At 32.3% G+C, this 116,043-nt stretch overlaps 7 protein-coding genes across 8 annotated transcripts; 5 read left to right on the top strand and 2 right to left on the bottom strand.

The window, feature by feature from the left end:
* The first annotated feature begins 18,688 nt into the window (after window positions 1-18,688).
* On the top strand, window positions 18,689-21,612 carry LOC136976781 (23 kDa integral membrane protein-like). Its single transcript, XM_067272146.1, has 7 exons — window positions 18,689-18,904; window positions 19,064-19,261; window positions 20,696-20,776; window positions 20,850-20,948; window positions 21,018-21,122; window positions 21,194-21,277; window positions 21,358-21,612. The coding sequence occupies exons 1-7, from the start codon at window positions 18,845-18,847 to the stop codon at window positions 21,427-21,429; spliced, it is 699 nt and encodes a 232-aa protein (XP_067128247.1). The 5' UTR covers window positions 18,689-18,844; the 3' UTR covers window positions 21,430-21,612.
* A 10,348-nt stretch (window positions 21,613-31,960) lies between these two features.
* Window positions 31,961-33,677, top strand: LOC136976755 (uncharacterized protein T26G10.4-like). Its single transcript, XM_067272112.1, has 2 exons — window positions 31,961-33,002; window positions 33,469-33,677. Exons 1-2 carry the CDS (start codon window positions 31,961-31,963, stop codon window positions 33,675-33,677), a joined length of 1,251 nt encoding a protein of 416 aa, XP_067128213.1.
* Window positions 33,678-38,114: 4,437 nt separating this feature from the next.
* On the top strand, window positions 38,115-45,784 carry LOC136976754 (uncharacterized). The gene is made up of 11 exons (XM_067272111.1): window positions 38,115-38,274; window positions 38,445-38,642; window positions 39,609-39,689; window positions 39,760-39,858; window positions 39,928-40,032; window positions 40,104-40,185; window positions 40,262-40,324; window positions 43,867-44,176; window positions 44,265-44,347; window positions 45,337-45,483; window positions 45,564-45,784. Exons 1-11 carry the CDS (start codon window positions 38,215-38,217, stop codon window positions 45,782-45,784), a joined length of 1,449 nt encoding a protein of 482 aa, XP_067128212.1. The 5' UTR covers window positions 38,115-38,214.
* A 4,507-nt stretch (window positions 45,785-50,291) lies between these two features.
* LOC136976759 (23 kDa integral membrane protein-like) lies at window positions 50,292-68,160 on the top strand. The gene is made up of 7 exons (XM_067272118.1): window positions 50,292-50,452; window positions 53,456-53,653; window positions 65,392-65,472; window positions 65,701-65,775; window positions 67,351-67,437; window positions 67,503-67,586; window positions 67,725-68,160. Exons 1-7 carry the CDS (start codon window positions 50,405-50,407, stop codon window positions 67,791-67,793), a joined length of 642 nt encoding a protein of 213 aa, XP_067128219.1. The 5' UTR covers window positions 50,292-50,404; the 3' UTR covers window positions 67,794-68,160.
* Window positions 68,161-68,414: 254 nt separating this feature from the next.
* On the top strand, window positions 68,415-91,492 carry LOC136976758 (tetraspanin-18-like). 2 transcript variants are annotated; one of them, XM_067272116.1, is made up of 7 exons: window positions 68,417-68,567; window positions 68,951-69,157; window positions 69,232-69,312; window positions 69,393-69,467; window positions 70,228-70,320; window positions 78,106-78,189; window positions 91,227-91,492. In XM_067272116.1, the coding sequence occupies exons 1-7, from the start codon at window positions 68,520-68,522 to the stop codon at window positions 91,293-91,295; spliced, it is 657 nt and encodes a 218-aa protein (XP_067128217.1). In that variant the 5' UTR covers window positions 68,417-68,519; the 3' UTR covers window positions 91,296-91,492. The 2 variants fall into 2 exon arrangements, with proteins under 2 accessions (XP_067128218.1, XP_067128217.1); XM_067272117.1 differs by lacking the exons at window positions 78,106-78,189; window positions 91,227-91,492 and adding an exon at window positions 73,367-73,435 and having other exon boundaries at window positions 68,415-68,567.
* A 1,198-nt stretch (window positions 91,493-92,690) lies between these two features.
* LOC136976782 (uncharacterized) lies at window positions 92,691-100,559 on the bottom strand. The gene is made up of 7 exons (XM_067272147.1): window positions 100,350-100,559; window positions 99,734-99,958; window positions 99,561-99,650; window positions 99,233-99,328; window positions 99,079-99,153; window positions 93,003-93,095; window positions 92,691-92,836 (listed from the first exon to the last, which is right to left on the bottom strand). Exons 1-7 carry the CDS (start codon window positions 100,395-100,397, stop codon window positions 92,711-92,713), a joined length of 753 nt encoding a protein of 250 aa, XP_067128248.1. The 5' UTR covers window positions 100,398-100,559; the 3' UTR covers window positions 92,691-92,710.
* Window positions 100,560-111,370: 10,811 nt separating this feature from the next.
* On the bottom strand, window positions 111,371-111,814 carry LOC136976753 (uncharacterized). Its single transcript, XM_067272110.1, has one exon. It carries the CDS (start codon window positions 111,812-111,814, stop codon window positions 111,371-111,373), a length of 444 nt encoding a protein of 147 aa, XP_067128211.1.
* Window positions 111,815-116,043: the final 4,229 nt, after the last annotated feature.

Raw genomic sequence — 116,043 nt, 5'->3', positions numbered from 1 at the left:
AACACTTTACAGGTTTTTTTTTTTTATAATTTATTTAATGGATTCTGTTATTTCATCACAATCTAGAATTAAAAACTCGTTATATTCAAGAAATTCAAATACAGTGGTACCTTGACTTACGAGTTTAATTCGTTCCGTGACAGAACTCGTAACTCAAATTACTGGTATGTCATATCTATTTTTCCCATTGAAATGAATTGAAATTCCATTAATACGTTCCGGACTCCCCAGGACACCACAATTTTTTTTGTTGCATGTTCTTAAATAAGAAAAATGTACTTATAGGCCTAAATAACGAATATTGTATTAAAATACAATAAAATGTACTTCAATAAACTGGTTTTGCGGATGTTGCTGCGTTCGCTGCATCGATAAAACAAGAAAAGTTGGAAAATTGGGAAATGAGAGATGGTGGCTCCGCACACAACACGGAAGTGAACTAATGCCTACGTCGCTCGATCACCTGTTTTTCTATAAGCTAGTCTGTCAGACATTGGAAGAGTAACGAAAATGATGAAATTACGGCAGTTTTAAAACCATCTTATTTTTGTTAATCAACGGTTAGATAAGTCAAATTCTTAAACTGTTAAGAAAATAAACAAGGGATTGCGGAGGAGACGAGGGAGAACAGGAGAGGAAGACGAGTAAGGGAAGACGACAGTCTAAGAAGGCGTGAGGAGGATTGAAGACTGATGCTATAATATTTTTGTACTTTCTATTACTATTCCTACAAAGTTTTAGGGCTAGTCTGCGATTTGGAACGAAATTCATAGGAGAACTTTTAGAAGGGGAATAGAATCCAGACAAGATGGCGGAGTTATCGGCGCTACGGTGAACGACGAAGAACTGCGACTGTCTATTGTATCTAAAGATAATACGATAACGGAAGTGAAACATCTTATGTGTGCTGATCTGAAAATTAAACTAGGACGACGAAAATTGAAAACGATGGGTAGCAAGAGAGAGTTGGTGGAAAGATTGGTAGCAGCACTTTTGATCCAAAATGTCAGCGACGACGACGAAAGCAAGGACGAAGTTAGTAATATTATACGATATAAAAGGGAGTACGCTAAGTCAATGTTTACCTTTAGGAGATGTTGATGAATTCCTTGAAACGTTCAGTGGTGATGAAGGGAAGATGTCGTTAAGTGGATTTGCAATTTCGAAAACATTGCAGAAATGTGTATCTTGAATGGTATGCCGAAGATAGTTTATGCAAAACGATTACTCAGAGGTTCAGCAAGAATGTACAGTACATACAGTGTACTAAAGCATGGAAAGCATTGAAAGAAGCTCTATGCGCTGAATTTGCTTCAAAATTGAACAGCAGAAAGATTCACAAGCAACTTTTAATAGAAGTGAAGCATCAGAGTAAAAATTATGAAGAATAAATGTATCGAATGATTGAAATTTCGTCACAAATTACGATTGAGGAAGAATCGGTGATACAATACATTATCGATGAAATTCAGGATAAGCAACTAAGTAAAACAGTGCTTTATGGTGCTACGACTTTCAAAGAATTTCGACAAAAGCTTCGAATCTAAGAAAACATAAAATGAAGTCGTAAGCAAAATGCTAAAATGGCAGTGAGATTCAAGAATCTACGACGTGAGATTAAGCCTAATAATTCTTATGGAGATGAAAAAACATTGCTATAACTGTGACAGGAAAAACCGTGTGAGTAAAAGTCTGGAGGAAGATAAAGGAATGAAATGTTTTAGCTGTTACAATTTTGACCATATTTCATTTCAGTATCCTCAAAATGTTAAGAAGAGAAGTAAAGGAAGAATTTAAGTCTAAGCCTATGAGGCCCACTAGTGGCCAAGCGGTCTTCGCACCCTGAACACTGGGAGTTCGGTCGTGGGTTCGCGCCTCACTCGGATGGGCTGGCCACGTGGAGTTTTCCGGGTTTTTCCACCTCTCGTAACGCTTAAATAGGGGCAGTTTCCCTTAGAAAGACCTCCCGGAAAACATCGCCCAAGTGTTGCGTTGCCCCATACCTTAAACAAACTAAGACTATGAAAGAAGTCAAAATAGTGGAAGTGATCTTCCTCTATTTTGACTTCTTTCAGTTATACACTTCAGTTATATAGTCTGACACTTATAGATTCCAGGAAGTAATAAATTTGATGAGGTGATCAGCCGCATACCCAGGATCTAAACTCAGTTTCTTTGAATGCAAGAATAGCAGCGAACATCGAAATACTTCTAAGATTTCACGACAGATGGCTCTAGGCTCTAGTCTAATCACAATATTCATTATTTAAATTGATACGTCTGTGCTGTGTGTCAATTACTACAATTTAATTTATTTTCTAGAAAGGGGCAGCTGTCCATCCCTCGCTGGGTACGCCCTTGAAGGTGGTGCTTACGTAAATTAACCGGAAATTCATTAGAATTTTATGGAGTAAGTGAACAAAAGAGTTCTACCCTGGTTAGATTTTGGACTGTAGTAAGAGTTGACGGAGACCAATTTTCAATCGCCATACATGTGGTTCCTAGTTCATAATCATTGTTGTCGAGAGAAGACTCTGAAACAAGTTCTGAAACTAAATAAAGATGGAAAACTCGCCCAGTGTTGATTAAGCGTTACTTCAGTGTGCCAGTATACCAAATACAAATAACAACACGGTTTCGATAGTACCAAAGTTCATATTAGTTTAGAAAAAGGTTGTGTTGAAAAAATTATCAAAGCAAAAGATACAGAAGTAAACATTTCAGACGTATACAATATCATTGATATGGCTCAAGTCAACACCACCGTATTCATGCAGGCAACATCAATATTGCCTGCGTAAATGCATTGGTGTTGACTTGAGCCATATCAATGATACATGAGGTGAGATACAAAGGTGAGTTTCTCGATCTAATGAAAAAAAAAAAAAAAAAATACTACAAAGCAGTCAGAGAACAGGAAACAGGGATCAAAAGGAACATCATGTTAAAAAATGATGTTCCAGTTTGTCAACGTCCAAGGCGGCTATATGCTAGTGAGAAGGCTGAAGTTAATAAGCAGATAGAATAATGATTACACGAAGGTATAATTCAACCAAGTACTTCTGAATATACCAGTCTTATTGTTCTTGTTAAAAAAAAAAAAAAAAAAAAATGGATCGACTCTTAAATAAGTAGATTGTTAAAGATTACTATCCGTTGCCTCTGATTGAAGATCAACTTGATTGCTTAGAAGGGGCTAAGGTGTTTAGCACTATTCACCTAAAAATAGATTCTTCCATGTTCCAATTGGGGAAAATTCACGCAAGTATATTGCTTTTGTTACTCCTGATGCACAGTATGAGTTCCTGCCTGCACCTTTGGGCTGTGCAATTTTCCTGCCGTTTTTCAAAAAAATTATTAATGCTGTTTTTTTAAGGAACTAACCCGTCAAGGAATTATTGTAATTTATATCGATGACTTGGTAATACTCTTTGCAGATGTCGAAACTGGTATGCATTAACATCTAACATTATCGACATCTAATGCAAAGACAAAAGTTAGTATTAAAGACAGGAAGTAGATTCGGATTGGATATCAATTGGAAAAATGCCGCTTATTGCAGAAAGAAATAATCTTTTTAAGGCATTCAATTAGAGAAGGAGAGATTAGACTTTTCGGTGATAAGATAGCTCCTGTGACTAAATTTTCCGAATCCAGAGATGTTAAATCTGTCCAAAGTTTCATTGGTTTGGCGAGTTACTAACAAATTTTGCATTGCTTACGACACCACAGACTAATTTGCGACGTAACGAGTCTAAATTTTCTTTTCGCAATGTCGAACAAGACACTTGATAAACTAAAATATATATTAAGCAGTCAACCGATCTTGAAACTATACTGCCGAGACAGAACTCCACACGGATGCGTCAAGTTTTGGTTACGGGTCAATTTTATTACAGAAAGACCCAGATGATGGCTCATTGCATCCTGCTTATTATGCTAGTGGTAAGACTACTCCGGCCGAAGAAAAATACAAGTTGGAAGTGCGGCTATTCTAAAGGGTTTAAAAAGTTTCGAATACTTGGAATACCCTTCAAAATAGTGACAGAACGTAAAACGTTTGAAATGACGATTAAGTAGAAAGGCGTATATATGAAGTTGCCAGATGGACACTCTTGTTAGAGGAATTTCATTATACAGTTGAACTCCAATCTGGAGCTAAAATGAGACATGTAGACACTCTGATCGCTACCCTACTGCTGATATAATGTTGGTTGAAGAAAATAAAGATAGCCTCAGAGCTAGGCTCAAAAATGCACAAAAGGAAGATAGTGAATGAATTAACAGAGATAATTAATAATATGCACATGGAAATGGCAAATGTTTATGAAGTAAAGAGCGAGATTCTGTACAAGGAAATAAATGGGGAGTCATTAATAGTGGTTCCCGTACAAATGCAAGCTGATATTATCAGGGAAGTCACAACCAAGGTCACTTTGCCGTTAAGAAAACCGAAGCATTATTGAAAAGAGACTATTGGTTCAAGAATATGAAGAGTAAAGTCGGAAAGACCATAAGAAATTGCATAAATTGTATCATAGCAGAAAGAAAAAGAGGAAAACCAGAAGGATTTTTGAATCTTCTTGATAAAGGTGATGGCCTTTTAATATTCATCGGTATGTATTTGCAGTTATAGATGCCTTTACCAAGTTTCTGTGGCTCTATCCCACTAAATCAACAGAAGCAGGGAAGATATAAATCGTTTGAAATAGGCGGTTGTATTTGGTAACCCTAAGCGAATTTTGTCTGACCGTAGATCGGCATTTACGTCGAGCGCCTTTAAGGATTATTGCGAGCAAGAAAACATCGAGTATATTCGAATTACTACAGGCGTTCCAAGAGCCAATGGACAGGTGGAAAGAATGCATCTAGTCATCATCTCGTTGCTTACTAAACTGCGCCAAACTCCGAAGAATGGTATAAGCACGTTGATCTGGCAATGAAATACACCAATTCCTCGTATAATCGAAATATTGATAGGTCTGCTTTCTAGTTGTTTGGTATCAAAATGCATTTGAAGGAGGACCTTGAACTACGAGAACTTATCGAGGAGAAAAAAATTCTGTGCTTTGAGGAAGAAAGTGAAGAAATTAGAGCAATGGAAAAAGAAAACATTAAGAAATTGCAAGCTGAGAACAGGAAAACTTTTAACAAGAAAAGGACACACCCTAGCAAATTTTTAGTCAATGATCTTCTAGCTATAAGGAAAACGCAATATGGGCCCTGCTTAAAAATCCATCCAAAGCTTTTTAGGGCCGTACAGAATCATGAAAGTTCTAAGAAATGACAGATATTTAGTTGAGAAGATAGGTGATCATCAAGAACTAATTCAGACGTCTACTTCAGCTGATAAAATGAAAGTTCAGGCCGAAGTTTTGTTCAACTAACGAAGTTTTCGACAGGTGAGATGAAGACATCGGGGAAGATGTCAACTGAAAACTACGGAACTCTGGTAGTTAGTTAGTCATGGGTTCGGGCATAACCAACGGGCTGGCCACGTGAAATGGAGTTTTCCGGATTTTCTTCACGTTAGTAACAGCTAAATATGGGCTAGCTTCCATAAAAGTCTTTCCGGTTTGCATCCCTCTCGACAGATTGTTCACGTGTCGCGTAGCCATAACCAAATAATCCAAACAAATTGTAATAATTTTTCTATAAACTCACTATTTACGAGAAAAAACTTCCCACATAGTTTAGACATTCCGTTAATGTTCTGAAAATTGGTTTTACTACAAATATTTTTGAAATTACGATTATTAACTCCGGGTATAACAATTACTGTCAGGAGTATTTTATAAATAGAATGAAGCCGAGCGTTACAAGCTAGTTTAAAAGTGGAATGAAACCTTAGAACTCCTTTAGGGATTAAGGAAAGAGCAACCCGACGACAAAGGAGGTGGGCACGTGCCCCAAGTGTCCTAATGTACGAGCGCTTCTACTTAGATGTAACTTTTTTTTTTATAAATCATTCATTGGAAAAAAGAAAACATGTTTGAAAAATTACACTTACTCGATAAACAGAAAGCAGAAGGATCTCTATATCGATTTTTATTAGTCGTTTAGATAATAAATGATATTATAAATGCATGAATATCGAATACATTTCCCATCCCTCGAAGTGGCTAGCAAATCGCCATAGTAACTCGACATTCGAATTCTGCCTAATCCCACCTTCGTCTACCCTTCCGTTCATAATAAGTTTCATTTTTCTTTGTCGTTCTTCTGCCCGCCTCGTTTTTTGATGAATTAATAATTAATCAATGCACGAATATTTACGTTTTGTCGTAATTTTTATGTGCCATTTAAAGTGTTCCGTCCAATCCGTTCGCTATTTACAGTAGAATTAAATTAAAATGAGATATTTACAGCCGAAAAGATAAATACTATACTGTATATACCCCGCCTTTCAATTATATATGCTATGTATACTGTTTCTGATAGAACGATATGAACCGATATTTAAATTATCAATATTAAAAAACCATTTTTTTTTTTGTACGTAGGTAAACACGACCTGCACTTAAATACTTTATTGTTTTTGTCACTGCCGTTCTCGTCCTTTATGTGCTGGCTTGCCTTAATACGCCCGTTTAAAACATTGTCTATGATTACATTTTAAATCACACTCGCTACATTTCATTTTATTTAACGTATAACGAGTTGTTCGACGTTCACGGAATGATAAACAATGATAATCGCGCTAATTTCACTCTTCAGATTGGGTGAAAAAGCTGATGTTACGTATGCGCCACGGTAAGGAAGAAATTAATGCTTGCTCAGAATCTAGAGTCTAGACCAATGTTTCGTAAAGTGGTTCCTACGCACCCCTGGGGGTGCTTGGGACCGCTGATGGGGTCCGTGGCAAATTAAAATTAATTTGGGGGTCCGTGAACTGTTTAATTAAAAGTAAAATGATTGTGACTCATTTTCATTATTATGAAAGTTCATAATAATTAGTAATGAATAAATTGGTAGTCATTTTTACGTCCTGACATAAATTTTAGTTCTGTGATTAAAATTATTGCTGGGAAAGTACGAATGGTGTGTTTTTTATGTTATCATCAAATCTTAGGTTATTTATCTAAAAAAATTGTTAATTAAAAATTCTCATATTATCAAAAACGATATTAAAAATAAATTAACAATTTGTTAATTGTGTTTCACTTAAAATTTACACAGCGATTATAGTTACCTATACTTATGTTAAAAATGTAATTTTTAATTTTAACTATATTAAATTTAAATATAGAACAAAGTACTTTTAGTTAAAATATATACTTCATTTTATACAATTTTATTTTATAAATCATCCATAGTTTTTAATATATGAATCATTTTATAATTCTAACTATTGAAACTATTTAATGAGCAAAAATATATAAATAATCCATTTATTTTACCAAAAATATGTTTTTCTACGAAAATTCAATACATAAAATAAAAAGCTTATTAATTTTATATTTTTGTAATGTAATATATTACCCATTTAGAATAAATTATACATTTTTTTATTTTCACTATATTAGGCCTATACCCTTTTCAAAAACGGGAAGCTTTAGCTAGTAATTTCAATAAATATTACTGTAAATATCAAAATGTTTTATTTATATTTTATTTTTACGTCGCCATTCAAGACATTACAGTTAAATTTGTAATTATGATGTTATGTAGTTGTGAAGAGTTATTTCACTTGGGGTTCGTGATCAGGTCGTTGCTATAAAAAGCGGTCCATGGGCATAATAAGTTTGGAAAGGATTGGCCTAGACGTTTGTCACTGTGTGATTTGCATTCGACCACCGACTGCAACAATTTTGTGGGCAATACCGGTCACGCACGGGGATTGTCGTCAAACACGACTTCGGCGTGAGGTACGCTTGTGTTACTATCGTGCGTTTCCATATTAATTCTTTATCGTCCACAAGCAACCAACGTTTTGTGGTTGCGTGTGGTTTCCATGTGATACGTACGAGTTGACCATAATGCTTCTTGACGTAGCCCAGGGATGGCTTATTAATTAAATAAAACATTTGATATTTTCCAAATTGGAAAATAATAATTTAAGTTTATTTTGTATACTAGTACTTTTTATATATTAACAGGACTTATTATACTGGAAAATATGGATGCAGATATTTAGTCTTACAGATAAAAAATAATGTTCTTTATTTAGTTCACCTGTGAACTAAATAAAAAACATTATTTTTGACCTGTGAACTAAATAAAAAACATTATTTTTGATCTGTAAGACTAAATATCTGCATCCATATTTTCCAGTATAATAAGTCTTGTTAATATATAAAAAGTACTAGTATACAAAATAAACTTAAATTAAGATAGAAAGGACACAAAGGCATAATAATTAATGGAAAATAACAATTTTAAATGGGGTCGTTTCCGTTTAGAACATTTACCGAAAATTCCGTTATTATTCGGTTCTGGTTACGCCAAAATGCAATTATGCAATTACCGGTGTATCTGTGACTGTCTCGTTTGGAACGGAAATCTGGAGCGACTTTACCGAAACTTTATCGATTTATTGAATTTAGACATTTTAAAAATAAGTTTGCGTTCGTTGTATCGATCCGTTACAGCGTCTCGGCCAGTATTTCTTAGCCAATAAACGAAAGGTAGAATGCAGTTCTTCCTGTTCGGTGAAACAGCTTTGTCAAAGAATTTTGTTTGGAAATCGAATTTCCAAATTAGGGCCGTTTTTAAAACTAAACTGTTAACATTTTCAAAAAAGTAAACTATCTAAACAATTAAAGTTTATTTTTACTTTCCCGGCTATATATAACAGAGCCATTTTTGATCCATAGCCATATACTTTCCCTGTTATATAATACAGAGGGAAAGTATGGCTATGAATCAAAAACTGACCTCCCAAGACTTCTACATTTTTAACTCAAAAACCTTCAAACGCCGAGAAATATAAAAACATTCGGTTTTTTTTTCTGTGTGACACAATTTTATTCACGCTCCTTGAACCTTAACTACGAAAAAGAATAGCATATTGTACAAACTTTTGGAACCTAACCTTATGTACTAGTCCTTTGTTTCGTATAGCACGAATGGCGTAACACGGAACCTAACTACCGTATTATACGAGAGATATCAAATTCCTTCATAAATTATAACCAAATTACAGTTAGATGTAGATAATAAATACGTTACTAAAAAATCTGGAAATCATCAAAATTTTAATTTTCTTGGAACTAAAACTATTTTCGAAATTAAAATTGGTATAAATAAAACATTGATTGCAGAAAGAAAACGGAATATTTGACTTTTGACGCCAAGATCGAACACCGTACGTAATTGTCATCTAAGTTGCCGTTTCATAGTAGGCCTACTATTACTGGCGAAACAAATACTTCTTATAACAATATTTCCGAAAGTAAGTGACTGATGGTAAAATTAATAATTAGGTTATATTTTATTGCGTAAACAGTCGAGGTAGAACTTTGCAAGGTCATTTTGCAAACTTTTCGGACTGGACTTTGGTTATTTTGAAAAAAACAATTGTTTAAAATCCGTCGACGGCATAAGAGATAAGTTCTTAAAATAATACACATGTTATCACGAAACTACTGCGGAACGTTGGCACGTATTTTAAATAAGGGAGTCGGTAATTAAAGTTCCATTGTCCGGCCGCTTCTATTTTACGAAAAAATAAAATAAAATACTTTCTGTCGAAGCGCTTCGAAAGTTACGACCCATCGGTTTTACAAAAGTAACGGTAAAACCCATTTCTCCATCGTTTCTATAAAGCGTATTTCACAATAAACATTTGTTACGGCAAATTCGTTTGTATAACCATCATCGAACCCTCCGCAACGAGCGATAATCTATTGATCGATAGATTTTTATCGGGTGAAAAGCGCACGGATCACGTTTCAATATCGTTAGCAGGGGCAGTAAAACCACATTTTTCCAACAATAGTGGGTCACGCCACCTTAATACGAAAAGTTACAATGATTAATGGGAGGCCCACGGACCGACCACACTTTACCTGACATGGCAACAAGTAGTTGCTCGGTCCATGGCATCTTTTCTACTTTATCTAGATTTACATTCATCTGGGTAAGGGGTCATGCGGGCATCATCGGAAATGAAAGAGCAGACCGGCTTGCTCGGGCTGCGGGATCTCTGCCGCACAGTGAGTTTGACTAATCGGTGATGCCAAAATGCTATATCATTCAACACCTCCGTGACAATATGAACCATAATTGATAATAGCAATGTAATGAAGAGAAAAGAGGTGATACAACACATCTATTCTTGCCTAGTGTTTTGATATATACTTGCTTAGTGTTTTGATATACGTAACACATCTTGGACACAGATAAATAACTGGCTTACCCTGTTCTTAACGGGACACGGCCGTTTTCAGCAGTATCTTTTCAGGTTTAGAAAAAGCAACCAACAGCTATGTGATGTATGCGGCATACAGGACAGCATTGAGTATTACCTGTTCTATTATCTGATACTAGAAGACAGGCGAGAACGGATTTTCTTTTCTTCCTGAAAAGAAAGAGAATGGCCATACCAGCAAAGTGAGCTCGTCAGTGATGGTGTTATTTTACAGATGTTTAAAGAACTGGTTATCTGTTACTTCCAGCAAACCACGGTTAAATGATTTTGTATCTTTTTCTTTTGGTATTTTCTCCTGTGGACTCATTTATTTGTCATGATTCCCTTAGTTCTCTTCACCCATGAGGTCCAATCGGCATGTTATGCAATAAAAGTAATTTTTTTTACCAGAACTGCAAAAGAATTACTAACTACAAGACTTTATAAATTGTTATTACGATTATTTCCTACTATTTTATTTTGTAGAATAAATGTCAGAATAAAAAATTATTAAAAATAAAAAATGGCATAAACTTAATACAGTAGAACCTCGGTATACCTTAATCCGTTCCTGATGTTTGGACTTATACCGAATAGGACGTATCCCAAAACAACCTTTCCCATAAGAAGTAATGTAAAAATGATTAATCCGTTCTCATGTAAAAAAAAACCCCTCTTGATATGGTATATTAATGGAGTTATAAGAAAATTTAAACACTGTTTGAGCACATTAATAAAAAAATAAATTTTATTATAGATTTTTAAAGTTATTATTGTATATTGAATTATATTATTTAAATCATTAAATCAAAATCAAATCAAATCAAACTCTCCTTAATACTAATAATCTGTTTAGAAATTGATTAAACTCCTTTCGCAACGTTAGCAGATTTAATAATGTCTTTATTTTTCACGATTGTCGATATCGTCGTTCTTGGAATACGGTATGCAACAGTTAAATTTCGAACACCCATGCCACCTTCATATTTCTCAACAATCTCTTTTTTTCAGTTTCATTGTGATTCTAGTCATTTTTTTAGTTTTCTGTTGCTTTTCATTTGCCTTTTTGCAATTCATGATTAATAAAAACAATAAAATTTTACTTACAAATTAAAATCAGAAGAAATTTAACAAAGTTATAAACCGTGGCACCGCGAACATCTAGTCTGGTCTAGTACACCGATAGTGCTACTTGTTCATAGATGGCGCGTATACAGGTACTCCTCACTTTACGACCGAGTTCCATTCCGACGACTACGTCGTTAAGCGAATTGGTCGATAAGCGAGGAGCTTGCGTCAAGAATATAGGATCGTTGTAAAATTATACAAATTTATTCATAAAAATACTATTATAGTACGCTATTAGCCTATTATAGTACTATAAGACTATTATAGTACGTTTAGTGCGCATGTCACCATCCACCACTGACCGACACTCAAACTGAGAAAGGGGATTCCTCGAATTGCAGATCGAAACTCGATTGGTCGTAAGTGCGAGTGGTCGTTAAGCAGATAGGTCGTAAAGTGAGGAGTACCTGTAATTGAATTAAGTCGTATACCGAGCAGAATTTGTTTCGTCCAAACAGGACGTATTCCGAATTGGACGTATTCTAAAGCAGACGTATACCGAGGTTCCACTGTAATAATTTTTAAACAAATTAACCACGCAACAAAATAAAAATATTTATTTTATTAATTAAAATAAAGTAATTCCAAAAGTAGGCCTATATTACTTAAATGGGGCAGATGCAATATTTTATACTCAAGCTTTAATGAGGCTACAAGGTGGAGACTAGTGATGGGTTCATATCTAGTAATCAGAGATAAAAAGTATGTCTGATTAAATGTTTCCAAAAAATTTATTGGTAATGCATTTCAGGTAGTAAGTGGTAGCAATGTCAGGCTCCATACAGGTTCCGAATCCTTCACTAAATTAGCTTTAGGACATTTATTATAGAAAGGACATTGAAGAAAACTTGTCGCGATGATGTGTGAGGCTCTGGATAGGTCCGAACCTCACTGAAATTCGCGTTAAAATCATTTATTTTTAGGAAAAAATTATTTTTTTTAGAGAAAAAAAAATAGAAGTTAGAAATAGTTTTTCTTAATGAAAACGACGCGAACTTTTAAACAATAGAACAATGGAGAAACGTAGATCGTCTATCTCCGAATGGGAATCGAATTAAACTTCGATTTTGACCTCTCCCGCGCCCCGAAAGGTTTCGAATTGTCACCATGTGACGAGGAGAGACCAATCGGAAAGTGGAATCGGAGGAAAACAGATAAAATCTGAGAATTCAAGGACGCGACGGCTTCTTCTCCCGAAAGTTCCAAGTGACGGATCTATTGTCGTGTGTGTGTCTCGTGCTCATCTTCGTCTCCGTCCCCCGACCTCGGATCGACATCTTTCCATCAACGGAAGTCGACCGCATCGTCCTGGAGTCGCGGAGTCGTCGAGGGAACTGGCCATTCGCGACCCAGGGACACTACTTCAAAATGGGACTATATCGGAAAGGAGAGGAAGACCCAGAGACTGCTGCCGACCTAGAACTTCCAAGATCGCGGAAATCTTGTAAGCTTCTTTCGTGTCAAATAAACGGTTTCTTGTAACCGTAGAGTCTGTCTCAGTGCCGATCGCCCACATACGACCCTTCGCGACGCTCGACCCTCTTCACATCGTCAGCCCCCAGTCGGAAACCTCACAGATGTTAAACGAGGTAAGTCTTGAGGAAGAATCGAACACGCGTAGGAACTGTTGGGGTTGAACTGTAACTCTGATCGTAGAACTGATAAAATTTAGGAAAACCGGGGAATAATAATCAATAACATCAATAAATCGGGACGAGTATTTTGTAACCGTCGAGTCTGTCTCAGTATTCGTCACACCCACATACGAATCTCCCGTATTCGTATGTGGGTGTGACGTATGTGTATTCGTATGAGGGATGTATACGTATGAGGCATTCGTATGAGAGATGTATTCGTATGTGGAAATCTCAGTATTCGTCACACCCGAATCTCCTCCCTTCCGTCCTGACTTGTGTTCACAATTCAGCAACCTCATATCAGGCTACCTTTCCTCAGTCTTATAACAGGACTTTCCTATTACTCTAAAGAGCAAGAGCTCATACTAGAGTAACAGGAGCGCTGTTAGGAATTAATTTTTTAAGCCTAGAAGTTTGACAATGACGTTTGGAACGTCGAACATGATTCCACTGACGTTCCAAACGCCATTGTCAAACTTCTAGAGTTACAGAAAGATTTATTGTCCAAAAATTAAATAAACGTTTTCAAATGTTCAAATAAAACCATTTTTTAATAAACAACCTTATCTTATTTTTGCCTCCCTGGAGAAAATCCTGATTGCGCCCTTGGTCTAAACATGATTTCTTGTATAAAAAGTTGTAAAAATCGTATATATTTATACATATTAGAAACCAATTCATTAGTAACAATTTCATAGAGCCTTTTTTTTTAAAAAAATGTCACTCTTTTGGTGACAAACTTTAAATTTTATTTTAAATACGATTTTAAACAACAAGAAACCATGTTTAGACTGATATTTTATTATAAGGTAATCAAATGTGGTATAAATAATTGTAAAATCGACTGATTAGGAACCCAAAATCCGAAATTTATTTCGATTTAAATAAAGGATATATGAAGTAAGAATTGTATCCTGTATCAATCGTTGTGACAAATCTAGTGAAAATTGGATAAAATAGCCAATTACCAAAATGACAATTATTTCCCATCGAATATTACAATTTCTAATAAACTTCGTAACGACCGTTTAACTCTCGTCGACTCTCGGAGTCGATACCGATCACTGTTCTAGAACAATTTTGCCATTCGTTTCTAGAAAAAATCGACATGTCTCAATTTTGTTTATAGAACTCACTATTACGTTACAATATGTTCCTTCTTTTAACTATATATATGTAAAGATTCTTTTTCCGCCTTCTGATTTCTGTCGCTAACACGTGGTCCTTCCTTCTTGACCTTCTCGAAGCTTCTGTGGTCCTTCCTTCTTGACCTTCTCGAAGCTTCTGTTTAAGTGTTGCCAGATCTCGAAGCTTCTGTTTAAGTGTTGCCAGATCTCGAAGCTTCTGTTCTATATTGCCAGATGTTTTTTCTTTTATTCCATGCTTGCTCTATTGTTTCAACCGTCACCGGTTTTTTAAGCATTGAACCGCGCCTATGACCCTCGGGACAATCTACACCTTTACATATATATAATAGGTTAAAATAGTCAGGAAAAAACAGATTAGTGCATAACAATGTTTACGCCCACGTAAATACTGTTATGCACTGTCTGTTTTTTTTCTGACGATTTTAACCTATTATAAATATATGTAATCATAATGTAACCATAATTGGAATCATCTTTCCATAGTATATTTTACTGCGCAAGAGTATCGTTTGCGGACAGCTATTCTCTGGCTTGGCGCTTCGTCTTGCGCGGAGCATATTGAAAAAGAAAAAAAGATTTCCAAATTTCGTACAAAAATCGGGAATAAACCAAAAGAAATAAAATGTCAAAAGATTGGCAGAATTATCTGCAGCAAATTTCGCTCTTCTGGGTCGCACCAGTTTCAACTATTTTCGCGTTATTCAAATTTGAAACGAAACGGTAAGGTTTGACCGTGTTAGGCGCCGGGTTGGATCCTGACGATAAAGAATATTATCATAATTAGCCCGTCACTTTAGTGGGCTTGGCTCTCGCGAAATTACTTTTTGTAATTCGCTTTTCGGTTATAAAGAGAAATGAAGTCAAATGTAGAAAAGTAATGGAGATGATTTTGGTAATAGCTGCAAATTTCCCAGCAACGTCGCTTCGGATTCTCGGTTAGGAAACAATTTATTTTAAAAAAATTCCAGTACCGAGTTGCTTAACTTTCCCGGCATCTTATAAAACTGCGTCTGTTGTGCCATTTCTTACGAAATTTTATTATTAAAAATTTCTTATATTTATTATTATGAAATGGCAAAAGGCTTAATTTTCAAGATAAAGATGGTATTATAAAAATGGCAAATGCTAATAACCAGGAAAATCGTCATTAAATCCGTCCCTATAGGAGATAAACATGACTTCCTTTATCTTCCCATCGATCCCGTAATAAGCAAACCTCTCTGCAAAATTTCAGAAGCTTTCGACAAAAAGCACAAGAGTTATAGCAAATACGTTTATTAAACATATGGATAATTAACTAACAATCACAGTAAAAAATATTGCACGTTAATATTAAATTTTTCTTCACTGTAAACGTCGATAAAGGAGGACTTTGCTTTTTTGGACAAAAAATGTCTTCTTCCGGCAGTGTCAACAATATCCTGATTTTTCACTACCTTTTTCTATTGTGAAATCGGATATTTTCGTTTGCTTGCGTTTGCCTAAGAAAAATAGTAGTCATTAATGACTACTATTTTTAAAATATCTCTCTTTATTCCAAATAGGAGGTAATAAATGTACAACGCCCGGAAGATAAACAGAACGAATTTTATTACCTTTCGGTCGTAGTGGAGTTTGTGGCGGCTTACTCTTACCCTTTTGTTTTATCGCTTTTTCTCAAGTATCACTCGATTATCCAGCAGATGTCGGATCGAGCCGCTTGGCTTATCAATTAAAGTAAAACAAATATATTTTTCGGGTTTTGGTTTAATAAAATTTCGAGCCGTGTAACTATTCTTTGTTTAATGCAAAGTATTGTTGTCTTGCAGTAAAATTTAGCTCTTTTTCCGCATACCGGGTGACGGCAAAGTTCCACCAGCGTAATTTCTGCCAAACCGACGTTTGGCCGGGTTCGGACGGAGCTCTGTCAAAGCTTGCGTGGCCCGGGCTGTAATTTTTAACGTCCTTTCGTTTCCACCTTTATCTCATTTTTCGCCTCTGGGCCATGGAAGGAACCGCTGGCAGACAGTCACGTTGTCGGGCGCGCTACGGATATTGCTGCGTGGCCCGGATGTTTGTCACGGGCGAGGCGGAAATGGTTTTCGGCACCTTCCCTATATCAATAGAGAGGTTTCGAGGTCGCATGTCACGTGATAAAACACACGTTTGCTCCGCCCATACGCCATTTTTGTGGTAGTTTTCGCTCGCTTAGCTTGCACGTGATCTGTTGTTCGACGTTTTTTTTTAGTTTAAACGTACAAAAATACTGCAGTTCTATTATCATGGATTAAGTTAAAAAAGATTCTTTTCTTGCGGGCTATTCTAGCAGTTTAACAGGACGAGATGCAGCTCTATACGAAGAGAAAATTTCGTTTGTCAAGGCGATCCATACGAACCCAGTTTATCAGACTTCGTCGTAGATCAAGAGTTGTGGCCGAAAGTAGAATTTGGTGACATTATAAATTATTTGGTTTTGACAACAAATTTTTACACCGTCACAAATGAAAGCTTATAAATCTTTAGAGGCCCATAACTATATAACAAGTGGCTGGGTTTCTCCTGATATAAAAGTAAAAGTAATGAATAACAGCGAAGTAATATTGCTTGGAAAGATATGTCTTACTTTGTTTGTTTAAACTCGTGTTTTTACGTATTTCTTAACTAAGAATTTTTGTCTGAAACTAAAAAAGTCTAATTAAAAACAGCTGTGGCAATTTTTCAGTACCTTTATTTTCTAGTTGAAATTAGTATATAATAAGCCTACTTGCTTTTAGTTTTAACGTGTAATGTTTATAAGTTTGCACTAGCTAAAGCCTGAAATTACATTAGTTATTCATTTATAAATGCACTATACCTAACTAAATTAATATAAGCAAATCAGTAAACTCTTTTAGGTTTTAAAATATAACTTAGTGTTTATTAATGTAAATATTGAAATGAAATGTTTCTGACAAACTCTTGTATTGATATTCACTTTATTCGTATCGAAATTTTTCCGGTTAATTCTCGAGAGCCATGCAGTTTGCCTTCGTCGTGAAAGCTCCTCAGTTTGGGATCCTTGATGACAAATAATGCCGGGAATTTTAAAAAATGATGTTCCTTTGTTCTTAGTGAACTAGCATTACACCCAATTACACAACAAATCATCATAGTGATATTCGCGACAAAAAAAAAAACAACACAAAAACTACAGTTAAAGCGCGCGTGAACACACACAAAACGTAAACAAGTCACAAAGAGTCACAAAGATGGCGCTGGACAACGTGATGAACAACATGCTGGACAACATGTCACAAAAATGGTGCTGGTTTCATGTCGACATCACGAGTGACGTCATGAGCATGCATGCGCTTGCTCATGACGTCACTCGTGATGTCGACATGAAACGTCTCTATTGTAGTCGAAGTTTTAAGTAAACACTTTCGTTATTCTGCATTTATCTTTTGTTGTATTGTATAATACGCGTTGATCTGTTCCTGTTACGTAAGACGTATTTATAAATTAATAATTGATACAAATTCGAACGTTGGCCAATCTCCGTTTATCCGGCTAGCCTACTTATTCAGATATGATCTTTATCTTCCGGAATATTGTTCCTTATCGGTTGTAAATTCGCAACAAATATGGGTTGTACAATAATATTATTGAAGTTTACGGCTTGGTAATTCTAATAAAGAAAATATTTGACGTTTGATTCGATGTTATTATTTTTAAATAATTAAATCTTAAATAATATACGCGCTGTTATATTTATGTTCGATTGAGTATTTCTAAAGTAAAATATGTATCGACTACAAATACGTATATAATAAATTACACGGAAAAAATTTTCATGCGATATAGTACGTTATAAATAAAGCCAGAAACATTCGAATGTCGCCAAGCCAATGTACTGTTGAAGATAGTAATGATTTGTATTTATTAAGTTTTTAATACAAACTTCATAATTAAAATTTTATTTTATGATCCACACGCTTCTGTGATTTCTTTTCATTTATTATTTAGTTTATCGGAATTACAATAATCTTCTGCCTGAATTTACTTCAATTATCAGAACGACAAAAGTTAAGATAAATGAATAAATTCTTTAATTGCTTATGAATATGTAAATGATAAGAAATAAATATTCTTCGTTATATATATTTCTAAAGAAATATTACTTGTAAATTTAACTATAACAATGCCATTAATTATTATTTAATTATTTTATTTTCTGTGTTCTTATAAAATCATTTTATTTAAAGTATATCTTATTAACAAACTTTCATTAAAATTAAAATAATTCTAACTTCTAAATTAATCTTATAATTTTATCATAATTTTCACAAAACATGTTTTTATTTTAAAATTTGAGTTGAAAAAAATATAATAAAACGAGAAAGAAATGCAAATTACGAATAAATTTTCATAAAATCGGCCGTTCCCTATTTCGACAATGAAATGTACCGATGCACTTTGCTATTAAAAGATAAAGACTGATAAGAGAATCGAACAACTCCCTTCGACTAAAAAACCGCCATTTTGATTGTTACAAAACAACAATATCGCTGGATTATTAATTTCGTTTTCGTTTAGTGCTACATCGTCTTACATTGAGAAACATGGCAACGGCGATGTCTTGCTTAAAATACCTTCTTCTGATACTAAATTTTATTGTGACGGTACGTACACCTGTGATTTAGTTCAATTTTAAGTTACGTTAACTTACCAAATTTTTAAAACATTTCTACGTACTTTCTGTTTTAATGATAATCATTCGATGTTAAAAGATTTCGATGATATACATGAATAGTTAAATACTTCCTTTTTGTTTTTTTTAGGTTTTAGGTCTTGGTATAACAATAATTGGGATCTTGGTCAGTGTTAATCCGGAAATACTTGAAATAAGATCCCGCCTTCCTCTGAGTAATATCAGCCCGGCGATATATCTTGCTATTGCGGTAGGAGTTCTTTTAATCATTTTGGGATTATTCGGATGCTGTGGAGCGTGGTTCGAAAATAAGTGTATGCTTTGCGTCGTGAGTATTATAATTATAATTTATTAATAAGTTCCAAACTTAATGGTAAATAAATGAATCAGACATCTTGTGCGGCCGAATCGTTGACAAATGTCAAATTTTGATACATTAATGTCAAACTAAAGAATCTTTTGCTCCTTTTCTATCAAAATTCTAGTTGCGGAAACTAAACAAATTTTAAGACCGGAAAAACTTCCAGAAAACTCTCTCTTAAAAATTTCTCCACCTATTTCGCATTTGGTCCTTTTTTTTTCTTTTAAATAACATAACAATTAACCAATTATTATATAGCTAATCGTCGCGAGAGTAAATTTATATTAAAATGTTAATTCTTTTTACCTCTAGGTCCTAGCTCATAGCAGTTTCTTTTGTATCCTTCTTTATTAATAGGACTTACTATACTGGTGTAGTTTCCGATTAGCAAATACATCATAGTCAAAAAGACTTGACTATGATCTATTTGCTAATCGGAAACTACACCAGTATAGTAAGTCCCTTTTTGGTCCCTTTTTTTGTGGTTTTTTTTTTTCCGCGACCCCCCCCCGAAAAAAATCATAAATGGGGTCGTGAATAAAAAAGTTTAAGGTGCCCTGGTCTAAGTAGACAAGGATACGAACAGAAATTTATCTTAATGGTCTTTATCCCTCGTTTTTCTGTTTGTATTTATAAAGCAGTGTATTAAGATAATTGTAATACAGTAGAGCGTCGATAAGTGGAACCAATTGGTGACTGGGGTCCTTCCAGTTAATGATTTGTTCCAGTTTCCGACTTTGTACGAAAAAATACATTAACCTGTCCGATGTTCAAATTTTTCTCCGTTGCGTGTCGCTTCGTGTTGAATTTTCGTCGATTTTAAGCCTAACGAAAATGTTTATAATAATCATCGAGGCTATCGTATCGTTAAAAATTATTTCTGCATTTTGTACAAACAAAATAAATATATTAAAGAATATAAAAAACATGAAAATTATACTTTAGAAGTAAATTTAGTATCAAAATCATTCGATTCAGCACGACACAGTCCGACTGAAAATCGTTCCACTTTTTCCGGCCATTCCACTTACCGACGTTCCACTTATCGACACTCTACTGTATTAACAAACTAAACGTTTTAGGCTACACGAAGTACATCACACTACAGAAGGCTGTTGTACTAAACACATGTCGTATAGTCAGGAAATTCTTAAAAATTGATTTTTATGTATATACGAACAGCACGCAAACGAAACGCACACTTTCCTCTTACAGTTATTCTTTGAATTTGGCTCGGAACAACACTAGGCATCGGCACGTATGCAGTGTAGGAAACACTCCCAACGTTATCATATGATTTGTCTTTTGGTCAAATCGCAAGTAAAAGTTAAAAGTAACACGGGAAACACGTCTAATTTTCCATTAATTTCTCCATTAAAACTTGCTTTTTTTCTATTCTAGTACATAGTAATAATGGTGATATTATTAATTCTTCAAATTGTGGTCGCTGCATTGGTATTCAAGTTTGCTTCGGATTCTGCCGTGAGTATTGAATAAATGAATAAATGAGAATTTATTTTTTCTTTTTAATTTATTGAGTAAATCGATATTTCAGATGAAAGATAAACTAGATAATTATTTGAGAGAGAACATCATTGATAAATATTCACAAAACGTCGATTTAGCGGAGTTTTTAGACATAATACAGCACAAGGTATTTTGTTTTAAATAAAAAATATGTCCCTCGATATCTGACTTTTTAAACTTTTTTTAAAATATTTAGTTAAAATGCTGCGGTGTTGCTTCTGCTCAAGATTACATTGATAAGAAAATCGATGTTCCTCCATCGTGCACAGACACTTCTAATCCTCCTAACTACTACAAAAACGTTTGTTTTGAAAAAAATTTATTTTCGTAAATAATTTTTTTTATTGTGTTTTTAATTGTTAATTTTTGCAGGGTTGCACCGAAGTTATGCTTGCTTTTCTAAAGGATAAAGCTAAGATTGTAGGCGGTGTAGCCATAGCAGCGTTTGTCACTCAGGTAAACTGACCTGGCTTTTTTAAAATTGTGACTGATTTTATTTCGGAGAAATTTTAGCTTTTTTTTTTTCTTTTTTACAGACTGCTCTAATAATTATTGCTATTTGTCTGTTTTGCGGGATCCGTCAAGAGGTATTGAAAGGTATCGTCTGAATGTTTTGAGCTTACCAGATTTTACCGTAATCCTTACAACATTTAGGATTTTGCTAAATTTTTCCAGTAAGGAATCGTATGTTTGTTTTTATATCCTCTTAAGCAACGCTCGGTGTTTCTGTATTTTAACATTGTTTTAAAAAACTGTTTTTTAATGTGTCCAATAAAATGTTATTTTAACAACCTTCGTTTGTCCTGTCAGTTCATTTCGCTGGCAAAATATTCCTGCAAAGACCAACGTGTCTTTTAGCGAAAAAGTGTAACATCTAAAGCAATCTTATCTGACTTTAGTAACACGAACATCGTAGGACCGTGAATATTTTTCTAATAAATGAACTGTAGTTACAGTCGAGTCCGCATAAGAGCTATTTCACACTATGACCGACTGGTCCGACCAATCGATCCTGTAATCGGACCGACTATTAGTAAAAGCATTTACATTGAGTACGATTATGCCTGTGGCCGATTCGTCAGGATCAATCGGAACGGGTGTCAGAAATAGTTTACAAAATTATTGTTAAAAAATTAGAGGAAAACTACCTGGTTTAATTTTGCAGATATGATCTTACTTCGTTTAGACTTTGGAAGAATTTATAAATATCATTAAATCTTTTCATTACGTCGATAAATGGTTTTTACTATATATTAATGTACATATATATAAGTTAGGGTTTCTCAAACGGGATCCCGGTGGCTTTTTTAACCCGGGAAATTCTCCTCATCCCGGAAAATCCCACAAATTTCTTAAGTTCACTTTTTTTTTCTTATTTTATGTTAAGATTGTGGATTTTGCCAATAGAAAGTATAATTCACTGATACTGTCAGAATATATATTGTATTTATTAATTTTAAACCTACTTATTAGTTTAAGTTTTTCCTCGTTATGGCATGTCACAAACGGTCAATAATCAATACGTAGCTTATTTGTGGCAGGACTCTACAGGTTGTGACAAGTAAAGAATTTTTAATAATTGGAATAATTGTGCTTGTGCTGTCTTAATTTTTAACCATGCCAGTAGCTTTAATAACTGCGTAGCTGTAACACCAGGTTGTGCAAATTGGGGAAGGCTACAAACGAGTATAAAGATTTTCTTCATAAACCTAATTATTAGAGGCAAAAGAATTGCCGAATTATCCGGCTATAAGGATTGGCGTAGCCAGGGTTTTGTTATGAGGGGCCTAGTAGAGGTCAGCCTGACACAAAATGGAATTATTTCAAATTATTGTTCATTAAAATGAAATTTCTATAGGAATCGACAATAACTTAACACGCATAATATGAAACTTCCTTTAATCATACGTTCTCGTAACATTAATATAAAACTCTGGTTAATTCTTGTTTAACGCATTGCTAATCAATTATTGTTTTGAGCATTTTACAATATAGTTCACCCTCTTAGCCACACGGTTAGCCATTGACCTTTTTTTTCTAGGCGTCAGAATTTCTTACCTTTCACATTTGAGGATAGAAGGCAAATTGCGAATCCATGCGATCAATTATTAGAAGTTAAGTAGCTAATATTGAGAGATTAATCGCGGGCTGCATAAATTCATTAAGCGGGCCGTATGTTGACCATATCTGATCTAGACTTTCAGTGGGTACACTACACCCAATTAAATTAGCTTCAGCTTTCTATTTCTTTTTGCAAATCGGCTCAACACTTTTTCGGCTGTAATTTTCTTGGGAGGGGCACCAAGTTAACTAGGGGGACCGGGCTGTAATTTTCTAGGGAGGGGTACCAGGTTAACTGGGAGGGCCGTGCCCACCCATGCCCCTTTCCTGGCTACGCCCATGGCTATAAGTTTGATGCCTCTATTAAGGCAGCCGAGGCAGACAAATCAAAAATACTAGAGAGCAAAAGAAGTCCTGCAATCTCGAAAACGAACTAGAAATCTTCCAGGCTACGGGAGAAAAAACACATAACATCTGTCTTCTCTTAAATGCATGAAACACGATTCCACTTATATCATTTGAACCGGAAAGAACATTCTCGGAAGCAGGACTTTTCATTACTAAAATAAGAATCAGATTGAGCGATGGAGTATTGACCATCTTTACTTTATAAAAACTTTACAATAATATTTTGTATTAAAATTTTGACTGTGTTTTATTTAAATCACGAAATTTATCTTTTAAGTTTTTTTTTTTTTTTTTTTTTTTTTTTAATTTTCAACTCAATTTAAAGATTTTTATTCTTGTCGTTGCATGCAGTTTTCAGCAAACTTTAGTAAATTTTTTCTATTTGTGAAAATTTCTACGTAATTCAAAGGTAATTTTTGATATGTATCTTACACAGCATTATTAATGTGATTTTGGAAGTTGCAGAACGTATAATTATTTTTGATTTTTTAAAGTAATTTAATATCATTTGATTTCAAGATATTTTGTATCTTAAAAATAATTCTATCCCGGGATTTCCAGGGAAACAGTTCACTTTTATCCCGGAATCCCGGGAGAAGCAAAAGATCGGGTAATGAGAAACTCTAATTAAAGTCATGTGTGTTTCCATATAAAATTTAAGCAGTTGTGTAAGAAATAAGGTACAAGGGAAAATTTGTCCGACTGAAACGACCAGTCGGTCGGCCGACTGCTGTTGCCGTGGCAACATGGCCCAATCTGTCATAGTGTGAAACAGCCCTTAAGGCTATTTTTGTATTTATGGAAAACTACTATTCCCAGCATGGGAACATATATGACTTTAATTAGGGTTTCTCATTTCTCGGTCTTTTGCTTGTCCAGGATCCCGGGATAAAAGTGAACTGTTTTCCGGGATCCAGGGATAGAATTAATTATTTTGAAGATAATATCTTCTACAAATAATTTTTAAAAATTTTTTAGTCATTTGATCTCAAGTAATTTAATACGTTTGCAACATCCAAAATCATATTAATAATGCTGTGTAAGATATATATTAAAAATTACTTTTGAGTTACGTAGAAATGTTTCACAAATAGAAAAAATTTATTAAAGTTTGCTGGAAACTGCATACAACAACAACAAAAATGCCTTTGAATTGAGTTGAAAATTAAAAAAAAAATGAAGTTAAAAAAAGTAATTTTCGTGATTTAATATTTTGTATTATTATAAAAATTTACAATAAATAAAACATAAGATTTTAAAAAGCGAAGATGGTCAATACTCCATCACTCAATCTGATTCTTATTTTCGTAATGAAAAGTCCTGCTTCCGAGAATTTTCTTTCCGATTCAATTGATATGAGTGGAATCGTGTTTAATGCGTTCAAGAGAAAACTGATGTTATATGTTTTTTCTCCCGTAGCCTGGAAGATTTCTAGTTCGTTTTCGAGATGCATCACAGTACTTCTTTTGCTTTCAAGTATTCTTCATCTGTCTGCCTCGGCTGTTTTAATGGAGGCATCAAGCTTATATCCCGATAATTCGGCAATTCGTTTGGTTCTAATAATTAGGTTTATGAAGAAAATCTTCGTACTCGTTTGTATCCTTGCTCAATTTGCACAACCTGGCGTTACGCAGCTATTGAAGCTACTGGGCTTGGTTAAAAATTAAGATAGCATAAGCACAATTATTTCAGATATTACAGGTTCTGACAAGTAAAGAATTTTTGGAGTCCTGCCACAAATAGGCTACATATTCATTATTGACCATTTGTGGCATGCCATAACGAGGAAAAATTATAAAACTAATAAGTAGGTTTAATTAAAATTAACAAATACAAATTTATTCTGACAGTTTATGAGTTAATTATGCTTTCTATTGGCAAAATTTCTACAACCCTAACATAAAATAAGAAAAAAAAAAGTGAACTTTCAAGAAATTTGTGGGATTTCACGGAATGAGAAGAATTTCCCAGGTTAAAAAAACCGGGATCCTAGGATCCCGTTTGATAAATCCTAACGTATATAATATATATTTATATATAGAAAAGTTATGGGACTGCTGTTGCCATGGCAACACGACCAGTCCATCATAGCGTGAAATCGCCCGGTCATAGCGTGAAACAGCCCTTAGGGCGATTTCACACTATGATCAACTGAAAATGGCGGAAGTACAGAATTCTCAAAAGCTCTAACAAATGAAGTAAGAAAATATCCATGGCTATATGATATTCGGCGAGCCGATTACAAAGAGAACATTAAAAAAAATAATAATTCTTTGACAGAGATTTCCAAAAAACTAAACTTTGAAGGTACTGTACATGATCGACTACATCTGATGATTTATCGCATTGTAAATGGTCAACATATATTTCAGATTATAAACGTAAAATATTTTTCAGTATCATTAGTGAAGGAAAGGTGGCAGAACATCTGCGACTGGTATAGAAGAAAACGTAGAGAGAATAATCTGTGGCAGAACATCTGCGAATGGTATAGAAGAAAACGTAGAGAGAATAATCTGTGGCAGAACATCTGCGACTGGTATAGAAGAAAACGTAGAGAGAATAATCTGTGGCAGAACATCTGCGACTGGTATAGAAGAAAAAGTAGAGAGAACAATCTTCCTACTGATTGTGGATGTCGCAAGAGACAACAACGGGCATATTTTAATATGTTGTTGTTTCTGCGGCCAGGAATTGAACAAATAAAGTAAGTTATCTAATTATTTATACAATAATTATCCATTTATTCAATTTTTATAACAAAAAATACTTTACCAAATACTTTATTTATTAAGCACAATAAGTAATTTTGTTGAAGAAAAGGACTCTTTCCAAAATTACATAAATCGGGAAGAAGCAAGTACAGAAAGTAATTCAGGTTTGTTTTAAATACATCCTCTTACTTGACAATATTAAGATATTAATGTTTGATTCTATAGTTCTAGTAATTGAAAATTTAATAATACCACAATAGTTGATATCATACAAAATATGGTAAAAATTAGTAAATGAATATGGTAAAATTAACTTTGACTATGAGCCTAATTACTGCTTATAAGAGATATATCAGATTTTATTATTATTTTTATAAAACTGTAATTTATCAATTATATATTAATTTATATTAAAGTGTTTTTTGTGAATCTACTAATTAAAACAGTAAAGTACATTTGTTTAATATAATAGGTAAATGTACTGTACATTAAAACATTTATAAATTTATATGAAATAACATTCTTCATATCCTGCCCATTTATGCAGAGAATAACTTGTTCACTGTATATTTTTTTGTATTTGGGAGAAAAAATAAACTTTGTTAATTTTCGTTATATTAATTAGATTAGATAACTTTACTCAGTATGAGTCCTATAAGCATTTAAAACATAAATTGATATTTAATTGTATAAATAAATATATAAAATACAACTTTTAACAAAATTACTTTGCTTCCGTTATTATCGTCCGTCGTTCGCTCCAGTTGACAGTCCACAATGTTTTGTATTTTATATTTACTTAAATTGTATTTTATGTGAAAATGGTGATAGCACCAGAGGACGATCTTTGCCTTTTTTGCATTCTATTGCGGAGGCAGTAGCCTCTAAAGAAAGGTCGCCTCGGTGTTTGTGAAATTGTGGACTGTCAGCTGGAGCAAACGACGGACGATAATAACGGAAGCAAAGTAATTTTGTTAAACGTTGTATTTTATATATTTATTTATACAATTAAATGTATTACCGTCGGCCATGTTTTGTATTTTATATTTACATAAATTGATATATTTTAACTTATTTTACATTTTTGCATAGTACATGTTCTGAGCATTTATCTTAAAAATTTTAAGTGTATATTTTACTTTAAATTTTATAGAAGACTCAAATAAAGAATTTGAAAATGTAGAGTGTTCTAACGCATATGAAACGATCTACGCAGATACCATTTTAACAGTAGCAAATGACGACATAGTAGATGACTGCTTAAAGGCTTGTACTTCAGCTTCAAGTTCAAGTGGCTCAAGTAAATAAATATAATTTAACTTATAATGTAAAGAATTATTAAATTTTCTATTTTATATAAATGATAATTTGTAATTTCAGATGGATATAGCAAAAAGAAAAGAAAGAATGATTGGGAGAAGGAATTATTTGAAATACTTAAAGGTATAAATACGTTTACAGTAGACACGAAACATGATAGTGATTCAAAATATATATAAATGGTTTGCTGTATATATAGATAAAGTGACGAATTTAGCCTCTGCAATCCAAATTATTCTTGGTAGACCAATCTCACAGCAATCTTATTGGCAAATTGATTTTATTTTGTAATGACTACATCATATGCATTTCGGGCTGGTCTAATATTTTCCAGTCCCTCTTCAGTGCTACAATAACAAAGAAAGCAAAATGTTTGACTAAAAACACGACGTGGATGTATAACTACACTAAATTTACAAACTTCGGAGGAAAAAACTTACAATAAACGCTGGTGGTAATTACAACAATATTTCCATGGATAGGGATGGTAAACCTTGTACACATTTACAGGTATCCTAAAATTTCAATTATCTTTCTTGTACATAACTAATATATGGCTAATACAAGTAAAAACTGTATATTTTGAAGAATTAAAAAGAAAATTGAAAAATGGACAACAGATTGGCAAAAGTTACGAAGACGGCAGAAATGCTAGAACATGACATGAATTATTTGAAGTGTTTCCTAAGGGAAGAATGTACACCAAATACCATGAAATTAAAACAATCGATACGTGAAACTATACCTAAACATGCAATTTGGAAGATAGAACGTAAAAGTTTTAAATCTGTTATAAGATTTAAATATAAAAAATGGAATAACCTAAAATACCAAATACGTAGATTAGTACATAACCTTAATTATAAAGAAAACCCATATAAAGGCTTGGGTGATAAGTATAGATATAAAAAGGAAAACAAACTACAAGAGTTGTTTTCTTACCCGAAGCTAAAAGAGAAGAAAAAATGGATTAATGAACTTATAGTAAATAATTCTAGGATTATGATACCAAGTTATGTAAAACATGTGTTGGCACTGGGCTTGGATTACAATATACCAAGCAAAGATATTATAACAGATATGATAGCAACTATCGATAAAATTATAAAAGATTTGCCAATTAAAAAAGAAAATAAAAGTAATCTATTGAGTAGTATTGTTCAGGAATTAAAAAAAGGTATTAATTTAAAAGATAAACATAAAATTAAAAAACAAAACAAGTGTATAAAGTGTATTATAGGCTTTTTTAATAGAAATAATCTTAAAATAATAAAAGCTGATAAAACTAGACAATTAGTAATAATAGAGAATGAGACCTTACAATTAAGACTTGTGAACAAATTAATAGTGACATTTATACAAAATTAAATAATGATCCCTATGAGGATATAAAAAAACAAATAACAAAATTAATTTAAAAAAGTCATACAAATAATAATATAAGTAATATAGATAGAAATTTTATTCTGGATCTTAAAAATAATAAAACCCCAAAACTTAATATTAGATTAAAAACACATAAAATAGAAGAAAAATTTAGACCTATTGTAGACTTTAAATTTTCGATCTTATATAATTTAGAACAATACATAAAACAACAATTAAAAGATATAGATAATTCTATCTATAGTATAAAAAATGCTGATACAGTTATTAATAAATTATTGAAATTAAATAAGGAGAATTCAGATTGCTTAATGAGCTTAGATATAAAAAATATGTATCCTAGCATAACTTGGTTTATGATAGAAAATAGTTTAAAAGACCTTAGTATCCATAAGAATTCGATAAATTTAATAGAATTTGTTTATAAAAATAATTAGGCCTATTTTGAAGTTGAAGGTATGTTCTATAGACAAAAAAATGGTATCAGTATGGGGTCAAAGATGGGGCCAAAATTAGCTGAATTAGTAATGATTGACATCGATAAAAAAATTAGTAAAATTAGAGGTATAAAGTTAATAATGAAGTATGTAGATGACTATTTGATAGTATATAATAGAAATTTGACTAATAAAGAAACTATATATAATTTAATAAATAACATAGACAGGGATATACAGTTTGATATTGACAAGGAAATAAATAAGAAAATTAATTATTTAGATATTACCATAGTTAATAATCCTAGAAAATTTGATTTTATAACTTATAAAAAATCTTGTAACGTTAACAAAACTATTAATTACCATTCTTATATTCCGGATTACATTAAAAAGAATGCATATATTGTTGAGTTAAAAAACATATATACGAGAATATCTGATAATTATAACATAAACATTAAACTTAAAGAACTAGATACAAAATTCCTATTGAATGATTATCCAAGCTTTATCCTTAAAAAATGGAAAATATATTATTTAAAGAATAGGTATAATACTAAGTTTAAAACTGATAAAATATATAAAAAGTTTCTATACATTAAAAATATCTTTGAGAATTGCAAGAAAAGTATTAATAATCATAATATTTGTTTGGCCCCATCTTTGACCAATAAAATTTCCCAAAACATTTGTAAACATATTAATAAAATCAGTAATAATTATTTAGATCCTTTAAAAAAAGCAGGTGTTATTTATAAAATTGAATGTAATTGTTATAATTCGTGCATATATTGATATATAGGAGAAACCGGACGTGTGCTAGAAATTATAGTCAAAGAACATGAGGCAGCCATTCGGCTCAGGTATAATAATTCTCCGTGGTTTAACCATATTAATAGCAATAATTGTAATATTAATAGAAACAATGTAAAAATTTTACATATTGAAAAAGACATGTATAAAAGGAAATTTAAGGAACATATAGAAATTAGAAAACAAAATAATAACAATTTAATTAATCCGTCGAAAGGGATGGAAATTAATTATAGTTGGTATAATCTGATAGATGGCGCTGTGATAAAATAAATTGATAGGTATTAAGACGTCATCACTTGAATACTGTTGTTAATGTGTCGAATGAAATATACTGGTGCAAATATGTCGTAAGTTTGGTGGTGCTTTGAAAATATTTATACAATTGTTTTGTCAGCTTATTTAGTAACGGTGTGTTTTAGTGTGTTTATTATACACGTGTATGGAAACGGTTTTTTGAACTTGTAAGTATAAGTGTTGTTTACAGTTTTTACTTGTATTAGCCATATATTAGTTATGTACAAGAAAGATAATTAAAATTTTAGGATACCTGTAAATGTGTACAAGGTTTACCATCCCTATCCATGGAAATATTGTTGTAATTACCACCAGCGTTTATTGTAAGTTTTTTCCTCCGAAGTTTGTAAATTTAGTGTAGTTATACATCCACGTCATGTTTTTAGTCAAACATTTTGCTTTCTTTGTTATTGTAGCAACCGGCCGGCAGCAGGCGAACCATCGGTTCTCTCTTCTTCTCGTTACAGGTCCCACACCAGACAACAATCGCAGGACTCAGAACCATCCTCCCTGCAGCCATCACCACGAGTAACTCCAATAGCCAGGGCAACCAACGCACTACCTGTAGAGCCAATAGTCCAGCCATCGCAACTCCCTACCATCAACCAGCCAACCATCTCCAGCTGGACAAAAGCATGGATCCAGAGATTCGAATCGGCAATGGACGAGGACATGCTCGAAAGCATGATGGGGGACTTCACTGACTTAGCGTACGACATCAATGGTCTAAAACCTCTAAATCTGCACCCAACCACAAGTAGAACCCGGAATAACAACCACAACAGAGGTAACCAAAGCCAGTCAGAAGATGGCTTCAATGCAAGTTTCATACAAAAATGCTACAGGATCAACAGAAAAAAGGCCTTCGACATTATCATAGGTGGCAACCGGAAATTCTGCGACATCCCTCCAGACCGCATTGAACATCACTTCAGGTCTGTATACAGTAATCGCATTGACTCTCTGTCTCAATTCCCAATCTCCAATAATAGGCCGACGCCGGAAGATAATGACCCGCTGAACCAGCCCTTCACTGCGACGGAGGTGGCAACCCGACTCCAAAAAGGAAGGAACACAGCACCAGGGCCGGACAACATTAGGTACTGCCACTGGCGTAAAGTGGACCCAAACGGACATATCATCTCAGCCATCTTTAACGCCGTCCTTCGTACGAAACACATCCCGCACTCCTGGCGCAGCTCCACAACAATTCTAGCGTTCAAAAAGGGAGACTTGAACTACATAAACAACTGGAGGCCGATAACACTTTCAACAACTCTAGGGAAACTCTATGCAGCCTGCCTGGCAGACAGACTCCTTCGTTGGTGCTCAAAATACAACTGCTTCTCATCAGCCCAAAAAGGCTTTATGAGCCATGAAGGCTGCTTAGACCATAATTTTACTTTACAGACTATCATCCAAGACGCACGTAGGGAAAGAAAGGAGAGCTACATCGCCTGGCTGGACTTTGCAAATGCCTTCGGCGCAATTCCCCACGCTACGATCTGGGCAAGCCTTAAATGGATGGGCCTCCACCCAGATTCAATCAATCTGATCCAGAGCCTTTACAACGAACTACTCAACACGCTATCCGCACCACTGAGGGATACCTACCGCCAATTCCGGTTCACTCAGGCGTCAGGCAGGGCTGCCCAATCAGCCCTATCCTGTTCAACCTCACCCTCGAAGTAGGCATCCGCATGGTTGAGGCACTTGATCTGGGCTATAAACTCTACGACAAAAAGTTCGACGTCCTTGCCTACGCAGACGACGTCGTCCTCATAAGTAGCACCCAACAAGGGATCAAACAACAACTTGACACCCTCCTAAGCTGGGCAACGTGGGCGGGCATTTCTTTAAATGCCAACAAATGTGCCACTCTTACGGTACTAGGTAAGTCCCATTCCACAGGTACCACCACACTGGACATCAATGGAGCTGCAATTCCAACCCTAAAACCCAAAGACTTCTACAACCACCTAGGCATCCCCACAGGTTTCGCCACTAGCTGGACCTCCAGCAAAGTGACCGACAACGTCCTGAAAGAGCTGGAGCTTATCCACTTCTCCAAGTTGGCCCCTTGGCAAAAACTTGATGCCGTTAACACTTTCATCTTGCCAAAACTGACATTCCACTTAACTTTAGGAACTACGGCCAAAAAGAAGATGGACTCAATCGACCGTACTTTGAAAAAATTCGCCAAAAGGTGGTTGAACCTACCACAGAGGGCCAGCTCAGAGGTTCTTTACCTGACCTATAATCAAGGTGGGGCTAATTTCTTGCCTTTAAATACCTTTGCAGATCTTGCACAAGTGAGCCATGCATTACACCTCTTCCAATCCCGAGACGAACGAATAACAAGCACAGCCACCAGCGCACTCAAAACCGTAATAAAAAAGCGCATCAGAAGAGAACCGTCCATCCAAGATATCTGCACGTATCTCAACGGCTCACTTGACGAAGAATTTGGCCTTCGCTCCCACGATATAAGATCAACGTGGACCCGTCTTCGCTCAGCCACTCGCAGACTGAGAAAGCTTTTCCCACTAGAATGGACCCCAGGTGATGACATCCCACTACTAACGGTAAATGGAAACGCCATTGGGAAGAACAGTGCCAACAACATCTTGAGCGGGCTGGTCAGACTACGGCACTTACTGAACCTCCACAACAAACCCGACCAGGGAAAGGCATATAAAATCACATGTGCAAGCAGAGAGAGTAACCATTTTATGAAAAATGGTAAGTATACCCAATTCGCTGACTGGCGCTTCGTACATCGTGCACGCCTAAGCGTCGTTCCCCTGCACGGCACCGTCGTTACGGTAATCTCTCTAAAAAGTGCAGGAGATGCACTTACCGCGACGAAACGCTGGCGCACGTCTTGTGCCACTGTTTACCAAATATGCAAAGCATAACCAGAAGACATAATAACGTCCTGTACTGCCTCGCAAACGCCTTCGACTGCAAAGATGGTGAGCTTCGCTTAAACCAACAAGTTCCAGGCTTTCCAGAAAACTGTCGTCCAGATTTCGTTTACATAACGAGGCAAGTAAGGAGGCAACAATAATTGACGTCACCATTCCCTTCGAAAACGGGGATGATGCTTTCGCCAAAGCCAGGGCCACTAAAATCGACAAGTACAAAAACCTGGTATCACATCTACGAGGTAAGGGGTATAACACCTTTTTTGACGCATTTATCATAGGTACATTGGGAGGATGGGACCCCGCCAACGAAGCTGCTATCCGACGACTGGCCATTTCAAGAAAATACGCCACCGTTATGAAAAAGCTAATGGTCAGCGACACGATCCGGGCAAGCAGGGAAATATACATCCAACATCTAAATGGAAATAACATCAACAACTTCAACTACCAACCAAGAACAGGCCCACGACAAGAAACTCAAAACTAATATCTACTTTGTATTCAATTGGCAGGCACTGTGCCCATGGTCACGCGCCACTGTACAAACTGTACATATTGTTACGCGGTCTATGTCAGGCTTGGAGCCCTTGTTAAATCGCGTTCTTTCCACTTTTTGTCCACTTTGTGTATTACTCTGGCTGGCGTAGTGCCCATGGTCGCGATTTTTCCGTCAACTCTAGTGTTGACTTGTTCTCAATTTATCTACAATATACCGTGCTCTTGCAAAATAGTATTATAATTTTAATAAAAGTTTTTAAATCTGAAGAGGGACTGGAAAATATTAGACCAGCCCGAAATGCATATGATGTAGTCTTTACAAAATAAAATCAATTTGCCAATAAGATTGCTGTGAGATTGGTCTACCAAGAATAATTTGGATTGCAGACGCTAAATTCGTCACTTTATGATAATGATTATTATTATTTCATGTCACTTTCAGAACGTTTCCGCCATATTTTACATTTTAAGACGGAAAAAAATTGAAGAAGCCTTTGCAGAAGCAGAGGAATTAGAATGAAAAAGTTAATTTTTATACGTAAACTAGCTGTTACCCGCGTCTTCGCTCACGCGGATTTTGCAAGCAAACCCTATTTACATTCAATATTTCAACAACCATAATAATTTTTATTTAACACCTACCGCCGAGAATGATGAGAATTGCTGAGAATCAAACAAACTGTTTTTATTAAATTTTCTTAGTCTAAAGTGAACTTATAGGTTCATGTAATACAAGACATGAAACAATCACGCCAAAAAAATAAATATAAAGTTAATAAATATAGAATAAATTTAAGAAAAACAAAAGATTTTTTGAAAACTAATAATTTATCGATTATTAAGGCCGATAAAACGAAAAAACTTATAATTATAGACAATAAGCATTTAGAAGAAAAAACAAAAAAACAAATTAACAACGAACAATATATAAAATTAGCTAAAAACCCATACGAAAAAATTAAAAAAAACTTAACAAAAATGTTAAAAAACATGTATCGGAACAATAAAATTAAGGAAATAGATAAAAATTATATATTAAATTTCAAAAATAATAGAACCCCAAAATTAAATATACGGTTAAAGACACATAAAGAAGGTGAAAAATATAGACCAATAGTTGATTTTCGAAACTCAATTTTATATAATTTATAAAATTACATAAAACAACAATTAATAAATGTGGAAAATTCAAAAAATAGTATTAAAAATGCAGATGAAGTTATTAATATAATTCAAAATAGAAAAAACTGATACTTTAATCAGTCTTGATGTTAAAAACATGTACCTGAACATAAAATGGGTTTTAATAAAAAACAGCCTTATTAATGAAACCTTTGATCAGGATTTAATAGCCCTTATAGGATTTGCCTATAAAAACAATTATTTTAAGTTTATAATGAATTTTACAGACAAACAGATGGGGTCAGTATGGGGTCAAAAATGGGACCAAAGCTGACTGAATTAGTAATGAAAGATATCGATATTAAGATACAAAATATCCAGGTGTGAAAAGTGTAATGAGATATGTTGACGATTACTTATTAATTTTTAACAATCAGATAACCAATGAAAAAATAATTTTTGATAAAATAAATAGCATAAACCAATATATAAAATTTGATATAGAATTAGAAAAATATAATAAAATTAACTTTTTAGATATAACTATAAAAAAAGAAAATTTCTCATTTAAAACATACAAAAAACCATCGAACGTAAACAAAACTATCAGTTATTATTCCTGCATCCCAGATACCATAAAAAAGAATACCTATATAATGAACATAAAGAAAATATATACAAGAACGAGTCAACATAGCAAATGTCAAACTGGTTTAAAAAAATTATATTATGAATATATACTTAATAACTATCCAAAGCACTTATTAAATAGTTGGCAAGCACAATATTACAAACACAGGTTTAATATTAAAAACAAGAAAGAAACCAACCATAAACCTTTCCCTTATATAACTAAACATATTTATGAAAAGTGCTCCAAATCCCTAAAAAATGACAATATTACTTTGGCCCCATTGTTGACAAACAAAATATCGCAACAAATCTGTAGGGTTAAAAAACAAAATAATAGTAATATATGGGAAAAAACGGGAGTAGTTTACAAAATCAACTGCAATTGTCAACACCCGAAATATTACATAGGGGAAACTGGTCGTGCGTTGGAATCACGGATCAATGAACATGTGGCTGCCATCAGGTTGAAACATAACACCTCCTCTTGGTTTAACCACATAATAAACAATAATTGCCAAATAGTTAAAAATAACACCAAAATTTTACATTCTGAAAAAAATATATATAAACGGAGGTTTAAAGAACACGTAGAAATAATAAAACATAACAATAATTTTGATTTAGTAAACCTGTCAAATGGGATGCAAATCGACCAGCAGTGGTATTATGTAATAGAGGGCGCAACAGGCTAATGGTTTTATGAGTGTTACTCTACTGTGAAAAACCTTCTAGAAGTGTAAAACGTAGTACTTTGTGAATTGTTGTAAAAGTGTATTTATAGAACTAATTTTAAAATGTTTAGAATATTTTCGGGAAAAGCCAGTAAGTACGTATTTTTATATAAAAAAAACTTTGTATAGGATATGTGAGTTTTTTGTAATCTAGTTTTTGAAAAAATTTTGTAAAAAACTTTATAATTACTTGTAGCATTACTGTGGGTACACGGGTGAAAGGAAATATAACAGTATTGTCAAACGAATATGTAAACTCGGAGAGCACTGTATAGTTGGTGAGGAGTATATGAAGAACTAAAAGGTACTGGGGAGAGTTGATTAAGAATTGTTTTAAGTTTTTATTGTTTCGTACTCGCGCCATTTCTGTTTAAAAAAACCTTTGTTTTTTTGTAGCACTGATGAGGGATCAGGACTCATAACACTGATCCGAAATGCATATGTTAAAAAACCAATAAAAGAGTTATTAAACCTGTTTAGCTGTGAGACAGTCTACCGTTATTCGGATTAAAGAGACTACCACCTGATAAACTGTTTTTAATTTGATAAATTTTCTGGAACGTTTACAATCGTTCTATAATAGAACCAATATGCAATAACAAATTCGGATTTAAAACGGTTCGAACGTTTCGTTAAAAAATCGAAATATATAGCCTAAAAATATTTATAACAATGTCTAAAATGTTATCAATTTAATACCCCTAAGTACTCAATGAAGACTAAACGTAATTAAAAACAAAAAATCGCATCTAAAACAGTACAGTATAAGCCGTTTTTCAGGTTAAGACTTAATCTTCTCCCTCTCCCCTCGCGGGGGGAATTTCGAAAAATCCCTTCTCAGTGTGCGTTTTCATGGCGTGGTTTTTTGGTACCCTAAACTGTGTACCAAATTTTACCTCTTTAGGTTCAGCGTGCACTATGGTGGTTGCGTCAGTTATTCTGTTATGGGAAACGTCCAAAAGCTTCTGAAATAATGGAATATGTTTCTGAAATATTATGGAACATTCTTGAAGTATCTAAAAATTATTAAAGTAATCCAAAACTTTCCAGAATATTCGTTGTTTGTTTTATCATTTAACTTTTTTTTTAATTATTTAATTATTAAAAACTGTACTATAATGTAATATTAATTTTTAAAAAATGAGAGGGGATAGGTTGTAGGGGTGAAGAATGAGTGTGAGGACAGAAAATATGTGTGAGAATTCTACGATATTCCAGAAAATTCTGGAACTTTCTAGAAAAAACTGGAACATTCTCATTGAAGCGTCACAGATTTTCGAAGTCAACCACTTTCAACCCCCATATCTAACACCCTTATAGCTATCGAGACGCAACCACCACAGTGCACGATGGGAGATTTGGGGCTACTAACACGCACAAACACCATTCATATGCGAAGTATAGTTTTGGCTGCAGAGTGAAATATAGGCACAAACACGTCCATGTTTTTTTTAACGTAGATATAGATATATATAAATTTTATATTTTTGCAGTTTTTTACTTGAATCATTTCTTTTTATTTACACAATTCTGGAGTAGATCAACTTGTCACAATTTATGCCATTAAATCCTTCAGAATCAACGTAGTTACTCGTACAATAAGCTCCATCCTGGGACAGACTTCTTAAATCACATATCCTCAGATAATTGTGTAGGCATACTATTGCCTGTAAAACTTTATCACATGTTCTGGATTAACATTTATAATATTTTTATATATGCGCCATCTGGCTGTCAAAATTAATCTTATAATTTTCACAAAACATGTTTTTATTTTAAAATTTGAGTTGAATAAAAAAATAGCAAAACGTGAAAGAAATGCAAATTACGAATAAATTTTCATAAAATCAGCCGTTTCCTATTTCGACAATGAAATGTACCGATGAGCTTTTCTATTAAAAGATAAAGATAGATAAGAGAATGAAACTACTCTCTTCGACTAAAAAACCGCCATTTTGATTGTTAGGAAACAACAACATCGCTGGATTATTAAATTTCATTTTCGTTTTCGTTGTGCTACAACGTCTTACATTGAAAAACATGGCAACGGTGATGCCTTCCTTAAAATACCTTCTTTTCATACTAAATTTTATTGTGACGGTAAGTACACCTGTGATTTAGTTGAATTTTACGCTGTTCGTTGCGTTAACTTACCAAATTTTTAAAACATTTCTACGTACTTTCTGTTTTAATGATAATCATTCGATGTTAAAAGATTTCGATGATATAAATGGATAGTTAAATACTTCCTTTTATTTTTGTTTTTTTAGATTTTAGGCCTTGGTATAACAATAATTGGGATCTTGGTCAGTGTTAATCTGGAAATACTAGAAATAAGATCCCGCCTTTTTCTGAGTAATATCAGCCCGGTGATACATCTTGCTATTGCGGTAGGAGTTCTTCTAATCATTTTGGGATTATTCGGATGTTGTGGAGCGTGGTTCGAAAATAAGTGTATGCTTTGCGTCGTGAGTATTGCCGTTTTATTATAATTTATTAATAAGTTCCAAACTTAATGGAAAATAAATGAATCAGACGTCTTGTGCGATCGAATCGTTGACAAAAATACATTAATGTCAAACTAAAGAATCTTTTGCTCCTCTTCTATCAAAATTGTAGTTGCGGAAACTGAACGAATTTTAAGACCGGAAAAACTATCAGAAAACATTTTTTTAAATTTCTTATTAAACGCCAATTTCGTATTTGGTCCCCCTTTTTTTCTCTTAAATAAAATAACAATTACCCAATTATATAGCTCATCGTCGCGAGAGTAAATTTATTTTAAAATGTTAATTGTTTTTGCTTCTAGGTCCTAGCTCATAGCAGTTTGCTTTGTATCCTTGTTTATTAATAGGACATACTATAATGGTGTAGTTCCCGATTAGCAAATAGGAGATCATAGTCAAGTCTTTTTGACTATGATCTCCTATTTGCTAATCGGAAACTACTCCAGTGTAGTAAGTCCTTTTTTTAATAAACATTGTCTAAGTAGACAAGGATACGAACAGAAATTTATCTTAAAATGATCTTTACCCTCTGGTTTTTCTGTTTGTATTTATAAAGCAGTGTATTAAGATAATTCTAATATTAACAAACTAAACGTTTTAGGCTACACGAAGTACTGTACATCACACTACAGAAGGCTGTCGTACTAAACACATGTCGTATAGTCAGGAAATTCTTAAAAATTGATTTTTATGTATATACGAACAGCACTCAAACGAAACGCACACTTTCCACCTATAGTTATTCTTTGAATTTAGCTCGGAACAACACTAAGCATCGGCACGTATGCAGTGTAGGAAACACTCCCAACGTTATCATATGATTTACTTGCGATTTGACCAAAAGACAAAAGTTAAAAGTAACACGGGAAACGCGTCTAATTTTCCATTAATTTCTCAATTAAAACTTGCTTTTTTTTTCTATTCTAGTACATAGTCATAATGGTGATATTATTAATTCTTCAAATTGTGGTCGCTGCATTGGTATTCAAGTTTGCTTCGGATTCTGCCGTGAGTATTGAATAAATGAATAAATGAGAACTTATTTTTTCTTAATTTATTGAATAAATCGATATTTCAGATGAAAGATAAACTAGATAATTATTTGAGAGAGAACATCATTGATAAATATTCACAAAACGTCGATTTAGCGGAGTTTTTAGACATAATACAGCACAAGGTATTTTGTTTTAAATAAAAAATATGTCCCTCGATATCTGACTTTTTAAACTTTTTTTAAAATATTTAGTTAAAATGCTGCGGTGTTGCTTCTGCTCAAGATTACATTGATAAGAAAATCGATGTTCCTCCATCGTGCACAGACACTTCTAATCCTCCTAACTACTACAAAAACGTTTGTTTTGAAAAAAATTTATTTTCGTAAATAATTTTTTTTATTGTGTTTTTAATTGTTAATTTTTGCAGGGTTGCACCGAAGTTATGCTTGCTTTTCTAAAGGATAAAGCTGAGATTGTAGGAGGTGTAGTCATAGCAGCAGCATTTGTCACTCAGGTACACTGATCTGGCTTTTTTAAAATTGTGATTTATTTCGGAGAAATTTTAGCTTTTTTTTTCTTTTTTACAGACTGCTCTAATAATTATTGCTATTTGTCTGTTTTGCGGGATCCGTCAAGAGGTATTGAAAGGTATCGTCTGAATGTTTTGAGCTTACCAGATTTTACAGTAATCCTTACAATATTTAGGATTTTGCTAAATTTTTCCAGTAAGGAATCGTATGTTTGTTTTTATATCCTCTTAAGCAACGCTTGGTGTTTTTGTATTTTAGCGTTATTTTAAAAACTTAACATTTTATTTGACACATTAAAAAACAATTTTAATGAACTCTGACAGGACAGACGAAGGTTATTTCGCTGACAACATATTCCTGCAAAGACCAACGTGTCTTTTAACGAAAAAGTGTAACATCTAAAGCAATCTTATCTGACTTTAGTAACACGAACATCGTAGGACCGTGAATATTTTTCTATTAAATGAACTGTAGTTACAGTCGAGTCCGCATAAGAGCTATTTCACACTATGACCGACTGGTCCGACCCGTCCGATTCTATAATCCAGTGATTCTCAGAGTGGGGATCGCGACCCCCAAGGGGGTCGTGAAAAATATTTGGGGAGGTTGTTGAAAATTGGATGCCAGATCAATATTTTTCAAATATTTTATAAATTTACTGTGGATTCATGTTTAGAAATAATAGAAATAAAAAATATATAAAATAATTTATACTTAATTAAATAAATTGCACATATAAATAATAAAAACAATATAAATATTTAAATACGAGCCTAAATATAATATTCATAAATTTGTGCGCTATTCGGGAATCCCCCGAGTTCCACTCTCCGCCTAAACTATGATAGAACAACGTTGTCATTTGGAACGGTGTTCGCTAGTAGCGTCGCGTCTGTAGGCAAGTCGAGTTAGAAATACAGTAGAGCGTTGATTATCCGAAAACCGAAAGCGTTTCAGTCGGCAAATTCGAAGTTCCGCTAGTGCTGTGGCGCTGCAATATTTGGCTATGTCTTGGGATACTCTGATATTATTTTAGTTGATATGTGTTTTTAGCTGGCAGCACTGGTGCGACCATGAGAGGGTAATTAAGGACGCGCCAGTATTTGAACCAGACTCTTTTTCCATCGTGAGCGGTAAGTTTTGCTTGTTTTTCTGAGGACTGTGTTATGCTGAATCGAAACGTTTTGAGACTAGATTAACTCCCGAAATATAATTTTTTTTGTTTTTATATTTTTCAATATATTTATTTTGTTTGTGAAAAATAAAAAGAATAATTTTAAAAAAATTTCGTTAGTCTTAACATTGACAAAAATTCAACGCAAAGCAACACGCAACGGAGAGAAATTTCAACAAGGGATAGTGTATATCCCTTGTTGAAATTAAACAAAAGAAATGAACTCCTCCGAATTTAAATTAACCCCCTTCCTCCGGGATGTTTTTCTACACATACTCATTCTTCGGGGGTCCTTTAAAATTGCAAAAGGGGGTCGCGGACCAAAAAGTTTGAGAAACACTGCTATAATCGGAACGACTAGTAGTAAAAGCATTCACATTGAGTACTATTATGTCTGTGGCCGATTCGTCAGGACCAATCGGAACGGGTGTCAGAAATCGTTTACAAAAATATTGTAAAAAAAAAAATTAGAGGAAAACTACCTGGTTAAACTTTGAGGATATGATCTTACTTCGTTTAGACATTTTGGGAGAATTTATAAATATTACTATCTTTTCTCATTACGTCGATAATGTTTTTTAATATATATAGGCCTATATATATGTTCCCATGCTGTGAACATATATGACTTTAATTAGGGTTTCTCATTTCTCGGTCTTTTGCTTGTCCTGGGATTTCGGGATAAAAGTGAACTGTTTTCCGGGATCCAGGGATAGAATTAATTATTTTTAAGATAATATCTTATACAAATAATTATTTTTTATTTTTTAATCATTTGATTTCAAGTAATTTAATACGTTTGCAACCTCCAAAATCATATTAATAATGCTGTGTAAGATATATATTAAAAATTACTTTTGAATTACGTAGAAATTTTCACAAATAGAAAAAATTTATTAAAGTTTGCTGGAAACTGCATAAAACAACAACAAAATGCTTTGAATTGAGTTGAAAATTAAAAAAAAATGAAGTTAAAAAAAGTAATTTTCGTGATTTAATATTTCGTATTATTATAAAAATTTACAATAAATAATACATAAGATTTTAAAAAGCAAAGATGGTCAATATTCCGATCACTCAATCTGATTATTATTTTAGTAATGAAAAGTCCTGCTTCCGAGAATGTTCTTTCCGATTCAATTGATATGAGTGGAATCGTGTTTAATGCATTTAAGAGAAGACAGATGTTATGTGTTTTTTCTTCTGTAGCCTGGAAGATTTCTAGTTCGTTTTCGAGATGCATCACATCTTTCGCTTTCAAGTATTCTTCATTTGTCTGTCTCGGCTGATTTAATGGAGGTATTAAGGTTATAACCCGATAATTCGGCAATTCGTTTGGTTCTAATAATTAGGTTTATGAAGAAAATTTTCATACTCGTTTGTATCCTTGCTCAATTTGCACAACCTGCCGTTACGCAGCTATTGAAGCTACTGGGCTTGGTTAAAAATTAAGATAGCATAAGCACAATTATTTCAGATATTACAGGTTCTGACAAGTAAAGAATTTTTGGAGTCCTGCCACAAATAGGCTGCATATTGATTATTGACCGTTTGTGACATGCGATAACGAGGAAAAATTATAAAACTAATAAGTAAGTTTAATTTAAATTACTAAATAGAAATTTATTCTGACAGTTTATGAGTTAATTATGCTTTCTATTGGCAAAATTTCCACAACCTTAACATAAAATAAGAAAAAAAGTGAACTTTTAAGAAATTTGTGGGATTTCCCGGGATGAAAAGAATTTCCCGGGTTAAAAAAAACAACCTGATCCTGGGATGCCGTTTGAGAAATCCTAACACACACACACACACACACACACATATATATATATATATATATACAGTTGAGTCCGCATAAGTCGTCACCCAGATAAATCGACACCGCAGGTTAATTAGTCAGTTTTCTGTGGTCCCGGCCTGACTTACATAGGCATTAATGTTATTAATGTTAAAAAACTCTGTTTACTCGACATCGTTTAACTCGTCATCACTGGATAAAGAGTTTTTTAACATCAATAACATTAATACTTTTGTAAGTTGGCCGGGACCACAAAAAACTGACTACGTAACCGACGAGTGTCGAGTTATCCGGGTGACGACTTAATGCGGACTCGACTGTATATGTAGAAAAGTTATGGGACTGCTGTTGCCATGGCAACACGACCAGTCCATCATAGCGTGAAATCGCCCGGTCATAGCGTGAAACAGCCCTTAGGGCGATTTCACACTATGATCAACTGAAAATGGCGGAAGTACAGAATTCTCAAAAGCTCTAACAAATGAAGTAAGAAAATATCCATGGCTATATGATATTCGGCGAGCCGATTACAAAGAGAACATTAAAAAAAATAATAATTCTTTGACAGAGATTTCCAAAAAACTAAACTTTGAAGGTACTGTACATGATCGACTACATCTGATGATTTATCGCATTGTAAATGGTCAACATATATTTCAGATTATAAACGTAAAATATTTTTCAGTATCATTAGTGAAGGAAAGGTGGCAGAACATCTGCGACTGGTATAGAAGAAAACGTAGAGAGAATAATCTGTGGCAGAACATCTGCGAATGGTATAGAAGAAAACGTAGAGAGAATAATCTGTGGCAGAACATCTGCGACTGGTATAGAAGAAAACGTAGAGAGAATAATCTGTGGCAGAACATCTGCGACTGGTATAGAAGAAAAAGTAGAGAGAACAATCTTCCTACTGATTGTGGATGTCGCAAGAGACAACAACGGGCATATTTTAATATGTTGTTGTTTCTGCGGCCAGGAATTGAACAAATAAAGTAAGTTATCTAATTATTTATACAATAATTATCCATTTATTCAATTTTTATAACAAAAAATACTTTACCAAATACTTTATTTATTAAGCACAATAAGTAATTTTGTTGAAGAAAAGGACTCTTTCCAAAATTACATAAATCGGGAAGAAGCAAGTACAGAAAGTAATTCAGGTTTGTTTTAAATACATCCTCTTACTTGACAATATTAAGATATTAATGTTTGATTCTATAGTTCTAGTAATTGAAAATTTAATAATACCACAATAGTTGATATCATACAAAATATGGTAAAAATTAGTAAATGAATATGGTAAAATTAACTTTGACTATGAGCCTAATTACTGCTTATAAGAGATATATCAGATTTTATTATTATTTTTATAAAACTGTAATTTATCAATTATATATTAATTTATATTAAAGTGTTTTTTGTGAATCTACTAATTAAAACAGTAAAGTACATTTGTTTAATATAATAGGTAAATGTACTGTACATTAAAACATTTATAAATTTATATGAAATAACATTCTTCATATCCTGCCCATTTATGCAGAGAATAACTTGTTCACTGTATATTTTTTTGTATTTGGGAGAAAAAATAAACTTTGTTAATTTTCGTTATATTAATTAGATTAGATAACTTTACTCAGTATGAGTCCTATAAGCATTTAAAACATAAATTGATATTTAATTGTATAAATAAATATATAAAATACAACTTTTAACAAAATTACTTTGCTTCCGTTATTATCGTCCGTCGTTCGCTCCAGTTGACAGTCCACAATGTTTTGTATTTTATATTTACTTAAATTGTATTTTATGTGAAAATGGTGATAGCACCAGAGGACGATCTTTGCCTTTTTTGCATTCTATTGCGGAGGCAGTAGCCTCTAAAGAAAGGTCGCCTCGGTGTTTGTGAAATTGTGGACTGTCAGCTGGAGCAAACGACGGACGATAATAACGGAAGCAAAGTAATTTTGTTAAACGTTGTATTTTATATATTTATTTATACAATTAAATGTATTACCGTCGGCCATGTTTTGTATTTTATATTTACATAAATTGATATATTTTAACTTATTTTACATTTTTGCATAGTACATGTTCTGAGCATTTATCTTAAAAATTTTAAGTGTATATTTTACTTTAAATTTTATAGAAGACTCAAATAAAGAATTTGAAAATGTAGAGTGTTCTAACGCATATGAAACGATCTACGCAGATACCATTTTAACAGTAGCAAATGACGACATAGTAGATGACTGCTTAAAGGCTTGTACTTCAGCTTCAAGTTCAAGTGGCTCAAGTAAATAAATATAATTTAACTTATAATGTAAAGAATTATTAAATTTTCTATTTTATATAAATGATAATTTGTAATTTCAGATGGATATAGCAAAAAGAATAGAAAGAATGATTGGGAGAAGGAATTATTTGACATACTTAAAGCTATAAATACTGTCACAGTAGACACGAAACATGATAGTGATTATTATTATTTCATGTCACTTTCAGATCGTTTCCGCGATATAAAATGTAAAATAAAAAAGAATAATATACGGAAAAAAATTGAAGAAGCCTTTGCAGAAGCAGAGGAATCAGAATAAAAAAGTTTATTTTTATACGTAAATAAAATTTCATATTTCTGCAGTTTTTTCTTGAATCATTTCTTTTTTATTTATAGAATTCTGGAGTAGATCCTCTTGTCGCAACTTATTATGCCATTAAATCCTTCAGAATCAACATAGTTACTCGTACAATAAGCTCCTTCCTGGAACAGACATCTTAAATCCCATGTCCTCAGATAATTGTGTAGGCATACTGTTGCCTGTAAAACTTTATAACATTTTCTGGTTTAGCATTTATAATATTTTTATATATGCTTCATCTGGCTGTCAAAATTTTATAAGTGTTTTCAACAATACGTCTTGCACGAAACAAACGATAATTAAAGACTGCACGTTCGAGTGGTAGATTCTTACCAGGGTAAGGACGTAATAAATTTGGAAGGAGAGGAAAGGCCTCATCCCCCACAAAACAATATGGAAGCTTAATATTTTTACCTGCCAATTTCTCATCTGCAGGAAAATTCGATGTTTTTTGTTCTATTAATTTTACAAATATAGAATTATTAAATACTCCTCCATCACTACAGATTGCGGGTGCACCTATGTCAACAATCATAAATCTCTATTCAGCAACACAAGCAGCTATTAAAATAATACTATTTGTACTCTTGTAATTATGAAAAACTGTACCAGAATGTTTTGGTTGTCGACTCCAAGTCGTGTAACCATGGCAATAGTAGTCAAACAGATTTAAAAATGACAACAGACCGACATGCCAATAGACCGACTGGTCGTCCCAGTCGGACAGATTTAAAAAGTTAAATATTTATAGTCGGGGCGGAGCAGTCGGTGAGTTATAGCCAATGAGTTAACTATCTATAACCTCTGTACTGTTTATGAAACAGAGCACAGATAGATATTGTTGCCAAAGATACGGCCTGACGATAAATATTAGCATATTCATAACTACAGTTTCTGGATACGAAGGAATTTTGTTTTAAAACAATTCGAAATGCACGATCGCTTTCCATGACGGACATGTTTTGTGTTTATATTGAAAAACTTACAATGATTGGCTAGTGTTTTGATCTGTAACACGCATTCCGTTGGTCCTTAAGAATCGGCCATCGACATATAATCGTACTCAATGTGAATGCTTTTACTACTAGTCGGTCCGATTATAGGATCGATCGGGCTTAACGTCACAGCAGAATCCGATTTTTCATTTTCTCGCATTTACATTCATGTGAAATTTGCAGCAAGTGTTTCATATTTCTGTTAGAAATGAGTATCGAAACCCAACAACGCTTACGCTGAAGGAAAAAAACGAACTTGTGTCTGAATTTGAATGTAAGAAAACTTTGCAAGCCGAATTTGCAAAAACAAAAAACCTTTCAAGAACAACATTGGTGGGGAATTCTGAAGAAAAAGAGGAAATTAAATTTTTTCTTGGGTCTTCTTCGCGGCTGTCTCGAAAATACCAGAGAAAGTCGCCGTACAAAGATATTGAAGATGCTCTGGTTCGTTGGCTAAAGCAAATTCGTTCGTCGAATCTTCCTGTTTCAGGGCCGATACTGAAACAAAAAGCGATGGAAATCGCTGACTTACTTGGAGTAGAAAGCTATTTTAATACCAGAGATGGATGATCAGAGATACATTGTATTTTTTTCAACTTTATTTTAGTCGTCACATCGGATAACTCGATACATTTCCACTTCCCCTTGGAGTGTCGACTTATGTAATACATAAGTCCACATAGACTTATGTATTACATTCGTTTTTAAAGACTTGGTGAAACTTAGATTATGAAATGTAAAAAATTGATGGAACAAGTTTGCAAATTGACGGGATTGCTTGGGTTTCTTTAACTTTTTGAATATTAGTTTGAATTTTAGTTGAATCATTGTTCAGAATCTGACACTCGATAAAATGGTATTGCCTGGTAATGTAGTTAATAGAAGCTGGCTGGAATCTTAACATTTAGATATTGATGCTACTAAAACTTCACAAAACGGATGTTTTTCTTTTTTGAATCTTACCTTGAAATCACATTCCTAAAAGTAGATTATATTTACATGTAAACACAATTTCGATTCAAGTAAGAGTTTCTAACACAGATTATAATATTTAAAAATTTAGTATAAAATTGATTTGAATTTAAGATATCTAATTTCTATTGTAAAGAATGTCGTGATTCTTAAACATATCCTTAAAACTAGGTGTGGATACATCTGAATCATCAATTTATATTCAATCGAATACATTTAGAAATGTATTCAAGTTAATATATAGTTACAATTTTTTCAAATTACAGCACAAAAAGTACACAAACACAAAAACCCACTATCGTCCGACTGTCATTCCTTCATCTCGAGAATGGAGTTACAATAGATTAAAGCCGAGACCACATATAGAAGGCTTAAAGACAGGATTCACCCGAATAACTATATACGAACGTCTAGTGCAAACCGGAAGTCACGTTTCTTCAACCTAACAGGATAGATAACCGGCATGGCACTATATTCTTACAGGGTGGTGGCTTGCTCCCGTACATCGTACTTTTCGTGTAATGTATGGGGTCAAGCCCCTACTAATTTGAGGTGGAGAGCGTATATTTTAAATTAAATAGATTAAAAATATGATAAATATTTACTCGGCTGCAATTTTAATTGCGACATGGTCACAATAAATATTTGCGCGTTTATAGAAAGTTTAACCCAAGAGTCACCAAACTTTTTTGATCGTCGACCCCCTACAAGATTTCGAAACCTCACATCGCCCACCACCAAAAAGTTTGCATTATTTTCATTTATTGTATATTTATTAATAACTTTTGTAACTGACAATCAGTGAGACGGATAAGCTTGATCCTTAGGATTCCCTTATCTTAGCTTAAGCTTGATAATCGACCTCGTATTCATAAGCTTGATAATCGACCTCGGGGGTCGATATCGACCACTTTGGCGACCCGCTTCTAAAAAGTTATCGAATGTGTTGGTTTTACTTGTAGGCTTAATATATAAGATCAGAATTTTAAGTAGAAATGTAGAATTATAACAATTTAAAACAAGATTTTTACCGATTATAAATCTGTTACGATTTATTAATATTACGTAATTCTAGAGAGATTATTCCAGCATATTTCATTATCTAAATGAAAGTTAGTTTGATTCGGCAGTATCGTCATATTAGAGATAACACGGGGAATTCCGAATTTAAACTATTGTATTATTAAACGGTTTGATAAGAATCATTGATTAATTTTTTCGAGCGATGACGGATGCAATCATAACATTAATTCCTGTTGTATGTGAGAATATCCTCGAATTTTACAAATTAGGAAATAAAAATTAATCCAAAATAAATTTCTTTCTTCTTCCGGAATTTCGATTAGAAAATTCAAGCATTTATCTCAAACGAAAAGTAATCATATTTTCTTTTTTAAAATTTAACTGGATAAAATTGTCGGGTAATTTCTAATGATAAACTATGAACATACGTAGATTATTTATGTATTGAATAAAATAATTTAATAAATTATAAACGTTTGCAAAGTTAGGCAGGAAAAGTATTAAGTGTAATCGTTTTATTAAAATAACATCTTAGAAATATAATATATAAGTATATATATATATACTGATCATTTTATAATCGTAATAAAACGAAACGCCAGATGGCGATGATTTCGCTAACGACACAATATTTACGACAGGATAAACATCTACATGTCTTGCGCAATTAAAGTCGATTTTATCTTGTTAACAATAATATAAAACTTCAAGCCAAATAATAATATAATTTTTCTGTCAATTATTTCTTCCCACGCCAAACGAAAAAAACAACTTTTCGAAACTCTTGGGACGAATTAAAAGAAAATTACTTCCGTACCTGTGCATACAAAATTAACAAGTTAATGTGGATGAATAATTTCACAACTGTATATGTGTATACAGTATATACGTATATATAGCCTATGTACAGTACATTCTACTTAAACCTTTTAACAATGTATTTTTTTTTTAATTTGTTTCCTATTTCTGATAAATGGCTGACGTCTGAAAAATTAATTATCATCAGTTTAAAAACTGATGATAATTAATTTTTTAAGAGCAATTAAATATAACGTCGTAAGGTTAATTTGTCTCGTTCCGGTATTAAAGTATCTGAAAACATGAAAAACTATTTCTAGTCAAATATATTTTCGGTAGATTTTAAATATTTAAGCAGCGGAACGTCATTAAAACAGGTGTATTATGACAACAGGTTAGGTCATTGTGAAAACTGCAGAGTAACCGAGAAATATTGCGTAAATCCTTACGTTTAATCAAAATAGTTGAAGAAATGCGTAAATGTTTATATTATTTTTAAAGATATTTATATATAAATATTACGCGTCATTTAACATTTTTAAAAAGCACCGTACGGTAGTAACGATAAAATTTCAAAGAAAAAAAAGACGACGATATTGGGTTAACGGTAGTTGTTCCTGAACGATAACCGTCGACGCAGGCGCAATAGACATCTAAAAGGGACCGACGTACTGTACATGTAATGACGTATTCTATCAGACGGAGGTGAACAGCTGGGTGGCTAGCGCTTTTCTTTGCTGGTGTGGAATGTAGTTGACGTGATTGACGTTTAGTTTTTTCAGCACTGACAATGTTGTGTTTTAAGTACATATTCTTCGTTTTAAACTTTCTGTTATTTGTAAGTATTCGTTTTTGCGTTTTGGTTCGATTTTTGCATTTTTACTTGACGTTTAATAAACACCAATGTCGATCGCCTAGCACCAGTGACTGGTGTCGTTTGTATTCTTAGAATAATAATAATATCGTTAAAGTCGTCGAGACGTAAATAGTACCGAAGGCCATTAATGTTGACGTCGTTAAACGTCATATTTTGTACGTTTATAAATGCAAGTTTTTCCTTTTTCTATTTTTTATCCGTTAAAATTGTCGAATTTGTTTTTACACCACTGCCTACTCATTTACGTGCCATGCTTTATATTAGGATGTTAACTCGCAGCTGTTAACATTGACAATCGTTGCTACTTGTATGTTTTAAATTAGGAAATGGCTATTATAACAATACTAAGAGATATTACGGACCGATTAGAATTTTATCGAGTGTATTGTCTAGATATACTCAGTTAACGCATTAAAAAAATCTTAATTATTTGACTGTCGTTCGTGGAATATTTTTAATGAATTAAGCTACAAGAAGCGAATAAGTAAGTACTGCTTTGGCGACAAAATGTTGACACTTTTTTACTTATCAATGTGAAACGAAATCGTTGATAGAGGTTCAATTAAATGAACCAGAAATCATTTTGATTATAAAATGCGCATTCCCGAATTAATTTTATCAAAATTTATACGAAACAAAATTGTTTTATATCTTATTCGAGTTATATTAAAAATACGGCACTTAGAAGTATTAATTAACAAAAAGTTCATGTTAAAATTACTTTTAATTTTACTAATTAAGGTCGATTAGTATACAATTTTGCTGGTCTTTCTATGCTCCAGTAACTTTAGACCTCGAGCATTTTTTAAGACTATACAAATTTTATCGTTATATTTTAAAGTTCATCTATTTTAGGAAATACGATCTTTTTCGCTACGAAATTTTGCTTATCGTCCATCCGTTGAATATGACGTTTCGAGTCAGAAAATGCAATTATGACTTGCATTGACCATGCAAAAAAAATTGTCATCAATCATACACAAAACGAAATCGGTTTTCGTGCAATAGAAAGTTCTTATTTTTCCGATATTACCTTTAAAAAGGTAGAAAACCACGGTCACTCTTATGTAGTATATTAAAATTGTGTTGTACAATTATCAAAGTGTATTTCTATCAGTGCTTCGATAGTATTTCCAGCGTGTTTTTATTGTATGATATTATGGCCATTAAAGCATTTAGGTCGGACGATTGAACCGTATTTTTAAAATGGTTGATAGGTTACGTTCCGGTCCAGATATTTACGAAATCGATATCAACTTGTGTACGTAAAATTATCTATGGGATTTCAATACGTACTTTAAGGAAAGCTTATCGAAGTGGAGACTATTTAAGTGTCTTCGTTATTCCTTATTCTAATTAAACAGGAAATTTTAATAATATTTCGGAAGAAAATTAAGTAATTAACCAAGCTATAACAAACATTTGGGCGTATTCGCTGAATTAAAATTAGAAATGACCGAAATTAATGCCGTAAACTTTTTAAATATTTTATTATAATTTAGACGATGAGAAGTTGGCGTGAAAGTATTTGTAACCTTGACCTATCTCTAAAATAATGTTTGATTTTTATGCTAATGCGAAGTTAATAAACACAGCGGTAATAATAATTTTATACAAAATAATATTTTGATATATGATTTTAATGCATATTTTTAGCAGGATGTACAGTACTATCGGTCATTTATATTTTTAGTTTAGCGTTGGTAGTGTCGGGTGTCCTTTACACTCGTGTAAGGAACAACAACCGTCAAACGTTTTATAAAATTTTCTTGTCTTGTTTAAGGTAAATTTAGCACACATTTAAACGTAAGATTTAGTTGAATTATTTTTAAATGTTTTTAAAAACATTTACTGTTACCTTTAAAAATTAAAATGGAAATTGGTGGCGATTATAGTATATAGTTACAAAGTGATTTAATTTTAGGAGCTCGTGTTAAATATTTTAATATGCAATAATTTATTCAAATGTATCTAATGTCTGCTATATTTCAATTTAAAACGCTTACTTAATATAGCCTATAAATAATAATTATTCGTCAGTCTAAATAATACGTGATTTATCTCTATTGAAAATAATTTATATTAATAGATTAAGATTTTAAACAACGTTATGAAATTATAATGCAGAACTTTTAAAATCAATTTTAAATGTTTAATAAAATTAAAGAAAATTAACTTCTATTTTGGAAGTACGAATTGGAAATCAAATAAACTCGATAAATTTCAAAATTAAGAAATTTGAGGGATAATTAAGAAAAACTATAAACGAAAGTGCGTTTTTTAAAGAGGAAATTGAAAAGATGGTCGGAAACGAAAACGTAAAAATGGAAAATGAAGTAGGCCATTGTAATAAAGGAAATCAACAAAAATAGAATTAAATGGACTCTCGACCTTTTGTATTTTAAAATGACTCAAAAATTTCCGTAAATATGAAAATATTGAATAACATTTTCCAGTTATAAATATACTTCGAAGATTTGAACTTTATTTGGTGAAGTTTCTTGTTCTGTATTTTTTATATTACAGATTGAGAAATCGCTACCAATCTTTTGTCGACCCAGTTTGTGGGCCCTTGTCCAAAGATAAGTTCTATTCTGCGTGACCCGGATTTTCTGAAATGCTGGGCAAGTTCAAAAATCTGGAGTGAAAATTGCACTAGTTAATGCTTATTTCACGCTAAATTTCTAAAGATCTACGAACCTTTCGACATATTAATCTACGTCTGAAATATTTTAAATTGTTGTTAATCCTTTAATTTTCGGTAAATCTTTTGAAATCAATTTATTACGGTCAAAAAGTCAGAGTTAGTTCGTATTTGAACTACGTGATTAAAGAAATCAGGTTATACAAAATAGGAAATTAAGAGGAGAAATTAAAATATTTTTAAATCTAAATTTTAAACGAAATTTTACAATGTAAATATTGTAAATAGGCATATAAATTTATTAATTTCAATTTTCCTAGTGTCTTGGATTGGCTATAGCGGGGATTGGAATATGGACGTTAAACGACCCAAACTTTTTGAAATATCAACTTAATCTACCGATTGACGAATTTCACAGCACCGCTTATATAATTATTGTTGTCGGATTTGTTTTGGTTATCATTGGTTTTGTGGGATGTTGCGGAGCAATATTGGATAATGCTTGCTTGTTATGCTTGGTAAGTGTTAAAGTTCATTTATTTTCGATTTAATAGTAAAATAATCCAATTTTGTCAAATTTAACTACCCAAACTTATATCGGTAAACTTAAATTCGACGGGTAATTAACGTGTAAATAGGGTGAACTCTCTTTAGTGTCACCTATCCGTCAGCGCGATCAGCTTTGAATGTCCTTCCAGAAATATTTAGTTTTGTGCAGCGTTTCTCAACCTGTGGTCCGCGGACCATCCGTGGCAAGTGATGATGGCACGGATGGTTCGTAGGCAACTTAAAAGTAAGTAGTTGCATAATTATATCATATTATTTAATACGGAGCTAAAATTAGCTATATTTTCCGGATATAATCACTTTTATGACCACTGAAAGGGTTTTTTTGGACGAATAAACCGAAATGTTATGTACTACAGTACTTCGAGTTCAAGAATTAGGCGGAGACTCCACTAGCGTTAAAAACGAGCGTAAAACCCACGCCATAATTACTTTTAAACACGTGACTGATATTTTATGTCGAGCGGGTCGTAAAACGAGTCGAGCAGTGTTTGACTTTCGACTCGAATACGTCCGTAAAACGGTACCATCAACCGATCGGAAGTCAGTAGAATCTACGTCATTGTGGTATGGTGCGAAGATTGGGGAAACGAGCTTTCATGTACATTCTCTCATGGCTACTTCGTAAAGATCTAAAATAGATCTGGAAAGACTTATCGAAAACATCCGATACATCCGATTCTTACCTGTGTTACAAGATAACCTTGTAACACAGGTAAGAATCTTGATAGTACCCCTTCCAAGTAACAAGCGTATATGGACGGCCAAAGGAAAAATCCTTCAATTTAGATAAGTATATAATAAAAAAGCTAAGCGTATAAGTGCAATGTAGTATCTTAATAATATGATGATAAAAGTTGATATATGAAAGTAAACATATTATTTTTACTACATTTGTAATTAGGTATAGTACAGAAAAAATTTCAGAATATAAACATTGTCTTTATACGGATGTATCACGTATACAACCGTAACTTCTATAGTACCGTCGAAGTAAAAACTTGGCTAGTGGAAACGGACCTTTCCCGCAAACGCAAATAGGTCAGGTGATTAAAAGTATTTACGGCCAGGGTTTTTACGCTAGTGGAGTCTCGGCCTTACTCAAAAGACGATTAATTCTTATATATTTTATTTAAATGCAATTCTTGCCGATTCCTTTTCAGTAAAGGCGTTGCATAAATGGTGTCTGTAATACTGACAGAGGTGTAACAAAAATAAGGCAAACATAACTTAAGGTTCGTAGAATTCTTTTCAGATATTTTACTGGTCATTGGGCTTAAAACGGTTGAGAAACGCTGGTTTAATGTATATTTCACTGCGAGTAAGCCTAGAAATGCACGTGCGTTTTCTGTGGCGTGAAAGTGCATTTACTTTATTAGGCCTAAAATAAGCCTGGTTGAATGTTTAAAATTATTTGATAACTTTTACGCGCATTAGTATTAATAACTGTTTCACTTTACTGACTAATTGCGTGAAAGAAAATTACTCCTGGGCTAAGGAGTTGCCGACAAGGTTATCGGTAACCTTCAACATTTTTCTGCTCCGAAGTGCGTGTTTGCGTGCGTATGGGTATACGTATATAATAATATCGGACAATACCCATCACCCTTCCGTTTACCTGCCAAAATTTATATCAAGAGTCACGGCAGTGGCTCCCCGCCAAGTAAAAAAGTCACACACTGGAATGAGAATTGCGGATTTTCTGCCCAAATACACGAAGTAATTCTGAGTATCTCGTTCGAAAGAAAATTGCTTTCTTAGGGAGAGTGCAAAATTTCAAGATTTTCTATAAAGCGGTTGCCGAAATATAAGCAATCCAAAAGAGCAAAATTCGCCAAAAAGCTATTTTTTCTTCTTATTTTTATCCGACACTGCAACCGCTCGTAGGAAAATACTTCTAGGTCTATACAGCTAAAGTTTTAAACTAAAGTCTTTCTGGTTATCAGGCAGGTGCTGGCGAACTTTCGAGTGAATAGGTCAAAGTTCACGGGGTTTCCCATAGAGCTAATTTGTTTTACGGCTTAATTTTATGCTTATAAAGATAAATTTGCATGGAAAGGAATGAATTTTATTGAAAATGTTACTGGGAATTACGAAAGCTGAAATTTATGACAATTAAAACTTTTTATATCGTATTTTTCTAAACGGCGCATGGAATGCGTCGGTCGACCAGCTCCGACCGATCTTGCTTGCCTTCACGTAATAACACAATTATTAAACAATTGATATCCAAACAAAAACATCTGAGATGTAAAAAAGTTCGCCTAGTAAAAGTTGATGACAATTTAGATCATCACGGTCATAAGTTTTCTTAGGAATTTTTCTTTGATAAAGATAAACTTGGCACTTGGAAGGGGTACTATCAAGATTCTTACCTGTGTTACAAGGTTATCTTGTAACACAGGTAAGAATCGGATGTATCGGATGTTTTCGATAAGTCTTTCCAGATCTATTTTAGATCTTTACGAAGTAGCCATGAGAGAATGTACATGAAAGCTCGTTTCCCCAATCTTCGCACCATTATTTTCTACATTTCTCTTCCATGCTTTCGTAAAGTATCAACAAAACACAAAATATGTAAATTTTCCTGATTATTCAAAATTATGCAAGTATACGAAACTTAAAAACCTATTATTCTATATTTTATTTTGTGATATTTTGTACTAAATTATTAACTTGTTAAATTTTATTTCAAATTTTTGTTTTTGTTTACCCCCTTGTAACGAACTAAGATTCATGCAATAAAGATTGATTGATAATCTTCGTTACACCGGACACTCTTTTATTACGCACTTACTACACTTACTATTTATTACACACTTATTATTAGTGTTTATATATTCTATTATTAATAAAAAAATTTTTAAGTGACATTATTTTAGATTTTTATTGAAGCGACTTATTGAAATGGGGTCCTAATTTTAACTTTATCTAGGGTTTTCTAGAGGCTTAATCCGGCACTGTTTGAAGTAATTATAATTATTTTTTTACTTTAAATTCAATTAAAAAATTGGAATTTTTTAAAAATAAATTCCAACCATCAGATTATATGATATATGCTTCTTATAACTTTCTAAAATTTTTAACATAGCCTGATATCTTTAACTGTTCTATTTTGAACGCTTGTGTTATTGCACAAAAAATTTCTAGCTTTTTTTAGCGTAGAATGTAGCGCATTACTTTCAGCTTTATTTTGAACAGCGTGTATATAAAAAAACTGGCAAATTTCGAATTGTTATATATTGCTGTATTATAATTGACTTAGCTTTAAAGTACGGACGTAAAACCAAAATATAAACTGATTTAAAGTAGGATCCTCGGTCGTCATTTGTGAATTAATATTCTTCTGTCTAATTTAGATAATTAAAATCTGATCTAAAAGGAGATACTTCTATTACATTTCCTTATCTCTATCCTGTACACGATAAGCCGTTATTTTCTTTTAAATGCGGTTGACTTTTTAGATATCATTATTGTTTTCTTCGTATCTAGTAGAAATCATTGATATCTTTCCGGGTTACTCGATCTATCTTTATCTAGATTTGGCATAACGGACGAATTAATAGACGAACCATTCAGTTGTCTTGTACTTATTTAAATCGATATTTTATTTAAAATAAACGATCGAATTAAATAATGACAAATCTAGGGATATTCAGTGACAATTAGTCTGCTCTATTCTACGTTGCAATACAACAGTTGTTTGCGCTCTTCTCTGGCGTTATAGAATTTTTATTCTGTTTGGATCTTTTCATTGAAAGATTCGCGGTCTTTTTTGATGATTCTTTGTTAAATAATTATTACGTCGATAGTCAACAAACTTTTGCTTAAAAAATAGCAGAGCATTATTGTACTTTATATAATAATTACACACGATGATATGTTTTATCCGTATTGTTATCCCTTTATAAAAAAAAACAATGTATGTTACTAATCATCCCTTTATTAATGAGTACGAACCGACAGTAACATTACTTATTTCGATTTTATATCATTGTTTAATCCAACCTGGTGGAATCTATAAACAAGTAGTTCGACTCCGATCTTTCCTCTTTAAAATGTCACACTAAGATTCCTTTTGTAAGAAAGACACTATCGGGTTTCAACACGAATATATTTCTATCTTGAGGAAACCGTGTTTTGTATTTTCTTTTCTTTTCTTTCGAAGACACAATGTAGTGACGTAAACTTAAACACTGGGCGAATTTTTCATCCTTTAATATACCGAATAAAAAGGATGAAAAATTCGCCCAGTGTTTAAGTTTACGTCACTACATTGTGTCTTCGAAAGAAAAGAAAAGAAAAAAAAAACGAATATATTTATGTAAAATTTCTCTATAAGAACGTTATGTAGAGGCTTGCGGTTCTGTAATTATATTTGTTTAAATTATAAAAGCTGTTTTCCGTAAGTATAGAGCCGACGTATGCCATGCACATAACTTTGGGGTGAAATGGCCTTTACAGGTAAATATCATTTTGATATCTAATTTTATCCAAGAGTTCGTTTTCCCAACGTATCTTTAGATACTAATTAAAGAGTATTTTTCGTACTTCACATTTTACCCATAGTAAAATCTGAGGTCCGAGTGCCCGATTTTGAAGGCATCTTACGACTCAGACTCAAAAACACTATTTTAAATTACTGTAGTACGTAATTAGATTTTATATTAATATGGCGTAACTAGGAATTTAAAATAATATGCAGTAACTTTTAAGTGAGAAGACGGAGAGCATTTCTGCTATACCACCGATGACTGACGGCCGGATGGCTGAGCGGTGAAGGTAATAGCCTACAGCTCTGGGGATCCGGGATCGAATCCAGACGGTTTGAAAAATCCACAGAAATTTTTCGGAGGTGGTCCGTCCGGATACGCCGGGTCTCATCCCTCACCACCCGGCCGAACCCATAATGGGCCTGCTAAAGAGGCCCTTTTATTTCCCACAGGGTGGAGAGTTTAAAAAAACACCGATGACTGACTGCTAACGTCCGACCAAACTTATCTGTAAGTTCAACTTATCAGTGGCTACGTTCACGTTAATTTTGGGTCACGTAACTGGCGTTCTGTAGTGTCAATCCGAATTAATAATAAATACAGGGAGTTCTCACTTGAGTCGTCTCGATAAGCTTCTTGGAAACTGCGGCGTTAAGCAAAAACAAAACTAATTTTACCATAACCTAAATATTATAAAACAGTTATAATTCCGTTAATAATATTTTAACTGGATTGTGTTTGCAACCATTACATTTATTTTCTACCCAGTACGATAAGTTTTACTGTTTATAAAGAAAATTTAACGACGATAATTGTAAACGATTACAAATGTATTGTACTCTTATCTTTCCATAACGACGTTAAGTGACGACTACCTTTTTAATGAATGCAATCTGTTGTCAACAGGAAACAACGAAGTAAATTATTTCATTATGTGACGTATTGTACGTTTTAATTATTTTCCTTCTTTTTTATTAAAACAAGCTAAGAAGAGCGAGCAATTATTTATTGTGACATCATCTCAATGCCGGCTGCAATTTTTAATCATATTTTTAATTTAATTTAAAGTATATGCCTTCCACCTCAAATTAGTAGTGGCTTGCCCCTACATCATACTTTTCTGTTAGCAACGGAGTCATGCCGGTCATCTATCTAACACTTTTCGGGTAAAAAACTTCGAATTGAAATAACGTGACTTCCGGTTTATACCAGACGTTCGTATGTAGTTAGTCGGGGCTGCTGTCCCCAAGGTTTCCATATCTCGTCTTGTCTTTCATATATACAACTCTGTTCTCTAGATTAAGGAAAGACCGACGAACGAACGACAGTGAAAATTTATAGGTTTTCAATTTTTTCGAATGGCAGACCAAAGATAATCTAGATAATACATTAGAACGTTTTATCTTTTGCATCTATACTATAGGTCAGTGTTTCCCGACCTTAGTATACACAAAATGCTTTCAGCAAGTACAGGGAAGTAAGTTGTAATGGCTGTCAAATGTTATTTTAAATTGGCAATTTTTTTAAATTTTCATGTTTACACTTAAGCGATTCACACTTTTCTATATTCAACTTAGTAAAACTTGCTAACTTTAATGGTTATACGAACTTTGATACATCTTTCTGTAAATCTGAGCTTTCTGTTACCAAATTAAGGGTCGTAGTACTTAAATTACAAAATTATAATAAAAAATGAATGACTTCCAAGCAATCGTCAAAATCTATTTGACAATATTCTTTAAGAATTTTAAATTTATTAACATTTATGAATACAGAATGTTTAAAGCTATTTGCAATTTTTTGGACTGCAATTGGAAAAAGTAGACCTATAAATTCCCACTGTTGTCAGTCCGTCCGGCTGTCTTTCCTTAATCTCGAGAACGGAGTTAGATAAATTAAATCCGAGACCAGATTTGGAAGCCTTGGAGCAGGAGGCCCGATTAACTATATTCCAAAGTTTGGTCTGAACCGAAAGTCACGTTATTTCAATTCAAAAATTTTCTCCAGAAAGGTCTTAAATAGATGACTGGCACGACTTCATTGCTAACGGAAAAGTATGATGTACAGAGGCAAGCCACTACTCATTTAAGGTGTAGAGCATATATTTTAAATTAAATAAATTTAAAATATTGTCACAGTGCCGGGCTGCAAATTTTAATGTCATGATAAAATCTCAACGAGCAATTATTTATTAATTTCACTGTTCTATTTTTATAATTCAGTGTTTTTTCGTTTATTTTTCTTGCCGTTTCCTTACGAAATACAATGATCTGTTGCAATGATTCTCTGAAAGAACCAAATAACATCACTGATATGTTTATTTCACACTGATTCGTGAGTGCGATTCGCTAACAAAAAGCCAAGCGAATTTCACGTCATTAGTGACGTCGTTTCCGGGGAAGATTGTGGGTTTAGCGAATCGCTCTGGCAATTCGACATCTCGAACTTTCCGCTAGTGAAAAATTATTTCCAGAAACCAGAAAGGCAGATATGTAAATAGCGAGTAACCGAGGATTTATAACGGCGTAAAGAGGGGAAAATTTGAGACTTCAGCACGAACAATTTTTGACCGAAATAAGCAATGCTTTATTTTTTGTTTTCTCTTTTAAATAAATTGATGCAAGACGATAGCAATATTACTAACTCGCGGTCATCAGCCATTTTGTCGAAACGCCGTTTACCCTCTCTGGCAATCGATTGGTTATACTTTTCGGCGTTTTCGAGTGAAAAATTCCTTTTCGCGTATCGTTTTCTATACCAAAAGCTGCGCGAACTCTTCTATAAGAATCAACGCAGAACAGATTTCTAATACGCATCCTGCCGACCGTAAACGGTGTTATGTCGTTGACGGTGTCGTCACCGCCACATCCTCTGGTGATTGTCGTACGCTGTGAATACTCTTAACAGAAAAATATGGGCGCGTCGGTGATCGTTATATTTTGAATGTTGGAACGAAATAGAATTTCGGCGACCTGTCGAAAGAGTGCCTAATGCTTTCACCGTATAATTAAACTCCGCTTTTAGGTTTTCATTGATTCCCGGAAAGCCATCTTTGTATTTTTCGTAAGCTCGGTGTCGTAAATTGAAACGAAGATTCCGAAAGACGTTCGAACCATAAAATATCGTAAAAATAAAAAAAAATTAACACTAAAGTGCCATATTTAAATCATAATACAAAATTTATAGCAGTTATAAAAGCGACATCAAATGTGTGATTTTTTTTTTAAGCAGTGTTCTTCAATCTTGGGTCTACGAAATTTTATAGTAACAAAATAATAAGACTTTAAACTTAAATAAAAACTGTTTGTATTAATTATATTTTTTATTATTGGAGTTGTTTAAATAAAGTTCAGTATCAATCGATATTTTATTAAAATTATTATATAATATTATAATTACTATATAATAAGAATAATTAAAAAAAATTGTAAAATACTTAAGTTTATGCACGATAGTTATCAGTCTCGTGATAATTTTCTTAACCCTTACACCCCTGCTGTTGCACTTAGTAGGCGTCACTTGCTTATTAGTGATATGTAGCAAAACTTCTTATTTTATTGCAATTGTGCATGTTATCTTTTTTTATTATTTCGTATTGTTGCGGTATTTCTTTTGTAAAATTTTAAACCCCACAAATGAAGAAAGAGTCAAACAGCAAAACCTTTTAAACTTTGTAAGAAGAGACAAGGACAATATTTAAGTGAAAAGTAGTGATGATACTGAAAGTATGCCAAGTACTGCAAGATTAGAAGAAACGAAGAAAAGGAAATACTGCATGTTGATACTTCGGAATATGCAATACAAACCAAACGAAAAAATAGGTAATTCTGTTAGGCATTACGATAAGGGGTATTTAAAACGTTGTTTTATTGGCTACGTTCAGAAGACTCAACAGTTGCAACTGAGCAAATCGGTAGCTGTTACGTACCAATCTGGATCTGCTGAACGATTAGTGACGTATGCTTTGAAACAGGAAATTGGTAGCACTAGAAGTAGCTTCCGCTTTCACGTATTCAAACTTTTTGTTTAAAGAAGGAGATAGCAACTGCGTTTGCTTTGGACGATATCAATCGGAACATCCGTCACATCGAAATTTGAAAGACATATATAGTGATTCTTAACATCTCATTTAATATCCAAAATTTTGTTCCCGTAGAACGTCGAGAATTAATCCAATTCATAAAATCACAGTTGATTCCTAATACCCAGCTATCATTATTTACTGTTTATGATTTATGCTTATTCTATCGTTAAAGCGAGAAATTTGGATTTATTAAAGTTTTAATAACAACGAAATAAAAACAAACGAAAATTTAACTTTTATTAGGCTTACAATTTAAATTATCGTCATAATAAAAATTAAAAAAACTGATAAATTGTTTTGCAAAAATAACGATAATAAATATAAATTTTTGTTTTATATTAGAGTATTGTCATGAAAAATTATATTTTCTTAAATTAATGGCGCATTAATGCTGTAATGAACGCCTTTTATATTCGTATATAATAATTGTATCTCCTTGTATGGGCGCAGCCATCTTTGATCACTTACAACTAGCAAAAGGTAGCGTAAATGAAAGATGCTACAAATGTGACGTCAAAAAACCGAACATGTTCCGAAACAGAGCTGCAGTAAAGGGCGTCCAGCAGAAAAATACTCAACCGCTCCGGAACTATTGAGTCTGCTGAATGCAGCGGACAGCAGACTCAACAGTGAACTATCGCCACGTCCTTTATGTACAGTACTATGTTCCGAAATTCTGTCAAATGACGCTATGAAACCTTCGAATAGCTAAAACAAACAAACAAAAAAATTATTTACGATTGCAGAGGAATCAGTAAAGCCTTGTGATACAAGAAATTTTGGATTATTTATCGTAGAAAAATTACAAGAAATAATAACACTGTTTGTTTTCTATCGTTCTTTGAATGACATAAATTTTTCAATAATATAAATATGTGAAGTATGTAAAAAAGTATAAAGCAACAATACGTATTTTCAAACTTGCGTAATTCCGAATATTTCTTTTCACAATAAAGATAGAAATAAAAAATTTCTGATAACCAACCCTGTAACACGTTTAAAACTATTGAAATAGGGTTTATTATATTGAAATATTTGTTATTTTCTGACCTTAAACTGAATTATACTATAAGTCATTGAACTTTTTTGAAAGATTACGTGATCAGATAAAAATTCAGAAAAATCAAATGATGACTAGCAGCTGCTTCAAGCGCTGCTAGTCATCGTTTGATTGTTCTGCTAAAATAATAATGAAATGTTATAAAACAAGATTTGAATACGAAAAATCTTTTAAACTAATTTTATAAATGCACTAATTATAAAAAATTTTATTGTATAAAATTGTATTGATATATTTATTTATGAATTTTATACATTCTAAGTATATTTTTAACTATTATTTTACGTTCCCGGCTGTTAAATATAACAAAGGGAAGGCATAGCGATCGGTCAAACTTTTGATCAGTTCTAGTTTAATGCTAAAGTGTGATATTTAAAAAAAAAAAAAAAAAAAAAAAAAAAGGGAAAAATAGAACAGCTATAAATATTTTAATGTAAAATCTCTTATATGTATAAAATTACGCATATATTTTGATATTTTTATTGTGTAGTTTTTTAAAATTGTACAGTATTTACATGTGATGTAAAGATGATGTAGAAATCAATTTCCAACAATTTCAATTTTTTGTTTTTGTTTTTTTAATTTTAAACACGTATGCGTTTGGGTATTTATATGTGAGTATATCTACGCATATGTATTTTTAAAATAAAAATAAAGAAATCTGTAATTTTGAATTAAAAAATATTACAGTAATTTTTATCTTACAATTTTTTTTTTTTTTACTTTTTCGAAGAACATAAAGTATTAAAAATTTTACAATAATTAAGGACTTTTATTCTTGTAACTAAAAAATATCATAAGTATTTTCTTTAATTTTCCGAAAGAACTATCTCGAAAATTTAATAAAAACTGTCGCTTTTACATAAATGCATTGATATGAATGCCCACGTATAAATCATTCGTTTATTTACTCCGGAATGAAAGAATGACTGAAGACGGATCACGTCACTCATCCATAATTTCAATTTGGATAGAAGTGTATATCTGTAATTAATAGGCTGGGCAATTTTGGATAGAGATCGAGAGGTTAGAAACAGAGAGGAGATTATACGAATTTATGTAAAATGTAATTTGGCAATTTAAACACGAATCGTACTACAAAGTTTGAAAACGTTACTTTCGTAACGATACAAATAGGCTTTGCATAAATTAATTTTCGTTTGTTCCCTTTATCACTTAATTTCGTTAACTAGACAAAACATTGAAACTGGACTACCTTAATCAATAATAAAAAAAATTTTGAAAAAGTGTGAACTTGGGTGAATATAACCCACTGAATTGGTAAAAAGGCATCATGTAACGTTCATTTTTTTTTTTTTGAAAAGTGTTTCTAAAGATTAGAATAAATTGATTTCGATAGTAACAAGCTATATTACAATAGTACATTATTTTCTAAATTCTTTATAGAATTTAGAAAATATTATATTTTAAAATTTAATTTGTTCTGCTTAAACTGAAATGTTATAAAACAAGATTTGAATACAAAAATCTTTTAAAATTTTAATTTTATAAATGCACTAATTATAAAAAAGTTTATTGTATAAAATGTATTAATATATTTATTTATGAATTTTATACATTCTAAGTATAATATTTTTAACTATCATTTTATTTTCCCGGCTGTTAAATATAACAAAGGGAAGTATAACGATCGGTCAAAATATGACTCCCCTCTCTAGATTCCTAAATTTTTGGGCTCGGGACACCTTGAAACGTCGAGGAATGAAAAAAACATTCAGGGTTTTTTTTTCTGTACGTTTGGATGGATGTGTGTGGATGATTTTGTTTACCCTCTTTCAAGCTAAATAACGCTTGTGGTATTTATTGGAAATTTTTCAAATTTTGCAGAGAGGTTGGCGTATTAATGGAATACCCTAAAATTAAGGTTTTTCATTTTATCATAGTTAAAAATATAACAAGGTTTTTTGATAAAATGATAAAAGAGGGCGCCACCAAATTTTGCCGGAAAAAGTTAAGCAACTTGTTGCTGAATTTTTTGAATGTGTTATGTTTAGAAACTTTGCTAATTCGTTATTTTCTATTCTCTTACAGTTTAGTACAGTGATGATATTTCTTCTGTTGCTGGGTGCTGCCGCTGCACTTGTGATTTGGATAGGCTTACATAATACTACGGTAAGTAAGCCTAATTCCTCAATTAATGTGTATTGCATTAAAAGAATATAAACCTAAATAAATTCTTTAAACAATAAAAATTATCGAACTGAAATTTAAATCGTTCGTTTTTCATTAGGAAATTAACCAGATTATGAAATGTTTAAATTTTAAAAGGAGCGTATTGAATTTTAAAAATTGAAGCTTGTTGATATTTAATATAATAACTGTACATTTTTTATTTTCTAGGTGAGAGGACATCTAGAAAGAGAAATGTTTAAAAAGCTGCAAAATACGGATTTTTTTACTTTCGTAGAAAAAAATGTAAGTACAATTTAATACGAACTTTCATCGTATTTAATTGCTTAAAATTCTTTCACTTTAATTTTTTTTGCTGTGTTTACCTTCGAAGAATATAAATTATTCGGGACATGTGTAATGGATACATTTCCTAAGAAACATAAGATATAATAATAATAATTAATAAAACAAAACAGATTTGAACACTTAGGTTATTTCAGAAGTTGATTCTGACATATTATAATCTTAAATCTATATTATATATTATATATACTGTATTATAAGTATGATATAGATTTAAATATAATTTATTTTTTAAGGTATAAAGCAATATAATAATGTATAATGGACTACTATTGTGAATTGTCTAATTGCACTTACCTCCCACGGACAGACAATAAAAATAGCATGTTTCATTTACAATTATTGAGAATAAGTTATAATAAGTTAGAGATATCTGGTATATATATGAAAAATGATAATGATAGATGATATTGAACATTACCCATTTCTACTAATCCTTTTAGAGGGGGTTTAATCGATGTTTTTTAAAGGGTGAGATTTAAAAAGCATTCTGTTTTAATAACGAATTTATTAGGTTTTTACAATATAAATATACAAAGTTACACAATACTGTAGACTAAAAAGAAACTGAACGAGTTTGAAATAAATGTTTTTTTACTTTCATTTTTGTAAATGATAAAGTTAAACCCATGCCTTGCAATACATTTATCTATAAAAGTTTTATTTTAATGCATTATAAAGCTTTCTATTAGATAACTAGAATTACTATACAACGGGCCATTCAAGGATTTAGTTCTGTGTGATTACAAAAGTAAATCCCTAAATCATAACAATAAACCGATAAAAATTTCCGTGTAATTTGTACTAAATGAGAAGTATTCTTTCTTTCAAAAGTAATCGGGTTTTAATGAAATAGTGCCTGTGACGATGTTTAGACTTGAGAATTTTATTAGATTTTATTAATTTAATAATAATAATTTCAAAATTTCAAAATTTATTTTTCAGCTTCAGTTGTTTTTAATGTTAGTTCTCAGTTATATTTTTATTCATTTAGCGATGTCTTAAGCATATATTACGTAATCAAAACATCAATTTAAATTTGAATTTACAAATGTAAGATAATTTTTTTTTAGTATTCTGTAAAACAAAGCCAACAACAATAGCAGATACTGACATTTTTTAAAAATATTATTGGTTTATTTCATCATAAATGAGTAAAGAATCGATCATATTAAATTAATGTAACAAGGTATAGTTCTAAAATTCGATATACTGTATTAACAACGAAGACATTATTGTCATAAGTTCGATTATAGAATACAAAGAATTACACAACTACACAAATTTGTATTCGGAAAGTTGAATGAGTTAAAGGATGACGTGAACTCTGAATAGCTACTTCCTGAAACCTGGATATTTAATGGCGGATAACGTAGTGGAACATAATTAGCGATCTGTAAGATTCCGTGCAGATTTAACTAGGTCATTTTAATATCATCTGCTTTATTTTGAAATAAAATGTTCAAACTTTAATTCAAAAATAAATTTATTAAACGTGTTGATTTAATATTGCAGCTAAAATGTTGCGGAGTTAAAGGCCAAGAAGATTATAAGGGTGAAATACCAGAAAGTTGCAAAGACAACGGAATTATTTATAAAGAGGTAATTATTGTGTAAAAAGTGTCCTTAACTGTGAGGAATGAATAAACAAATTTAATTTATTTCAGGGATGTCTGAGGAGAATGGAGATTTTATTGAAAGAAAAAGCAGCCATTTTGGGGGGCATGTCGGCTACTATAGCAATACTAGCGGTAAATATTCTACATTCACTATACAAAAAAAAACAAATTATTTAATGTAATATTCATATTTAAAGAATTTAATTAAATTTAATTAAATATTGAAGTTATGGAATGTTGAATATAATTAATTTTTTTTTTATTTGGTAGATTATTGCCAGTATAATAGCAATTACAATAATGTGTGCCGTGAGGAGAACGTCGAAGGCCATTGTGTGAAATTTCACACTAGTCACATGCTCAATAGTCACATATTATCCTCGTAAAAGTATTTTGTATATATATATATATAATATAAAAATAAATGCTGGTCAGAATTGATTGAATTAAACAGATTCATAAAAAGTTATTATCGATTATCTAATTCTATAATCGATAAGTTAATCTTTTATTGTACATAATTCTTATTGTTTTAATTTTGGAATGTTTAATTTTTGTATTTTTATATATTCTATATATAATTATAGAAAATTTATAATTAAAAAAAGCACTATATAAAGATACGCATTGTATATAGTAGTATAAACCTCCGCATATAATTTGTATATTTATTCGAGAAGAATTGTTAATAAAATTGTATTTTTATATTATAAATAAAACTTGTGTTAAGAAAACGTCAATCGATTTATTTAACCAAGTGTTCATTTTGTCGATCGTAACGCCATCTGTTATTTTGTTTGTTACGTTGAAATTAAAGTACAAAGACAAATAACCTTGATTATTCATTACAATATAGTTTTTATATTTTTGTTATTACCGGAGCGTTTCGAAATATATTAATAATAATGCAAATGAATAATTTTACAAGCGGTAATGACGTCATGTATTTGTCGGAGTATACACGTGATCCTGTTACTATAGCAACCAAAGTTGTCGTTAGCTACAGATAAGGAGAACCAGATTTCTTCACTTTCGTCTAATTGGGAGTGGTTGTGTTTTTGCAAAATGATCTGTATGAAATATGTATTCTTCGCCATCAACTTCCTTCTATTTGTAAGTAAAACATTTAACACCTGTAGCTCTATTACCTAAAAATAATATCCTCTACGACTTTATCGAAATTACTGATAACGGTTAACGTTGCGCTATTATTGACTGATGTAATTTTTATAATTTGTATTACAAGCCGAAAATCTAAAAACATATACAAATAGGATGCGCATTGAGTTGGCCAAGTGCCACACAACTTCTGGATATAACGTTAAAGTCTACCGTTTCGGTAATATTGATTCATTTTTATTCTCCGAACAGTTAAATTTTATTTCGTATTTTCAACTATATTCTACCTGTTTAAAGTTTGGAATATTCTAAAAGTAGATTACAGTATAATTAGAATGTCCTAATTTTTAAGTTGCTTTAATATTTTGTCATTTAAGTGTTTAGGTATAGCCGTTACGGGAATCGGAATATGGATTTTAATGGACAAAAGAATAGGACATTATTCAGTCGACGAGTCCTTCGAAGCCACGGAGTTGTTATATAAGGCATCGTATGTAGTTATTGTTTTTGGACTGACATTACTTATCCTAGGTTTTGTAGGATGCTGCGGCGTATTTATGGACAGCTTATGCCTTATTTGCTTTGTAAGAAGTTTTATTTTATTAAATTAAAAATTGTATATACCAGTATGGTAAAATTTAACCTACATTTTATATAGTTCGCCAGCTTCCTCATTGTGCCTATAATACTTTGTATAGCGGCATTAGTTGTTGCTTGGTATGCCTCCAGCAACGAAAAGGTCTGGATAATAAAATGTTTTATGATAGGTCATATAAATGTTACCTTGTTTCATTTTCAGATTTCTATATATGTTAACAGGTAAGAAGTTTAATAGAAGAGCAATTTGAAGACTATCAGCTGAAATCCGAAATTTTTAGTGAAATTGAAAATAAAGTAAGTAATAGATAACTAAACACTTATATTCAAATTTTTACTAAACTTCTTTTAATATTAGCGTCTTTATTAATAATTTATACATTTTTTTAAACTTAAATGAAAAAATAACAACGGGCAAGCTGCCAAGTATAATCGAATAACTATTAATAATAACAATCGATGGTAATTAACGTTACAACAAGTACAAAAAGTTTAGTAAAAATGATTTTATAAAAATAATTATAACTAAATATTTAAGTGAAATGCATTATTTTAGATGTATATTGTAACAATTGAACTCTGTACTATTTCAACATTTCCGACGAAGTTTACAAAGCAATCGAAGTCAATACTCAGCATGATATCCGCGAATGGAATTATTTACAAAATTTATCGCACTTGTTTCAAATAACAAAAGTATTCCCGAGTTAAGTAATAAAACAAACGGCAATTGTTTAAGTGATATTCTTTTAATAAAAACTTAGTCATAAAATAAAATACACGAATTCTGTTAGAATGATTATATAAATAAAATGTTTAATCACATAGTTTATTAAATGCATTCAGTTTTCCTAACGATTATAAACTTGAAGAAAATAAATTTATGGTAAATATTTTGATTGATTTAATTATCTTTTTTTTTATCAAAATAATCCAATTAAATAAATATTTAAATTTTTAAAGCTTATAATTTATATTACATTTAAATATGAATATTTTGAGTATTGAAAACCGTACCGATTCGATTATGGTTATTTTGTTTATGGAATGTTCTCAGTTGGAATGCTGCGGTGTGCGTGGACCAGGTGATTATAAAGGAAATTTCCCCGAGTCATGTCGAGATTCGAAAAGTAACGTCTTACATACCGAAGTGAGTAGCACTTATTTTTAATTTGACTAAATATTTTTCAGTTCGAAGACTTTTATGACTTTCCTACAGACATACAATTATGAGAGTACTTAAGTATTTCTTTGCAGAAGCAGATAAATAATTAAGTAATTTTATAGAATAATTTTAAGTATTTTCCTTACTGTAATATCGATTATAATTTGTTTCATTTAAAAGTATACTCATTTTCCTACTCAGTTACTAATTTTAATTAGATGTTTTTGATTATTAATTATAAACAATAGTCTAAATATGAAATCCTGTCTAAATAAGTAAAACGCTAATTACGAAACGAATAAAAAATTAAAACATTTTTTATTTACAGCGAAAAAATAGTAATAACGAAAATTTGAAATGAAGTTTTTAATAGTCATTTTTTGTGACTATTCATTATTTGAAATTCCGTGATTACTAATCGTATCGAAATGCTTAATTTTATAATTGTAAGTGCTGTTGTTGAATATTTTTTCACCGTTATGATTTTTTCCTTTGCTTTTCGTTGATTTATGTAGCATTATTAACGTACGAATTAAACGAGAGTAGTAAAAATAATTTTATCAAAAATGTTCAGTAACACGTAACATCTTTTACTGAGACGTTTATTTCATTAATATGTCAAAGTTAATTACATTTACTGTACCGTATTTTTCGAACCGTCGTTTTTATCCTATTACGACGTTTGAATATTTTATCCGGATCTTATTTTAAGTAGATTAAAATAAAATCGGTAAAAATAAATGCTATACGACATGATTTAATAAAAAATGATTCCTGAAGAAATTAATAAAAACAAGAGAAATTTTCGTAGAAAATGAAGTTTGTTACTTATTAAATAGAAATAAAAAGATTCATTTTTAGAAACTTTTCAAATAGAAATGCAAATTCTCACTTTATGAACGAGTCTGTCAAATTATCTGTAAAAAAATTGAATAGTTACTGTTGTTTGTGAAAAAGTATTAAGAATAGTACCAATATTACTTACAGAAATCACATGAAAGCTATTAACAATTAATAGAAATAAAATCAAATCTAGTTCAGATCTACATATATAGACCTGATATATACATACCGATATGAATAAAAATATCATATTAAAAATTAAAAACAAATTAAAAATATATGCTCGTCACCTAAAATTAGAAGTGGCTTGCTTTTTCATCATACTTTTCTTTTAACAATAGAGTCGTGCCGGTCATCTATCTAACACCTTTTGGAAAAAATTTTGAATTCAAATAACACCACTTCCAGTTTACGTCGGAAGTTCGTGTATAGTTAATCGGGACCTTTTGCCTGTAAGATTTCCATATCTGGTCACCTCTTTCATTTATCTAACTCCATTCTCGAAAATAAGGAAGGGCAAGCCTAGGACGGTCGACAGTGGAAATTTATAGGTTTACAATTTTTCAAATTGCAGCCCAACAGTATGAAAGTGAATAAGATTGAGAGTATTGTAAAAAGTGAATTTATGATACGGAATAATTAATTCACTTCTTTATATGGCAGTAGACTCGTCTTCGTTATTATGTTTTTGTTTTATATCGTAATATATAAAATTGCCCAAAATTTCTCTACGAAAACTTGTCTTTATATATTATCAATTCTAATTATTGTATTGTGATTAATGGAGTCATTGCTTGCCCCTCATGCTTCCATGTCGGCAGTAACCCTTGACGTTCCAATTGCCGTCATCTAATATAACAAATAAAATACTACGAGACTTTGCTCTTTTCATGTCGTGATAATTGCTTGAAATATTGCATTTCTCCCTGAAAATAAAACCTAATTGGAAAATAAGCCGTAGCATAATAATGCTAGGGCTTATTTTTCAGGATGCTCGTAATATAATATACTCCTAAAATAAGCTGCAGTTCAGATCGTCAGTCTGATGGTCATATTTCATATGTCGGTTGCAACCCATGACAGACGTATTGAATTATAAAATAATATTAATATATAATTAAATTTAAATAAATATTATTATTGACATTAATACTTACTTAAAATAATTCATAATATAAATTATAATTATTTGTAAATACCCAAGCTTTTGGACGAGACATCTGAAAATAAGACATAGACTTAATACTTTTAAAATAGAATGAAATTCCTAAAGGCTGGATCAATTTCACTTGATCGATTAATATGAAATTAATAAAACATTAATGTATTAAATTTTATTTACTTAAACAATACATTAAAATTTATTATGTAACAATTTAGAATTATGACTTAAAGTGACTATCGTGTCTATTTAAAATTTGTCTATATGCTGTACAGGAGTTATATCGTTCATTTAGATTTATCTAATTATTACAAGCGACCTGATATAGCATATTTGAATATGTATTAAAATATTAATATATCAGTTTCTCCTATTTTAGTTAGTGTATTTTACCTATTAAATTATAACGAATATACACTCATTGATGATAAGCAGTTACTCACGAAGGAGGCGTCGTAATCGCATGTAACTTTATTAATGGAATCACTTATTACCGTAGTCTTAACGACTACAGTAATAAGAGATTAGTATAATATAGTGGTGATAAGTGATTACTATATCATAGCAAAGGGACAATTTCCTGTTAAATAACTCTCAACTTTAAAGGAAACTTCAGCATCTAGTAGAACCTTCTCTTACCTGAATACATTCGGCGATACGATAGGGCACGGAGGCGTACAACTACAGAATGCTATTTGCCCGCGGACGTTGCAACTGCCGTTCTAGACATCTCACATTGGAAAATGGCCGAAGCTGGTGTCATCTTGTCATCGAGCATTTGTAGGGCAAATCTGGACGCGGTTATCAGGAACGATGGCAACGTGATGGACCTTGCTGGAAAACCCTAGCCGTATATGGCCGCGCATTATCTTGCTGGAAAATGGCTGTTTTAAGATCTGCCACGAAAAACAGCGCGCCTATGTGCAGGATTTATTGAACATATTGTGCTGTTATTGTCCCTTGCAACACAGATGTCCATGGAAAAACATTGTATTAGTCAATGACAGATACTGTTTTTTTTTCTAGGCACAGAAGATCAGTAGTAGAGATGAGTCGCAGCACGACTGTTTGAAGTGGTAACACGAGTATGACAGTCGCATCAAGTATGGTTCTCCAGACACCATTACAACTGTTTGTCAATCAGATAAATGATCCTCCTATCCGATGGTCTGTCTGGAACCTGCTGATCCTGCACTCCGCGTGTGCGATCCCTCACGTATCCGCTAAACTCAAAATCTGCTGGCAGTCAGAATGGCTCGGTTTACACGAAACAGCCATTCTATTTGCCTCTGGCTGATGGTGCGGCCTTACTCAAGTCAGCTGTGGTAATGTTTCTGGCTTTTACAGGAATATCTGCATTCGAAGACATCCAGATTGACCCGGTAGGCCTATTCTTAACAATGAATGCAGTGAGTCTCTGCGGGCAATTTTCTGGGATACTGGAATAGCAACTTTAAGATAGTTTTGCGTGAAATCGGAGAACAACTGTAATCATGTACTGCACATACCTGTCTCAGACATGTCGAGTTTTTTAGTAATCGGACAAATCTATCCGAATGCATAATTTTTTCGATATAAGTTATATAACTTGTGTCGATAAAATACTATTTGGGTCTAATTTTGTCAAATGAATTGGAAAATCTATGCGGCCTCATTTTATTTCATTATTTTCTCATAAATTATTATACAGATTAATTTTTAATGTTTGTATATACGGGAATATTTAATGCAGAAACTGAAATGGACACCATTCCTAAAATTAAGTAGAATGGTTATTTTCATTGATAATGTCTAAGAATTCGGGTTCCAGTTGTGGTTAGGCAGTAAAGCAGATGCGTTGTTTAAGACGTTTAACTCACGATTTTAAATACTGCCGAGTAGTCTCTATACGGTTGACATTGTCGCACGTTTTGGTTCGTTCCCGATATTCAGCATGTATTATGGCTAGTCTTGCTATGGAATTTTTAATTTCAAGTAAATTTTAAACAATGAATATTGTTTTGTTATGAATTAAGGTGTGAAAAAATGAAATTATCAGTCATTTTCAAAAGAATAAAATTTACATGTAATTTAAGAATGAACTTTGGAACAATGAAACATTACTGATTTACTGAATATTCAAATAATTAAGAGTTTCAAGAATTAGTAGCTTCAAATAACACAGGTCTGCAAAAAAAATTTGTTCCAGCTGCATGGAATATTTTTGCTGAATTATATGTTTTAAAGATTGGAGATTCTAAAAATGACTTCCGTAACATCCCATCACGTATAGGTTTTTCGCAAAATAAAAACAAATTTTTGATAAAAGCTCTTATTTATTACAATGAACTAAATATATTATATTTTCTTACAACTAATCAAAAAATTGTTTCCGATATTTATACATAATTTTAGGTCTACTCTTATTTCTTATGAAACCTTTTCTTCTTCTCTTTGATGCTTCTCCGAACTCGTTTCCGATTTCCTTCTCTGGTTTCTCGATTTCTGGATCCAACAGTAGTCAGCTAACATATTGACATTCCATTTCCTTTGGTAACGTCTCTCGATATCACGGAGATCCTGGTGAAATCTTTCACCCTATTCTTCCCTGTCCCTATCTAGAATAACAAAAGCTGAAATTTATGTCAATTAAAACTTTTTATAAAGATTTTACTAAACTACCGATCGACAGCGTTCGGTTAGTGGCCGCGGAACGAACTGTACGACATCGTCTAATTGTAATCATCATCGGAATTGCATCTCATCATCCCCACTCTTATCACGCCAAGGCCGACAAGAGGATAAATTTATGCGATAAAATTCCCCGACATCATCTCATAATTTGTTATCTTTTCCTACGCGCTAATTGCTACTAAAGCACTGTTCTAATATAAAATGTAAAAAAAATTCGCCAAATGAAAATGTATGACAATTTAGACGACAGCCAAAATTTTTCTTACGAGGTTTTCTTTGGTAACGATAAGTTTTGTACTTGGAGGCCGAATGTAAAAAACAATAATACATGTAAAAATCTTATTGGTACCGCATGCAAGCGTCAAGCTTGTCTTTACCAAAGAAAACCTCGTAAGAAAAATTTTGGCTGTCGTCTAAATTGTCATACATTTTTACTTGGCGTAATTTTTTTACCTCTCAGATACTTTTGTTTCGATTTCAATTCTTTTTGTTTAATAATTGTATTATTACGTCAAGACATACGACGATGACGTACAATTCGGTCGACGCTCAGGGACCGACGCTTTAGATACGCCGTTGGAAAAATCGTTATAAAAATTTTTAATTGGCATATATTCGAGCTTTTGTAATTCCGAGTAACATTTTCAATAAAATTTATTTGTTTCCATGAAATTTTATGTTTATAAGCATAAGATTAAGCCGTAAAACCGAATTAGTTCTATGGTACACTCCGTTAGCTTTGACTTATCAACCCGGAAGTTTTGCCAGCTCCTCACCGATAACCAGAAAGACTTGTTTAAAGTTTAAAATTTGAGCTTTCTAGACCCAGTAGCTTTTTTTTTTCCTACGAGCGTCCGCAGTGTCGAATAAAGAAAAAGAAGAAAATACAGCTTTTTGGCGATTTTTGCACTTTTCAATTACTTATATTTTATCCACTTCTTAATAGAAAACCTTGAAATTTCGCACACTACCTAAGAAAACAATTTTCTTTTGAACGAGATATTCGGAATTACTTTAAATGTTTTTTTTTTTTTTTAACTCTTTCCGCCCTGTGGGCACTAAGAGGGCCTCTTTTAGTAGGCCCATTATGGGTTCGGCCAGGCCCACAATGGGGCGACCGGGTGGTGAGGGACGGGGCTCGACATATCCGAACGGACCACCCCCGAAAAATTCTTGGGGATTATTCGACCCGTTCGGATTCGATCCCGGGTCCCCCAAAGCGGTAGGCTGCCACCTTGACCGCTCGGCCATCCGGCCGTTTACTTTAAATGTTTGAAGGGGTGGAGAAATAGACCTCCGAAAATTTGCAACAGAAATTCCGGTGACTTTACTTGGCGTGGAGTCGCTTCGAAGCTTGAAGCTTACGACTTTTTCTTTAGTTAAGATGACCAGACGTCCCGGATTGTGCGGGACTGTCCCGGATTTGGGTTGTTAGTCCCGCATTGAACACCGTCCCGGAAAGTGTCCCGCATTTGGTCATGTAACATTTTCAACATATTCGCAAGTTGTCAAGAGCACAAAGTTGTCGTTTTCTTTTACTACCTTTACTACTAGTAGCCCGGGACGCCCCCTAATGGGTGTTGTAGCAGCAACGGTGTCATTCCACGGTATAAATAATATTGAATTATTGATATGAATTTATTAAGTTCCTATTGCAATAATAATATACTGAATTTGTTATTAATTTAAATATCATCTAGGGGCGCCCCTAGTGGCCGTTCTAGGCATACCATGACAGATATACAAACAGCGCCATCAAGTTGTGAAAAAAAAACAATTTTTTTTTTCTATAAAGCTTTATTTTTAAGTTTATTTATGCATTTATATATTTATATATTTTTCTATTAAATTATTTATTAATGAATTAGTTTTTATTATTATATATATGTATGTTGGAGATCCACCCCATTTTTAGCTCCACGACACAGAAGCGTCCCGCATTTTAACCTAACATATCTGGTCACTTTATCTTTAGTAAACATAAGAAAAACAAATTTATGTGTTGTCTGTTGTTACAATTTTTTTACTTGGCGCAATTTTTTTCAGTTCGGATGTTTTTGTCTGGATTTTATTGTTTATAGAATATTTAAATTCTGCACAAAACTTATAAATACTGTAATAATACTAAGCCATTTGGAAAAAAATTTTACTCGATGTGAAACATTAGTTTCGATAACTTAGCAGTTAAGGTAAAAGGATATCATCTGTTTTCATTATTTTCGACGAGGTAGGAAATTAAATTTAAGAGAAAAAATACAAATCGATAAAAGAAAAAGTCGTAAGAAAAAGAAATTTGGAATTAAGCAAAAAATTTGCATTTTGCAAAAAATTTTATCCACAAAATTTACTTTATGTATAAAAATTTATTTCTATTGTTTTGTCTTTGTTAGTTTGACTAATACTTTTCAATTTTTATAGGGATAACGAGAAAATGGTAACATTTAAGTTTGATATTCTGTTCTTCATTATTACATATTCACGTAAACCAAATAATTGATATTAATTATATGATGATAGAAACATGCAATATTCGATTCTCAACATTATTAAAAATTTTGTTATTTTATCAAAAAAAAAAAAGAAAGAAATAAATAAAGAAATGAAATGAAATCATGGATTACTACTTTGAAAAGAAGAAATTGAAATTTTGAAAACATCCCGAATTACATTTTTATAGTTATTTAAATTAAGAGCATTTTTAAGTTAAATAATTGAATTTGTATGTTTCATAAATTCTTCCTAATACAATCATTTTATTATTCCAAATGCAATCGATCGTTTTTCTTTCTTTATCCAGTCCAAATTTCTATATCCTAATATTATGCTACGACCTTCACTAGTTACTTTGTATTTAAAAAATAATTTAATAATATTACAAATCTTAAATAAAACCACTTTATTATTTTTTTATTTAACTAAATTATCTACAACGATTTTAAACAATCGAATGAAAGCAATATTACCAGCTGATAATTGTTGGCTTTTTTATTAACAATGTAACGAATGAATACATAAATTTAAATTTTGTGAATATGTTTAACATATAAACAGCAAAGATATTTTGATATTTTACATCGTTAAATTATTTTCAGGGATGTTTGAATAAATTTTTTGAAGTATTAAGAACTATGGCTGGTGTTATATGCGGAATGTCATCGACGATTATTATTTTAGCGGTAAGTAATTTAGAATAATATAAATATTAGAAAACATTACAATATTCATTTAACGAACAAATCGAGCGCGGATTTAACTTATTTCTATTATGATTAAAATACTTATCAAGCACTAACCAGTTTGTGTTCTAATTAGCTTCTGTAAATCGGGAGATTTATGAAATCTTTATTAATTAAATTTTTATTTTTTTCTAAATGTATTGGTAATAACATGTAGCAATCCGAAACCGTAATTTTCTGATTAATTTATACTACGATGATATAATTTTGATGGCTTTCAAAATTTCAATAACATAACAAACTTCAATTAAAGTAATCCTGGCTGTTACGAATTATGTATATAATTCATATATGATAATATTAAAGCTGTTTAATTCAAAGAGTTTTTTAAAAGCATTACTTTATCGGATAATGGTACGTTCCTTTATACGGGGATACGAATTAATACTTACAATGATAACAGTTTCTTTAGAGCCGCCGCAAACTACAGGAAGCAAGAGCTAGCGTACTCTCGGTCGCGCTCCTAAGCCCCGCCTTTTTTCCCATGATGCTATGGGCCATTTTTGCTAGGTAAGCTACTCGAGCACGAAGCAGCCGCAAACTACACAACGTTTGCTCGCGTAACTAGTCCACATGACGTGGAATCCGGATGTGGATTGGCTATAGAACAAAGATTTTATTATAACCTATACTTGTCAGTTTTCGTTCCGTCAGTTATTATAACAGAACCTATCTGTCAGTTTTCGTTCCGAACTTTGAAACAGAATGGGAAAAATATGCCTATTAGTTAAGCCTAACTAGGCTTAAGCCTATTTATAAATAACTACAGTCAAACCTGTTTTTATGCGCTCTTTTTATGTGCGATTTTTATTAATGCGAATTTTTAATTTGTGCGGTTTTTTTCGTGCGATTTTTTATTTGTGCGGTATAGTTGGCAACTAGTCTCGTGCGATTCGTCATGTCTCACGTTGACTTATTATAGCTAAATAAACTTATTATAGCATAAATGCACTTATTATAGTAATATTATTGCATGAATATGCGAAAAATGAAATTATTTACTTTTTAAGTCAACAAAACACCACCTGGACAAAAATTATGTAAAACAGACGATAGATCAGACGATGCAGTCAAGTGCTGACATCTGTTGTCAATAAATTCTATTTCGTACGGTTTCGAGTTATTTTCTACGTGAGACTTTTTTATGCGGTCCCTATTCACCGCATAAAAAAATATTTTTTTAATTGTGTTGCGAAAACTATTTTTTATAGCCCCTCGTGAAGTTTCGTGCGATTTTTTTTATGCGTTTTTTTTAATGCGGTCCCTATCCCCCGCATAAAAACAGGTTTGACTGTATTTTAATATACAACGTTTATACCATTTTCTTTTCAATACTGAATGTATTAATCATGTAATTTACGTACATCGATAAAATTCTATTATTTCTTTTTTGACGTGTGGCACGTTTATGTAGTCATCCATTTTCCGCTGCTCTCTCTTGCTAGTGTAATGCTCTCGTTGTTGAATTCTGTGAACAGCGAGAGTATTCTGTGAATTCTGGCGTATCGCTGCTCTAGCAAAGGAAAAACCACGTGAGCAAGAAGAGAGGGGCGGAGCCTTTGACGTCATCGGTTGTGCTAGGGCACGTTTGCTAGCATTTTGCTCTCGCAAAGTGCTAGTTTGCGGCGGCTCTTACAATTTATTGTAACATAAAAATATTTCTTTCTTTAAAAAATAATATCTAGCCCAAATTGACTTGTTTGTGAAGTTTATTTATACATCTGAATATTATATAGTCATGTCTATATAAGTATAATACATTCTAACAATAAGGCAATTGATTTATATATAAATTTATATATACATTATATATTTACAAGAATAGAAGAATAACACTTTATCGTGTTAAGGCGCGTCCAAACATGCGAAATTCGTAACGTGACCATGTACAATACCTAAACAAGGAATGGTCCCAGTAATGTTCAAAATAAACCACTCAGTCGGTTTGACGAAACACAAAGTTTATATTTACAGTGGAAATGTACAAAATAATACAAATTAGAGTCACAATTAAATATGCACAAACACTAATCCAACGACAACCGACTATTCCGTACACGTTCGTCGAAAGAAACTCCTTACGACCTCCACAAACAGACTTGTAATTAACAGCACCTCCGAGTCAGGAACAAGTTCGTACTCAACCACTGGGGTTTACTTTCCCCAGATTTCCGTAACGTCCAACGAGAGAGTTAGTTAGCACTTCGATAACGACGATCCTAATCCGATCCGATCTTCCCGATACGAACTCAGCCGATCCCAATACGAACTCACGATACGAGCTTTTCCGGTTACGATACGAACTCCCCGTTCCCGCCGAAACTACTGCTTAAATAGTCCCAACGTTCGAATCGTCCGCCAGTCAAATTTGAATGTTTCCACAACGGCCGGCCAACGGTCATCTTCCGCCGACCAATCGTCCGTCTATCGTCGATTTAAAACTCAACGGTTCTTCAAACGGATCTCCTAACGGTCGTTTCTAACTGATTTTCCGTTATGAAAGTTCGTTATAATAAAACAGGGCGGAAATCGCTTCCCTAGGCGATTCCAAACCCTACAGTCCCGTTCATAACGGGACTATCCCTTGTTTAGGTAGCCCATTCCGTTTTCCCCAAGCACAGCTTCCGGTTGCCGAAATGCACTGTTTTCAGCAAGAGAACAACCCGCAGTGACAATTTCGAAAACACGGTGCGAAAAATCAAAAAATCACCCGACGGTAGCGCCTAGTAGCGCGGCGATGAAAATACGTCTCACACATATGTAAGTCTGTCAGATGCCTGGTAGCTCGATAGCTCCTGGGTTGCGAGTACGCGTAGACGGCTGGCGCATCTTTCTTGACCATTGATTATTGTTTTTTTATCGACGTGTTATTGTAGTCAATTTAAATTTCTTGTACGTCAACTCTTCATTTTAACAATGCTTAAACGCAAGTGCACTTTTGATGTTAACTTACAAACCCGTTTATAAAGCAAAGAAGTACTCCATCGGACGTCAGATATAGAAAGTGTTGTACAGAATTTAGCACTGCCCAAGGAGGTGCCAACGATATTAACTGACATTTAAGATTAGAAAAACGTAAAAATTATGACCTGTTGCCGCTTCGAGTTCTTCGATGCTTAATTTTTTTTTTAAGAAAACGGATTCACCGACTTCGAACGATCTGGAAGGTGCTGCGACAGAAGGCGCCTGGGCTTATCATACGATGCGAAAGAACTACAGTTTTCGCTCAAACGATTATGTTAAGTTAATTCAAACATTTTTTGAACAGTAATTTCAATGTGCTCGTACGGAAACAGAAGCTATTGTTGTAAATGTGTTAGCGCCAATAGTAATAGATGAATTAAAAAGATCGTCTCGGCCTCTGTGTTACTATATTAACTGATGATTCAAACCAGAAGCTTAAGAAAATATTCCCTGTTTTAGTTCGCTTCTTTTACCAAACGAAGGCACACAAGTCAAACTTTTATAATTTCAAGACCAACCCGGCGAAATATCACACGTTATCGTCAATTATCCAATGAAAGTATTAACAGGAAATAATTTATTTGACTTCAAAAATCGTGGTATTTTGTGGAGATAATACTAACTGTAATTTTGGCGGATTGAAAAGACAATGTTTTAGCAAAACTAAATTTATCTCTCGGAAGAACATTGATAGGAATCGGGTGTGGAGCTCACATAATTGACAAGGCAATTAAAACTGATTGTCTATTTGTAGATTTTGAATGCGTTATTGTGAAAATATATTCACATTTTAATACCCCTCTATAGCGTTCACGTGGAATCTCTAACAGAATTTTGTAATGAAGTTGACACAGAATATCATAAATTGTTAGGCTATAGTTCGTAATTTAACGGCAAAATTGCAAGAAAGAGGCTGCAGTGGTGTTGACAAAGAATATATGAGTATGCAATAGAGCAGGGGTGTCAAACTCAAACTACTTAAGTGCCAATTTTTTGTCTGGAGTATGACAGCGGGCCAGATGTTTTTAGCTTTTGTAGCCAAAAGTTTTCTAAAAAGTAGCCCAAAAGTAGCCGACTCAAAATCTCTTTTTTAATAATCCGAGATTTGACAATAAATTAAAAAAACACTATTTGTACTTTTCCAGCAATAACTTTAATCACAGAACAAACATTTTCGGCCAATTTACAGGCCTGATACGAAAATAGGGATTGCAAAATTCAAAGTACAAGGATAAACTGTAATTTACTAATATTTCGAAAACACTCATTTTATATGCAAAATAGTGCGAATTATGTAATAAATGATCTTGCGAAGACGGACTTTAATTTGAAATTCAAAAGATGAAATAGAGAAAACATAATGTAAACAAAAAATTAAACATAAAAAGAAATCAAATAAAATAAATAACTCTAAGTAATATGAATAAATAAAAATAAAAACAATAGCCTAATAATACTAATAATTATTTAGTTCAACAATTTTGTTTATTAAGTATTACTTGTTTAAGTACAAAATATCACATCATCTTTGGTATCAAGATGATAAATATAAACAAATAGCATTATTGAATTCATGTCGCGGGCTGCAAGTAATTGTCTCGCGGGCCAGTCATGGCCCGCGGGCTGTATCTTTGACATGCCTGCAATAGAGCAATAAGAGCGAGTGAGAACTTGTCTCGTCTGCGATTCGATCTGCGACCATCTGTCACAATCACGCCTCAGACGTTTTATGCTCAACTCGTGGATACAGTGATAAGCTCTAGAGCTAAGCAGTAACGTTTGTGTTTCTGGATCCGTGAATTGAGGAATAGGGCTAGTTTTCAGCCAAAATGCGTCCGTACTTTTTCATGCTATATCAACAAATACCCTAAAAATGTGCGGGCAGTTCAGTCATAATATACGTATATCGACAGTTTGTTGCTTTTAGAAATAGAATTCTGAGTACAATAACTACGTTTTCGGGACGATTTTGCGTATCAGTATTAAAAGATTGTTTCCTATTGCTGGATAGTCCTGGACAACGGCACTAAGGATAAATCACACAACTGATGTTCTCTGAAATAGTGAAACAAACCACAAAAAGGTTGCACATCGAGTGGCAATGTGGAAACATCATGAATCACAGTTTTATTGTTGCTGTTTTTGTCGTGGATGTTTAAAGTTTATGAATTTTTATAACGTTTTTTGTTATGTCGGATGACCGAGCGGTTAAAACGACAGTCTTCTGTTCTGGGCAAAGGGATCGAATCCGGACGGGTCGAAAAACTATAGGAACTATATGATGGTTGGTCCTGATATATCGAATCCCGATCCTCATCACCCGACCTGGCCGAACCCATAATGGGTTGCTAAAAAGAGGCTCTCTTAGTGCCCACGTGGTGGATAGCGTTAAAAAACCTTTTTGTTACGTTAATTAATATTTTTAACTGATTGTCGGATAATGCTGATTTATTTTCATCCTGGTACTCACAGCTGGTGGATGCAACGAGGTGTAGCCATTTTTAATATTTGTTTTAAGGTGTTGTATTTTATTTTAGTTTATTTTTACTATTCTATTAATAATTTGTACATATTTTAATGTACAGGGTGGATTAGTGTGACAAAATACTGTAGTCATGCGTATTAACTTATAAATATTGTTTTTTTACTTAAAACGATCGCGAACGAAACGAAATTATTTGAATCCCACCACTACCAATAGCGAATGTGTAGACGTGCTCTTTGGATATTCCCCGTATCCGGAAATAATACAAACACTATTGCCGAATATACTGTATAATCAAGATTAAGCAACCATACTTGAAGTAACAAAATATTCTATAGTTTTAAAATTGTTAATTGCTAATATTTAATTCGACTTTTCCAACCTAAATGCGAGTATATAATATAAATAATAATTTAAATGAGTAATTTTACAAAATAGTTTTCATATATACTGTACATCCCTCCAAAAATCAATTTAACCAAGGAATTATTTTTTATTGAAATTTTTCTAATAATTGTTATCTAGTATCAACGCGGATCCGTTGGCCTTTTTACTGAAAAACAAACAGAATAGAATTCAATTACTGTATTTGCATTTAATCTGAAGATAGTTTATTTAGTCTGACTAGTAACAGGATTGATATTGTCCGGAATGGAAGATGATATCGATAAATGCCACACTTTTTAAGGTAAAAAGATATTAGGGGTAAAATTTACTGTAATTAATCCTGTTCAAGCACGGCTCAAACACCTGTGCGACCACCAAGAAATCACGTAGCCCAGTAGTTTTCAAAATACTCCAAATCGGTGAGCATTTGAGTTGAACCTGCTGAAGTGCTAATTAAAACTAATGTATTTATTCATTGGGTTTTCATCTTGCATTGAATGAATTTATTTACCACGGGCTGTATAGTATATTTTCAAGCGACTTAATAAGAGAATATTCTTTACAAAAATTTTATGTTCATTTTAATTGAAAGTTACCAGTTTCCATAGGATTGCATATCCTAAAACTGAACGATCAAATTTAAAGTGATAAAGAAAATGGAATCGGAGACCCGAATATCTGGCCGTCTCCGTGTGAGTTATATTTACATTGATATAATGAATATAGCGTTTCCAATAAATTCATTTCCATCTTGAGTCGTGCACATTTGTCCGTACGTTACTATCAGAAAACACATACAGCAAACTTTATCTACCAATAAAGTCTCCACGTTTGCTACACTTCTCTGTGACCAACAAACAGACTACTGTATTTCTTTACACTAATTGTTCAAAGGATCATTTTAGATCACCGTTTGTCTGTCGTGTCCTGATAGCGTGGTGGCAAACTCACTTCCATCAGCATCACGTCTTCTCCACAGAATTGCATATTATCATCTATTGGTTTCAGACTGACTCAGCTCTTTTCAGTTTTTGATTTCATTGCATTTATGCAAGCTCGCGAACTATTGTATAGTGTACTTTAAAAGACTATGGACTGATGAGGGACATGCCTAAATCAAATATGAAATGAAAGGAATACATAGCAATAATGCTAGGTGAATCTGTTTTAAGAAGTTTCAGATGAAAACCATTGAAAAATTTAGTCAGTTTTGAAAATTTAAAACATAGCTAAAAATGTGCATAAGAAACTGTCTCAAAAAGTATATATATATATATATGTACTTTGATTTAATTTACTAGATATTAAGTAATCTAATCGTATAAATTACGATAATTGAATTGCTAGTAATAGCTCGCAATATGCTGCATAAAATAGGAATCTTGGAAAATGAAGTGTCTTTAATATGAAAACTAAAGGGTGGTTTGACTTTGTAAGCCTAAAATTGCATCAAAAGTTGGCCATTTTAATGCTGATTTTTGTAATCATAAAAAAAAATATAAAAAAGTTACAGTGTTCTGATAGACCAAAGGCTACTTCGAGAGAGATGATTAACGAAACTAAGAGAAACTTGGCACTATAGAAAAACATGTCTGCCTGCCAATGCAATGAGGGTTTGAGAATATTGTTTTTAAGTCTATCTCCACAGATAACTGCGAGTTAGTCCTCACATTGGATATTTAACAATAGGAAAAAACACCATTAACAAAGAAAAACAAGTAGTTTCGAATACTTTATAATGATGAAAATCTAAACGCTTCTGATTGGTGGTTGTGTGGAATACTGGAAGGATTAACGAAGAGATAGTTGCAAATTTAAAGCAGGTAGCTCAGTAACAGTGAGAGCATGCTGTGGATTTAATGGAACATTAGCTATTACTCTTAGGACTAAATGATAGAACTATCAAAATATGCTTGAGAATAATGTAATGACTACGTTACTAGACGGTCCAATCGGACATATCAGCAGGATATTGCATTTATCCACTGTTTTCGTTCAACAATGCAAAGATTTGATCGCGCCATCACGTGAAAATACTCGAGCTATTAATAAAAGTCCCGATCTCAATCCAATGGAGAACCTCTAAGCTGTATTAGCATAAGAACTATATTTGTAACTGGTATGTGCTAATAAATGACAGTATAATTCTGTAACAGAACTGAAAAATCAACTGATAGAGTTGTTATATAGTCAAGCCTTTAATATCAGATGAAATGCTGATCAAAGTTTCTATTTTTCCGAATTTAACAGTAATACAATTTCACCAAAGACCATAACAAATCTTACTAAATCATCCTTTTATTTCCACTTATAAATGCGTTTGGAATATCACTACTGTGGTATCCCTCTTCAGTACGAATGAAAAGTAAAATTTTCTATAAGTAAGAATAGACATTTGAACGTTATACTTGTATAACATTGAGTTAGCTCCAGTTTATCCTACTCTAACATTAATAAATTTTATTTTTTAAATAAATGTTTTAAAAACTGAACTCTCTCTTCACGATAAAAGTTTAATTTTTAAAACATACTGGCATATTAAAAAAAGATTACGTAACATTAGTATTTTAAAGAATTTATCTCAAAAAACCTTATCAAATGATAATACACCTAGAAAATTTGTTAATATATTTAGCCAGGATAAAATTTCTGACGAATCAAATTCCAAGCGAATAAACTGCGAAGTTCGATTGATGATAAACATTAATAGAATGCGTCTGTTTAATTCTATAACAAACGAATGAAACAAAAATTATCTCAATTTTCTATAATTCCTAAAATACTAATTTCGATTATAAAAATAAGAAATTGTATTTTTATTGAGCAAAGAAACAACCTAAATTGCCTTTTTAATTTTATGTAGATATTTTAATTTTTAGAACTTCAACGAAATATCACGTAAGCCTGTTATATTTTTTAGATTTATGCAGAATGTAACAAATGATTTAGATTCTTAAAAAATGCAAAAATTTTTTAAATTCGTTTGTTCAATCTGTTTACATACCGTAACGTTAACAGCTATGAACATTTTTTTGTAAATTAAAATATGAAATTGCATATAAAGTATGCAAAATATGATCGAAATAAAAACATTTATTAAGTATCTTTGACATTGTTATGAAAAATGACATATATACAGTACATCTCGTTCGACAAAGAATTTTATTTAGAAAATACCGACCAATTTCCTAGTATTATTCATAATGCAATTTATTCGAAATTCCTTGTTAATTTAGTCTACGTATTAGGTTTCCGGGAAGAACGGGTTAGGATATTGGAATATCATACATTTTGTCCTAACTAATTAACATTTCTAAAAAATTCATTAATGAATTGTATAACTTTCCTGGCAAAAAATATTTGTATGAGAAACAAGAATCTACGTTAACAAAAACTTAACAGTTGGTGCCACACACACAATTTTAAGAGATTTCATTCAAAATAACTTCTATATTATTACTTATTATAAAAAGGCAGAAGGCGTAATTTTGGGGTAGAGATGAGTGTTTACAAATTTTCAATGCCAATATTGAGTAAAATTTTCATTCATTCGACCTCATTTGAGATATGATACGTGAACCTAATTTCATCATGCTTTTAACCTTAAGCCAGTTAAATTTAATAACATCAATATCCCTTATATACAAGTTATCGTTTCTTAATCTTTAACCTATCCTGAGATTTTGAAAGAAATAGACGTCGACACATACAGATATATATATACACACACATATGCATTAATTCCGTGGATATATATAAATCTTTTACTCGGTTTTTCGATGTTTTTAATTTCACTGGTCTGAAAACGTTGAGGTTTGGAAAAAACCCTGAGGGTCAAATTTGACACGATTCCAGTACTCTTTTTTTAAAAAACTTTTTCCGCCCTTGGGCACTAAGAGGGACTCTTTAAGCAAGCTCATTATGGGTTCGGCCAAGCTCACAATGGGGCGGCCGAGTGGTGAAAGACGGGACTCGACATATCCGGACGGTCCACCCCAGAAAAATTCCTGGGGATTTTTCGACCCGTCAGAATTCGAACCCGGGTCTCCCAGAGCGGTAGGCTTCCATCTTAACCGCTCGGCCATCCGGCCTGTATTTTCCAGTGTTATATACATAACGGAATAGCAAAATGAAAGCAAATATCGTTACGAAAAACTAAAAATCTGTTTTTAAACAAACAATACAGTGTTCAATTCTTAATGGAATATTAAGTGAACAGTTCTGATGTCGATAATATCCGTGATAATGTGGATTAGTGGCAGGGTTGGCATGATTTAAGAAAAAAATGTTTTCAAACATTTAAAACATGTTTTTTTTGGGAAATAAAACACTTGATATTGTAAAATAGAAAAACACAGAAAAACTTCAGCGTAAGACTCAAGAATGTACAGAATGTTTTATTTGATATAAAATATAGCAATTTTAAAATGTTTCTTTATTGAATGACATTTCTAAAATTCACATGTAGAAACACTAAAACAGGATTGACAGCAGTGGCTCCTTTTAAGTTTTGAATGAACAAGTCTATAGGTAGATAAAATTCTCTCAATTCCCGCTGAAGAAATCACTGTGTGTAGCTGTGTAAATAATTTTAAAAGAGGTTCATCAATTCTGTCACGTAGTGGCTGCTACCATGTAAAAGGAGCCATATTAGTTAGTACAGACTCTGCAAACATGTGTTGCAGAAATGGGCTACTTTTTGCAAAGTATTTTAAAACTGAAGTCATAGCGTCTGGGTAGTAAGCGTGGCATACAGTTAGGGCAGCATCCTTCATACTGTCTGTGTGCTTTGCACCCTGGTATCTTGGGTATAGATTTGCTAAAAGGTGAAAATCTGTGTTAGCCATATCAAATCTATCCTTGGCTGCATGCCTGACTTCAGTGATTCCAAGTTGTTGCAAGTCATTTTGAACACTACAAAAGTAATAATATCATTAGATGTATAAAATTAATGAATTTAATGAACACTATTTTGAAATTGGATTGGTTACAAAAACAATTCTGGCTAATGTACTGTACTTTACCTAAACCATAATTTAACTCCATCACTGATTGCGCAGTCATTTCTTTGCATTCTATCTAATGTAACACTAATGATCTTCGAACGTGTCAGCAAATCTTCAGCATCACGCTTAATTCCAAAGTTTTCAACTTTGGCCACAATATTCTTATGAATTACGAGTGTAAACCTGTTACCATAAGATTTTTAACGGTTTTTAGGATTAAACACTTGGTAACTCTACTCATATACTTAATATTCATCGAGTACATGAATAGAGTTAACTAGCATTAGAGTAAACTGTCGGTTTACAAAATAAAATAATCTTATATTTCATCTCATCATTATCTAGGCTTTCTCAAACGGGATCCCAGTTGTTTTTTTTTACCCCGGGAAATCCCGCAAATTTCTTAAAACTTCGCTTCTTTCTTATTCTCTGTTAAGGTTTAGGAAATTTTGCAAATAGAAAGTATAATTAACTCATGAACTGTCAGAATATATTTGTATTTATTAATTTTAAACCTACTTATTAGTTTTTTAAATTTTTGCTCGTTATGGCATATCACAAATGGTCAATAATCAATACGTAGCTTATTTGTGGCAAGACTCTAAAAATTATTTACTTGTCACAACCTGTAATATCTGGAATAATTGTGCTTATGCTGTCTTAATTTTTAACCATGCCTAGTAGCTTCAATAACTTCGTAACGCCAGGTTATGCAAATTGGGCAAGGATACAAACGAGTACGGAGTCTGCAAGTAAGAAGTTTTTCTTCATAAACCTGATTATTAAAGACAAATGAATTGCCTATAAGCTTGATGTTTCTATTAAAGCAGCCGAGGTAGACAAATTAAAAATACTTGAGAGCAAAAAAAGAAGTATTACAATCTCGAAAAAGAATTAGAAATCTTCCAGGCTATATGTGAAAAAGCACATAACATCTGTTTTCTACTAAATGCATTAAACTCGATTCCACTCACATCAATTGAATCGGAACAGGCATTCTCGGTAGCAGGACTTTCATTACTAAAATAAGAATCAGATTGAGTGATCGGTGTATTGACCATCTTTGCTCTTTTAAAATCTTATTATAAAAATAAAAACTACTTAAAGATGATAGTACCTTCATTAGGATAGAGACCAGTGCAATATACTGTAAAATGATACACTTAAGAATAAGGACCAAAAATAATACACTTTATGCTTGAGTCTGATAATTTACACACTTCTGTATGTACAGTTCACAATAATTACGATATGTAATAGTATATTATACAGATTGAGTTATGACCCATGTAAAACTTTATAACAAGCTATAGAAAATTTTAAAAATTGTAATGGTAAAATACTTACGCAGCTGTTTGCAATTTTTGTATATCATCCTGTAGGTGGTTATCTTTAATATGTTCTTTCATACGAGCGATTAATCCAACCGTTTCTTTCTTAGATATTTTGCGTTACACCCTGCATGCCGTTTTCCCTGGATTTCCAGAAATTATTTTGTACTAGTTTCATATATTATCAAGCCTTCTTCCTGCACCCATTTTTCACTTAACAAAGTACATCGATAATAATAATAATAATTTTTTTTTCATTTAAGTAATATTACAATTCATTAGCTGTATTGCTAGCGTGAACTGGCATGCACTGTCAGGAACTCTCCTCTTAGAGATAAAAGTCGCGTGTCACGTGCTTTCATGACCCATAAGAGTGAGAAAAATCCCCCATTCCTACGCCCACGTTTAGGGAACAAGTCCGAAAAAGTTTATTTACTAAATTCATGTAATGAAACATTTAAAAAAAATTAAAATATTGTTTTAAAACAGTATTTTACAATGTAATATAAAACTGTTTTAAAACAAAAAACAGGTTTCTAAATAAAATGTGTATTATTGTTTTATTTCAAAAAACAGATTTCCCAACCCTGATTAGTGGCCTAAAATGCAGTTTGTTGTTAAAATGATCATCTAGAATTTCGTTAAACTAAATAAGCTGAATATTGTTGCAGTCTTCAACTTAATACCAAATTTTTTAAAATCGATCGTTTTAAAATCGTTTCAGATATGGCTAATTTGTCATGATTTTAATCTGATACATAATAAACTGATGTATACAAATAAATATCAATATTTATTTTTCAGATCATTTCCCTTGTTTTGGCCTTACTTATAAGAAGAAGCGTAGACAGTGCAACGAAAGGCGTTGTTTAGATAAGATCCTCCTCTAGAAATTGAAAAGAATTCACCAATTTGTATTCAGTCGACGATATTATTATTGCCACAATAGTCATTACAGTACAGTCAATGCTAGTCAAATTTCTTACATAAACAGCTACAATTTTATGAATTAGTAACAATGTAATCGTACGCTTCTGCTGTATTATATTAAAGGTAAAACCTCGATTTAACAGACTTTCGATTTAATGAACAAAATTTTAGGGCCATGTGTCACTTTTGCCTAAAATTTTATGTTTTTTGTGTGTTATAATTATACATCGTATAATCAAATTAACAGGTTATATTTTTCAAATTCGGGAGTCGCCACTCTTACCTTCTCGCCACAACGGGAATGTTTCTATATATTGTCATTCAAAAACGAATAAATAAGATACGTTTTTATGTTTTGTCAAATTTGAATTTTTTGTTTTTAACATCATTTATTTTTTTAATTAAATGCAATTAGAGCGTGTTTTCCAAAAAATGTTTATTTATTTCGATTGTAATACATCGTATAATTGTTTATTACAGTCCGGGAAATCGCGATGAATACACGTAAGCAATTATACATATTGAAAGCTTTCGTGAAATTAAACTTTTCATAACAACTTAATTTTATTTACATAAAGGTATCAACTTAAGAAATAACAGATAAACTATCTTAATTTGTCAACTTTTTAACGTACGCGTTACGAAAATCTACTTTATTAGCGAGGTCGAGGCCGAAGTTTTAAACGCGAAAACGTGTACGTCGGACGTTCAGCGCCGCTTTTCCGTAAGCCTAGAAGTTTGACAATGGCGTTTGGAAAGTCAGTGGAATAGTACTCGACATTCCAAACGCCATTGTCAAATTTCTAGGCTTACGGAAAAGCGGCGCTAAACGTCCACGTAGACGTTTTCGCGTTTAAAACTTCGGCCTCAACCTCGCTATTATAAAACGGACTTTCGGCTTTAACGGACACTCCCTTCGCCCGAATTAGTCCGTTAAATCGACGTTTTACCGTACATTGTTATTAATATTACAATTCAACTTTTATATTATTTATATTCTTTACATTTTTATATATTATATACATATATATTTTTGTAAATATAAAATTTACGAAAATTACTACTATTTTTTTGAATTTTTATTATATATAAATAATTTTTAAATTAATATAAATAAAATTAACCCATTTATTCTTAAGGAAATTGTTTTAGTACTTTAAGAGCTCTCTCTCTCTCTCTGTTTTAGTACTTTAAGAGCTCTCTCTCTCTCTCTATATATATATATTATATATTATATATAGGCTATATATAAATCCTATATCTCGTTCACAAAATAAATAATTTTAATTATTCTTGAGTTAAATAAGAGCTTTATATTTATTTAGACGAATATTAATCTTAATAGAATTAAATCTTTATTATGTACAATTGTTTCTTTTGTTGTCTTTAGAGTTTAAAAACCGTTTACTATTGTTCTGATTGTCTTTTGAATCTTGGAAACTGTGCTTCATTAAAAGTTTAATTGAAGTGAACAGTGCAATAATCTGTAAAATAATTTTGTTAAACTCATATATGTATATATAAAATAACAATATAATAGCTGATATCAGAATAATTAGTGAATTGTCTAAATTTGTAAATCAACGAAAACGAAAAACTCGAAAACTTTATTTAATGCATTAAATTTAAAATTGCAATTAAAATATTTACCTGTAAAATAAAAATTGTTCCATATATTCCTCTATAAATAGCCAATCTCGTGTCTATGTATCTTAACGATTTTTCAACACAGCCAACTCCTAACTATACGTTTTCAAGATTTGTGGGATAATTCGAATAAAATTAAGAAATATTTAAATTATTTCAACTAAAAAACTACAAAATATATTTATGTAAAATTTCATAAATTTGTAATTAAGCATAAAATTAACACGTTTCAAGTGTAGGTGTTGTCATTAATAATAACAATAATAATAATAATAAATACCGTAAGATTTTAATTTAGTCTACGAGAAAGTGATGTAAGTTTTCGAAAACCTTAAGGTACTTATAATCAATCAATTTAATATTTAACAAAAAAGTCAAGAGACGTTTCTAACATAAATCCATCATTTCGATTATGTGATCCAAGTCTTACAGTGGCATTCCGAGAGTACTTACGACCTCTGTTCCCAACACTAGGCCCAATAAAAATTTGAAAACGTAAAAAAGAACAAGGAGTAAAACTAAAAACATGTATGGAAATAAAAGCAGTGAATTATCGGTATTATAAAAACGAGTTACGTAAACGTTTCACGGAGAATAAAATATATTTTATAACATTTTTTAAAGGTACGATAATCGCGATACAACCCAAGTTGAAAAAATTTAGCGGAATTCGGAGAAGGAAAAAAAAGAACCTACCGACGATACACCTACGCAATTCCGGTTACGCCAAATAAAGATAAGTCGAAGTTTCGATATCTAATAGCAACGGCAGGCTTATGTCGCATCTTCCGACATCGACGTTGCATCCGTTAGCACTTGCGATTTGCCGCATAATGCTACGTTTACGTAGACTGGAGAGGAGAAAAATTCAGCCAACCCAAGTCACGCACCTACGGGAGTTCTCGCCTGGTTTTCCCTTTGCGTTGGTGCAAAAGAGGGCAGCAAAAGTCCGATGAATTTACCATGAAGTGAAGTTAAAGAAGAATAAAACAAAACTACTCTATTAAAATTTTATTCCTCTTATTTCTGACTCCCCCGTGAATTTTTTGAGACTTATCCGGCCATTTTCTTCACCTTCTTTATCGTCGCCATTTTACTGTTGTCGTTGGGAGAAAGGCAGACTGCCTGTGCCAACTCGAGAGAAAGAAGAGAAATACAAGGGTTCAAGTCTTCGGTACTAAACAAAATAGTGCATTTCTGGCCTTTTCCTCTGTTGAGTTGTTATGTTCTGCATAAAGTGCATGGCCATTGCGAATTCTGAATCCAAAAATTTTCTTTCGTATGTTTTTCTTCTTCTTGCGCAGCCTAAAGCTGGACCCTATTCTAATAATTTGGATGGCAATAATTATTGTAATTTATTAGAATAGGTTAGGTTAAAACGTGCGTCCCCGCTGTTTCAGAGACGAGCCGTCATGTTCGCTACCATAGGTAACGTTAACCAAGAAAAAAAAACAAACAAGTTTAAATATGCATTCTTAATATATTTCGACTTCAATCATTTGATTTTCCTACGGGGATTATTTTTGAAATTTTTTATACGTTTACTTGATTCGTGTTTGTTAAGATATGGCAACGCAACATTTGGGCGATCTGCCTACGGAGGATGCCTTCCGGGAGCTCTTTTAAGGGGAACTATTTAGGCGTTACAGACGTGGAGAAAACCCGTCCGAGCGAGGCGCGAACCCACGACCGAACTCCCGGTGTTCAGGGTACGAAGACCGCTTGGTCACTGGTGGGCGAGTAGATTCGTAAATATTGAAGTTTGAAGAACCGTTATAGAAATTGGTGCCGCAGCTGGTCGTTTGGAAAAACAATCATTCTGAACATCTATGTAAAGGTTAAGGTTTAGTTTCTTGATAAAATAGACAACAAGATAAAATATTTTAAATGTATACTGTACATATACTGTGTCGGTTATCCAGCTTTTTTGCTTACGTAAAATATTTGACACAACATTATGATAATTCGTCTTTATGTAAGTTATTTATATTAATAACATTTTACAAATGAAACACTATCCGTAAAATATTTTTTCGGTGTTATTATTGCTCTGAATGGCTTGTATTCTAGCGTTTTTCTGGCGTTAATACATGGTTAATACATTATTCTAAGTAATCAAATTTTGAACTATATTGTGTCAAAACACCATTATGCGTTAAAGAAATGATGAATTTTTCAATTCTTGATATCAGATTACCTAATAAGAGAAGAAAGAAGAGTAAAAACAAGTAGCTACAAATAATCAATTGTTGTAATTTCTGTGAATCAAAATGTCACAGGAACTAACAACAATTAATTAATTTTATTTTTATAAGCTAATTGTAATTCTCGGTCTTCAAATCGGTGCTTCATTGATGACATATGGAAGTTCAATTGCATTGCATCGTAATTGTGAATTGCTTTTGATTCGATACTGGGCGACACTATCTTTATAATTTATGGTCGGTATGTATACATAGTTATCTCAGAGGAACTAACGTTATCGTGTACGGGAGTGACTTTTCTGAACATTACTGTAAAAATTATTAGTATAGCATAAAAAGCAGTCACAATTTAAAATATTGAAATATATAATAAATTTGAGGAAACTGTTGAATGTAATACAGTATGATTTTTAATTAACGCGATACTTTAAAAAAAGGTTGAAAAACACTGGTTTAATCACATGGCATGCTTGAACCTATAATTAAATTTTTGCGGCACAAATTTCCGCGGTAAAATCACGTGATTTAAAGTTGTGTTTGTAAACATACTATCGCCATATTACTTGCCACTTAATTCTTTTTGTCTATATATTTATTTATTTATTTATAAAGAAAAAACACTGTGGCCATTAAGCCTTTTTCAAGTGTCTTCAGAAAGTTTGAATTAAATAAAATAGTATTATTGCTCTTTAAAATAGCAACAGGTTACAACGATAGTTATTTAAATTAATAATTTTTATTTACATAAAAAAGCAATTAACATTAAGTCTTAATATGCATTTAAAAGTGGCATGATAATTGTGTAGAAACCTGCCCAATATCCCGCTATTTCTAAGTTAAAAATTAACTTGAACTAAATATGGGAAGTTATAGATAAATTTTTGATTTAAAGAAAATTTTATCTAAAATGAAATAACCCGGTGTTATGCTCATATAATTTTGCTTGTGAATACCTCTATATTTTTTTACTACATTATGTATACCTTTATTCATTATAACAATGAATAACTCGTATAATCAATTTAAAGAAGTTTTAATTTTGATATGTACACTTATTGTTCTTTGGACTTTTTTTCCCAAAATAGTTTATTTAATAATCTTCAAAATTTTTCGCGGCATACTTAGAATCTTCCCATGTCACACCGGTTGAAAATCACTGCTTTAAACTTTAATAACTTTTTATCTGAATGAGATAGATATAAAATTCAAAAGGTACTATATAGTGTACTATATTAATGATTGATTAATGATTATTCAGTCATTTTCAAAATACTGGCACTCACTTTACAACAACATGTGTATAATTATTGTAAAAAATTATCATCAAAATTCTAATTCTCCAATTGGTGTTATATCAATGTACTAACAGGTCGGCTATCGGTGTTAGCAGAATTATTGGACCATTCTTCAAAAAGAACATTACTTCTGCTGCATATGTTAAATTATTGAGAAGTTTTATCCCAAAATACTTGTTGGGCATAAATCAAGCAGGACGATGGTTTTTAAAAGCCTTTACAGCATGTTTCAGAAGCATATAATCGGATTGGATTATGAAAAATGTGTTGGTGGTGCTGTGGAGTAGTTGCCTTAAACCCCGAGTTAGTACGGCCGGATGGCTGAGAAATCAATGTGGCAGCCTACCTCTCTGGGGAACCCGGGATGGGTCGAAAAATCCCCAGAAATTTTTCCGGGATGAGGTCTGCCCAGATATGTCGGGCCCTGTGCCCATTATGGCCGAACCCATAATCGGCTTGCTAAAAAGAAGCCTTCTTTACGCCCTATGAACACCAACAGGGCTCTTTCCTCCCTGTTGGTGTTCACAGAGCGGAAAGACTAAAAACAGTCCGACTTAGTCCCATAAAAAGAAATTACATGGGTTTACCTTAAACATATAGTATATCACAATGCTTCTATAATTATTAAAGTGTCAATAGACAGAATAAAAAAGAAATAATGGTGATTCCAAGAAAAACCTTTATTACAAGACCTTTAAGACCATTATTCAATGTTTCAAAATCGGTTCAAAACGATTATTGCGAGCGAAGATAGTCATTGAAAACCTAATTCATTAAACAGCAATAAATTCTGTATAACATGCTTTTCGAATTTACTTTTTATCTAACGTAGTTGAAAAGTTATTAATCTTTACATTTTTGCTTGAATTAAAAATTACTCTGAACTTAGCCTATATTAGTGATAATAATTTTCAAAATTTGAATTTTAAAGAAACGAATTTTTCGTTCTCATTTTCGTTCTTCTTTGATAATTTTTTTTAATTTACAAACAAAATGTATGAAGTCCTTCATAATTAGATACAATCTCTCGCTGTGTTTTAATACAGATTTTTCGTTTATCCAAGATGTTCAAAATTTATACAAACTTTGAATGTTAAAAAATAAATATTTGTTTTTGTTTTCTTGTTGATAAAGATTGTTATTAAATTGAAATTAAGGAAATAAAGATAGAAATTATAGCATCTACAAACTAATTTTTAATATTTTTGCGACATCCTACATTTCATATTTGTTAACCTTGTTCGAATTAATCGTTTGTCATCCATTCAATATTTTTCATATTTAAAAAGTAGATAAACATTTTAAATGTCTGTAGGATTTGGACAGTAAAAAAGCTATCTGCAAATATTTTAAATTTATTTTTAGGCGTTTAGAATAGCGGGGGCTCATACTATTCAGGTTATTTGGGCTCCGGTCCGGATGGCATTCTCAGCTGTTTTGATGGATAATATTGTTTAGTTTTATTGGTGTAGGCAATGCAACACATGGGCGATCTACAGAGGGTAAAAGTGCCTCCGGGAAGTCTTTTATGGGAAACTGGCTTTTATTACTAACGTGAAGAAAACCTGGAAAACTCCACGTGGCTAGCCCATTGGCCAGGCGCAAAACCACAACTACCAGTTTTCGGAGGTTTTTATCTACTTCGGCCACTGGTGGGCCATAGTATGACGTAGTTGGACTCGTTTCGAACCTGACCGAATTGGTGATGCTCCTGCCAAGTTTAGTGACTAGGAGGCAGGAAAATGTTTTAAAAATTTCATTTGTTATTTAAATTTCATCTTCTAAGTATGTTTAATATTTTTAAAAATGTTTTACTTCTTAAACATCATTTATTATCTATTATTCAAATTGTATTCAAAGTAACATTAATTTATTTTGTTTGTTTAAGATGCAAACCTTATTTTACTATCCTCGAAACCAAAGTCTATGAAAATGTACTGTATGAAATACAATATGATATTTTGACTTGTACATTTAATCGTTAATTATAAATATTATTGAATTTTCTCAGGTAATTCGAGCTTTATAAAATGTTTGTATATGGCCTTGTTACACTTCAATATACTATATGGATATTGTTTATGGAGATTCGAATTGTCATAATTGCAATAAATAGTGATTATGTTTTTATTGTCGAAAAACGAACGAAGCATAAAATGTAAAAATGTGTCATACAAGCATTTGACAAAGAAATATTCTCTGCCAAATGTCGAATGTTCTCTATCAAGATGCTGCTTTGCACCTGTATTACAAACAATAAAATATAGATGCAGAGAAAATTTCTAAATCATCGTGCTTAATAATTTTATATATTTCAACATAAGTAATTTAGGATTTACAATATTTTTAATCTTAAAATTTACTAGTTTTAAAATGATTTTTTTACCATCAAGAAAGAAACTTAGGAAACAAATACATTAAATGATATCTAAGTTAGTAATAACTGAAATCATATATAGGCCTATACATAAATTCATATATATAAATATAAACTAAAAGAACTAGAGTAAGTAATATTAGACGACTTTAAATAATTTCTCAAGTGAATAAAAACTTTATGAATACAAAAAATTTACTTACGAATCCTTTGCACGAATATGGAACATATTTATTATCAAGATAAACGTTAGCATTTATTTCTCCACAACAACCCACCTATTTGTTGAACAAATATTAAACTATGTTTAGAGGATTAATTAAAATGTCAATAAAAAAATACAAATATTATAAATACCGTGCTTTGTATCGTATCCATAAACATCTTGTCTTCATTTGAGGACCGATAATTTGCTGTTTTATACTTAAGAACTTTACCCAAAATATCTCGAAGCTATTAAAAGAAATTATTGAAATAGGCATTTTATAAAATAAAATTCAATACATAAATACTATAAGTTTCATCTTTTTAATAGCAATAATTGCTTTTCAGTACATTTCAACTTTAGAGACTGTAGAAAATCGATTATTTAATTTATAGACTATTTATATTTCTCGGAAATATTTTCTACCATCAATTTATTATTATAACTACATATTAGATTTGACACAAAAATAATACTTACTCTTCTAGGTTTAATAAAATTATCAGAATTCGCTAATAAAATAAGGCAACTTAAAGCAAGAATCATCAAAACGAAGTTAATTAATAATATCTATAAAAGTATTGTGTTAATTGTTAGAAAAAGAATGACATTCCAAAATGTTTATTTAAAGTATAAAAGTATTTTTTACTTACAATTTTATTAATTTTCACATTTTCTAACTTTACCACAATAGTTGTACTGACAACAAACAATAGAAGACCGAGCGCTATGGCAATATACGAGATGACGAAAATAATCCAAAGATTTGCCGTATTAGGAACTGTTGATCCTTCTATTGTCAAATCATAATAGATTGCATTTATTGCTGAGTCTACAGTTATCCATATTCCTATACTAAACAAAACTACAGAGAAACACTGAAAATGAATCGAAAATATTTAATTAGAGTAAAACTTCATGTAAAGTATCATAAATATATATATCGAGGGTCGACTATATATATATACTCACTCCAAAAAAGGATTTATACATATATACTTACATTTATTTAAGCGACGTAATAAATCTCGATTAAATTTCACTTAATATTTATTAAAATTACCCGAGTTTTGCTATAAATTTATGTTATTAAAATTAAACACATCACTTAACATACACTATGTAAAAATTTATTTTATATAAAATATGTGCGTGTTTTATTATTTATTAGTATATGCAAATTAATCATTATTATTAATAATATTTAAAGCATTAATTTAAGAATTAGCTTAGAAAATATAACATTTGAAAAGATATTTTGAAACTTACCGTTAATAAAATATACAAAAATATTTGAAAAATTTTAAATTTCTTCATAGCGCATCTAAAACATTTGTAAATTGTTATTATATTTTACAATTGTTTAAAATTTCTAGTAATTTCAACAGGAAATTTTATTTATTTATTTTTATATATAAAGTCAGCAGTTTCTGTGACACGTAGTAATATCTGGTAGAATTATAAACAAAATATTCTTCGCATGCGTATTGTCGACGTAACACGTGATTACAAAGTCCCCTTTTGACAGATGATTTTTGAAATGTATTCAAGGATATTAATGTATGTGTATTCTTAGTGAATAAATATATCTTAATTTTAAACTTAAAATTATATTACGTTTAAAATTAGCTCAACGTAATTCTATTTAAAATAGTATATGTACTGTACAGTACATTTTTATAGCACATATAGAAGAAACAAATGTTTCAAATACTCCTAATTGAATTTATAATGGTGACATCTGGTGACAAATATAATAAACATTTAAGCATTATTATTTTTATTTTAAACTTGTACAGTACTTTCAAATTTCAATTTTTATATTATTATTTATAATAATAATAATAATAACTGTTTTTCGTTTACCAACAATAATAAATATATCAATAGGTGCATTCAGCAGATTTAACAGTTTAGGAGCTGTTGAGCAAGGTTTTTAAACATAAGATCAAGACACGATACCGTGATGCATCGCGGCAGTCGCCATGTTGGGCTCATGGTGTGTACGGTGTTTCTAGAGAGAAACTGATTGTTTGTTTCTTTCGATCTCAATTAGTTGAAATACAGTATCAGGTTACTAATAGAGATTTAAATATTTTGTTGTTATATGAAATCAAAAATCCAGTATATAAATTGCTTTAATATTTGACACTTCTTATGAAATGTTTGCAGTATGCATCATTTAAGTGGTTGTAATTAATTCCGTTTAAATTCCATTAAAACATGGTTTTCAGAGATTAGTACTAGTCTATAGACTGTTTATGTTTGTGGTTGGTTTTCTGACAGGTTGTATAAACAATTATGTAACTTATTAAACAGAATAAATGTTATGTTTGTGGACTAAAAACACTCTAAAATTAAAATAAAATATAGTAATTGAAATTAAAATTCTCAGTCATTTAAATTAATATTTCATTATAATTGAGAGTAACGTAACAGTACAAATTGCATATTCTAATAAATAACTGTTGCTTAATCATTTTATTATGAAAAAAACAATAAAGTCGAAGTTGGTATTTCTATTTGTTGGTATTGTTTATTATTTAATAAATTTGTATAAATATACTTATTTAATTCTCTATAAAAATAAATACATTTAGTTTATATGCATAAGAACGTTCCTGAATGAAGGAAATTATTCTATTGCAAATATTTTTTAAGGTTTAATTTACATAACATGTAAAGTTTATGAGAATGGTTTTCTTTTCATCTTATTTTAATATATAAGAATGTCTAATCTGAGCTCCTGTTTGCAGTTTCCGTAATAATATAAAAGTGCATGTGAATATAGAAAACTAAATATATTCTTATTTTAACAAATATCTCCAAATTTCTTCTCTAATTTTGCATTTCAAAACTAAATAAATTTATCCTCTTATTTAATTATACCAAATAGCTTATACGACAATAGTGGAAATCTCGTGAATTAGCATGTACTGTACCTAGTGACATCTAGCGGTTCGTGGAAAACACTAACACTACAGACTATGTAAAATCTAACAAAATTTACAAAAATGCAACGAAATAAATATTTTATCATCTTTTTGTCTTTATTTTATGATCTTAAAACATGAATTATAATTTTATTTAGTAGGAAACGTGGGTAGAGAGTGATTTAAAGGAAGGAATAATAGCAACAAAACAAATCAAATGCTATGAGTCAAATTTTAAAAAATTAAAATCTGAGGTTTTAATTTAATTTTATTAAATTGAAACAATTTTTAAAAATAAAACATTTTTAAATTAAAACACATTGAACGCCAAAATGTATTATGTGCACAGTTTGATCACACAGGTCATGGATAATACAGTTATTACATATGTGAAATCTTTAATTTAGGATTTTTTGTTCTCAGAAAACTTTCAGATCAATCATTATTTTCTGTCACATATGCTTTAATAAGAACTTTGAAATATTTATCTGCCAATAATTTAATACAATTGTTACAAATACTTTTAATAATTGCATTCTTTAAGACATAATTAATTTACTTCGTTTTAATTCCATACGGGCTCTGTAACAAAAATATATTAAAATTGTTTTGAAATATTGCTGATATTTCAAAAAATAATCCTTTTCCTTAAAATGGTCGAATCACACGACATAATTTCTATTTAAATATTCTGGACCTTTCGTTTTCAAAATCTTGTCTAAATCGGAACTTTTGCTTATAATAATCCACTGAGTGCGTCTGAAAATCAATATAAACACATACGTTAAATGATAACAATATTTTAATGGAGGAATGTTGATATAAATGAAAACAATCTAATTGCTTATTAATTTACTTACACTTGTTTGTTTTTGGGGAATCTGTAAAACGACTCGCGATCACTTTGTATCTTGTAATTAAAACAGCCCTACATAGCGCAAATAACCCCTCTTCTGGCCATTCTAATTATTGAGAGATATAAAAATGTTCAAAACTTTATATTAATACCCAAAAAGTCTGCTTAAAAACGCGGTACAAATGGAGTAAAGTGAGTGTAGTTATCTCCTCAAACCACTAGATGGCGGGCAGAAGCTCGTCGCCAGTTTTCAGCAGAAGTTTCTGCTATTGTCATAATAAACTACTTGATTATACGAACCATTGACATAACTTTTTATTTTGAAACCTATTTAGTTAAAGCCATTAATTATGTGTCAAAAGTAACTTCTAAATGAAAAAGTACTTTATTTGAAATTATAAAAAGAATTCCATGGCTCGAACTCCAAGGAACGTGCTGTTACTGCACGTAGTAGCATGGAACCTTGGAAATACGGATCCAAAATGGCGGTTCCATAGGGAACATTGATGTCCTGACCTTATGTTTATAAACCTTGACTGTAAAAACATTTGTTTTATTTTAAATTGCTATCTGAAATTAAGTAAATACATTTTCTGATATAGAAAAATATTTAATAATTATTTGGCCAGATTTTCAGGATTTCTGTCACAATCTTGATCATAATTTGACATCTATCAAAAATTTACCTTACATTGTTTAATTTTAAAACTCATTTTACTGTCATATTAATATTTACTTGCGCAAAACATTCATTTATTTTTAAATTTACGAATTCTAGAATAACTTTCATAAATTTAAAATAAAACAACATAAATTGCAAGAAATTCCTCCTGTCATCTGTTGGCCTACATTGCAAACGTTTATAAAACTCTATATATTAACGTAAATACTTCAAATATATAATAGAGAAATACAAAACTGTTATAAGGATTAACTTTCTTTAATATTTTCCATTTAAATTATGACCCCATGACACCAGCTAGAAATTATTTCGGTCATACTACTGTATATTACATTATAAATCATTTTTAAATTAAATTTCATCACTTATATGTTATATCATATTTTCTTGAACAATAAACATATTTTTAAATAATAATGACAATTAATATATATTATTTCCCTCTAAATAAATATTTAATTGAATGTCATCTCCTACTGCTGCCATCTGGTATCAGAAATTGCAAGTAATTACAAATTTTAATTTAAAAATAAAATTAGTTAAACAAAACAAAATAAATAAATAATCTAAAGCATATAAATACTAAAAAATTGATTTTGGATAATATTTAACATCTTTAACATAATCTAAAACACTAATTTAAATTTTCTTAGCCACACCCACAACACACTAGCTTAAAAGCTTAAAATTTTATTACATTTTAACATGTATTCACATCAGTTTTAATCACTATTCTTATTTTATCCTACATTATAAACATTTCTACAACACCAACATTCATTACGTAATAATATAAAAATACTTGCTCTGCTGCCTCTGTTGGTAGTTCTTTCCAATTACTACAAACTATTATATTTTATCAAAAATCAAATAAATATTGTAAATTACACAGTTATTGTTAAGTCTGAATGTGAAAATATATTCTAACCGTAAATTTAAACTTCTTTAGCCAAGTTCTTAAAACTCAATACTTAATCTCTTTTCTCACCTTTTTATTACACTTCATTCTATTTTTTCTACTCTTAGCATACAAATATACACTTCTTACTTCTAATATACACACACCCTATATCTGACAATATATAATACAGTAGAGAGTCGTTAATCGGAACGCCGTTAATCGGAACGATTCTCAGTCGGACTGTGTCGTGCTGAATCGAACGTTTTTGATACTAGATTTACTTCTAAAGTATAATTTTCATGTTTTTATGTTCTTCAATACATTTATTTTGTTTGTACAAAATAAAGAAATAATTTTTAACGATACAATAGCCTCGATTATTATTATAAAAATTTTCGTTAGGCTTAAAATCGACGAAAATTCAAGCGAAGCGAAAAGGGAACACGAGCGACACGCAATGGAGAAAAATTTGAACATCGGACAAGTTAATGTATTTTTTCGTACATAATTGGTAATCGGAACAACCCCAGTCCCCAATTGATTCCGATTTTCGACTCTCTACTGTACTCTACTTTTGTTGACTTCTTGTGACAAAAGATAAAAACCATTTTAAAAAGGGAGGAAAGGAAAGAAGAAAAAAAAGGAAAAGAGAAAAAAGAGGAAAAAAGAAAGGAAAAAGGGAAAAGGAAGAGAAAGGGGGATAAATGAAGCGAAAGTGGATAAAGAGAGAACAAGGAAAAGTAAAAGGGGAAGGAGAGGGAGAAGAGAGGAGAGAAAGAAAGAAAGGAAAAAAGGAAAGTAAAAAGAAACTTCTTCACTTGATCTAAAGATTTTATTTTAAAACACACAAATAAATCAACTATTATCGAGTCTTAGTTAATTAAAATTTTTCTTAAGAATAAATATTTAGCTAAAACCCATTTTAATAATTCAGCTACAAATGTTTATCTAACACTTTAGCATCATCTATCTCTTGCACATTCTTTTTCTCTACACAAAACATAAATTTCTAAGCTTTTCCCACAGCAACTTATAAATTTACATAAAATATTAAATTGTTTAATCTTTCCTTCTGCTCTCATCTGTAGCAGTAATCAAAACCTATGTAATTTTCGTTACAATGTTCTTACCTACTTTATTTCCTCAACATATTTTCTACACTACACAATGTATTTTTCCATTTGCACAATTCTTATTGCTTAGCGCTTCTGTATATTATAGATTTATTGAAAATTCACTCCAATCGAAATTCTTTAATTTTTTTAACTTTTATTTTTTGTTGTTTTTATCTTTATTATTTTATTGTTTTCTTGCTTATTCTTTTACCTATATTTATACTCGAAAACTTTGCTCTTCACGGTGATGATGTCCAGCAATCTGCAAGATTTTGCCGAGGTGTCCTACCTCAAATTTACTAATATATCCCAGTGAAGTTTAAATGGTACAGTTACGTATTCGATTGGCGACCAACTCGGTGCGCCAATAACATTAACAAAGTTCAAAGAGTTCAATAAGTTCGTGTATGATGATCTGTTCGTCAAGAAGGCACCTTGCGACGATTATGCTTTAATGAGAACTAGTGGCGATCTTTTGTTGACTTCTGGATGACTTAATGTCCCTGGACGAACTTGCTATCAATCTGAAGTTCCACGGCAAACTTGAAGTGAACTTGATGAGTAATCTGCAGTTCCTGGACGAACTCTACATAGACCCGAAGCGCCGAAGTAAACTTGAATCTCCCACTTTGACATTAGCGAGGTGGAAGCCGAAGTTTTAAACGCGATAACGTGTACGTCGGACGTTCAGCGCCGCTTTTCTGTAAGCTTAGAAGTTTGACAATAGTGTTTGGAAAGTCAGTGGAATCATGCTCGACGTTCCAAACGTCATTGTCAAACTTCTAGGCTTACAGAAAAGCGGCACTGAACATCCAAGTACACGTTTTCGCGTTTAAAACTTCGGCCTCAACCTCGCTAATGACTTTATATAGCCGTCAACAGCGACCAATCAACGATTAATGAGCCGTAGCCCTATCGGAGATATGCTGTGTAGTGTGATTTTCTGCCGACCAATCAGCGGTTACGCCGGTCGCTGCTCTGTCGGAGGTCCGCGGTATGACGCGACGCCTAGCTAACCGTCTCTAATCTGAGATGCATGCGCCGCTAATTCAAACACGACGGTCGCCTCTTCAACGGTCTTTCTCGGCCGTTAACAGTTTAATTAAATAGAAGCGGGAATCGTGTTCTTACACGATTCTACTCTAACAATCCCTATATTAATTCGAACTTCTCATATGGATATTAAAATTCCGTTGACGGCCTTGCCTAAACGAATTCTTAAGCATGTAAATTAAGTAAGTAACTATTATAAAAGTTTTCATAGTTTTATTAACGGAAATGTTGGACGAATGTGAATGATTCAGACAACCCAAAGTTAACATTAACAAAAAGAGAGTTTATTTCTACGTCTAATCCATTCGAGAACAGCAGAGAAAGTGAGGGAAGAAATGGCTAAGTGTTTACATAAAAGTCGTAAATCACGTTACCCTCCTGACACTTGACCCAAGTTCACATACTTTTGGTAAGTCAGTGCAGGGTGATAAATTCCACGTAACTTACTACAAATAATTGCTATAAATCCCCCCCTTTTGGGGAAGTTTCGTGGTTACATTTATTTTTATTTAATACAATGTTTATTTCATAATGATTCTGTCTAAACAGATTTTCAATTCAAGGGCGTTTAATGGTTTTGTCAAAAAGTCTGCGGACATTTCTTCTGTAGGGATGTATTTAATAACAACATTACCTGATTTAACGTTTTCGTGTACATAGGCTATTTTTCTTATTACATGTTTCGTTTTGTAGTTAGAACTTCCGTTGTTGATTAGACTTATCGCAGCCTGATTATCGCTATAAATCGAAGTTGTTTTGTTAGACCCTTTCTCTTCTAATTCGTTTAGCATCATTTTTAACCATGCCGATTCTCTCGTAGCCTCGGTTAATGCCGTCAATTCACTTTCGTATGTCAATAACGTCGTTTGATTCTGCTTCTTGCATTTCCATGATATGAGATTCTGTCCGAGTTGAAAAAGGTATCCGCTGTTCGAACGTTGACCTACATTTCTGTCTTTCCAATTAGCATCTGCGTATCCGATTAAGTTGGTGTTTTGGTCGCGTTTGTATACGATTCCCTTACTTTGGGTTCCTTTTAAGTATCGTATCAGTCGTTTCGCTATATAAGATTCGCCGACTCAAAGGGGGAAACAATCGATCTCGGATCAGGATGAGTCCGAAGGAAATCGCGTAAGTGGGCCGTGGCGAAGAAGGCAAATGAAAAGCAAGTGTTTTACAAAAGAAAAACCGTTTATTTGTTAACAATTATGCTTACATCGACGACGACAGTCCTTCACAAATTCTTCGGGAAGATGGAGAGGCGAGAGCTTCCTTGTCTGGCGCTGCCCCGAGGCGTCGAGATGAGATCGCTGGGCCACGGTCGATCGATGATCTTGTGGCAGAGATCCAGCTGGATGACGACTACACAACTTAATATAAATCACGACTTTCCACAAAATTCCGGCGAGATTGGTTAATCCAGAGGAGACTGTCTTTCGACCTTGAAGTCCCAGTTTTTATACGTTTTTCTCGTCCACTATCCACATTTCGGATTGGTCCCTCGTCCCCCTCCTCGCTTCCCGATTGGTCTCCCCTTTGTCTCCAAGTGCAAAAGAGACCATCTCGGGTCGCGGGAAAGGTCCGATTCGAGGTGTCCATCTGATACCTCTTTGTCAACTCTGATCCGAAATTGTTTATAAAACAATAACACCCGCACTCATAATTCAAGCCGTTGTTTGTAATTTCTTTGGCGTCTAAAAACTTTAACGATCGTTTTCATCTATCAAAATTTTCATCTTTTTCGAGAAAGTTTATCCCGGCCAAAAATTTATAGATACTCAAGTCAAAGATCTACCTGTTTATGAGCGCTCCTGCTAGAGTTTACTTTAATTAACTGAGACTCTATAATAGTTGATTTATTTGTGTGTTTTAAAATAAAATCTTTAGATCAAGTGAAGAAGTTTCTTTTTACTTTCCTTTTTTCCTTTCTTTCTTTCTCTCCTCTCTTCTCCCTCTCCTTCCCCTTTTACTTTTCCTTGTTCTCTCTTATTCCACTTTCGCTTCATTTCTCCCCCTTTCTCTTCCTTTTCCCTTTTTCCTTTCTTTTTTCCTCTTTTTTCTCTTTTCCGGTTTAACATTGACAGATTATTCAAAACACGTTCGAACAGTTCCAAGTCTCGTTATTTACATTTTTGTGTCGCGTTGTTTAGATCAAAGGTTTCTTTCTCTCTCGTAACACAATTTATCGCTATCATTTTTTTTAACGCAAGAATTTCGCGATTTACTCGCTTTCGAACTCGTCTGGAAACTCATAGTGCTCTCCGCCTTTTTAAAATGTTGCTCGGATCAGCAACATGACAACATTTTAGCTGACAGCTCCCAGAGCTTTCTGTCAGAACTCCCATCCTTCCGAAGGTGACCGTTTCATCTGGCAGTAGATAGTGTTCTTTCTTTTACACTCGCGTAAGAGCGTCTTACTGCGGATTATATTTCGAACGTTGGTTAATCGCGTACAACCTCCGTCACATTTGTCGTAACATCTATATAGACCGCTTTCTCGATCGTCTCATATTCGCTCAACGCTACCCGAAAAAAATTCCCTCCTTTTTTCTTTGCTTTTAATGACAACACTTCCTTTCACATATTTTTAGAATTTTTATTTATTATAATATTGGTTATGGGACAAGATTAATAAATGAGAAAATTCACACAAAATAAGCAAAAATAAAATAAATGGCAAAAATCTGTTGGAGTCGTGTCCATGTCGCCGATTAATTCCCAAGTTCTCGTGATCTGTCGCACTGCTCAACAGGAATTTATAGTTGTAGTGTACTACTGGTCAACCCGAATGATGTTGACTCAGTTTTTGTTGAAGTGAACGACCTCGTTCTCGTTCTTCTTGTTGTGTAGCTTCTAATAACCTTTGGCCTCTTCCTACGCCCCTTTGGGGTCGGGAAGGAAGGAAGAGCTCTAATTCTTGTATTTGTTGCTGAAAGGGGCTTCGAAGGTTCGTTTCGGGTTCTCCCACCGGTTTCTCTATTTTCATTTTTATTGTGAATTCGTTTTGCTCTTATCGTGGCGAGGGTGGTTATTGTTTTTACTTTCTCCTAAATATCGGGGGACGGTTCCGCTCCCAGGGCTAGAACAAGCAGTTCTGGGTGTCGGGAATGTGAAGTAGATTTTTGGATCCGTCGAATGGAGTTTCGAATGATTTCTTGATCTACCTGAGGTACTATTCTTTCCGGCGGGGCATCCGGTTCTTCTTCGAATTGTTCGTAATCAGGTTCCCACCAGAATGCTTCCGCCATAATGGAATGATTCTACAGAAAACACAAAGGGAAGTGATCTTAATGTTCAGAGTCATTTTAAGTGTTTTTTTTTTTTTTTTGCTACTGTTGGGTTCTCAGAACACGGTCGCGGTGCTTACTCACTGAAGAATAGGCTGCAGGAGGTATAAAGTTACTACTATTCTCTCTCGGGCTCGGGTTCCTCATCGAAATGTCGTTTTTTCGCGAGATAAATTTGTACGAGTATGGTTAGGATTTTTTCCCCCAACATTCGCTTTAGCATTTTTGAATGTAAGGTCATACAATCTGTCAATGTAATGTGTTCGATGCTACCCGTTACGCTTCGGGGCATTGACTCCCAGATCAGAAGTCGTCCCTTCCCTCGGATTTCAATCCTTCCACGGAAATAGGTAGAATGGTAGGATGTCGTAAAGATGCTAACAATGGCATATAACAGAAAGACATCATTTTCGGTTTCCGTTTTCATCATTTTGATAACAAAGTAGTGTTGATAGCAGTGAAAGCGGACCGCCCATCGCAATTGTTGGAACCGATTATGGGGTAATTCTAATCCTACAATATTTAACCGAACTGACGGATGCTCAAGTGAGAGCATAGCGGAGTGGGTGTCGTTGATATGTGATACTATTTGATGTTTCATTTACGTGTCCCAGCCTTCTATGCCATAAAAATTTTTTGTTCCTTTCGAGCTCATTATTGGTGACTTGTTTAGCGGAATTTTGTTCATCAGTCTCTAGAATAAAAAAGCCATTTTTTCGGGTTGCTTTGGCTATCTGCTCGTTGTTCTTGGAAAGTTCCTCCTGTTTTATCAAGAATGATTGTGTAGTCATCATCAACCAATTTGTTTACAGAGAGGAGGTGTCCATTCAGCTTTGGAACATACAGGACGTCTTTTAATACTATGGGCATATTGTCTTCCATCACCGTTCCCTTTCCATTGGCATATATGTGGTTTTTACTGGCTACTCGAATAATTCGTGTATCGGGATTTATGTCTTCGATCCAGTTTTTATTTGATGTCATATGTGATGTAGCAGCGGAGTCGAATACCCATTCTTCTTCTTTGTCTTTGTTGGCTCTTTCGTCTCGCGTGAACCAAGCTACTTCCCGAGTAGGCTTAGCATCGACGTATCTGACTTTGGTTTCCGATTTCTCTCTTCTAGTTTTTGTTCCGACGTCACGCATGTAATTGCGATATCGATCGGTTTTCTGTTCGTATTTCTGTGAGTTTTCTGGATTATACCAGCATGCTGAGGATTTGTGTCCGAATTTTCCACAAGTGAAACATCCTTTCTCTTTTACGTATTTGTCCTTTTGGGATCTTGAACGAAAAGTTGATTCGCGTTCGTTGTATCGAGAAATGCATGCTCTGTCTTCCTTTTGGAAGGCGTATTCTAGCTCGTTCATCGTCGCGTCCTTTATGCTTTCGAGTTTGCGGGCGATATCATGATATTTAGGGGCAGTCCGTCGGTTATTAAAGTTATCAATTCAGTTTCTTCCATTCATAAATTTACCATTTTGGCTTCTTCATTTAGTTCGCGAGCCCTTCCGATATATTCCTTCCAGTTTTCGTCCCTCTCCATTTTTAATTTCGAGAGCTTTGATCGACACATTTTTCCTTTAGTGTCTAATCGACCTTCATATCTTCGTTCTAGGTCTTCCCAAACATCGCGTGCGACGTTTAGATTCAAAATTAGACTAACCTCGTGTTCTTCCATTGCGCATGTGATGATTCTAAGAGCTTCGCTGTTCTTCTTTCGCCACGTGTCATAGGCTGCCTTGTCTTCGGGAGCAACTGTTTCTCCAGGAATTTCTGGTCTGGGTCTTTTGAGTACGTGCATCAAATCTTGATCTTCTAATAGATTCTTTATTATATATTTCCATATGAGGTAGTTCGATCCATTTAACTTGGGTATTGAACTCAATCCTTTAGCTTTCTCGACCATCTTTCTTTTGTTCCCTCGGTACTTTTCTTCGGGAGCCTTACTCGAAAACTTGGGTGATTTATTCTTTAAACGTTTTCTGCGTTTCCTGGGCCCATAACCGATTGTTGGACGAATATGAATGATTCAGACAACCCAAAGTTAACATTAACAAAAAGAGAGTTTATTTCCACGTCTAATCCATTCGAGAACAGCAGAGAAAGTGAAGGAAGAAATGGACAAGTGTTTACATAAAAGTCGTAAATCATGTCACCCTCCTGACACCTGACCTAAGTTCACATACTTTTGGTAAGTCAGTGCAGGGTGACAGAAATTCCACGAAACTTACTACAAATAATTGCTACAGGAAATATTCCTATTATTAAAATGTGGGATCGATAAATTTGCCATAATTTTGAAAATTTGCTAATAATGCCTAAAACTATCTAAAAATTTTTATTTCCTGTTTCAATAAATTTTCTGTCTGAAATATAAAATATCCCTTAGTTGTAAATGCAATATTTTCTTCATCGATAAATCGCTAAAATATTTTTATTTTACCGATTTCAAATATTTCTATTGTTTTATTTAAAAAGCAACAAATGAGTACTTTTGGAGTAGTCCAATGACAGAAGTTTCTTTCGTAGAAAAGAGAAGGACGCATCTTAATGGAAATTATTCTAACTAATTTAATTAGAAATGCAACGTATAAACGCTTATATTTATAATCGACACATTTACAAAATAGTTTTATTTATGTAAAGTACTTTTATATATAAAAATAAATATCTGAAATTTTTTAAAATTTCACAAAGGAAAAATAATTGATTTCATATAAAACAAACGATGATTTATCATCACATTGTGATGAAAAATCGCAGCCCGCCATTGTCACAATCTTCTCAACTCTTTTGATAGTGTTTGTCCCTGTATATCACACTTCTCCTGTTAGCAATAGAGTCCCTTCTGTTATCAATCTAGCTCTGTTCAAAAGAACATTTTTGAATTGGAATAACGTAACTTCTGGTTCCAACTGTAATAAGTACGTAGTTAATCTGGGCCTCCTGCACCTACGCTTTCCATATCTGGTCTAGAATTTCATTATTATAAGCATATTTAGTAAATATGCACAGTAATTATTTTTACTATAAGAACTAGTCATCACAGTTTTCATCAGAAATATTCAGCACATATTATTTGATTATATATTATTAGATTTAAAAATTTTATGAAGTTTTATGATGACATAATTATTTTTATATGACAAAGTTATTATTATGGATAACCTATATTAAACTGATTTCTTGCATAAATGATTGTTGTTTCATTATGACTGACTCATTAATTTTTTACATACGGTAAAAAAGAAAATACAGTAAACCCTGCATAAAAGAGAAAAAATTCGTTACCGTACTATTCGGATTTATACATACGAAAAGTGTGTAGTTGCGTGAGATGCTTTTTCAACATTAAATTATTAACTTAATACTCCTTATTTTGTACACACTGTGGGTACATAATTCAAAAATTCGTTTGAGAAAGACATTTAAAGTACAATTGAAATAATTTATTAGTATCATTGTCTGTATAATAATATTTGGCATATTACGTTGCAGAATGATATTTTTTATTGTAGCACAATAATAATAATATAGGCCTAACAAAATTTCAAAGTATTTTTTTTTATTTCATTTGCCAATTGAAACTTTTATCGTATTTGAAATTATAGAAAATAAAATGATGTTTACAAAATATAAAATTTTTTAGTGAAGCATATTACTATATGTTAATAAAGTTCACGTTAATTACTGACTATGATGCTCAGTCATTTAAGATAGCGTAAAGACGCTTAATTTAATTATACATTAACTTGATACATGTTAACTATAAAAGTTCGATTCGCAAAAAAAGTTGATATTTTTGGTCGAAATAGAAGAGTGTAACTTATTTATCTGATAAAACGTAGGTTACGTAAGTAAACATGACACAAATTATTACGAGGAAAATTGCGGATGATATATAAATAGCGAGGTTGAGGCCGAAGTTTTAAACGCGAAAACGTGTACGTCTGACGTTCGATGCCGCTTTCCTGTAAGCCTAGAAGTTTGACAATGGTGTTTGGAAAGTCAGTGTAATCTGCAGAGTACCACAATAGATTCCATCATAATAACGATGGCACTTGTGAAATATGCGGAGACAGAGAAACTCCGACACATCTTTTATTTGAGTGTATTAAATATGAAAATATTAGAAACGAGCTACGAACAATAAGCAATAAAGAAGGTTATACTTGGCCAATAAAAAAAGGAGTCTTATCAGTAACGTCACTCTTTATACATACTTTATAAACTTTATAAGAATATGTTATAAAACCAGAATATAATCGTCCCATATACCATCACGAAGAAGTAATGAAACGTGGAAATACGACGACAGTGCTAGTAACAATAGTACAACTAACAGAAACAACAGGCAATAGTACTACAAGTACTACAAGTGTATCTAATTTTACACACAAAACGAAAAGGAAGTGATAATGAAATAAGTGGTATGAATGAGATGATATCATGAAAAACAAAATAATCTTGGAAGTACTACAAATGCTACAAATAATAGGGAAATACGACGGAGGAGCAAGAGGAATGGTTGTACAGTGATTTAAGAAACTACACGTGAAAGTACTACAAGAAAGTGATACTTTTTGTGTTATAAGTGAAAGCTCTACAAATTAAAGTGTTAAATTGTGGAGGTACCTACTCAGTGACAGTGACAGTGACAGTGATACTAGTACAGGTAAAGAAACTTTTCGATACTATAGTGGTAATATGAAAATACGATGATAATAGAAAGTGCCAATATACGACAAGTAAACATAGCGGTTATCTCTGAAACCTTAATTAAAATATCCCAAGTACTTTTAAATAAAACATAAAACATACGTAGACACTTTAATAATATCATTAACTTAAAAAAAAAAACAACTCCACATATATTTTACATTTTGTATTTGTATTTATTTTTATTTATAATGTTTGTACAAAAAGTACAAAACAGCCAACATGGAACTATAAAAAATCTACATATTATATTAATTGTTTCAATAATATGTAATTTAAATATATAAAATGTAATATGCTGAATGTAACAAAATACGAATATATGTCGGCAAAAAAAAAATGTAGCGGCTACGACCGCAATAGTGTATCCAACTCTCTGTAAAGCATTGAGCGAAACAGAGAACGTCAGAAAATAAAGTGGAGCACCGGAAGCCTGACATTTATTGCCAGGTAGAAGGTCTGCTCTATTACTAAGTCAGTGGAATCATGCTCGACACTCCAATCGCCATTGTCAAACTTCTTGGCTTACGGGAAAGCGGCGCCGAACGTCCGACGTACACGTTTTCGCGTTTAAAACTTCGGCCTCAATCTCGCTAATATCTTTAACACAGTACGTCAACCGTAACTGATTGATATCAGTAGTGCTGTAGGTTCTCTACAACAATAACGTAACTTATTTTTCTTAAATTAGCTGCAAACTTTTTATTGCGATAAACAAAGAATTAAAATTCCAATGTGTAGTGAGGAAATGTCTTTCGATATCTGAAGAAATGTATTAAATGAAGCAGAGAAAGCTATTTATTATTAGTAAATGTATAACTTATAACAGGAAATTATCAATATAACATATTTTAAAGTAGATTGTATATATTCTTAATTAAATTATTACAAAATAATACCAAATTTCCCGTTCGTAATTTATAACGTAATCATGAGAGGAGAGAAAACAAGAATACGAATAATAATTATTATTAATCCTTCGTTAATCTTCCAATTAATTATTATTAATCCTTTGTTAATTTTCCAATTAATTGTTATTAATTCGTTAATTTTTGTTTTCACTCTCTTCATCTTTTGTATTTTTTTAAATACATGTAAAATAATTAAGTTAGAGGTGACAGATAATTATATTTTCTATTTAGTATTTATTTAATGTATGCATTGTTTTGAACTTCCGGTCCAGCAGTTATTAAAAAGGCCTTGTTTCTTCCATCAAAATAATGTCTTAAATGTGTCTTATTTGCAAATTTTTGTCAGTTTCGCTGATTTGTATAATACGGTATACTCTGTCAAATTATAACAATTTTATCTTTAATTAAAAGAATCATAAAGTAGCACAGGTCAGTACGTAAAAACGGCTTAAATTACAACGATAGTAATAATAATTTCAAATTATAATAAATAAAAACTACATTT

Source organism: Centruroides vittatus, unplaced genomic scaffold, assembly GCF_030686945.1.
Source record: "Centruroides vittatus isolate TY-2023 unplaced genomic scaffold, ASM3068694v2 contig_424, whole genome shotgun sequence".
In the NCBI taxonomy this organism is placed as follows: domain Eukaryota; kingdom Metazoa; phylum Arthropoda; class Arachnida; order Scorpiones; family Buthidae; genus Centruroides; species Centruroides vittatus.
The sequence above is the reverse complement of the archived record's forward strand: the minus strand, read 5'-3'. Positions and strand labels throughout refer to the sequence as shown.

Coding starts and splice junctions, on each gene's coding strand:
- LOC136976781 (XM_067272146.1), top strand. CDS start 18,845: ATGGCAACGGCGATGTCTTGCTTAAAATACCTTCTTCTGATACTAAAT. Junction 20,777..20,849: donor AGTTTGCTTCGGATTCTGCC/GTGAGTATTGAA, acceptor TCGATATTTCAG/ATGAAAGATAAACTAGATAA. Junction 21,123..21,193: donor CTCCTAACTACTACAAAAAC/GTTTGTTTTGAA, acceptor TAATTTTTGCAG/GGTTGCACCGAAGTTATGCT.
- LOC136976755 (XM_067272112.1), top strand. CDS start 31,961: ATGGTTGAGGCACTTGATCTGGGCTATAAACTCTACGACAAAAAGTTC. Junction 33,003..33,468: donor TAACCATTTTATGAAAAATG/GTAAGTATACCC, acceptor CATTTATCATAG/GTACATTGGGAGGATGGGAC.
- LOC136976754 (XM_067272111.1), top strand. CDS start 38,215: ATGGCAACGGTGATGCCTTCCTTAAAATACCTTCTTTTCATACTAAAT. Junction 38,275..38,444: donor TACTAAATTTTATTGTGACG/GTAAGTACACCT, acceptor TTGTTTTTTTAG/ATTTTAGGCCTTGGTATAAC. Junction 40,325..43,866: donor CCGTCAAGAGGTATTGAAAG/GTATCGTCTGAA, acceptor AATATTTTTCAG/TATCATTAGTGAAGGAAAGG.
- LOC136976759 (XM_067272118.1), top strand. CDS start 50,405: ATGTTGTGTTTTAAGTACATATTCTTCGTTTTAAACTTTCTGTTATTT. Junction 53,654..65,391: donor ATGCTTGCTTGTTATGCTTG/GTAAGTGTTAAA, acceptor ATTCTCTTACAG/TTTAGTACAGTGATGATATT. Junction 67,587..67,724: donor CTACTATAGCAATACTAGCG/GTAAATATTCTA, acceptor TTTATTTGGTAG/ATTATTGCCAGTATAATAGC.
- LOC136976758 (XM_067272116.1), top strand. CDS start 68,520: ATGATCTGTATGAAATATGTATTCTTCGCCATCAACTTCCTTCTATTT. Junction 68,568..68,950: donor CCATCAACTTCCTTCTATTT/GTAAGTAAAACA, acceptor TTGTCATTTAAG/TGTTTAGGTATAGCCGTTAC. Junction 70,321..78,105: donor GTAACGTCTTACATACCGAA/GTGAGTAGCACT, acceptor AATTATTTTCAG/GGATGTTTGAATAAATTTTT.
- LOC136976782 (XM_067272147.1), bottom strand. CDS start 100,397: ATGAAGAAATTTAAAATTTTTCAAATATTTTTGTATATTTTATTAACG. Junction 99,651..99,733: donor ATGTGAAAATTAATAAAATT/GTAAGTAAAAAA, acceptor ATACTTTTATAG/ATATTATTAATTAACTTCGT. Junction 92,837..93,002: donor GAACAATTTTTATTTTACAG/GTAAATATTTTA, acceptor ATTATTTTACAG/ATTATTGCACTGTTCACTTC.
- LOC136976753 (XM_067272110.1), bottom strand. CDS start 111,814: ATGGTCGAGAAAGCTAAAGGATTGAGTTCAATACCCAAGTTAAATGGA.